This window comes from Periplaneta americana, chromosome 16 (assembly GCF_040183065.1).
Source record: "Periplaneta americana isolate PAMFEO1 chromosome 16, P.americana_PAMFEO1_priV1, whole genome shotgun sequence".
NCBI lineage: Eukaryota > Metazoa > Arthropoda > Insecta > Blattodea > Blattidae > Periplaneta > Periplaneta americana.
Genome location: NC_091132.1, coordinates 69571652 through 69696361, shown reverse-complemented (window position 1 = coordinate 69696361; position 124710 = coordinate 69571652). Strand labels below are relative to the sequence as shown.

Genomic DNA, 124710 nt, shown 5'->3' with positions numbered 1-124710 from the left:
AAAAAAAATTGTCCACTTCGCAATCATTGTCAGACTATAGCAAAGGCAGAAGAAATAGGCGGGTTTTTAGTCTTGTGTGGGAACTACTCACTCCACACTTTCTCTAGCGGTTTATGACCTGAACAAAGAGACCTTCCTGTTGCTGCGTTCGAATGCTAGTTGTTGACAAGTGCTCCTGTGTGATACTACTGTGTTACAGCTTGTTCGCAAATATGATGTAATAATAAACAGTATTTTAAAATACTAATCATCCAAGTAATCGCTATCATGTCTCAGTGAAGTCCTGATATCAGAAGTCATACTAAAGGCGTTATTTATCAAGTTTACTATTTGTTGAAAGAACTTAAAAGATTGCGAGGACATTAAAAGTATCCCATCATCAACGCAGAGAGCCACTGCCAAGGCGTGTCTGGACTATGATAGGTTCTCAAGATAGGTTCAGAGAATTTGTAATGAACGTTTTTTTAGTCATACTTATTGCGTTATTTGTTTTGTTAAGCTAATCCATTCTTAAGTATGCTTCTATACATAAGTATTATTTTATTACGAAACTTGTTCATGTTATAATACCGTGTACATATTCTACACACAGCAAAAATATATCTCATGATACACAAAGTTGATAACTGTATAAACATTATTTAGCAGTTACTATTTCCATACAATATTCTGAAAACACATAAAAACAAAATACTTGTGTGCAATGCTAAGTAATAATTTATTTCTCGTATTAGATTTATATTACATAATAATAATTATTACATTTGTGAAGTGGCTAACTTGCGAAATATTATAAATGATAATATCATCTAAAGTCTGATTAGTGTATGCGATATATGCAATGGAGGGGGGAAAGAGAACTGGGCACCATAACCCGTTATCTCCTGGCTTAGTTACCTCATGAGTGATGCCTTATTGTTGTAACTTATGAGTTTCAGACCTGTGTCCGGACAATTGACTAAACGAAACAACAGTATTCAGTAAGTCAGGTATTTGTAATTACTAGAAATCACGTTGTTTTATGTTTTTTTATGCAAAATGTGTGAGTGGAAGAGTAAGTTATTTGGGACAGGACCATACACCAAGCAGGTTCTGAGGGGTATAGGAGTCGGGGTAGTGAAGGGGGGGGGTTCGCCATACCCGCCTATTTCTTCTGCCCCAGTATAGCTGTCCTGGTGTTCATCAGTTTCTTTCTGCATTTTAAATTTTCTTTGTTATTATTTCGTTATAGTTATCAATAGAGATGAGAATTATATGCAAATGCATTTCATGTTTTATAATTAATTAATTAATTATAATGTATGCATTTTTTTTACTAATGGCGGGTACTTGACTTACATCATTCACCCATATGAAGCCAGTTATGTAGATCAGTTTACTGGCAGAGTCATCGCCCAGGGTGCACTATAGGAGGTTGGTCTATGCTACAATCACAATGTGATGAGAGTTGTTGGGATGCCACAGAGGAACTGGAGCTCCCTGAGAAAGCCTCTGTATTACCTGAACCACGAGCTTGCTCCACAAGATTATAAGTCCAGCACTCTATCCACTAGATCACGGTAGAATGAAACTTAAAATAGATACTAAATTGAGGACCTTTATAAAGATTAACATGGCATACCAAACTGCTGCTAGTTATATTCCTTAGGTATGCAATCTTCTAAGCTCCCAATAGTAACAGTAGACTATATCTATGATGAACGGTAAAAATGGCGTAAGTTAAAAATTAGTGGTTTTGAGGTATGACTTCCATGTGATTACAAAAAATGTACTACTTCAGATGCTATAAAAGCATATCAGTGGTGATATTCGGCCAGTTCAGACGAACTGGTTGTTAAACTTTTTGAATATCACCACTGCATAATATCTCTATACTCTTCCATAATGTTGTAGAGAGTCACAGTTCTAGCCCATCATAATGATATTGGTCCTCATTTCAAACTCTGCTAAAAACTTGCAATTTATGACTTATGTCCTTTTACTGCGCACCATAGATGTTATACACATGCATGTGTGTATAAAATAATCACAGTTTCACATAAAATTGCTATATAATATAATTCGGAAAATTAGAATAAAAGATAACAACATTTAAATGAAATAGGAGGGCCAATGTTCGAATTGATAAAAATGTATATGTGGGGAAAAATTTCTTGTAGACATATTAATTTTTTAAAAGAGTTTATAACTTATTTTGGTTCAGAGTTTATTGTTATTGTTGTTGTTAACATCTATTTTAATTACCGTGGCAGCTGATATAATATTCTAAATTCTGGTTCCATGATAACTCTATCTTACATAAAAACTTAATACGTAATAGGTAATTCACAAATCAATTACAAAATCGCATTATGAAAACAAAAATACTAACAAACGCTTATGAAAACAATGAAAGTGTAGTATTTCTGGCATAGTTCTGAAAAACCGCAGCCTAAAATATTTTAGTATAGGTACTATTTTTATATTAAAAGACAATTTTTTTTTTATGTTAGAATTCACTCTAGAGGAGAAAATATTTTGACTGCTGCAAAGAAAATAAAAGTAAGTTTTCGAAAATGCGCTTTTAGGAAAAATATATTAAAACATATTTTCAAACAGGGGAATTTTCTTTCTCCAGTTGAGAATGAATATGGAATGCAGAAGTTGGGGGAAATTTTTAGAAAGGGGGGAATTCCCCAGCTTCCCCAATTCAATTAGAACATGGGAGTGGGAGGGAATTAGGTGTTTATCTGAATTATACTGTCCTGCACCTTGACATCGTGGTCTAAGACATCCTGCCTAGGACTCGCATTACGGAATGCGAGCTGGTTCGAGTCCTCATGGGGGAAGAAATTTTCTCATGAAATTTTGGCCAGTATATGAGACCAGTGACCACCCACCATCGTGATGCACTTGGGGACCTACGATAGGTAACGAAATCCAGTTGCAAAAGCCAGCTGTAACAGCTGGGGGGATCATCGTGCTAAACACAATACCTCCATTCTGGTTGGATGATCGTCCACCTCTGCTTCGGGATGTGAACGTGAGGCCAACAGCCAGCTGGTGGGGTCTGGGCCCTTCAAGGATTGGTGGCGCCACGGATTATTATTATTATCTGAATTATACTGCACTTTGAGTATTGCAAAACTTAGTTTTTGAATTGTTGATTGACAAATGCAAGTATTTTATGTGCAATATTTACTGCACAAAGTACATACATCATGTTATGGAGTAAATTTTAATATGAACTTGAAATTTATAACGTATCTGATCTAGTTCATTACAGATTAGATCTAGTTCATTACAGATATGCTAATAAAGCTTCTGAACAAGATTATATTTTTCTAAACCAAATTTAAAGTGATGTGAAGTCATCTGATACTGACTGATGCTCGGGAAATTGCTTTATTATAGTCATTAATTTACAATGGTTTTTCAGTTCTGATAGCCATGACAAAAAATCCTATAAAATTGTTTGTGGCATAGTTAAATAAGTGAAAGCATAATTATTGATAATTTAATAAATAATTATTTCACTGGATGACTGTAGAAGTTGTAGCACAGAAAAGTACTGATGTGAATGAGTACCAATGAAACAAGTCTTTATTCAAATACTAAATAAATTAAAAGTCACAGTTAGTACGCAACATACATCTTCAGGCAAAGAAAATAAAAATCACACACTCTTTCACGATTTGAACGATGAGACTAAGGAAGTGTCACTACGAAAAATCTCCTTAATAAAATAATTGATATCCATTCTCATGTTGAGGCATCACACACAAAGTTGCAGTGTTCTTGTCATGTTGAAACAAATCAAGCCAAATTTGTAGTTCACTTCTCCATAACATATCACTTGGCCTTACACTTTTCCACTTTTCATTTCGTTTATTCCTTGTTCACAAAATTCACAAATTTCCTACTTTCATAAAATGTCATCATTCAGATCATACCATCTTCTAATTAAATTCTATTATAAAAACATTTCAAACAAAAAGAATATTGTGCTTGTACTGTAAGAGTCTAGTATAGTACTGTATTACAGATGCATAATGGAATGTTAGGCTTCAAGTTCATGTTTCGAATTTTCATCTTCGTTTGATTTATTCTTTCATTTTACGATACCTATTACATCAGTGACTGTAAATTAGTGGTAAGTGTGTTTAGAAGTTGACGATAAAATTATGTCAATAGTAATTGTAGGTTTGCCAGGTTTTCAGACTTAAAATAAGGAAGATTTTGGAAATTATTATCTAAACCATTCCAACACGACTTTATCTTGTAGAAAGTAATTTTATGTTTCAATACAGTTATAAAATATTTATTTAGAGTAACACTGAAAAGAACTATGTATATTGCAACTTGATTTTCATTTATTCAGTAATTTAACATCTTCTTTCATATAGTCTAAATATGAAGGATTGAAATTCGGAAAAATTTATAATTCAGATTTAATAAGTTCAGCCAAACGTTTGTTTCTAACTACACTGTCCATTTATTATTCATAGTACTCGTAAAAACAATCGGTATGAGAATTGGATCCTGAAATACTTGTCATTTTCGCTACCTATGCTGAAATAAATTAAAATTCTAAAAATGATAAAGATTACTTACATAATTATTCCCTACATCATGGGAATGACACTGCAGCAGACAAAAAAAGTATATGGCAGTACGCCTGTAGCAACTTATTTAAAAAAAGACGAAATTTATGTTACGAAAGCTTACCAACACGGATGGTAAAATACGAATAAACCAGAAATGTTGAATGTGATGTAGTGAGAGGTTACTTGTAACATGGCAATTTTAGCAGACAAATTTAATAAATAATAACAAAGGTAAATTTTAATAAAATATTAACTTAAGCAACGGGTATTACAAATTACATTTTCAAACTGTCATTAATACAGAAACATAAAAGATTAAATATCTGTAATGTCTGAAATGTCTGACAAAGCCAATATTAGTATATGGGTTTAAAGCCTGGAGCATCAAGAAAGCAGATGAAAGAAGGTTAGAGAGTTCAGAAATGTGATTCGTGAGGTGACTAGCTCGATCACAAACGAAATGAAGACATAGTAAAATAAGCAGAACCAATATCAGATTATATACAAAATTGTCTCAATGATTGAAAAACCACATTAAAATAATGAATCAGATTAGAATCCCAAAACAAAATTTAAGTTATAGACCTAATTCTGGTGGAAAAAGAAGTCTAGTTAGACCACAGAAAGAGATGACATGAAACCATAACAGGCAACGCGACCTACTTGCTGGAAGTGTGTGATGATAAGAAATTTTCTTAAATAAGTGAGCCTGGAGACTGAAGATAATATATGTGAAATAGGGAAAATCAGGAAAATACAAGAGATCGAACAATCCTCGACACTGATAAGAAGAAACATTAACTTTAACATTATATTTTGTAGAAACTGAGAGTATTTTCTCTTAATATAATGTTAAATATTTAGTAATGAAAATCAATGATTAGAAGATGTGTTTACTATTAGGCTTATTATGAACTTGAGATCTTCCCTTAAATTACATTCAGTTAAAATTCTGACTCTTGTTACTTTTTAAATTAACAAGTGATTAATTGTATGTATAAATACTGTAAGTAATGTTTTGACACATATTGTGCCACTTGATGTTATATAAAATCAGTGATGTAAACAGAGTTGAACTGATTGAGAGTTTGAGTACAGTTTAACATTTAAACGTAAGAAATATGAACTTTATTTTTCACAATAACGATGTGAACCAGATACTTGACACACAACATTTCACATTGATTTATTTTTCCTGTTCATTTTCCTCTCTTTCAACAAAATGTCCATTTAATTCGGTATTTCTTTTGGCACTGATATTGCACTGTACTAGGAATTACTTGATGGAGTGATACTTATAGGGGGAGGAGACAGAGCTGTTCGTAGTTTATCCCAAAACTGCCTCTGCTTCCTTGGTTCAGAGTCCCATTCAAGGTAAACCCTTGTTCTGAGCAAATACCTCAGCGTGGGAGTCATATGAGCTTCTGTCACCCCACCCAACTTGATCATAATAAGCGGGTCGCCCCCATCCTCATTTTCATCTCTCAAAAACAGGCGATGGTGCTCTGCCAATTGTAGTTCCCACCGGCACCACTGAGACCTAGCAAAGGCATCACTGATCACCAACAACGTTCTGCGACTCAATGCAACACTCTGAAGCACTGACTCAGAAATCACAGATCCTATCTCGAAGTCGCGTTCGTACACGCAGAGTTTGAGGAAAGGCTCATAATTCTCCAGCATTGCCACTAGCCGCACCACGAAATTTCTGTCCTCGTTGCTGTAGGATACAAAAGCATCATATTGGTAATTGTTGTACCCCTCGCACGCTTTTCTCCGTAGTCCTCGGCGTCGGATATCCATACGGGCCAGGAATACCCAATAGCGAATATACGATCGGTAATGGTAACCTACAGCTGCCACAGCGAAGGCAACAACGACAAAGAACACCAAAACCATTAGAGACCAGAGCATGAAGCGGTCATCAGTCGTAGGAAATTCGCAATCGTCCCCCAAGGATTCGATGTAGTCCACAACGAACCTATTCATCCACTCGTCAGGCGAGAAGCACCGCAATGTAGAAAGTCCTGCAATGTGCATGTCCTCGAGAGTGACGTTGTGCGTCTTGAGCCATTTCTTGGTGGATAAGAAAGGCGCACACTGACAAAGAAGATTGTTGTCGTAGAGTTCCAAACGCGTCAGGGAAGTTGCATCTTCCAATATGTCTGGGTTCAGGTACGTGAGTTTGTTCCGCGAGAGAAATACAACTTCAAGCTCGGAGTTATTTGCAAATATTCTGTTGCTCATATTCTTGGCAAAGGCCAGTTGGTTGTCTGAGAGATCGATGCCTATGAGACGTGGTAAAGGCGCGAAAAGATAAGGGCTTAGAGTGGTCAGTTGGTTCTCGCGCAGACTGAGGTACTCGAGGCTTGGCAGGTAACTAAATACATCGGAATCAAGGAAGGTGATGCTACAACCACTGAGAAGTAGCACTCTGAGGTTTTGGAGACCACGGAACATATCCGCGGTCAAGTTGTACAATTTTGGAAATGGATTGTATTCTAGGTTTAGGAATTGCAGTTTCCCAAGATCCTCGAAAGCTCCTTCTTCTAAGTGATGTATTGAAGAGTTCTTCAGTCCAAGATGCTTATCTAAATTCTCCAGACCTTTGAAAGTCGCTCTAGAAACTTTTCTTAGATTATTATACGACAAGTTCAAGAAAGAAAGATTGGTCATGTTGATAAAGCTCCCTTCCCCTATGTCGAAATAAGATCTGGAGCGAGGGTCTCCATTATTGGCCGAGAGATCCAGGGATTCCAGTTGTGGAAGCAGTACTCCAGGCACGACTCCCGGCAACATATTGCCACCGAACAGCAGAGTCCTGAGCTGTGGCATAAGCCTCGGTGATAAGGTACCGGGCTTGAGGTCCGTGGCCACTATCTCGCGCAAGTCCAAATACTGTAGGCGTGGCATGGGTGGAAAGAAGCCGGGTTTGAGCTTGTGGAACTGGTTACGCGCCAACACTAGGTGTGTGATGTTAGACTCTGCCACTGCTTCCATAACGTTCATGGGTGGACGCTTAAGGAAACCCATGCCGTAGAGACTCAGCAGATAGAGAGGCACGCCCTCCACCGCCAAGTGGGACACCAGCTCCGTGAGAGTGCTGCTGTTCAGCGCGTTCTGCCCCAGCAGAAGTGCTCTTAGGTGGCGTAATGGAATCAGGGCTGATGGGTGGATGAAGTCCAACTGACAGGCGATAAGGTGCAAGTGCTGCAGAGACGACCCGTTCATAGGTACCAGGTCCTCAGCAGCGATCTTCTGGAATGGGTTCTCATCGAGCACCAACTTGCGGAGGCTGGGCAGAGCAGAGGGAGTCAGTGCTGGCGCGATTAACCCCATGTCAAAAAATCCACCTTTCTTCATGCGCAGCTCCTTGAGGTTTTCCAGTCCGTCGAACACACCTGCCTCGAGATGCGTGAGGTTCTCGTTGTAAGAAATGGATAGGTTTCGAAGATAAACCATCCCTTTGAATGTGCCTGGTTCAATTACAGAGAGATGATTGTTGTGGTCGATCTCCAGTTCCTCGAGATGTGTCAGGTTGGCGAGGTCTCCTTGCTGCAGCGTCGTGATGGCAGTATTCTGCACCTGCACAACTGGTGCAGTCGTGTTGAGAGCGGACGGGAACTGCCTGCAACCAGTGCCGCCATCGCACACCACCAATCTGTAAAATAATAATAATAATAATAATAATAATAATAATAATAATAATAATAACTCCCCTTCAGAACAAGAAAACTAAGTCTACAAAACAGCAGTATTACCTGTGCTTTTATACATAAACGTGGATTCTAATACAAAAAATAGCAGGTCTCGTATTACACTCGAAAATATTTTAGAAAGATTTTTGGCTCTATTCTACACAAGGTTGCATGAAGAATCCAAGAAAATAAACAAAATAAAATAGTGAATTAAGCAGCCTGTATGAAGATCTAGACAGTGGCACTGGTGAAAAGCCGTCGAAATGGAACTGATAACTGCGCGCATTGTACTCTTCACCTAATATAATTAGGAACATTACATCCAGACGTTTGAGAATGGCAGGGCACATAGTCTGTATGGGTGAATAAAGAAACACATAATTATAGAGTGAGAGTTGGAATATCTGAGAGAGAAAGACTTTTGGGAAGACCAAGACGTAGACTGGAGGATAATATTACGAGTAAAATGGATTTGAGGGAGTTGGGATATGATGCTGGGGACTGGATTAATATTTCTCAGGATAGGGACCGATGGCGGACTTATGTGACTGCGGCAATGAACCTGGGCTCCTTAAGTCATTTGTAAGTAAGGTGGAAAGCTGAATACTATGGTGGGTAGGCCATATTCTACATCGAGATCGGATAAATCTCCTCAGAAGAACAATGAAGAAGAATCCTGGATGGAAAATGTCACTTGGGGGACAGTCAATGTCAAATGAACCATTTCACAAAACCTTAATGTCACGGATTTGGTTTATTTTCTGTACAAAAGGTATTAGGAGAAAGTCAAATGACTTATTGATGATATATATTGATCGTTTAAATGGTATCAATAATTTGCAACACTTAAAAGTAATTGTTAAAAAATCTCACCACCCGACTTTAATGCATTTTTTAAACTCTCTTGGCGTTCTTCTATAAAGGCAACACTGTTCATAATGTGAGCGACCAATTCCTCTCTTGTTTTTAATTTTGTCCTCTGCAGACTTCGCTTTTCACTTATCCCCATTGACAATAATATGAACAACTAAGGTCTGGGGACAGTGGTGGCCAATGAAATGTTAGATTTAGGTGACGTGTCACCTGACGACTATAATTTCTATGTCATACCATTTTTAAGGCTTTCAATCAAGAAGTCATTTGTCTTTCCTTCATATGTTTTATAAGGATTTTTATGAGTATAACGTCGAAACGATTGTATCACCCCCCAAATTGAAAATTGTACACATATGTATATGAACTTTTTTACTCAATATAGTCTATACTATCACTCCTAAATATTTTATATTCCTCCTGAAGCACCCTATATATCTAGAATAAAATTTTTCTCGAACAAAATGCTAATATATGTGTAACTGTTTTTATAACGGACAATAAACCGATAAAAGTATAATTTACTGATTATGTTCTACTTTCAAGAAAGGAATGACGCTACTCATAATATGTGATATATGTATAGTGTATATGTACAGTACATAATTATTAATTAATTAATTCATTCATTCATTCATTCATTCATAGAATTCTGCCCAAGGGCAGGTCTTTCACTGCAAACCTAGCATTCTCCAGTCTTTCCTGTTTTCTGCCTTCCTCTTTGTCTCCTCATATGATCCATATATCTTAATGTCGTCTACCATCTGATATCTTCTTCTGCCCCGAACACTTCTCCCATTCACCATTCCTTCCAGTGCATCCTTCAGTAGGCAGTTTCTTATCAACCAGTGACCCAGCCAATTCCTTTTCCTCTTTCTGTTCAGTTTCAGCATCATTCTTTCTTCATCCATGCTTTCCAACACAGCTTCGTTTCTTATTCTGTCTGTCCATTTCACACGCTCCATCCTTCTCAATATCCATGTTTCTGCCCCCATACAATGCTACACTCCACACAAAGCACTTCACTAGTCTCTTCCTTAGTTCTTTCTCCAGAAGTTCACAGAAGATGCTCCTTTTTATATTAAAAGCTTTCTTTGCCATTGCTATCCTCCTTTTGATTTCCTGGCAGCAGCTTATATTGCTTATAGTAGGCGCCAAGTATTTGAAGCTGTCCACTTGCTCTACTGCCTCGCAAGTTTATCTTATTTACTTTTCTTCCTACGACCATGGTCTTCGTCTTGTTGGCATTTATCTTCATTCCATAGTGCTCAAAGCTGGCACTTAGCTCCAGTAGAATATCCCTTAGTATCATCTCCTCTTCTGCTAACAACGGCATATCATCAGCAAATCTTATACACTTTATTCTTCTTTCTCCTACTATCACTCCTCCCATGTTCTGAAAACAGTTCTTCACTAAATCCTCCAAGTGGATGTTGAATAGGGTAGGTGATAAAGGGCATCCTTGTCGTACTCCTCAACCTATTTCACTTCCTTCTAACATTTTACATAGTTATATAAAACTTGAAAGTTATGGGCATCGTTAATGAGAGATTACATCTGACAATTTTTTAACTTTTGCCTACAATCCACAATGACCTGAAATAGCTACTGCTATCGTCCTGACATTGATACTTGCGTTTTCGCGTTGAAACTCAAAAACTGAAGTTGGATAGGTTCAAGAAAAAGTATTTGGTCTAAAAAAATCCATTCAGAGGGACTATGTTTCATTATTACAGAAGCAAATAACTTTCAAAATGTCTGGTATTTTTCATTGAAAATAAATCTGAAAAATTTTTATTTGAACGTCTGACGAACTTAGTTTGCAGCAGCATTTGCTGCACAAGCCATTAGTATCTTATAAATGAGATTATTGTATTCAGATTCGCAGATAACACACATCGGATGCTCTCCTTTCTCATTGTTGTCAGCTTGCATCATTTACCGCTGACAGCGCCACATACAAACATTGTTGCCACTAATTATTGAATGACCCATGTGGAATGAAGACATGAAATCTGCTGCAGACGAAGCTGTGGCTGTCGCCTTTCCATTTCCAGTCTTAATAATAATAATAATAATAATAATAATAATAATAATAATAATAATAATAATAATAATAATAATAAAATATATAGGTATCAGTATTGAACGTACTTGTTCGGCACCTCGTTGCAGGAGCAATCCTCGTGGCGAGGCACCGGCGAGGTTCCGTCGGTTGGCACCAGCACGCTGCCCATCCACTGGGGCACCCGCTCAGCCCGCACCACTAGCAGAGTCAGCAGCCACCACGCCACCACCATACCGCCTAGCAGGCATCCTCTCCGCCACCCTTCGCCTACAACAAGCATCAGGTAAGCGCAAATTAAATTACGTATGACTAATTACACTTTTACTACGTCACACTACTTTTGACCTATAAAACGGTACGAAAGGACATCTTTCAACTAATCATGGCTGCTTATCGCACAATTTTATCGCGTCCCTAGCATGTGTTTAATTTTATCGCGTTCCTAGCATTTGTTTATTTTTATCACTACCCTAGCATTTGTTTCTTTGTTTGCCAACATTTCAAACTGCACTGGTCTGGACGTCAAAAAACAGAAAATTACAAACCACTCCAGTCGATGCACAGCACTTTCAAATATGACTCGCATTGGCATTCAAGAACAAGAATTAATAAAGAACACTGGTCACATATGAAGAGGACCATTCGGAAATCCTGAATAAGTTCACTTCTTTTACGCACACGTCCAATATAACATCAACTGAACCACCAACCACTAAAACATTCAAATTTGAAAATTGTACTTTCAATAATTGTTTCTTTTAAAATTATTCATGTTTATTTTTTATTTCATCATCGTTAATTAAAACGTTTCTTGTTTATTTCATCATCCCTAATTAAAACTTTTCTAACACTTGTTTATATTATTTAGGTTATGTTTGTTATAGCTTCTGCTATATGATATTATGGATAGTCACGTATCAGAGATTGTTTAATACCAAGATTTATTGAAAATCATCTGTCAAGTGACTTTGATTACTGGGATCCGGATGATTGAAGTGGAATGCAAATGTTTTAATAAAAATGAAACTGAATCAACAAAGCCTTCGTGACTAGAAACCGTCCACAGAGTTCAATGAAGATTCCATAGTTGGCACAACTGATAACAAGAAAACATAATCATAAAACACTACTGACATCTAGCGTAATGTTGAGATGGTACAATAATACATTTGAAGACAGTTGTATTTTCGTAACCCAATTAATATTTTATTGTATTGGAGTACTTTGCTACGGTACTTCTAATCTTTATATACTTTTTTCTAATCGTGTAACAGTCAATTAAATCCCACTCGAGTTTTGATTTTCTCTAGATAAATCAAAACCTCTAGTGAGATTACAGTTGATAAATACACATTATCTGCTGTTGAGTTTCTTATTTCTTAAAGATGAAGGAATAAGCAGCATCTTAAATTTGAGTACCATAAAAAAAAAGTGTCGCGAAGATAGCACAACCCTTCAGCCCTCTTATGATGCTGCAAATCACATTAGATGCATTGCGACGTAAAATAATGACGTCCTTCCCCACATCAAGTATGGACACCCGTTCTGCGATCCGTGGTGAAACAAAAATTGACAATTTCAAATGCTTACTCAAGTGGTTCCCAAACTTTTTGAAGATGCGATCTACTTTTGGGCGAGACTCCAGTTTGCCATCGCTCACTACTGTACCGGTTCTTGACTCCATTCCAAAAATTCAAATCCCTATAAAATCGTAAACAACTATAATTTTATTCAAAACCAGTAGATACCATCCGAAGTACGATTTTAAACAACAGCTTTTTAGTATTTTCCGAAAGAAACTCGAAACAATTACGACAGTCATAGATGGATATTGAATCCGTTGCGTTCAACTGGCTGAAATTCCAAAACATATTAAGGAAAAATTCATTGATATATGCGCCTACTGATGGAATGTTGAAACTAGACCTTTTTTCGCAGAGGATTGACCAGTTTTGCATCAAAAGAATACCTCGGGTTTGCGAAAGAAGCTCTTAAATTGTTGATAACATTAGCAACCTCGTATTCATGCAAATTAAGTTTCTCTTCTATGATTTCCATCAAAACAAGAGCGAGAAATCTCGAATTTGAAAATGATATCATTGTATGTGTATCGAATACTTAGTCCAGATTTGAGAGGCTACGTTCAGAAAAACGGGCACACTTATCACTAGAGGGCGGATCTGCACAAATGTAGTTTCATTTTCGAAACCGAGTGATGTATTTTACTTGCTGGTGTAACTCTGGTACAGCGCAAAATGTATTTTTTTTTTTTGTTTAAAAAACTAATATGATATAAATGTTGAAATATATATTATTTATAATGAAGAATATTACTCTCATTTATTTATACTTTTATAAATCTTGTTTTGCGTCAGTGAATTTCCAAAGAAGTAATAGAGGTTTACAACTAGCGACCAGTAATCTTTAATAAACAAGGAGGTTTTGCAATTTGTGATGAATAAAGAAATTCAGCGAATTTCCATAGAAGTAATGGAGGTTCACGACTAGCGACCAGTAATCTTTAATAAACAAGGAGGTTTTGCAATAAAATTTGTGATGGATAATATTTTAAAGAATTCAGTGAATTTCCATAGAAGTAATAGAGATTTACAATAAAATTAGCAACCAGTAATTTTTAGTAAACAAGGAGGTTTTGCAATTTGTGATGGATAATACTTTAAGAAATTCAGTGAATTTCTATAGAAGTAATAGAGGTTTACAACTAACGGCCAGTAATCTTTAATAAACAAGGAGGTTTTCAATTAGTGATGGATAATACTTTAATGGTCTCGCTCTCTCTCTCTCTCTCTCTCTCTCTCTCTCTCTGTCCCTCTACAATTTCAAATGTTGGGTTACTTGTACAGTTATCTGGCTGGAAGTGGCAAACGTTTAGACTTAATTCGTAATGAAAATTAAACATTCTTTTACATAGCCTACAAGATGGTCCAAAGGACATCACCAAATTTGTTTCATTGTCTTTCTTCTGCATTGATACATCGCTGAAGACGATCTAGGTCACTGAAACATAAGTACTTTTCCGCACAGTATCTAATCTGAACTCCTATGCCAGCCATATCTGGATTAACTAATAAAATAATAGGAATCCAACTAGTCTTTTTTCATTTAAAGCAAAGTATGTGTAAAATTACGCAACTGCACTGCCGCTTTAAATTCCGTATCGATATTATGTACCAATTAATGCAGTCATTTTTGTCAGTAGAACCTACGTTGTGTACCTGCTCGTAACACGAATCAGTGAGCATTATGCACACCGACATTTCAAACCGTATAACTTGGCAGCGAAATTAAATTTGTGCCATGACGGCCAAGTAAAGAATGAAGCCATGCCGGTGTTCCCAAACCCGTCAAGCGGAATGATGGGCCGACAAATTGAAACTCTAATGACTGCAAATTACACCTCACGGCACATGCGTCTACATTAACTGGCCACAGTTGTCATGAACAGGGAATGCTATGACTTAGTACTAACACCTTTACAATCTCCTTCAAAAGAGATTTGCGATTAAGGCAAATAGAACTGTATCAGGTGATAAACCTGGGAGCGAAGTTGCGGAGGGGGCTATTGAAAAATTAGGAAGGAACTGTAAAAGCTATAGAAAAGTTTGTTCTTTTGTAATCTTTGCAGATTATCTGTTAGTGTTTATGATGAGGCATTACACTTCAGAAGCAAGAACTGTTAGAATAATATAGAAAATTATATAATTATATGTAAAATTGATTTATGACAGGATTATTAATTTTTGGTCCTACAGAATTCTTTGTTATGGTTATTTGTTAATGGCGGAGAGAAAGGCCATAAGGGGGGGGGGAAACAAAGGAAAAAGATCCGATTGAGCCTCGGCATAGCTCAGTGGTAAAGCACCCAGTAAATAGAACTGGGACCCCTGGGTTCGATTCCCGACGCCAGAGCAAATTTTTTCCCATCATTAACAAATTCAATATTTATATTTTGTAACGAATTTTGTAACTTTTTGTTTCAAATAAAGAGAAAAGAAGAATGTTATATTCGCACATAGGATATGAACATATTAAAATTGAGAGATCACAATCATCACCATCATCATAGATTGTAAGACTTAGGCCTACTGGCCTGTACTAGTGTGTGTATATGTATGTATGTATTTAACCTGGTAGAGATAAGAAACGATTAGGAAAAACACGGAAATTTTACTTGAAGCAAGTAAAGTGATAAGTTTGGAAGTAAATCCCGAAAAGACAAAGTATATGGTTATGTCTCGTGATCAGAATATTGTACGAAATCGAAATATAAAAATCGGAGATTTATCCTTCGAAGAGGTGGAGAAATTCAGATATCTTGGAAAAACAGTAACAGATATAAATGACACTCGGGAGGAAATTAAACGCAGAATAAATATGGGAAATGTCTGTTACTATTCGGTTGAGAAGCTTTTGTCATCTAGTCTGCTGTCAAAAAATCTGAAAGTTAGAATTTATAAAACAGTTATATTACCGGTTGTTCTATATGGTTGTGAAACTTGGACTCTCACTTTGAGAGAGGAACAGAGATTAAGGGTGTTTGAGAATAAGGTGATTAGGAAAATATTTGGGACTAAGAGGGATGAAGTTACAGGAGAATGGAGAAAGTTACACAACGCAGAGCTGCACGCATTGTATTCTTCACCGGACATAATTAGAAACATTAAATCCAGACGTTTGAGATGGGCAGGGCATGTAGCACGTATGGGCGAATCCAGAAATGCATATAGAGTGTTAGTTGGGAGGCCGGAGGGAAAAAGATCTTTAGGGAGGCCGAGACGTAGATGGGAGGATAATATTATAATAGATTTGAGGGAGGTGGGATATGATAGAGACTGGATTAATCTTGCACAGGATAGGGACCAATGGCAGGCTTATGTGAGAGCAGAAATGAACCTCCGGGTTCCTTAAAAATAATTTGTTGCTGTTGTTGTTGTTGTTGGTAGAGATAAGGCCGTTAGGCCTTCTCTTCCCCTCTATCAGCTTCACATAATAAACTATACTCCAATTGGAACCTCTAGCGCTCCCTTAATCTTGCCCATTCTTAGTGAAATTCGATATGGATCCAGTCTTAAATAAATACGGTAAGGTCAGTGTTTTCTTAACCTAACATGGAAAAAGTTACTGTATCTCAAAATAAATTTTTATTAATTAATTAATTATAATCACCTTTAACTTTTAACACTCAGCACAATGGTTATAAATCAATCCTAAGCCTTTAAAAATTATTTGCCTTAGTCTGCGAACAACTTTTTCACAGTACCTGTTACGGCTTCATTCGATGAGTACTTCTTTCCTTTCGAAGTTTTTTCTTATTTTCGGAAATAGATAATAGTCTGACGGGGCTAAATCTGGTCTATTTTCTGCAACGCACTCAGAGGCTTGTGAGCAGATGAATTGTCTATTAGGAACAACACACGTTTGGAAATTTATCACAACTAGAGATGAACAAAACTAATTGCCGCTCTCGGTCGCTGTGTTCACTGCATTTGTCTTTCGAGTCTCGGCTCGTCATTCTCGCTGCGCTTCGAGTCTCGCTCGTCATTCTCGAAATAGCATTTGGTCGGCACTGAAAGATTTCGTAACTTTGAATAACATACATCATTGAAATAAATAACATAAATGTTTAAATGAGACAAAAAGACAAAACAGAACAGTATCTTAGTTATCAAAATGTTCTGGTTCTATTATATGATATTACCTATGGTTATAGGGGAGAGTCGGGTAGTATCGGACATCGGGTAATATCGGACAGTGAGTTTCTTTCATCTACCACACGATGATAGTACCTGATTGACATGGTTACGTTTGATGTCGCATAGAGAAACGTAACCATGTCATTCAGGTACTACCATATGGTGGTAGATGAAAGAAACGCACTGTCCGATATTACCCGATGTCCGATACTACCCGACTCTCCCCTATAAATAAAAAAACAATTCTCAAATAAATTTGCATTTCTAAGAAACATAAAACATGACATTAATATCTTTTTACTTGAGATTGCACACTTGATCTTAAACATATGAAGAAAATTTCTAGCCTTTTAATAAGGGTCTAGTAATTAAATAAAGACTGGGGAACGGATTATTATACACTGAAAGGTAGAAATGTTTTAAATAGGCTACTTGATTGTTTATACATATATAACAGTTGCCAAAGCAGATAAAAGTTCAGTCAGGTATAAACAACTGCTAACTTCGGGGCTTCGGGAGATGATCAATATCAAGTCTCGGAATACTCACAACCAGTCTTTACGTCAAGGACGCGACGTAATACAACATTGTCGTGCTGGTTTTCGGCTTTGCGGGCGCTATTAGTCTCGTTTTCTCGATCGTTGTTCATCTCTAATCACAACGTTTCTCCACAATTTTTTTTTCCCCGAAGAAAATAATGAAGAATATTACAGTTTTACTCTGTTGTACGTAGTTCTTCAACTAAGTAACTTAGAGCATAGAAAAATAAGCCGGTAGGCTAAGAGTTAGAATGTTGAAAAAAGTAGAGAGAAGGTATCAAGCAATAGGCCTACTTCCTGAACGTTGCAGGAAGTTTGTTTACATTTTAAGTCTCCTGGAAAGTAAATTGGCAAAACATGCGACAGTTATGTAATGAAGGAGGATTTAACTTGTGTAAAATATAGGGATTTGAAGAACAGAACAAGAAGCTGAAGATAATGTTAACATTTCTTGAGAATAAAAAAAGCTATGAGAAAATGAACTGGATTAATCTGGTCTAGGGTTCAATTTATAGATACAATTGAGAACCTTGGTGTTCCACAAAGCAGGAGGTTCTGCTGAGGATGCACCTCATTTGCGAGTCGCTAAACGGACAAGTTACGTGTATTGTGTGATTCAACTTGCTGACCTCACCTCGGGAGCCTCAAGAATTCGTTTCCGGTACGGCGGAGTGCAGTTTAGGCTTTATGCTCTCTTCGTGCCAGCACGTTCCCAGATAGCGTTGCTCCTAATATAGGACATCCCGAGATAAACAGGCATCCACCTGTAACTATGCGCTTCCCACTGTACCCTTCTGTATTTATTTGTCGATACCGTTTCTGCTCAGCTGTTATTATATGTATGCAAGGAAAAGTAGTGATTGAAGCATTATTTTTTTGGATATCTAAATAATTTATTTTTATAAATCCCAGAAAATGATGGCAGTATCGATGGAATTAAAATTTAATTATAAATGTTTAATTAGCCACACAATAGTAATAAGCGTTACAAGAGCGGTATGTTGAAGTTTTCATGTTCGAGGAAAAGTTTGAAAAAGCGAAACGTAGTTGAGCTTATTTTAATTTCCGAGAATTGAAAGAAAACATACCGCTCGTGTATCGTACATTATTTTGTGCGAAGATCGTTTATTACATACCTGAAAGAGGAATTTCTAATTAGTTGCAATGAAATCTCCATCTTGGTTTCTGTTCAATGACGGCAAATTTGCAAAACAAAAATATCTATCTAAAACATTGTTGCTTTAAAATGTTTTCTGTGTTTACTATACTCCAGCAGGCCATGATATACGTCTGTCTTTCCCCCCCCCCCTCCCCACAGTCTATAAATTCAAACTTAAAACAAACGGTAAGGTTATGTAATGATTTATTTTTCATTTTAATATTTTAACAATATTATTTATATAACATATTGCAGTAATAACATCGGCATCTGGAATGTTGTTGATTTTTTCATGGCTTCCTTAATGTTACTTGCATCACGAATGCAGTAACTTTAGTGGAGTTGTAGAGTTTACTTAATTTTTGCAAATATTTAAAAACAATAATTAACAGTGCAATTTAGGTGAAATTGCAGTGGTAAGTTTCCAATTTATAATTATTACTATATTGAACGTCTCTAAAAATATGTTAAAAGCCTAAAGCAGTAAAATCAGTATATCACTTAAGCGGTAAGAAGAGGGAAATTGTTATGTGTGTTAGGTTGGGAATACTGAATGTGGAATTTTAGACTTTCCTTGGATTGGTTTTGTGCGGAAACCAAGCAAATGCGCACGATCTCGCACAAAAGTTATTCTTAGAATTTGAATAAAACAAAAATGTTAAAAAATCTGCTCTGTAAAACTATAAGAGAAAGTATTAAAACAAATGGTGAAGAGGTTTTGAAAATAATAATAAAGTCACAATGGATTACTGGGTAAGTTACGGAATATACGTGTATTTGTCGCTCTATCATTCACTATGTAACTTCAGAGGGGAAGACAATTGCCACTCTATTACTCAGAGTAAAAACATCCAACGTGCAGGAAATTTTAATGTATCGTAAACACAAATTAATTTATAAAGGCCTGTTACTTAGACAGGGTAGACAGCCAGGTATCTCAGTACAACTAGCTATGAACTGGATAGTCCTGGGTTCAATCCCGGATGGTGGCGGGATTTTTCTCGTTATCAAAACTTCCATAACGGCTCGGGTTCACTGAGTCTTCTGTCAAACGAAGTACTGGAAATTTCCCGGGTTAAAGGGCCTTATTATGCACTATGTTACGTCAGAGGGGAAGGCAACTGCCACCCTGTTAGTCACAGTAAAAACATATAACATACAAGAAACTTTAATGTATTGTAAACACAAACTGATTTTTAAAGGTCTCTCGGAGCTTCATTCTAATGCTGAGGTCATGAAAGCACGAACTACTACTACTACTACTGCTACTACCACCAGTAGTAGTAGTACTAGTAGTAATACTGATGTTATTGACCAATCGTAGAGTTCCGTACATTTTTGCACACATTACCGCCATTAAAGTATATACAGTATGAACATCGTCATTAAAAACCATAAGTGACAAGTTGGGTTGTCGCCGAGTCCCGAAGTAGTTATTTATAGAGTTTCCTTGAAGTTAAAGTAAACCTTCTGATTATTTTAAGCAAACTCCACGTATTTAAAACTGTATTTCAGTAAACTGTTTCGGATGATGCAATAATGTCAAGGCACTAGAGGAGAATGTGTAGAAGAAGGTGCACTGGAGTAGCGCGAAAGGGAATGGGCTACTGTAGTCTCTTCCGCCAGTATTGCTATCAGAAAAGTATTTACATTTCAGTATAATTTCATCCGTTTCGCCACAATGATAAGCGATTATGACCGTCACCAACATCATGAATCTTATGGCTCTGATGTGAATTGAGGACCTAGATGCAATAAGAGCGCGAGTAGATATAAGTTATTTTGAGAAATTGAGAGAAAAAGTTTTGAATTTGAGTAACTGAACAATAAACATTAGTGTTAACAATCAGATAAGGCATTTCTAAAGTTTGTACTTGCATAATTTCATGGATATAAATAATTAAATTTTCCTAACATACGCTGTAATTGCATGGAATCCACACATATTATTTAAATTTGTTTTGACTATTTAATCAGATGAACATGAATGCACTGTGATTGGAAAACAGGTTTGGATGATTCTTTGAATTAATTAACATGATTATGAATCACTACAATTAGATACACTATATTCATAATTATTATCACTTTTATGCACTGTTCTCGCACATGTCTCACCAGTAGGCGCCATTTTGTCCCATTCACGCTGTAGCCGAGGTATCGATTTTGTTCCGTACAATAAGAGCGTAGCACATGGCAACCATTTCTGTTAAGCTCCTGAGCTCTAGGAGCTGGCGACGGAATTAAGAAGAAGTTCATCAGACAGCATAAGATTTAAGGATCTTGAAAACGATGCTTATGCAATAACAGCATGAGTAGACTTACGCTGTTATTGTATCCGGGTCCTCAATTGTTGGAAAAAATCGTACTCGGAAAAATAATCAGGAGAATGAAGTAGAGGATACTTCTGACAAAATTAATAGGTCTATAGGCTAATTATTGATTTAAAAATTTGTTTAATGTATAGACGAAATAATTATTATTTAATTGTTCATGTTATAGTTATGAATGTCCAAAATAGGAAATTGAATAGAAACATTAATAAAATGTATTCCGGCTATACTTTACAACTTTACTAAAGACATCGTTGGGTACGGTTCAGTGTAGTCTAACATTGATTTCTATACTTCGTTCTATAATGTCTGACGGGAGATGTAAACACTGCCGGCAGAGGAGGAGAGAAGTGTAATTATTGCTATTCAACCAATGGCAGAGGTCTCATTTCACGCTTGTCTTGAAGTTTGGCGGGGAGTAGAACGCTTCAGACTTCAAGTCAAGCGTGAAATGAGATCACTGCCATTCGCTGAATAGCAATTATACTTCTCTCCTCCTCTATCGGCAATGTTTACTTCTCCTGTCAGACATTATGGAACGAAGTATAGATCAATGGTTCTCTGCGTCCTGTTGACTTGTATCAGAGTGATGCATCGTGGAGTTTGCTTCGAGAGGGGTTCCGTTTTGAAAATTCAAAATGTGAAGTAAAAGCGTTGAAATTTTAGAAACATAAATCAAGAACAGCAAGAACATGAGTTCACTTAGTTATTAATTGATCTTCCATTAATTTCCGTCCACTGAACCCAGATACATACATTCACATCCCAATAAACAAATTAATTGACTGATGTATTAGAGATTCCCACCAATCATGCGTCTACTTTTCAGCTATGGGATTTAGGTCCGACATTGGACTGAAGTTTTCCCGTAAACATTAATTTAAATTTCTACATTTGACCACAGTCTAGTATATACAGTCACGAAGCTTGAGTTGTGAGGGTGCTAGGAACAATAGACTGTGCCGGTACTATTTTGCATTGTCTGTAATGAAGCGATATTAGCGATCCTAGTGGTTAGCAACTATCTATGGATGCATATTTAGTACGTATTGAGCTTCGTGACTGTATATACTAGACTGTGATTTGACTATGAATATTGTAACGTGAGAAGTGACCATGCAGATTGGAACTCATGTGGTCAATTCATATCTTTCCGTTAACTTTAAACAGAATAATGTTCTTAAATAAAGATGATTTGAATTGAAGTCTTTTAAACCTTGTAGCTCAGTAGGCCTATATTCTTACCAAAACAAATATTTAATATTGTATATGCGAACATAAACGTTAATCTTCTTTTATTCTCCTTCACTTCACGCATTACGCAAGAAAAATGCCCGTTCTGCCTTGAAAGATATCCTTAGACGATCTGTCACCTATCTTCTTCTGGGTCCCACTTCCAAATCTTTTTCTTCGTTTGCATTTATATATTTGTTTAGGCAGTCTTGTGTGTGACTTTCATTCCAGATGCTCTTTCCATTACTGTTTCTACTCTTATTCTGCCGTTCATTTGATACATATTAAATTCTTATTGGATATATTTATTCCTTGCTTAATCTTGTTTTGTGCATCCTTTGACTTTCCATAGAAATTTAATTTTCGGACCTGTAAGCTTATTTTACTTTTTTTTTTTTTTTTCGTAGATGAAATAATGAAGACATGTAAAGCCAGAACGGATAAATCTGTAGTTGGGATGTGGAAAATGAGACCAGTATATGTACAGGCTTTAGTATATGCAGATGATATTGTGCTCATAACAGATACAGAGAGCAAACTACAAAAGGCAGTGACGGAATGGACGGAAACATTGGCAGCAAGGGGTATGAGAGTTAATATGAAGAATAGTAAAGTTATAATGGTTACAAGGACGGAGGAACAGGTAGAAAATATAGAGATCATGTGCTCAGGACAAAAATTAGAACAAGTTGAGTCCTACAACTACCTTGGAACCCGAATGCACCGAACAGGAAAACTCCAACTGGAAGTCCGTAACAGGGTCCAAAAGGCAACCTCGGCATACTTCGCAATTAATAACATTAATTATATTTGGAAAGTCAGAGTTGGAAAAGAAAACAAAGACCAGGGTTCAGAAAGCAATTACAGAACCAATACTAATATATGGATGCGAGAGTTGGGTCTTAACAAAACATGATTTAAGTAGGGTGAATGCTGTACAGATGAAGGTGCTAAGGAGAATAGCAGGTAAAACCAGGAGAGACCGGATACGAAATGAACGCATCAGAGAGGAATTGCAACAAGAACCAGTGGTCAAAAGAATAGAAGAACAGCAGTTGCGGTGGTATGGACACGTCCAAAGGATGGAGGAAGGAAGGAAGACAAGGCAGTTTGCAGAAGCTAAACCCCAGGGAAGTCGCCCGAAAGGGAGGCCAAGAATAATGTGGGAAGAAGTTATCAAGGAGATAGTCGAAAAAAGGGGAAAGTCGATTGCACAAATAAAACTTCTTGCAGCTGACCGGGATCAATATAAGAAATGGATCAGAGGCGACCCCTCCACGCTGCTTAGACGGCAATAAGGAGGTAGTGAAAGAAGAAGAAGAAGAAGAAGTTTTTTTCGTGAACAATTCTGTTCTCTAAGACAGTGCAGGAGCGGCGACCATGTTATTTTTAATTCGTTTATTTTACGACACTTTATCAATTTATTATATAACATCTGAGTGAAATTAAAGTGATAATGCCAGCGAAATGAATCCAGGATCGAGTGCCGAAAGTTACCCAGCACTTGCTCTTAATGAGTTGAGGGGAAACCCCGGAAAAAACCTTAACTAGTAACTTGTCCTAACCAGAATTTGAACTCGCTCGTGATTATATTGTGAGACTTTATTTTTGATTCTCTGCGTATTTTTTTTCAGGGTTCAATTAATCGTTCCACAAAAGTAATTGAAAGTTATGTAATACATTGTATTATGCCGTAATCTTTATCGTAACTAACATTATTCCCTAAGTCATCGGTATCCATTCGGTGATTCGCGACTTACTCTTTAGTCACTATGCAACCTGCAATGTAACTTCCCCTGAACTCCTCTGCGTCTCCGTAAAACTCGGATATCCATCATCCCTTGTTTACTATCACTGGAACACAAATACAGTGACGTCAGTGAAGCACATCAAAAGTCTGTCTATGTCAAAACCTTTAACCTCTAAAAAAGGAAGATTTAATTTAGAGTCGGAAGAAGAGTTTTTCTGCAATGCTGGCAACAATATAAAATTCTTTATATTATAAGAAATACAAAAAGATTCGATCTTTCTCCAGTTTTGTGGAATCCATGTTTGGAACTACACATACCTGTGAGCATTTCTTCTCACGAATGAAAATTGTGAAATCAAAATGTAGGACCCGCATAACGGACAGACATCTTTGTGACCAGTTACGGTTGGCAGGCAATGTGCAATATAACTCCTGATTTCAATTCAATGTTACTTGAAAACGTACGTGAACTGACTTCAGCAGCTTTTGTTCTGTTACAATTCAACTTACAGACTTTAAAAAAGTTTTTATTTTTATATCGAAGTAATGATGATTAGGTATTTAATTTAAATTCATTAGGAACTCTTAACTATTCGAGTAATAAAATTATTTACTTCTAACTTATTTTGAGTTCACACCTGTGGAGTAACGGTTAGCGCGTCTGGCCGCGAAACCAGGTGGCCCGGGTTCGATTCCCGGCCGGGGCAAGTTACCTGGTTGAGGTTTCTTCCGGGGTTTTCCCTCAACCCAATATGAGCAAATGCTATGTAACTATCGGTGTTGGACCCCGGACTCATTTCACCGGTATTATCACCTTCATCTCATTCAGACGCTAAATAACCTAAGATGTTGATAAAGCGTCGTAAAATAACCTACTAAGAAAACTTATTTTGTTTAAGGTACGTTTAATTTTTTTTATTCTTTTTATTGGGTTATTTTACGACGCTTTATCAACATCTAGGTTATTTAGTGTCTGAATGAAATGAAGGTCATAATGCCGGTGAAATGAGTCTGAGGTCCAGCACCGAAAGTTACCCAGCATTTGCTCGTATTGGGTTGAGGGAAATCCCCGGAAAAAACCTCAACCAGGTAACTTGCCCCGACCGGGATTCGAACCCGGGCCACCTGGTTTCGCGGCCAGACGCGCTGGCCGTTACTCCACAGGTGGTACGTTTAATGATTAAAATAATTATCATACCACTCAAGCATCTATAAGTCAATAATTTAATTTTGATTTTGTACATAATGAATATACTTCCCAATGATGTTTAGTGTATTAATAATCCACCACTGTTTTACTCACCGTCCCTTTCAACCCTTCCTCCCGAGGTCATGTACCTAAACAGAGCTACAAATGAGTCGGCACTATCATTACTTTTGGCCGTCCATGCCCCAATTAATGAAAGCAACTATTGTTTTAAAAGTATACACTCGTTAATAATCATTATCTTAGTTCGCACTGGCTCTTTGCCTCGAAACAACTATTGTTTCACAAGTATAAACTCGTTATTAATCATTATCTTAGTTCGCACTGGCTCTTTGCCTCGAAGCAACTATTGTTTTACAAGAATAAACTCGTTATTAATCATTATCTTAGTTCGCACTGGCTCTATGCCTCGAAGCAACAATTGTTTTACAAGTATACACTCGTTATTAATCATTATCTTAGTTCGCACTGGCTCTTTGCCTCGAAGCAACTATTGTTTTACAAGAATAAACTCGTTATTAATCATTATCTTAGTTCGCACTGGCTCTGTGCCTCGAAGCAACAATTGTTTTACAAGTATACACTCGTTATTAATCATTATCTTAGTTCGCACTGGCTCTTTGCCTCGAAGCAACTATTGTTTTACAAGTATAAACTCGTTATTAATCATTATCTTAGTTCGCACTGGCTCTTTGCCTCGAAACAACTATTGTTTCACAAGTATAAACTCGTTATTAATCATTATCTTAGTTCGCACTGGCTCTTTGCCTCGAAGCAACTATTGTTTTACAAGTATAAACTCGTTATTAATCATTATCTTAGTTCGCACTGGCTCTTTGCCTCGAAGCAACTATTGTTTTACAAGTATACACTCGTTATTAATCATTATCTTAGTTCGCACTGGCTCTTTGCCTCGAAGCAACTATAGTTTTACAAGTATAAACTCGTTATTAATCATTATCTTAGTTCGCACTGGCTCTTTGCCTCGAAGCAACTATTGTTTTACAAGTACAAACTCGTTATTAATCATTATCTTAGTTCGCACTGGCTCTTTGCCTCGAAGCAACTATTGTTTTACAAGAATAAACTCGTTATTAATCATTATCTTAGTTCGCACTGGCTCTTTGCCTCGAAGCAACTATTGTTTTACAAGAATAAACTCGTTATTAATCATTATCTTAGTTCGCACTGGCTCTGTGCCTCGAAGCAACAATTGTTTTACAAGTATACACTCGTTATTAATCATTATCTTAGTTCGCACTGGCTCTGTGCCTCGAAGCAACAATTGTTTTATAAGTATACACTCGTTAATAATCATTATCTTAGTTCGTACTGGCTCTTTGCCTCGAAGCAACTATTGTTTTACAAGTATACACTCGTTAGTAATCATTATCTTAGTTCGCACTGGCTCTTTGCCTCAAAGCAACTATTGTTTTAGAAGTATGCACTCGTTATTAATCATTATCTTAGTTCGCACTGGCTCTTTGCCTCGAAAGGCTATCAGTTTTGTTTTTAATGTTGAAATGATCATGTTTTATTCTCCATATATTTGATTTAGTTTAAAACTTATTTTGGAGGATAAATAAGTCACCAGCAGACGAGACTATATTTAGATAATAAACATTAGGCTAATATAAACAAAAATATACATAGAATATTGCAGCATGCTTACATCTCTAGACATCAACAAACTTACGCACCCATTCTAGGAAGTGAGAATGTACGAACGGTTCAATGCACAAAATGACGACATTTCCGCATGTTTAGATGGAATTAATGTAAGAGAGCAAAACATAAGTGCTTCCCCTTTCGGGGTTAACAAACTCATGGGGTGTTCTAGCAAGTGACTACCGTTTTCGTAGAACTACATCTTACTCATCAACATGAAGCATGTGACGTCACATCCTCCAGTTCGAAACACCTGTGATGCACCAAGCAGGCATGCAGATAAAACAGGTCTGGAAGTGTGTCACCCGCACTGTGTAATTAAATAATTGTGCTCCCTACTTTATTGAGATAAGCTCTCGAGGTCACTGGTTCAAATCCTACCGAGGATGACATTGCTAGGAACGATAGCTTCAATGTAGGAGCTCCGGAACAAGTCCGTTGAGTCCAGTCCAACCGTAACTGAGTTTGGAACTTTGGAGTTGATTCATTCTCTCGAAAGGATCCACCTTAGGGCTACAAATTCAATTCGAAGGGAAATGCAATAAGTGATTTTGAAGCGAATGGAATTTTTAGCATGATAAGGACCCTTCTGAGAGTTTCAAACTCAATTACGAACGGAGGTGAACTTACCGAGTTTTGTTTCGGATTTCCTCAATTATTCTTCGTGTTGTTCCTTTTACGATGTCGTCGTCATCATCATCATCATCATCATCATCATCATCGTCGTCGTCGTCGTCGTCGTCATCATCATCATCATCATCAACAGGACTTACGCCACTCATTTGACCCGTTCCGTCTCCAAGATTTAGGGAATAAATTGATCTTTCCAGCGTCTCAAAGGTCATCCAATTGATCTTTTACCCTTATTAAATAAATAAAGAGTAATTGTCGATCGATATTTTGTCGAGTGTAAAGTACTAGATCGTATATATACAAATTCATGATTGTTGAAATCTGTGATTGAAAAGTGGCCGACTATGTTCCAGATAGTTTGATTTACATAAAATTCTAATGGTTTTCTTTTGCAAAATCAAGACACTTCCAATTTTGGTTTCATTTCCCCAGAAAATTAGGGCATATCGGATTATCGACTGAAAGAAAGAAAAGTAGGCACATCTTAAATAATTTTGAGAAACGCAAGTCGTTAATTTCTTTAACAAGTAATATAAAACTCTTGATAGCTTTGTGCATATGTATTCGATGTGGCATGTTAAACTGGAGTCTATAAAAAAAAAAGGCCTAGAAATTTTGCATAGTTGAGTCTGCTGTCCTTATTTATTAGATAATTTAGGCTAAAAGTTATGTTGATAGTTTTTTTCTTGATTAAGCAAGAAACCATTAGATTCAAACCATAAAGCCATCTGTGATAGAATATTGTTTTTAAGAGCGTGTAATTGATTTAGAGCAGAGCAAGAACATTTGCCTTCATTTTGTCTTGTACAACCCCATGCTTACGGGAGCCGATTGATTGCATGCAAGTAATCTTTGTGTATGCATCTTAAGCTTCGGAATTCAGAAGACATCAATCTTCCGGGTTTGATTCTACTGTATCAACAGCAGCATTTATTGAGAATAGATAATAAATAGTATGATGTAAACAGTGTTGGGAAAGAGGACGGTATCGGTCGAGACCTTTGTTTCATTTCCTTGCGGAAACTAAGCTAAAACACGGAAAAGCAAGTTCAGAACAAACCTTCGGTGCTCTGAAGTATTTTTCTTCCTTTCCTTCCCTATTCTTAGAGAACACGAATCAAGACGATGCCCACTATATCACAACGCTTCCATTAGCATATTTTTCCGTACTCGACACAAAGCACTCCCATCAGGTACACTAACTTGAAAACTCAAATTAACACAATGACAGTCGAGTATGAACGCTGCGTGACCCGTGCATTATCATCATGTCCTATGCAAATTAAGCTAAAACAACATGCTCCTTTCTCTCACATTCTTGCTGGTCGCAGTACTACAACGAAATGTGATGGCCTTGCATTTGGACAATATTTCTGTGGGTCCATTTACGACAAACAAACATCGTAGCTCATTCATTTAAACAGGAGAAATTACATAAAAGTGGCTTTGCAAATTGCATTACTTCCTCTCACTAATATCATATCAGTGAATGTTTATGGTTTCAGTAAATGACTTATCATATAATATTCAAGGGATAGATCCTTTTATATTATACTAGTGGCTTGTGCAGCAAATGATGCAAACTAAGTTATAAGAAGTTCAAATAAAAATTGTTCAGATTTATTTTCGATGAAGGATACCAGACATTTTGAAAGTCATTTGCTTTCAAAATAGTGAACATACTCCCGCTGAATGGTTTTTTATGCCAAATACTTTTCCTTGAACCTAACCAACTTCAGTTCTTGACTCTCAATGCGAAAACGCAAGTTACAATGTCAGGACGATCGGCGCGTTTTTCATGTGGGAGTAATGCAGTAGCTATTTCAGGTCATTGCGGATTGTAGGTGAGAGTTAAGAAAATGTCAGGTTTGTCATGCTTTGAACAAAAGACTTAGCATCTTGGTATAGCTGCTGCATGTTTCGTGAACTACCCTGAAATGTAGAGGGCAGACTCACTTTCTCCCCACTAAGAGATCTTGCTGAGGTGATCAAGAGACTACAAAATCTTATAGACCTCTTATTTTATCAGTAATGTATTATCCCGTATATTTGCAGTAGTATAGGCTGTTGTGAGGAATCTATTGCTGAGATGCGGAAAATGAGGCGAATGATATATCAGAGTTATAGAATCTTATATGCGCCCTAAATAAAATTGTTCGTCGTAAATCGTTAGCAATTTCAGTGTTTCATTTGTTGCTGGTTGCGGGAAATAAACTTACTCATCACGGTAGCAAGAAGTGACATGGCCTGCTATTTTCCCAACCACAAAATATGCTTAGCAGTGATCACAAATCTAATCGATTGAAGCAAATAAATATGAAATTAATCTTGATGTAGCCTAGTTTAAAGACGCAGCTAAAATAGGATGTATGTTTTGTAGTTCTTAATATCCAATACACAGTTATCAAAATATTACACAAATGAAGATCGACATATTGGCATTATGATGCGAATCTGAGCCATCTGAACGCTAAATATGTCAGCAATCCTGCAGGTCACAGCCTTCATGTAATAGCATATTGTTTATTGTAGTGTGTGTTTTGTTTTATTCTGAAATGCAATTAGTTCTCAAAACTAACGAAAGATGGATTTTGGAAAATAGGAAAATTATGTAGGAAAACTAACGTTTCACTGAAAATTATTATTTTTCTGAAAATCCTTGGATGCCAAGCTTCAAAATGACGGGTCATTCATTAAAATCCGTTCAGCGTTTTCCCGTAATTTCCACTACCAGTTCAAATTATATATATATATATATATATATATATATATATATATATATATATATTTTATTATTAAATTTGTATAAACGTTTTCGTCGCACTTGCAACATCATCAGACACATACAGTTTCTAATATATTAACCTCAGTTATAAGTAGAGCAGATATTAATCAATATTAGAGGTGAATGCTAAAATTGAGTTAAAAGTAAAAAATTAATACATTACAAACATTTTTAAATATTACGAGCCTTCACTTACTTATACAATAAGCATTTTTTGTTGTGTATTTATGATTAATCATGCAAAGTTGTTATGTAAATTGTTAATTTGTGTGTGAGTGAAAACTCGTTTACACTTTTATTTACATGATAAAAAATGTTGATATTATATATAGGCTATCTTGCATGTCATGACTAGTATTGTTGACTGATATTTATATTGCTTTATATGTTTGTATGGTATAAAATTTGGTAACGAAGTATATAGTTGCTCTCGTGTATTAATCTTGTGTGATTTGATGTTACGAACTGTAGACCAGTGTCGAAGTATTTTCTAAAATAGAAATGCTGTTGTGGGTTTATTGAATTAATTTACTTTTAACTGAGGTTAATATATTAGAAACTGTATGTATCTGATGATGTTGCAAAAGCGACGAAAACGTTTATACTAATCATAAAATATGTAATATAAAAGGATTTATTCCTTGAATATTGTATGATAAGTCATTGGCTGAAGCCATAAACATTCATTGATATAACCCAGAGACTTATCTCAAACACTTCCAAAATGAATTGTAAAATTCTATAATACATAGTTACCACGTGAAGGGGAAGAATGTCACAGCACAGCTGACCAGCAGCAGGGCACGGTCGCGTGGTGGGAGGGGATGTCACTATCTTCCCTGGACAGTGAATCCGAGACCTTGCGATAGGCGAGTGTCGATCGAATTCGCCTAGAGTCGATGGCAATTCGGAAGGCGGTAGTCTGCTAGCGTTTGCGTCGAGAGAGACAGATGGTGAGAGCAAAGCAGCGCACTAGACGGCATTTCGGAAGGCGGTTAGCTGCTATATGCGCCGTAGCTTTTCTGGTATGTGACGTCACAAACTTGTACAGTAGAACCAATCAGAATCAGTCTATAACAAATACTTCCCGAGTTCGTTTGTTCACGTGTCAGTGTTTTAATACATTGAACAAGTAAAACTAACATTTACTGTGTGTGTGTAAGATAAGTAAATGGAAGAAGAGACTGTAAAAAAGACAAGTATTGCACAAGCAGGCGCGGAAAATAGTGTTTAAGGTGTATAATTATTATAAAAACGTTAACGAGCAGAACGCTGTCGGCCATCATGATGCTGGCTGCAACGTTGCCAACGTGCAAGAAACGACTGCAGAAGCATGTGGTGTGGGATTGAGAAACGTGCAAAGAATATTGTTAGGGAAGGAAAGAGGGTTTGTTTGGTGTCATCCTTACTGTAATCAACGACTAAGGTCATTATTGTCTTTTGAGAATTTAAATTCTCTCCTGCGCTATTTGTATTGCACGTGCGTGAAGTACGATGTGGCAATGTTGTACGCTGCCTTGCTCTCTCTATCTGTCTCTCTCGACGCAAACGCTAGCAGACAACCCGCCTTCCCAATTGCCGTGGACTCTAGTAGTACTCAAGGCAACACGCGGAAATTATGGCTCCGATTTGTAGAAGCTTTAATTTGGATAATGCGGAATTTATGACGGGTATATGTAAGGCCATTTCTTTTATATCTCATCCCGACATTTGTCTTAGTGCTTTATGGAAACTAGGAAAACCATAGTTAAACTCATTAATATTATTACACATATTTCTTAAAGAGAAAAAGAATTGCAATAGAAATATTTTTTTAATACTTTCAGTGCTACAGTGTTCTGTACTGTACAATTATGTTACAACAAAGTATCCAACCTGGAACACATTTCTCATTTCGAAAAAAAATTCCTCGTAGGCTAATATCCTTCTCTAAATTCATACGTATATTGTACATCTGTACGAAATATTTATCTCCTAATGTAAAACTTTTCCGTGAATCATCTATTGGTGAACTGTCAGATGTAATTCATGACTCATCGTTAAAAAGAAGTGGATTCTAACCTCAACCTTCACACAGACGAGTCTATCATTTGATATGAGTCAGGCCGTTGCCTCGTTCGGAGTCTGACCGAGGTTAGGCACCTGCAGAAGGCTGTGGAATAGAATGGGCACTGAATTCAAAACACAACCTGCTCCTGCCGCGCGTCTCCAGGAAAGGCGGAACTATTATTAATTCCAGCAACGATTCTCTCTTCGAGTACAGTCCAGCTTCAGCTTACTAACATCACTGAGAAGTCTACCTCAAAAGGATAGGCCTTTTACTTCTGGCATATGATGTGATGTGTTGAAAGTGACAGCTGAGGAAAAGAGCACTGGGTAACCTCGTCTTTCCTGCAATTCTCATTTCACTACTGTTCCGTTACTGAATCATTTAGAACTTAAAATTTAAAATTGGTTTATAGATAGGGTGACCAGATTCACATCGATAAAAAAGAGGACACATAGCTTCAAAAAGGAAGACATTGTTCGAGAAAAGAGAACATAAAATAAGTACTTACATTTAGGCCTAGACGTATATCATACTATAAATTACACCAGTATCTGTTTTATTTTAAAATATTCACAGTAGGCTACAGATTTAGGCTTATATCATATTTAAAGTATATTAATAATTACAAAATAATTATGACTATTACACTTTTACTACGTCACACTACTTTCGACCAATAAAACTGTACGAAAGGACGTCTTTCAACCAATCATGGCTGCTTATCGCACAATTTTATCGCGTCGTCCCTAGCATTTGTTTAATTTTATCGCTTCCCTAGCATTTGTTTATTTTTATCACTGCCCTAGCATTTGTTTCTTTGTTTGCCAACATTTAAAATTACACTGGTCTGGACGTCAAAAAACAGAAAATTACAAACCACTCCAGTCGATGCACAGCACTTTCAAATATGACTCGCATTGGCATTCAAGAACAAGAATTAATAAAGATCACTGGTCATATATATGAGGAGCACCATTCGGAAATCCTGAATAAGTTGAGGGATACACCATGTACATCAACGAATTCTCTTTTTTTACGCACACGTCCAATATAACATCAACTGAACCACCAACCAAATTTGAAAATTGTACTTTCAATAATTGTTCCTTTTAAAATTATTCATGTTTATTTTTTATTTCATCATCGTTAATTAAAACGTTTCTTGTTTATTTCATCATCCCTAATTAAAACTTTTCTAACACTTGTTTATATTATTTAGGTTATGTTTGTTATAGCTTCTGCTATATGGTATTATGGATAGTCACGTATCAGGGATTGTTTAATACTAAGATTTATTGAAAATCATCTGTCAAGTGACGTTGATTACTGGGATCCGGATGATTGAAGTCGAATGCAAATGTTTTAATAAAAATGAAACTGAATCAACAAAGCATTCTTGACTAGTAACCTCCACAGAGTTCAATGAAGATTCCATAATTGGCACAACTGATAACAAGAAAACGTAATCATAAAACACTACTGTCATCTAGCGTAATGTTGAGATGGTACAATAATACATTTGAAGACAGTTGTATTTTCGTAAGCCAATTAATATTTTATTGTATTGGAGTACTTTGTTACTTCTAATCTTTATATACTTTCTTCTAATCGTGTAATAGTCAATTAAATCCCACTCGAGTTTTGATTTTCTCTAGATAAATCAAAACCTCTATTGAGATTACTGTTGATAAAACTTTTACAAATGATTTTACGTATGAAACTCAAAGTATTAAAGAGGACAGAAAATATCTATTTAGATTTAGGCTTAGGTCTATATTATATTTAAAATTATGTCAATACCTATTTTATTACAAATTTACATATGATAAAAGTAAATAATATAACATGATTTTTCGGTTAACTACATATGAAAGCCAAGGGTACTATAATTATCAAAATACATAAAAAGGCCGCACAAAATGTGAATTTAATATTACTTTGTAAGCAAAGAGATTTATGATCGTTGGCAAAGAGTATATTCTGTCGATGCTGCTGCAACCTATAGACAAATTACTTGAAAAAGGCGTCAAATCAGATAATTTCAAAATATCAGGCATACATGTTACGAAAAGGAGGACATTTCTTTATTTTTAAAAATCCGTCCGGATTCCGGACAAAAGCCTAAAATGGAGGACATGTCCGGACAAAAAAGGACATCTGGTCACCCTATTTATAGATATACAGTAGAGGAAACAAGAGCTGTCCTGTGACCTTATCATGTGCCTTGGCTATATCACCAATGGGTACGGAGGGGAAAGATTAGATTCGTATAATATTAACCATCATGAAACAAACTCTCTTTCTGATAGCTCATTCTTTCCCTTTTTGCACATCGCAAAAGAATTATTGAATTTACAATTTGAAATCAATAAATGTACGTACTTAACCTTTATTTTAGAGTACGTTAGTTCTCGAAGAACTAACATATCACAACAAAGATGATATCGGTAATATAGATGATGAAAATGACTATAATAATAATAATAATAATAATAATAATAATAATAATAATAATAATAATAATAATGTGATCATGATGACTATGATCGTGCATTATTTGAACTGAAGGGCAGGGGAAAGCAGAGGAATTTCTCCCCTTCTGGATTTTTTCCCCAAGTTCTGCATTCCTGTGTTCATTTACCGGGAAAAGAAAATCCCCCTAAGTATGTTGCTCTTGTTGTTTCAGTTACACAATCCAATAATAATAATAATAATAATAATAATAATAATAATAATAGTCTAAGTAAAGATAACCGACTAGAATCACTTGAAATGTAGATATGGAGAAGAATAGAGCGTGTGAAATGGACAGACAGAATAACAAAGGAAGCTGTGCTGAAAAGAGTAGATGAAGAAAAAATAAGTAATGCTGAAACTGATCAGGAAGAGAAAACGTAATTGGCTGAGTCACTGTCTAAGAAGAAACTGCCTACTGAAGGATGCACTGGAAGAAATGGTGAACGGAAGAAAAGTTCGGGCCAGAAGAAGATATCAAATGATAGACAATATTAAGATATATGGATCGTATGCGAAGACTGAGAGTAAGATGGAAAATATGAAAGATTGGAGAATGCTGGGTTTACAGTGTAAGACCTGCCCTTGGGCTGAAAACTGTGAGTGAATAATAATAATAATAATAATAATAATAATAATACTTATTATTATTATTATTATTAATTAATTAATTTATTTATTTATTAATATTTGTGTGCTGAACAACACCCAGAGGCAATTAATAATAATAATAATAATAATAATAATAATAATAATCCTGATGAAAAACGGAAAGTGCATCTGTGAAATAAGATGTCTGACGATATCTGCAGGTCAGCGCTTCATCAGCAAGCCACGTGAGGGAAAGTGAAATTTTACTGTGAGCGTAATAAAGTTGTACTGTACGAGTATGCGGGCGCTGTCAACGTGTTACAATATGGATACACGAGTGAGTAGTTACACAACGCCAATTCTTCCTTCTTCCTCGCTCTTTAATGAAACTTCAGGTTCAGCGACTCTTGACGAGGAAACGACCAATCACGGCCAGTCGAAAACCGGTCGCCAGTTTCAGATTTCGGTATTCTCTATTCTGTTAGCTGCACCTGCATCCTTGATTGAATCTCGCTAATAGGGTGCTTTCGTTAATGAAGCAAAATTTAGGTCTATAAAATCTTCACACGTAGGTTATGTATTGTAATGACGATTAATAAATAGGTACAATATGACGGTGCGCCTTCCTGAAATTAGGTAATGTGACCAGATGTTCCGTTTTGAATGTGACAGTCCATTTTTAGACCTTCCGTGCCGGTGTTAACGACAGTTCTTGTTGGGACTCCTAATGGTAAATGCAAAAAAATACTCTTGATAAACAAAGTCCCAAAATGGAATTACGTTGAAATGTGTATAGATATCATTACAAACGTTCGTAGCGATTTCAACATTGATGACAAAGCTACGTTCAATGAATTTGTTTAAGTGAAGTAATTTGTTATGCAAATAAAGTCAGTCACTCAATGGAATAAAGAGGGGAAAGAAGTTCTTATGAGATGGGTATAAGTTTTCCAGTATTTCTTCTTTCAACAATTGTCATTCGAAAACATTGATTAAATACATTGTAGATTTGGTTTATCCCTGTCTGGAACCAACGCGCCTGTCGAAAGAGTTTTTGTCAGAATGAACAAAATATGAACTTCGGAGAAAACACAATTGAAGTCAATGTTAATTTCCCAAGTCCATTTCAAATACAGTTTCTTTATTTCCTACAATTCCTTGAATGATAATTTGAAAACTCCTTATGGAAATTAATTCACCTGGAAAATATGATCAAGAAGAGTGTTATGAGTACGCTGTAATTTTGTTCTGTTCTTGTAACTTTGTTAAACATAGGCCTATTATGACCAATCTTTAAAAGTTAATGTCTACGATATGTTTACATTATTTTAAAATTACTATTTTTTTTTTGCGCTACTGAATATTGTGCAACTAGAAGACAAACTGCAGTAGGCCTACTAGTAAGTGTTTCGTTTCGAGTTTCAGAAAATCTAATCACATTAAATTAGGTTATGCTCCTGGAATTTGCGCTCTAAGGGAGCTGAGCAAAATTCATATTTTCTGCTTTATACCGTCAACGGGGGTAACATTGGCCCATTAAGGGTAACTTTGGCCCAACAAATAATATATATTTTAATTGTTAGACTATATCTCCACAAAATGTGATATATCTTAGTAGCTTCAACTATACTGTGTAGATGGCAGCTCCTGTCAGTATTTTGTGAGAGATATAACAATTCAAATATGTAATTTCTATTGGGCCAAAGTTATCCTTAATGGGTCAATGTTACCCCCGTTGATGGTACTTAAAAATTAAGCGTTCTTTGTTGATTAATGGAAGGGGATACTGGAAATTTGAATTTCCTTGTTCTTTTTTTTTTTTTTTGGGTTGAAACTTAAAATTTTATGTGTGCTGAACAACTGTACGTATAAAAACTAAATTTGAGTATTAGGTTTTTAAAAAAGCAAAAGGGACCCTAAACTTTACAATTAGCCCTCCATTTGTAACTATTTACAAAAATTGATAGGCCTATAACTTTGTCAGTTTTTATTTTAGATATTTGAGAAGATCTTTTAGCATTATATTCACACAAAGATTTACTACAAAATGGTTTCATGTGATTTTTAATATGCTTTACAGGAACATTATAACTGATTTTAGAATGAATTTCAGTTTTCAAGTCCACGCCCTTATATATTATTAATTATTTTCATATTCAATTTAAATATCACAATTCTAATGAAGCCAAATATTTTTAAATAGTCTGTTTAAGGTCTGTACAAAATTTGAGCTTTTTATCATTAATAGTTTCTGAGTTATATCAATTTATAGTGAGTACGGTGACCAAAAATGCAATTTACGGAAAAACATATCTAGACAGTCACTTGATATAAAGTTTCACTTGAAGGGCCAGGCAATGATTGTTGTGGACTTACTATATTTACTACTATTTTTTTACATTTTCTGCCTCATTTTTGAGCAGTTCATCACAGTTTCCATATGATTTACAAGTCTAGCCTTCTATTTGCCATAATGTGGGTAGTCAAAGGTATGTTATTTGGAGCGAGAGGTTCTCTTCCACAGTCTACCTACCAACTATTAGTGAAATTAAAATTTAAAGTCTTTCAAATACAAAACTAGCGACTTCACATTTCGTTAACTCTTAAATTGGCAAGACGTCATTTCTCACACTAGTTTATTAAACCTTGCGGACTGTAAAGAAAACAACTATCGCAATGTCCATATTTTATAGACTATGTTGTACAATATTATAGTATTTTTTTTTAATTGAAGTAAACTTTATTGTACACTAGCCGTACCCGTGCGCTCCGCTGCACTCGTTAGAAATAAATATAAAGTAATTACATAATTAAAATAGGACATTTGATCCAGGGAACATTCGTGTTTGATATAAGGATAAATCGTTTATTATGTTACTTAATTTAAATTGTATTTGCATAATTAAAATGCGATCATTTTGATCCAGAGACCACTCATTTGGTCATAAAAATTATTTTAGGAAATACAGGAAACGAATGTACAGAATAGCCTTCAAGTTTTCTGTGCATAAGAAGCTATTTTAATCTTACCTGTCCTCGATTCACTCAGAAGTTACTGTAATAACATTATAGCATTTTGTCCATCTAGAGAAACTACACTTTCCAATGGTGAATTAATAATTAATTATACAAATCGGTTAATTTAGCTTCCGATATTACTTCATACAAACACAGAAACATTCTCTGTAGGCTATCTTTCATATCTTTCGATTGTTGCTGTCCAAGGCCCCTTATAGACGAAGTCATTTGTTTTTTAATTCATTATACGGCCTTAGATGGCAGTTATTTGAATTTTAAAACTCATTTATCTCATTAAATATCAGTCCTATCAAAATTTTTCAAGGAATAAAACTTATCGGAAATTATTTTTGAAGAAGCTTTTGTTATGTAACATTTTTCACAAAAATCAATAAGCGAGATATTTCGATTTATTTAATTCAGGCCCCCTTAAAACAATGTATTTTGAATGCCATATAGCCTAAAAACTAAGTTACAATGAACTTAATTTATATTCCAATTTTCATCGAAATCTGTTCAGCCATTATCGCGTGAAAAGGTAACAAACATACAGACAGACAGACAGGCAGACATACAAACAAAAATTTCAAAAAAGCGATTTTCGGTTTCAGGGTGATTAATTATATATGTTAGGACCATTTATTTTTGGAAAATCGAAAATTACCAGAAAAATTTCGGCTACAGATTTATTATTAGTATAGATAAATAAATACATTATAGTTGGGAATAACAAACAGAGAAAAGAAAACAAAAGAAAAAAAAAGAAAATAAAATAACTTGACACTTGTTTATGGGTATTGCCCACTGGCAATCCCAAATATTATAGTAGTGAAATTTTAATTTTCCTACCAATTTTTTTTTCTGTTGTTCTATTAAAATTATAACATATAGCCTATTAACCTGTTGTATCCTATATGATGCTTTGTCAATTTAAGGGTTAATATGACATTTTGGCATCGAGCGAATCCCAGATTCAAAATTTAGTAGTTTTTTTAAGTAACTAACGAATTAAAAAAAAAAATATAACTGCTCTGTGTTCAGGATCCTTGTAGTCACCCTCACTGGAGGACTTTAATCAAATCCTTCTCTCTACAATTGCACTATAAAACACAAAACTATACTAACTACAACCCATATAATACACACTATTTACATACTATGTGCTTTTTTAGATACTACAATAACTATTTCCGTCGAGATGTAACAATCACATTTCTACACTTAAGATCGAAACAATTTTCAAGCATGTCTGACAACTGAAGGAATAATACCATCTCCTGCTATCTGATGAATTAAACGAAAAACTATTGGAGATGGGCTGCCATACTATTGAAGAATGGAATTATGTAAAATAAACAACCGAAATCAGACTGAGAATGTGGTAAATTTGAAACAAATGAGATTGGAAAATGAAGTGGGCGTAGCCTTTCAAATATCCGGCCAACAGAGTTTTAAAAATGACGTCATTAAATGTCATAGCTTTGAGTTAGGGCTTAAATTTTATTTGTAATATATTCTCTACAATCAAAAGATTATTTTAAGCTATTTTTTTTAAAGAATTTTAGTAAAATTTCAGTATCCTTCTCTCTTAAAGTATGTACCTAATGCGTTTACATCGTTACGAGTATTTTTAGGCCCTAAAATGCTCATTATATACGTTTATATCCCACGTAAGAAATTTTAAGTTAAGGCTGGTTCACAATAAACCGGAAACGAGAATCGGAACGAAAACGAAAACGGTAAAATTGTTAAAATGTGTACATTTAAATGTGAGCATTCACAATTAACGAAAAGCTTGCCGGAGCCCAGGATCGGGAACGGAGAGTTGGCCAAGTTTCAACTTTGGCGTTCACGTTTCCGATCACAGCCTACTAGATTCATTCTATTGCCATCTAAAAGCTATTTTGTCGTCATATATTTTGTAGCAAGAAGACCGTGACATAACCTATGCATTATTTTGTTCTCTGCTGTGCATCGTGGAGCTAGTTTTATTTGATGAGATTCTAATATTGAATGTTGAGGAAAATCCTCACGTTTACTATAAGCGGCGCGCCTCGTATAAAGATGAGAAAATGAAGGAGAATACGTGGCTTTCAATAGCTGCATCTTCGAACACCGATCGTAAGTGAATCATATTTTATTACTATATTGGTTGTATTACACACTGCATATTCATGTTTCAATTCAATAACTACTGTTGTGTTCATTTTTGTTCTATTACAAATGTTTCTTCTCTAATTATTTTACGTTATGGTAGACTTAAAATAGGTTGTGATAATAAAGGTGCATGGGCATATTTATAGCACCGTACCTAATGAAATGTTTCAGTTGAAATTTCGAAGTTGGTTAACCTGTGTTTATTTTGGCTGCCTTGTACTCATGAGAGAACGCCATTGGTCAATTATACACAAATAACATCATAATGCGTAATATCCACTTTACATACCGTTATTGACATGCATATCGATATGCATAGTAGTCTACGTTCTCGGTTTATTGTGAATCAAAAATTTTCATATTCACGTCCTCTGCTTCTCGTTTTCATTCTGGTTCTCGTTCCCGGTTTATTGTGAACCAGCCTTTACCTGTACATTTTTTACTTATTTTCAGGAACATTATGTTCTGTTTTTTTTTTCAGGAATTTTTAAGTATCTATATTACTGTTATCAAGACTTCTTTAAGTCGATTAAGTTCTACAATTTATTTTACTACACAGTCCTCACTTCGACTATGTAAGTGTTGGTGTAAGAGTAGCAATATGAGCAATAAAATGTTGCGCCTACGCAACCTTGTCGAACGTAGTCGTATCAGACTTGTGCATGCTCTAGCACTCGCATCTTTGAAGGCTGCGAACGTTTGACGACCGTGCCACCAGGTACACTGAAGCCGGAAGGAAAGATGATAAAAAAAAGAAAGTATCTTTTACACACATTCATTTGCAGGAAGAGTAAACTCTATCAGATATGAACACACCAATCGTAAAGCAGTAATTACCCTTCTATGCTCTGTTAAATAAAATAATAACGGAAACTATTTTCTTTCAGACAAAAATACGCTGAAATATGATCTTCAAGAAAAAGATTCCAACATACGTGCATTTATGATCTAATAAAATATACCGGTGCTTGTTCTCGTATTTTTTTTTTTTTCGTACCAGTAGTAAATCAAATTATGAACAGTTTTCAAGAAAGAACTGGGTAATGCACATTTGAGTTGTTTTTTATTTATGTACCTTGGTCAAAATGAAAGTGGCCGGTCTCTTGAGCAGTGAAAATTTTCAAAGTCCTTTCGGGTGAGCGCACAGTTCACTACCGTAAACCTCCGTGCGTCGCTTTAGTTAACTCCATAATACAAGGAGCTGATTTGAGCTACCTCCACAGCATGCTTCGAATCTCCGTAGAGAATTTTTTGTTTTGTTCTTTCTTTTATTTTTACAATTCTTTTCAGTGTGATGTAATCACATAATTTTGCTTATGTTAATTTATGTTACTTACAGATAATTACAAAATTGGTGAAAATTTGTGGTTTTAATTCCAGGAAATCAGGATATACTGTATTTTGTCATCAGAATTATGGTTTTTCTTCTTGTTTACAATTACTATGTTAGGCCCTAATGATCATGAATTTAGATTAGTATAATAATCATATTCCCTGCAGTACAACTTGCAAATTAATTATTGCCAATTGTTTAAACGTCATCATATTTACTGAATGTTCCTTAGGCAATAGAGTGCAAAACAGCAGGAATTAGTAAAATAATTAACACAGCATTTTAATATAAAAGCCCCTAATTGTCGTCTTTAGTGTTACTTCCATCTAGCGTCAAAAGTTTCTATTAACACGAAAAAAATAATAAAGCAAAAGGTGTTCTAAGCATAAAAAAATGACGAAAACCTGTTATATTTTCACTGATGAATTTGCAACAAAAAAAAGCTTAGTAATTTCATGGAGATTTGAACTTGCAATCTCACGAACTCTTAGCTAACGCTCTATCAACTACGCTAAAAGTTTTACTGCAGTCAGAATGGCATTGTAACGAGCAATGATCGTACTCCACTTGAGAACGTGTTATACAGTATATAGTGTTTGTGTTACAATATTCACTGTTTAAACATACTGAACAATCTGTCTGTTTTAAATCTCGTACCGGTATATGAATTATTTTCTCGGAAGATTTTATTGATTAATAGTTGTTTCCCCTTATAACTACTAGAAGAATATACGGAATCTTTTGAAAAAGGCCTGGCTGTTTTCGAGCACTCACGGAAATACCCGATTCAAACTTAGTCTGTCAGATACCAGCCACTTTCATTTTGACCAAGTGTACGTGTGTATATAATGTAGGCCTACTATTAATATATAATATTACTGTGTTAAATATGTTTGAAATTTCATTCATCTGAAATTTGTCAAAATCACGTCATGCATTGTACAATGCCTATCCGGACATTTTTCCTAGAACTTTTGTTCTAAAACATTTTTCTTAATATTTAAAATCTCTAAAACTTAATTTTCCGAAAAAAAAAATCCTAACAGTCTTGTTTTCTAAAACCATAAATTCTAAAAAACATATTTCTAATTCCAAATTGCCAAAATATTTTAGTAAAAGTTTTACATTCCAAACAAGTTTACAACATGGGTGACATTGTACTGTAACACATAATAATATGAAAATTACGTAGACTAATGGAACAAGTGGACAGTTTCAAACATAGTCAGTTCAGTGTAAGCTATAGTGAGGTACTAAATTGCAACTTAACGTTTACTACATTGTCTGATTAGATTTAGCGGTTTTCTAACTGTTAGATTTCCTTCACTAATGACAACACTTCAACTTGTTATAGATATCACGGTAGTTAGTTGTTTTGTAATTGTTGTGTTGACACAATTTGAGATTATTTACAGGGAAAGTCTGCAAGAAACTGAATTTACTAATTTTGACTGTATATCGTGTGTTATATTTTATATCGCTGTTATAATATTATAACATAATACATTTCAGAACTATAATATTAATTATACCTTTACCTATATAGCGACTTGTATCTTAAGTTACTCTTTTTAATCACATTATACAAGTCTATAAAATAATTATTTTCATGTATTTAGATTCAGTGCTTTAGGTACAAGGTTGGTAGCATTTAAGTGTCAGCCATCTTTGATACTTAGTACTGACCATATTTTGAGTAGGCCTTATATCTGGGTTAATAGCAACATGAGTTGTTGTCAGGAAGTCAAAAAGAAGGATAGCAATGCCAAAGAAAGTTTTTACTAGGTAAAGAAGCATTTTCTTCGATCCTTTGGAAAAAGAATTAAGAAGGAGACTAGTGAAACGCTTTGTGTACATATCCAGTATATGACGCCATTTTGAAAATTATTGCTGACGGTAGATACTCCAAACTCGTGCTCCGAGACTAGTTAGTTGGAAACCAGATTGAGATCATATCAATTTCTCCGACGTTTTCAATTGTAAGGCCAATAATATAAGGTAATTCCACGGTGAATAATCGAATTATTCATATTGTCGAAATATCAGGTGGTTATAATTAAACTGACAGTGTTCAGCGTGGCACAGCACGGACTATAATGATCGTAGGAGTGTGAAACCTCGTAGCTATGCTAATTAAATTATGAAAAAAAAAAAAATTAGTTCCAAGTTTTGCCATCAGGTGAAAATATGGTGCTATAAGCAGTCAGAACGTGCAATTGTAACTCTGACGTCAGTATGTTCTTCCGGTGGCATTAAGTTCCGTGTTGCATGTCAATTAATGGACTGAAGAACATGATGAAGAAATTCGAGGAAAGAGGTGAATTATGTGTCACATCAGAGAGAGCACGGCGTCCCATCCCCATGGAAGTTGTTGACAAAGCTTCTGTAGCTGTAGCTGACCGTGCAGCACATGCCTCAAATCCTGCAACCAGTGCTCGAACTGTGTCATATGAATTGTCGCTCCTCTAATCAATAGTTCTCAAGATTTTGCGGTGCATTTTACACTGGTATCCCTACAAAATTTATACTGTGCAATAATTGAAACCCCAAGATATTCCACAACGCCGTGACTTTGCCCTTCGGTATTTAGCACGCATGGAAGTGAATAGCATGTGGCCGGGGAATATTATGTGGACTGACGAGGCGCAATTTACTCTGGACGGTGCAGTGAATACACAGAACTGTCGCGTATTGGGTTCGACTCCTCCACATCACAGTTTAGTATATATAGTTGCGAAGCTTGGGATGATTTTTTGCATTTCTCGCGACAGTTGCTAGCCGCTTGGAGCACTGTGAGTACTAGGAACAATAGACTGTGTCACTGCCATTGTGATCTAATACAGGCCGTAAGGCAGACCATGTAATTCGCTTAATCTGATCACGAAGAGCGGCGTTTCAACCATATAAATTAGTTGGAATGCATAAAGAGTAACATAAATTCTGTAAAATGTAGTGTATTTGCATTAATAAAATTTAAAACTATGATTATGAGACACTTCAGACATAAATTACTTGCGAGTTAAGATGAAATATTATTTTTGGTGTGAAAATTACGTTGTTCGTATGTGTAATACTTGCCTTTATTTCGATTAAATATTGCGAAATTCTTGTACATTCTTTTATGCACGATTCAATAATTTTCAGTTGCACCGCACGGATATTTAGATATGTTGAAATTATAGGTTATGTTTACTGTCCCAGTTGCCCCTTTCTGTCTAACTTTAGTGGTCTCCAATGCCCTGCCATTCATATGGAAATACTATAGGTTATGTTTACTATATCTTACATTCCTAAATTCGCAATTACGCATTATAATTAAGCATAATGTCATGTATGATACTCCGCAATTCAATTTGTCGGTATTTTAATACTACAATTGAGTATTGAATTATTGTATTTATCTGCTACCTAAGAGACGAAGTAACAATCGTACGTACATTAATTTCATAGGAATGGTATGATAAATTTTCTGTCTTTATTAAAGAAGGTAGATGTGCTATATTAAATTACAATATAAATTCTTTGTTATTAAACCTCAAAATAGCTTCCATTCTAAACTTGAAATGTTGATGCGAAAAGATTATGTTAACATGTAAAATTCTCTTTACATTAAAATAACACAGTTTTGTAATTATTTCTGCAACATATTATGCAACAAGAAGAAGTAAAGGGAACTTATGGACACATTACACTAAATAAAACTTAGCTATGACACGCAATAAAGTTATAATATAATAATTCACTCAGCTCCATACACTGAAATAGAAAACCCGAACATAGATTACGGCCTGGTCTAGATCAAAAAGGCATTGACTGTGCCGTATATCGCATTGTTGTGAAAAGTTGTGTAAACTGTGAAATGTTCGTTATTGGTTGTAATAACTGTAAATGGCTAAAATACAATAATTTGAATAATATGGGAGAAGGAGACGTTTGTAGCACTATAAATTCTAAGAAAAAGAGGTCAGAGTTATCCTTCTTCCGAAAGATCCAGGAAGGTGAGTTTATAAAATATAATATATACTTTATGAAAATAATATATAAACCTTATGTATTTCGTATTTCAATAGTGGAAGGAAGATGTTAATTTTTCAATAGAACACGATATTAAAAGTACAATACATTTTATCGTCTGCTAGGGAAAGAGTCTGTGATGAGGCGATAGTAGCGATCCTGGTGGCTAGCAACTATCTATGGATGCATATTTTAACTGTCTATGTTTGCATATTTAGTAGGTATTGAGCTTCGCAACTGTATATACTAAACTGTGTCCACATGTTGTGCAGGAACAACCATTGCACTCAGCGGGCCTGTTATGTGTACAGTGATATCTGCACGTTATAGGGACCTGCTTGTGTAACACGTGATTCCTGCTTTGCAAGAACGCAGTTGTGACCACATCATTATTTTCATGCAAGATGGAGCAACATCACATGTCGCTTGCCAGGTGAAAGATTTGCTGCGAGAAACTTTCAGTAACGACCGCATCATCTCTAGGCAATTTCCAGATGCGTGGCCTTTAAGAACCCCCGACCTAAATCCATGTGACTTCTGGTTGTGGGGATATTTGAAAGATCGTGCCTATCAGGGACACATCCGGTTTCTGCCTGATCTAAAGGATAGCATACAACGACACCTCAGTCTCATTTCACCAGATATGCTGCGAGCAACTGTCGATCATGTTATGGATCCAACATTTTGCTGAGGTGGGAGGCCATATTGAACAGTGTTTGTAACCATAGTTCCTAATAAAACGTGCCAGAACCACCGTTATCATGTGTTTGATCTTTCCTGCCTTTTTCCTGCGCCCATACCACGTTCTCACTGCTTACAGTTGTCAGACTGATTTTACTTAAAGTCGCGAAATCTTGGTGCTCTTGTAGCGAAATGTCGCCAATTTTCTACTTTAAAAATAAGTAATCTCAATGTTTTTATGATAACGTAATATTGTTATTACTTACTTACTTACTTACTTATGGCTTTTAAGAAACCCTGAGGTTCATTGCCGCCCTCACATAAGCCCGCCATTGGTCCCTATCCTGAGCAAGATTAATCCAGTCCCTACCATCATATCCCACCTCCCTCAAATCCATTTTAACATAATAATCCCATCTACGTCTCGGCCTCCCCAAAGGTCTTATTCCCTCCGGCCTTCCAACTAACACTCTATATGCATTTCTAGATTCGCCCATACGTGCCACATGCCCTGCCCATCTCAAACGTCAGGATTTCATGTTCCTAATTATGTCAAGTCAAGAAAACAATGCGTGCAGTTCTGCGTTGTGTAACTTTCTCAATTCTCCTGTAACTTCATCCCTCTTAGCCTCAAATATTTTCCTAAGAACCTTATTCTCAAACACCCTTAATCTCTATTCCTCTCTCAAAGTGAGAGTCCAAGTTTCACAACCATATAGAACAACTGGTAATATAACTGTTTTGTAAATTCTAACTTTCAGATTTTTTGACAGCAAACTAGAAGACAAAAGCTTCTCTGTCGGATAATAACACGCATTTCCAATGTTTATTCTGTGATTAATTTCCTCCCGAGTATCATTTATATTTGTTACTGTTGCTCCAAGATATTTGAATTTTTCAATCTCTTCGAAGGATAAATCTCCAATTTTTATAGTTCCATTTCGTACAATATTCTGGTCACGAGACATAATCATATACTTAGTTTTTTCGGAATTTACTTCCAAACCTATTGCTTTACTTGCTTCAAGTAGAATTTCCGTGTTTTCCCTATTCGTTTGTGGATTTTCTCCTAACATATTCACGTCATCCGCATAGACAAGAAGCTGATGTAACCCGTTCAATTCTAAACCCTCTGTTTTATCCTGAACCTTCCTAATGGCATAGTCTAGAGCGAAGTTAAAAAGTAAAGGTAATAGTGCATCTCCTTGCTTTAGCCTACAGTGAATTGGAAAAGCATGAGATAGAAACTGGCCTATACGGACTCTGCTGTAAGTTTCACTAAGACACATTTTAATTAATTGAACTAGTTTCTTCGGAATACCAAATTCAATAAGAATATTATATAAACGTCTCTAATATTGTTATTATATATCATATTTATGTAATAAATTCTATAAATTTAGTATTTATGGTATTTGCATTGGTTTTTGTACCGATCTTCTCAAATTTTCGCCACTTCTCCAATTTTGCACAACACAAGTCATTGTTACCCCCCTCCCCTACAAATTAAACCAATCCCAATATCATCACATTTGAACGAATGAAATATTTAGGGAATTGGAGTAGGAACTACAGTCAGATTGCTATTTTTACGTTGTTTAAAAAATGCTATACAATGCATCGTCTGGAAGTTCAGTATTGATCAGTTTATTGGTCCTCAGATTAAGAAAAAACAGCGCAGTAGGCCTACTTCCTGAAGCGAGAACGGTGACAAGTTTCTGCGCTCAGCTATAATGTATATTTTATACAATAAAGTTTTCTTGGAAAAAAAAAAACAAACAAACAAATTCAGACGTGTTAACAATGATAAGTCTAATATTTTCATGTCAGTCATTGGATTGGATTAGCGATGTATCAATAATAGACTACTCAATAAAATAAAACTAATAAACGATTAAGTGATTTTCCTACGTCACCCAAATTTCGCAAAATTCCCGGCAAAAATCGCCCTAGTCGCAGTTCTTTAAAAATGGGTCGCAAAATCTGTTTATGTAGCCCAAACGGCGAAATATCGGCCAATCTGGTAACCCTGGCTTACAGCGCCATATTTTCACCTGGTGGCAAGACTTGGAACTATTTTTTATATAATTCACATGCGCATTGCTTAATTAGCATATCTACGAGGTTTCACACTCCTACAATCATTACAGTTCGCATTATGCCACGCTGTTCAGCGTCAGTTTAATTGTATTCACCTGGTACTATTTAATTATCACCAAAACCATCGATACTAGATAACCTCACAGTTGATACAGCATCGCTGAATAACCGAAAAAATATTGTTTAATGTAGTAATGTCAAATCTGCAAACATTGGTACATCAATATGTTGTTCAGTCAACTATCTGAAAACAGGTCTGAACCTCACAAGTGATACCAAGAAGGCACCACTTATAAGGCAACTAGACCAGAAGATAATGAGGTAGGGTGGCCAGTTCCTTTCCCCTGCATTGCACACATCGCCGACTAGCTACATATTACACTAGCTAGACTGCAGATGCATACAAACAATTGTTCTTCCTCTGACATATATGAGTAGCTTAATATCAAAGACGGACATCTGACCTCAATTGAAATTTAGATAGCTGTGGTTTTTTATACAATTTTTCATGTTCTCTCCAGTTGTAGTGAAACCATATGCAAACTCTAACACTATATTTATCAAATAAATTGTGTTAAATATTACAAAGAACACTGCGAATTAAAAAATTGCTGCTATATCAAAACTATGGAGACGACAGATGTCCGTCTTTGATATTAAGCTACTCATATTGTCAAGTGAGATGTACTGCCTGATAATAGATGTACATATCTATATAACGCAAAAGTGTACTTGTCTGTTCTTTCGTGAAAATCTTGCACTGTACTTAATTGTACAGATTCAAATTGTTATATCACCGTAATTATAAACAATCGGATTCATGTTTACATTTTTTTTTCCATGTTCCGTAAATGGCATAACCTAGTGCAATGGTTCCCAACCTTTTTTGATTGACGACACACTTTACTAAATGCCCACGATATCGCGACACACTTATTTCATATTATTGTCGTTATTATTATTATTATTATTATTATTATTATTATTATTATTATTATTATTATTATTATTATTGTTATTATTATTATTATTATTATTATTATTATTATTATTATTATTATTATTATTATTATTATTAACTAGTACATTTCTTCTGGAGAAAAAGGTGGTGGAACTCTGTGTAGAATATTTTATTGCGAACGGAGAGATGATTACTGTTCACTGCACGGGAATTTTCGTCCAACTAAGACTTTCAAGGTCTAAGCGGAATTCAATGAAGAATTGTATTAAAAAACATAGTTATTCACACATATTTCGTTTCCATGATGAAAAATGCAACAAAAAGGTGCCGGAATGCCGTTCCAGCCAGAAAAATAAGCACTGATAACAACTTCTATGTAATGTTGTAGATAGGTCGATGTTAACACGCAATAGAAAATTCTAAAAGAACAAGCAGTAACTTCAGTGGCATTAGAAATAAAAGGTATGTGTCAAAAACCCCAACCTATCTATTCTGGATGCCCGATAAAAGATTATCGTTTTTGAAAACTCGCCTACTTAAATTAATGTGAAATCTGTGGTCGGTTGGTTGCACAGAGTTTCTTTATACGTGGCCTTATGGTTGAAAAACTGAACTGAGCATTGTGCAGGTGTTCACGTTTCATTGATAAAGTCTGGCTCAAAATAAAATGTAGGCCTAACATATCAAAGACTTCATTGCAAATAAAAAAATGCGTTGTAAAGAGAGTTTCTGGATGGCACAAAATTTATTTTTCAAATACAAAATTTCACCACACACTCCACGGAGTTGCGCGACACACCGGTTGGGAACCCCTGACCTAGTGAAGCACTGTGGTATATAGACATTATGCATTTATAAGCGTTTTTAAGATACGATAAGTCTTTGCAGTAGATGATTTCACTTAATTTGACAAGTTTTGCGTGCTGTTCTGTTTAGTTTTCGCAGGAAAGAAGTTCTTCTATGCTTGTCAGAGTAAATGCTGTAATAAAGAGCCCCAATTTGGTGCGAAACCTTAACAAGTTGCCACGTGCCTGTTGGTGGCTTTTATGAGCGGCTTGCTATCGCGCACATGACTTGTGGCTGCAACAGACAATCGGTCTGCCACCGCCATGCCACGGGTATAATCCCACAAACTTCGGTTCCTACATCCGATTGAAAGGCAATCATTGAACTGAACGAGTCGACCTGGTTGGCAAGTTGGTATAGCGCTGGCCTTCCATGCCCAAGGTTGCGGGTTCGATACCGGGCCAGGTCGATGGCATTTAAGTGTGCCTAAATGCGACAGGCTCATGTCAGTAGATTTACTGGCATGTAAAAGAACTCCTGCGGGACAAAATTCCGGCACATCCGGCGACGCTGATATAACCTCTGCAGTTGCGAGCGTCGTTAAATAAAACAACATTTTTTTTTTTTTGAACTGAACGATGCGATATTAAGTTGAAGTAATACCTTCGTCACAAAAACGCCCTGGATTCGATTCCATAATGAATATGGTATATTGTGGCATTATTAAATATTTATGCTCTACATTTTAATTTAAATATTTTTATGCTCGACCATGCCGAAATGTAGTAATTATACACCTGGTAGTAGCCATTTAATGCACCTCATTAAAGTACACCTATTCATTATAGTTCCATTGTTCAGCCAATGAGAAATCACCATTTTAGCATTATAAAAGCGCAAGTATCTATTATTCTCGGATATGCAATTGAAAGACAACTAGCGAAAAGTCACGGAGGCTGGAAATCCAATACTGTCGCAGAAGGTTATGTTCTGTTACTATAATAATTAGCGTTAATTGTAAATAATATTCAAATAAATTCAATTTGTCATCTCGTTTTTCAATTCTAAATCAATTTCTAGGTTATATCAAGACTAATGTTCATGTTATTCTCTAGATTATATCAGGGTCAATGACATTCGTTCCTCGGAAAAAATCAATACTTTCACGTCTGTGCACATCTCACAATTTAGAAAGTCAGTTCCCCTCCTCACATAACTATAACATGAATACTTATGAATAATTTCATAAACAAACATACTCGCGTCTTAATTACTACCATTATAGGCTCATTGCATAATGTACTAATTCGCCACAGTTTAATGTTCTTTGATCTTTTTACAGCTCTGACAATAGTTCTGTTTATTTACTATGACTTTTTAAGCAGTTTTCTTGTGGAACTAAAAAAAAACAACAAATTCCAAATTTTCGGGAATCTAACTCTATATCTCTCAACACAAACCGAATTAAATAAAATATCTACTTCATCTACGCCGTACAGTTCCAATGCAATGGAAAGAAACAAAAGATGAGTTACCACCACTGTCATCAGTAGAGACGAGAATTTCATGCGCTATAAAATCTCAAAATATGCATGCATTCATACACTATCAAACTATGAAACATGTACGATCAAGAAAAAAAATACATTAAAACATGCATTTTTGTTCAAAATTTCTTATTTCACTTCTTTTTTTTTCTTTTTTTGCACAAATAACAACTAACAGCATTTCTACATTGGTTTATGTGAGTTCCTGCGCTTGTCAGTCAATAAGTTTTTATAGGCAGAGAATGACTTTTACATCGCAAGAAGTTATGGGTGCAAACTAGAGTGAACCTTTTTCTGTTACCGGTACTTAGTTTTTTTTTTTTCCTTTTTCTTTTTCAATCCTGATTCCTGAAGCTAAAATGAGGGTCATAAAAATCGAGAAACTGAGTTGTCCACTCAAAGCCATTAAAACATGCATTTAAACTGAATATAATGTATATTATATGCATGATTAAGCTAAAAATTGCTTGCAAATATGCACGGAAAAAGTACACATATTTGGAACCGGAAATTAATGAAATGGATAAGTACTAAGTTTGAGCTATATCCTGTGTTCCTATAAAAACATGCATTTGCATGGAATTCTCGTCTCTAATCATTACCAATACTACTACCACTGCCTTTTTTATCATTAACATCATCAACATATTACTATTATTATTATTATTATTATTATTATTATTATTATTATTATTATTTATTATTAAATTTCCTGTGAATTTTCCCCGATTTGATCCCATACCTATCTCTCGTCTTCTGGCAGAGGACATTGTCTTCAAGCAAGGTAGTGTACTTCTTTCCGGACTAATGATTAAAGTCCAATTAATTTATGTTAGCACAGAATTTTTTAGAAAGTGTAGGAAATACTCACCCTCCCACTTCCACACATTGTTGCCTTCACAACACGGAACATATCTTAGGGTCTTGGGGGAGAGAGGAAATCTCTGTATGTGGCCATTGGATAAAACAGTATCTCATTGTCAAGTTTTGCCTTTTTCCCCAGCACCGCCTTGAAATATTACAAACACGAGTGAAAGCACCGATATTAAATAAAAAGTATCTACTATATAATGTAAGTCTACTGCCGGAATTATCATCATCATCATCATCGTCATCATCATCATCATCATCATAATCGTCTTCTTCTCCTATGTCTTAATAAGCCTATGGCCTATTGAATCCAAGTCACAAGTCCTGTCATTTCTTCTGTGGCCTTCCTAGTGATCTTTGTCCTTGAGATCATCGCGAACAAACCTATAGGTCAACAACATTCTTGTTACATGTTGATCCCTTTCGTTTTCTCATTAATCTTTCCAATATTTTGTGTGTCACAGTCTGTATAATATTCTTTCTTCTTATTCTGTCTAGCTTTGATTTTCCAGCTATTTTTCTTATTGCAGGCTGCTCATCTCTACGTTTCTAGGACTTGTTTTGTTTTTGTTGTATCTGATCTTGTTTCAGCGCCTATAAGTAAAGAAAGGCCTGAATACAGTTTTATAAATCCAGGTTTTCACTTCAGTCCTTAGATACTTACAGAATGTTTCCATACTGCAACGTTTAAATATCCATAAATTATAGCTGCCTTTATAGCTTGAATTCTGACTTCTTTTTCTATTTTTCCATTAATTTCCAACTCCATTCCCAAATATTTAATTGACATTATTTCTTCTATATTTTTACCTTTTGCAACCACACTAACCACGCGTAGCTCAGTCGGCTGAGGCGCTTGCCTGCTGATTCGGAGTTGCGATCGGGCGTGGGTTCCATTCTCGCTTGCGTTTGCGTTTTTTTCCCAGGTTTTTCCCAATCCCAATGTCAGGTAATCTATGATGAATCCTCGGTCTCATCTCGCCAAAACACCTCCCCGCTATACCAATCCCATCGACTCTAAATAACCCACTAGTTGATACAGCGTCGTTAAGTAATCAAATGAAAACACATCTCCAACATAATATAATCCAAAATGAACTCAAGACTGATGTCAGGTCGTCGACTTTTAAGGCGTGTTGGGTAATAATTTGAAAACTTCAAATATGCCGAGCTAAAAAAGTCTTTTTAATTATTTGATAGAAATATCTGCAATCGCTCATTTACATTATGATCAAACATTTTCCGGGCTTCTGATTGTTTTCCTTAATTTTGTTACTAATTTTCGGAGGCATAATTTCATTCTTCCACAGAAATGTTTCGAAGTGCCCTTCTGCACGCATTAAATAGATCATTTTGTCAATATTTTCAAACAAGGAACATACACTGTTCGATGTATTGGGCAAAAATCAAGTTAATATTATATTGAGCATGAATGAGTTACAGTCATAGAACGAGACCAAATTGATGGGAGTGAGAGAGATTCTTTTACAAATTTCCAGCTTTCTCTATATTAATTTCCACTGCGAACTAATAATATGAAGTGAAAAAAAAAACAATATTTCTGAGATAATAAATAAAATTATATCTCATCGTAAACTTTGTAACTATTTTTCTATTTAAACCTTGATATGTACAGTAGTAGCAAAAAAACCGGACCGATCCTCGTAGCTGATTTCAGAGCCTTGTTCACTCAGAGCACGATAGACTGGTAACTAAGACTTTCGTGGTTCGAATCCTGCCTTGGAAGGAAATTTTTTTTTGTTTCTTAATCAAATTTATTCCCAATACTTTTCTATTGCAGCGATATTTTATTACTTAATTAACTTGTTATTCCCAGAACATGAATTTTACCAGCAATGGAAAAGTATTGGGAATAAATCTGAATAAGGAACAAAAAAAGAAGTTTCCTTTCCAGGCAGGATTCGAACCACGAAAGTCTTAGTTACCAGTCTATCGTGCTCTGGAGTGAACAAGGCTCTGAAATCAGCTATAAGGATCGGTCCGGTTTTTTTTTGCCACTACTGTACCTTCTCGTACAACATCTCGTCATCACTGAATTATAATTAATAATAAAATAGATCTAGTTACTCCAGTTATTAACAGTTGTCTTCATTGCAAAAAGTTTAGGGCCTTTAACGAGCGGGTCATTGTGTTACGCCGATATAGTAAATCGAACTCAGGACATCCTAGTTGGGTAACCGACAATTATTCATCTTGCTGTTAGTCTGCGACTGGCAATTGTGGCATGAAATTCGAAACAATGAGAAGGTGATAACCTGTAAACAACCGCAGTTCCACTTGATCTAGTTACGAGACAGTGAAACTCTTGACGTCACTGTTCACTTTTATTTCATCACCGCGCGAGCTGATGGCTACAAGAGTATTGGGAAATAAGTAAAGCAAACTATAGTTTGAGTTCCCTATTTAACAAGAATGTTACTGACGGTTTCATCAATGTACGAGTACGTACGACAAATTTCACATAGAAAAGTCAGTTTATATTATTATTATTATTATTATTATTATTATTATTATTATTATTATTATTATTATTATTATTATTATTATTATAAAGATTCATTCTGTTACCTACATTAGTCAATATTTATCTACATAAAAGAATCTTCAAATAATTGGAAAGAAAGTTGTTAAGGTATGGAAATACCAATTGGTATCAATATCTATATACCGGTACCCTTAATTTCGCCGATATAATTGCAAAAAAAAAAGTTTTTATTTAGAATTCATGATAAAGTAAGTGAAACATGTAGGCCTATGTGAATCAAGAGACCTCACAGTTCATTTTTAAAAAAATTGAAATATTTGGGAATTAATAACATTTAAAAATTAAATTTATTACCGAATGCAAGAGCAGAAATAAAGCTGGATGAGTATATTCTAAATAAGGTACTTAGAAGAAATGGAAAAACAAAACTGAAGGATTGGGAAAATAAGAGGTAATACACAGGTTGGAACAAAGCAAGGAATTATATCCTATTTAAATTCAATTTTCTGGGATAAACATAGCCTACAAAGAAATGGAAAGGTACCTATTAGGATACCGGTATGAAAAGAAATTTGGGTATTAAATGCAGATTTAAATAGGAAAATAATGGTAATAGGAATGGTTTACTTGCGAAGAATTTCAAGAATTTCTAGATTGGAACAGAAATGAAGATATTAGGGAAAAACGAATGCTAACGAAAGCATAATAAGTACAATTGAAAGAAAACAAACAGTCAAACTGGTTTATATACCCTTTGGGAAGATGAGTAAATATATATATATATATATATATATATATATATATATATATATATAAATTGAAACAAACAGGGAAAATGGGGAAAGGAAGAGAACAAAATACATAGAGGGAAGCCATACTAAAGAATATGAATGTTAGGGGTTTGAAAATTCAAGATGCACAAGACAGAAGGCTTCGAAAGTAGAGGACGAAAAGACGGCAGCCTGCTGTATAGGCTAATATATATTATTATGACCATTACACTTTTACTACGTCATACTACTTTTGACCAATAAAACGGTACGAAAGGACGTCTTTCAACCAAATCATGGCTGCTTATCGCAAAATTTAACGCTTCCCTAGCATTTGTTTAATTTTATCGCTTCCCTAGCATTTGTTTGTTTTTATCACTACCCTAGCATTTGTCTCTTTGTTTGCCAACATTTCAAACTGTAAATACTTTACGGTACTATAAAACATGCTTTGCAATCGTCATTTGTTTCCCGCATAGACAGTCGACTGAAAATGGCGGCTCCGTTCAACATTTTGGTGAAGGTAACATTGGTGAAATAGAATTTTACTAATTCAATTAATATCAGTTTTATTGTATTAGAGTACTTTATTTCTTCTAATCTTTATATACTTTCTCCTGTTTTTATCACCTTCCTACCATTTGTTTCTTTATTTGCCAACATTTCAAACTGCAAACTCTTTACGGTAGGCCTACTATAAAACATGCTTTACGATCGTCATTTGTTTACCACATAGACAGTCAACTGAAAATGGCGGCTCCGTTCAAACTTTTTGGTGAAGCTAACATTAGTGAAATAGAATTTCAGTAAGATATTTTATTGTATTAGAGTATGCCTACTTTATTACTTCTAATCTTTATATGCTTTCTTCTAATCGTGTAATAGTCAATTAAATTCCACTTGAGTTTGATTTTCTCTAAATAAATTAAAATCTCTAAAATAAAAAAATTACTGTTGATAATTATGTTTATCATTATTATTATTATTATTATTATTATTATTATTATTATTATTATTATTATTATTATTAAAAGATATCCCCTGTCAAACTCTCAAATCCTGCATATGTTTTTTAAAAATTACGTAAGCTATTTAGTTCAATATTTCACCCGTACGGCTAGACATCATTATATTTCGTCTAATAAAATCCCGTATTCATTTTTATTACTTGTAGTACAAGGGACTCCGTCAGTTCAGGACAAGAAAGTGATAGTGAAAACACTTAAGAGCAATCATACCTTTCCAGCAGTTAAGTCCATACCCCCAGGGTCACAGGATAGAAATATGAAACTCTCTGAAGGATCACCGGAACGGTCACTCGCGAATTGTGACCCTGATCAATCTTGCGTGGGCGAAGAGGCTAATAACCTAAAAAGTTGGCCTTCCGTAAATACTGTACACACTTCTTTTGTGTAGTAATAAAATGTAAAATTTTCTGTGGTAAGCAATTGGGCACGCTGAGATGGGATAGAGTTCCACGCTTTCTTAACGCTTTCCTTCCAACCATGGTAGTACTACCTGGAATATGATAGTAAATTCTAAAATTTAGCTGCATAAAAACTGAGTTATCAATACGAATTCTTTACTGACTGTTGCCTATTAGCCTATAACGAGTGTAGGTACCAGAGGCGGCTTTTCAGGTGAACCAAGTGAAGCATAACTTCACCATAGGATTTTTAAAAATTGAAAAATTCACTTTACTTTTACTATACATCACATTGTGACTGATTTTATGGTATTTATATTTATGTATGTTCAAAAATCGCGCCGCGGTGAAGAATTAACAAACATAGCGTCGGTGAATCCACTTCTTACATTGCGACTTCCTATTTCGCTTGCTATGGTTACCGTAGCAACAAGACTCCGATACGTTTAAGTTTTGCGCCGGTGAAGTAAGCTCAATTTTCCTTCTGTTAATGTTTCACTCAGCTATGGTTACCATGGCAACAAGACTACACCCCTCATCCCGCAACAACAGTACTGTTGTCACGCCAGGAGAAGGCGGCTGAAGTACTTAGACGGGGCGGAGGGGAAACAGTCGCGCATGCGCACCGAGCTGTTCACTGCAATATTCCTGTTTCACAAACATCTACTGCATGTGTCTATGAATCTTTGCGACTTTGTGAAAATAATAGTGGGGTTTTTACTGTAGTGTTTTATTAGTTTCAACAAGACAATTGTTTTCAGTATACCATAAATCTTGAGAATTTTTATTCGAAAAAGAAAGAGGGCCACCGGCGTAGCTCAGGAGGTAGCGCGTTTGCCTGCTGATCTGCAGTTGTGCTCGGGAGTGAGTTCGATTTTCGTTTGCGCTGACTACCTGGTTGGGTTTTTTCCGAGGTTTTCCCAAGCGGAAGGCGAATGTCAGGTAATCTATGGCGTATGCTTGGTTTCATTTCGCCAAATACCATCTCGCCATCATCAATTCAATCGACACTGAAGAAGCTAGTAGTTATTACAGTGTCGTTAAATAACAAGTAAAAAAATAGTACCAAGCTGCAACAAACAGAGAAAGTTGATTTGAAATGAAAAACAACATTAAGACGAATACTGAAGAAAAAGGATTTCAGGTGGAAGAAGTGTGCAGCAAAAAAAATTGAAGAAAACACTGTAAATTAGAATACGTGAAGATATCTACAGCAAATAAGAAAGCTTAGGAAAGTGGAAAAACCGATTTTGTATCTGGACGAAATGCGGATAGATAGGCCTACCAATTTAACGTTTTCCAAGTTCTGGCACGATAAAAAATGTTACGGGGGTTTTGACTACCGTAAATGTGTCCAGAACACTCATTGTTGTTCATCAGGATGGGGGCGGTGGGGCTAATGGCTTTGTTGAGAGATTCGAATTAATATACACGGCTGGAACAACAGATCATACTCCAGAAATTTTGAAAAATGTGATAATGATAGTCATAGCGACAGCACCGAAGATGCGGAATCTTTTATGTCTGACTCCGTTCCCGTGTAGCCAAGTAAGTGGACTGAAGTTTTCAGGTCAGAGTGAAGCGTAAAGTTCCCCCGTCCCGCCTATCTACACCCCGCGCCAACTCGTAGCGCGAAGACAGTGGTTAGTATCGTGGCTTTGGTCGGATGTGAAATAGTAGAAGAGACGAATTCACAACGTTCCGCCAATCAACGACAAAGGGACTATTCAGGGTAGCCAACTCTAACAATGAAAATTACAGAAATTTAAAAGCGTAAAATTAATTTCGCTCATAGAAAAGTTATAGGCCTACTAAATGAATATGTATTTGTAATTTTTTTTAACTGTTTTGCTAAGGAAGCAAGCACGAGTCTTGAGAAAAGTGGCAATATAATGTAAGAGGAATTGAAAAAACATGGCTATGGTGTTAGCGTTGTAGATACTTCTGTAGCCTATGTACAAAGTTAAATTTTTCCGCGGTTTCGTGAGCTAGTGTGCATAAAGATCGCGTTGTGTGCATTGTAATATTATTTTCTCTACTGTTCTTATTACATTAATTATTAGGACTATTTTAAATAATTACGAGTAATATTTGTTCATAAAAATCAACGTGCTTTAGGGATTTGGGCTGTTTATTAACAAATTTGTCCGTGGATAGAGGTTTTTCTTATAAGAATCGCATTAAAAACTATTTGCGTAGTTGCATGTCACAACAAAGACGCTCGTCAATTGCAAAATATTTCTATGCAGAAGCAAATTATGAAAAAATCAGCCTTTCCACAACGATGTTACTGATAAATTCGTTGCCATGAACAGAAGGAATAAACTTGTCTTAAAATTGGTATGATTATTTATTACCATTAATTTGTGATTTTATTATTATTATTATTATTATTATTATTATTATTATTATTATTATTATTATTATTATTATTATTAGGCTTACTATTACTATTATTCTCGCCATCATCATCATCATCATCATCATCATCAATGTCACGTATTTTAAATATCCCGGTATTTAATATACATAAGCCTATACATGATTTTTTGTTATAAAACTAGAAGTCGACCTAACACTGCTTCACACACCTTTTACGTCACGAGCTGCCACTGGTATATACGCCTAAAAAAGTTCGTTTAGTACGGCGCCGATTGGAAAGTGACATGGGAAAGTAACAGCCCTCTCAGCCATGATTCAGCTCATCAGCTTTGGGTAATAAAATCATACGATATAAATATTACATTACAGATGTAGTTGATTGGCTTATTTTATAAAAAGTGTTGGAACCGTCGACCATCCTCTCCAATGCACATTTCACAGATTTTTAAATTATTTCTAGATATACACTGAATTTTGTCTCTATCGATAGAACAGAATCCCAGTCACATGGTCAATTCTATTCAATTCCTTAATGACTATTATTTATAAGGGTTTCCAAGCTTATGTCTTGTATGCACTTGCCTATGTAGTCATCGAGTTTTTCTTCAGTCAGAACTTGATTTATACCGGTCCTCTCATTTTCTTGCACCAAATTCTGGATTATCCAATCAAAAGGTTGTTCGACGCCAGAAATATTGCACAACACTTTTTGTAAGAGTTCTTCGTAATATACATTTCATAAATGAAGATTCGCTATTCTAAAGTGTGCTGCATTGTCACGAAGTAAACTTAACTCCACTGAATGGAAGTTAGCTGTATATTAATATTCTAACCCTGACGTCGTATCAACCCGTATTATCTGTTAATACTAGGCAATACAAAATCTTTCCACGCTCGATCCAGGGAAAATGTAAGAGTACACCCTGTTTCTTCGGCACTAGCGTTTGATGTATTAACAATAAAAGGCTGACGGCATTTACCTGAGCCATACCAACTTTGGGATTTAATACCCTTGTTAGCGATACCTGATAAAATTTTCAGGATGCCTTGAATCTTCGAGGTGAAATGCAATAAGAATGGAAAATATTTCTTTAAGCTGTTTTTTTTTTTTTTTTTTTGGCAGTTTCGGAGGACTAGCATGATATTAGACATTAGACGTAAGAGTATAATGTTTTTATTTGTTTTCTTTGCAAAATTCTTTTTGTGACTCACAGGAACTCTTTGAAGTTGCGATCACCGATCTCGGCGCAAGCATCACAGCGGCGTAATAAATAATTCTGCGCATTCTCTCAAAGATCCCTAGCATTCCGAGTTACAGGTACTTTAGCTATATGATACTAAAGTGGAATTAAACAACAACCGACTTATGACATTTGGAGGCGTCCGAGGGTTTCCATGGGAATATTCCTTTCCCTCTTTTTGTGGCTAATAAAACGCTACTGCTCCCTCTTCCCTTCACCAACAGTCTAATGTCTTATAGGCCACAACGAGAGAGGAAGGATGTTGAGATGGAAACTCACGGAAGCCTTCAAATTTAGAAGTCGGTTGTTGTTTTAATTCCGCTACAGTAATCAATTTCTTCTCTGCTCACAACACCTGCTACGCCTGTTCAAACCACCCAAAATCTTCAATGGGTCTCTTTATTTGTTTGGAAAATATTAGGCCCAGTAGATCTTACTGCCTAAGTTCTAGTGGTATACTGGAGTGAAAAAATTTGACCGAAACTATCGTTACAAAGTGAGGAAACAGGTTTCTTTATTTGTTGGGAGAACAGTACTTTTGTTTGGACGTCACTATCTTGGAATTTTGGGATTTAATAGTGCCTTAAGATAGCATAGCTTATCATGGGTGTACTACTGTATTTCCAGTGACTCAATTTATGGTTCTCCTTATTATTTAAATACTGTTTATCTCAGACAGTCTGTAAATATTAAACAAGAACTTGATACGAAATTGATTTGGGATGTTTTCTGGGCTAAAATATCTTGCAATTTTGGTCATTGCATTATGCCTTTTCGACTCCAGCGTAATGTTGCAACAAATACATAATAATGGCAATCAAGATTACGTAGAAAATGGAACACGCTTTTTCATTCTTATATTGTATCTTCTTTAATTCATACTCTTCATCGGGTTTCTGTATTTCTTGGGAGAACAGTACTTTTGTTTGGACATCACTATATTGGAATTTTGGGATTTAATAGTGCCTTAAGATAGCATAACTTATCATGGGTGTTCTACTGCATTTCGAAAGACTCAATTTATGGTTCTCTATATTATTTTGATACTGTTTATCTCAGATAGCCTGTAAATATTAAACAAGAACTAGATACGAAATTGATTTGGGATGTTCTCTGGGCTAAAATATCTTACATTTTTGGTCATTGCCTTATACCTTTTCGACTCCAGCGTAATGTTGCAACAAATACACAACAATGGCAAATCAAGATTAATCAGAAAATGGAACACGATTTTTCACTCTTATATTGTATCTTCTTTTGATCTTTTCTGCCTCACAAATATGAATCCTCTAGATTCAAAACCCCATAAAGACCATTTTATTCAGAAGTGAGTTATGTCCACATAATGCTTGCTAAGAATGAATTCTAAAAGCCTCCAAATTTAAAGCAAAAGATTTGTTAAAAGTCACTGTTAGGTTGAAAATTCCCTCTATTTGCTACCAGTTACTGTCAAATTCCTTTAATTTGTAAAAGTGGATATAGGGGATTTTGAATCTATAGGATTCATATCTAAGTTACTTCAGTGAGACGGACCAATCCGAATTAAGACTAATGGCTAAGAGGCTTGAAGTTTTTATATATATATTTATTCCATTAACACCGAAGTCAGTAAAAATAAGATGGCGTATACCCTCTAGGTTTTGTCTCTGAACAACTTTTACTCTTAGCACCTGCTATTACGTTCTTTATAATATCTTTTAGGACATTAAGACTGGGTAAGGGGAAGCATGAAACACAGACTCGTAAAAATGCACAGAGTAAAATAACTTAAACTTAGCAAAGTTGCTACAGGTATTACGGAAATATATTTCCTTCTCCACTATCACAATAAATACGAACTATGCATGTTGAACGCATTTAATCTCATTATACAGTAGAGTCTCGATTATCCGAGTTTCGATTAACCGAGATTCCGTGTTATCCGATCCCAATTAAAAAAAAAACACTGTAACTACTGCATGTTAGTTGCTTTTTTTAATGTATACGTACAGTATTTTGAAAAGTCAAGAGATCATATTAACCTGCTTTGTTCACTCTATTTAGTATTAAGTAAAGAGTTTATCAGTTTATCTAATCTTTAATCAGAACACAGTTTTCAGTAACCATCCGTCTTATCAGAGTTTTTGCTTATCCGAGATAGTCTTGATCCACATTAACTCGAATAATCGAGACTCTACTGTATTATCATTTTTAATTCGGAATTATGCGACGTTACTTTCCACACCTGCTACAAAAAAAGAAAAAGGAATTTACAGCATTCATTACACAAAGCAGTAAGTAACGGAAATGTGATAGCAACAAAAGAAAGTGAAGGTTACACGCACTTGTTACGTTAGCGTTGACATTTCCTATCGTGCGTGTATGACGTAGACCTATACTTCTTAGAATGAATATTGAACGTGCGTACATGAGAAGATACAACTTAGTCTGATAGCCTAAAAATTTTGCTATGTTAATTTCGCATCATTTCTTCATCCTTGGATATTCTCTGCTTGATCTGTTTCCATTCACTGTAGGATTTCCAGTACCTTTGGGAATGAAAGTCCTAATTATATTTATATGTGATTATTGATCAGATAATTGATAAATAGGCCTAAAGTTTACAGTCTGCATATCTACCACTAGCAAGTGTCCTTTCTGGCCTGTTGAACAGACGTAAAGTTAATGCGGGCACAGAGAACTAACTCAGCGATGTGTTACACACATCACCTAATCTGCTCTTTACCATCGAAATTATTAAACTCGCTTCCGGAGTGAAGCTGACCGGAACGCAATGCGCTTGTTTTCTGCCCGCCGGAACGCCATTACCCAGTTCCGGTCCATTTCCAGAGGTGAAGGCAAAGGTATAGGATTGACAGAGCATGTTCCAAGACTTATGACATTTCACTTAATTGCCATCAAAGAAATTTTCTCGAATCTTCTACAAACACATCTTAAGCCAAGACATGGATATAAACTTCATAAGAAGATATTTAAATATCCTCTTATGTCAGACACTTTTTTCATTTTCAAGATATTCAAATGTTTCTACGCTCTCCTGTAAATTGAATATTTTACATACTAGGTTGTTGTTGAACACCGCCGATGTGATACGCATATTAAGGTTAAACATTTTATTTAAACTGACTATTTCGTTTATATGACGTCATTCCATTTTCGTCCAATGAAGTGTAATGAAATTTTGAATTCCAACCAATCACAGTCCTACATCGCGATAATTTTTGCAGCTCGATTTATCGCTATCAATTTATCGCATGGTGGTTCTTTTGTTTAGTCAGTGTCGCCAACTGTTACCACGTAAATCGATGAGCATGAATCCATTGTACTTAATAAAGTGGGAAATCCTACTTCCACATGTACATCTTCAACTTCTAGTTCCATGTCCATTGTATCTAAAGAAAATGACATTCTTTCATAGCCTAACAATTGTTGATTTAATTAATGTATTAATCAGGATATTTGTAATTATACTATAAAATGTTTAAATTACATTATGATTTCAAAGATATTATCGCCGCGGCCTCATGCTTAACATGCCGGCATCATACAATAACGTGCGGTGTGCTTTTAAAATATAATTTTGCGGACCGATTGTTGCTCTGTAGGTTTCACTCTAAGGTCACGTTGTCACGTCTACTTTCTCGATAAGAATAAGCACTAGTTTGTTATATTGTTAAATTGCTATTATTATTATTATTATTATTATTATTATTATTATTATTATTGTTATTATTATTGTTGTTGTTTCATATACGAGTACGTTGACATTCTTAACTCTTAATAATAACTCTTTAATAATAATTTTAATCACATACCTTAATGTTTGTCCTTAGCACAAGACAGTGCAACCTCGGTTTTAGTCCACGCTGATTAGACAAGTAGATGTCATTTTATAATGGAAGCAGCTTATTGGTTGGAACATTGAAATTGAGGCGAGTGATTGGAGAGGCGACACAAGAAATTGAAAACAATAATACAAGAAAATTTCAAAGATCTGCCGAATGTTAAGCATGAGACCGCGGCGATAATAATGTAAACGTATTTCTGTTATAATAACAAGAGGAAAGGGCAATACATGTTGTTGTTGTTGTTGTTTTCGTTTTCTAATGCCTGGCGTTTGACAAAAGTCATTTGACTTCTTGCACTCCAATATTTTTCAAAGATATTATCATGGCCAGCCACTGAAGCACAGATTTTGAGGTGTTCCGAATCCATTTCTTGGTTTGAGTTGCACAATGGGCAGTTAGGGGACTGATATATTCCAATTCTATGCAAGTGTTTGGCCAAACAATCATGGCCTGTTGCCAATCTAAATGCAGCTACAGACGATTTTCGTGGTAAATCGGGAATTAACTATGGATTATGACGCAGAGAGTTCCATTTTTTCCCTTGTGATTGTGTTATCAAATTTTGTTTGTTGAAGTATAAGTATGTAGATTTAATAAAGCTTTTCACAGAGTAATATGTAGATTTAGTAACAGGTCTGTAAGTAGCATTGCTGCCCTTCTTTGCTAATGCATCCGCATTCTCGTTTCCCAGGATTCCACAATGGGGTGATATGCATTGGAATAACATGTAATTAACATTTTTAAACCTGTATTTCGCTTTTCGCAATTGGCATTACTGAATAACATTAAATTTCTTTATTGCAGTAATCGTTATGTATCTATTTCGACTTCACAATGTCTGAGTAGGTTAATTATTCATAAATATACAATTATTAATATTTTGTGAGCGAATTTTAGGGTTACATTATTTACATTTTTATTTTATTCACGAAATAGTTCCTTCCAATAAATGTCACTCGCTTCGCTCGTGGTTTTATCGGCAAATCTCAGACCTCTTGTAACATTGCTATAGATAAACCATTAGGCCTACGCTTCTTTGTAGAGTACAGTAGAGTCTGGGTTTCGATTAAACAAGGTTCCGTGTTATCTGTAACGTTCATAACCTCTGCGAGATTGGTTCATAATGTTGCAAATCCTTTAAAGGAGGTAATGTAGTCCTCTCCGCGTCGCCTTGTAATTAACCAGAATCCTACATTTCTTGTCTTTTCCGGTACTCTCACGCACGTTTTCAAATACATAATTTATGACGTGGCTCTGAACCTGCAATCTTCCTGCCTACTTGACTGACACTCACGGTGGCTGCAGCCCACTCGCCGGTGGTTTCTTAATTCAAATCGCATCCGACGCGCGTGATTTCCTTCACGAATACAGTGTCCGTTAAGGTCGCGTCGGGGCGCTAGCGGGGCCCGGGTTAGGTTATGAGTGCCTGTGCCAGGTCGAGATAGCCAATTACATTCTCGCTTCTTCGTGTTTTAAGTGACGTCAAATGAATTCTCTTCACCGCTAAACTGAAAGATGTTCTTACCCAATCGTAACTGAGTAGTTTGATTGTGACATTTCGGCAAAGGGAACAGAGGTTCCAGATTTAATGAGATTTTGATGAATAAAATTAGATGACAAATACATTTTATAATAGCTTAGTAGTTACCTTCCTTCCTCCAAGTAGCACGCTTCAATTGCGACTTCATTTTCATTTAGTGTTCTGCCCAAGGGCAGGTCTTTCACTCCAAACCCAGCTTTCTCCAATCTTTTATATTTTCTGCTTTCCTTTTCGTTTCCTCATATAATCCATATATCTTAAAGTCGTCTATGCTCTGATACCTTCTTCTACCCCGAACTCTTCTCCCGTTCACCATTCCTTCCAGTGCATCCTTTAGTGGGCAGTTTCTTCTCAGCCAATGACCCAACCAATTCGTTTTCCTCTTCTTGATCAGTTTCGGTATCACTCTTTCTTCATCCACTGTTTCCTACATAGCTTCATTTCTAAAGGCTCATTCACAATGAAAATTAAACATAACAGCAAGCATATTTGGTAACCATGGAAACATAACAACGACGCCATTTCCTCATATTCTGTCGTATACTTCAGCGCTCCACGATTGTATTCTGTTTGCAAATTACATAAACATAAGCATGAAAGTTTGGAGTTTGCAAACTTCCATATTAACGTCTTACGGTAATGTTAATATCAGTGTTTATGTGAATCATTGTGAATGATCCCATCTGGTAGCTTGGCCGCAAACTTCTATGTTTATGTTACGGTTATGTTTAATTTTCATTGTGAATGGGCCTTTACTCTCTCTGTCCATTTTACACGTTCCATTCTTATCCATATCCATATTTCAAATCCTTCTATTAGTTTCTCTTCACTTCGTCGTAATATCCATGTTTCTGCCCCATACAATGCCACACTCCACACAAAGCATTTCACTAGTCTCTTCCTTAGTTCTTTTTCCAGAGGTCCGCAGAAAATGCTCTTTTTTCAATTAAACGCTTCCTTGGCCTTGCTATCCTCCTTTTGACTTCCTGGCAGCAGCTCATGTTACTGCTTATAGTACACCCCAAGTATTTGAAGCTGTCCACTTGCTCTACTGTCTCATTTAGAATTCGTAAATTTATATTCTGTATTCTTCTTCCTATGACCATGTTCTTCGTCTTATTTTCATTTATCTTCATCCCATACTGCTCACAGCTGTCATTTAGCTCCAGTAGCATATCCTTTAGTATCATTTCCTCTTCTGGTAACAACGCCGTATCAACAGCAAATCTTATGCAATTTATTCTTCTTCCTCCTACTGTCACTTCTCCCATGTTTTGAAAACAGTTCTTTACTAAATCCTCTAAGTAATTGTTGAAGAGGGTAGGTAATAAAGGACATCCTTGACGTACTCCTCTTCCAATGTATATTCCTTTTGACATTTCTTCTCCTCTCCTGACTTCAACTTGTTGTTTCATATCAATTTCGATAAAGAACAGAAAAAAAAATAACAAGCAGGCCTATTGCTTCTCTTGATTTAGGACAGTGGTCGTCAGCACTCGCTGAAATGTGCAAAGGGTACGCGGTGCCGTCCCGTGTGCACGGTCGTGCAACAGGGAGAGATAGAGAGCATACCCGCTAGCAGCTACGAAAGCACTATAGTGCACTGCGTTTTCAGCGGGTAAGAGAGGCTAGCCCCAGCGTGCTCTGTGCTGACGACCCCTGATTTAGGAAGTAAAGCTGTGTACTCCAAGTGACATTAAATGAGTGGCGCGACAATCAGTGAAGGCCCAAGGCCGACTAGCCGGCTGCTGGTCTCACGTCCATATGCCTTAGCAGAGATAAATATTCATCCAACCAGTACGGGGATAACGTATGCTCAGCAGCCTGATCCTCCCAGTCGCTTAGCTGGTTTTCGCTACCTAGCATAGTTTCCCAAATTCATCACGACTTTGGGTGGGCACCGGTCCCATATAGTGGCAGCAATTTCATGAGAAAATTCCTTCCCATGAGGGCTCGTACTAGCGAGCATTCATGCCTTGGACCACGATGCTACGGCGAAATTTAAATTATTATTGACATTGTTATTATTTTCTTTTTCAGCTAAATTTCTCCCAAGCGTTCCATTTTTAACAGTCTCGTTCAGCTTCAACTTTGATCTTGTTTCAGTTATTGACAGTGTAACCCTAAAATGGAGGACAGAAGGTCGAAGGTTGTGACGTAAATCTCGATTTTTATTTAGACTAAGGCTACTATTACACTATCAAAGTTCTTTGAGAGAGATCTTTTGTAAAATATATGACAGTGTAATGGGTTTTCTTTCATAAAAGTTCTTTGATAAAATATCTTTTACAAAATGTAAGCGCATATTGTTACCTTTGATAAAAGATTTCTATACCTTTAAAAAAAATATGGCGGAACGCAAATATGACTGGACTGTTGCTACCACAAAAATTCTGATATCGGAGTGTGAAGGAAATTAAATGTTGTAAATAAATAATTTGTATAATATAATATTAATATTATATAATAATAATATTTTGTAATATTGGACATTTGTCTTTCGAAGAGGTGGAAAAATTCAAATATCTTGGGGCAACAGTGACATATATAAATGACACTCGGGAGGAAATTAAAATCAGAATAAATATGGGAAATGCGTGTTATTATTCGGTTGAGAAGCTTTTGTCATCTAGTTTGCTGTCAAAAAATCTGAAAGTTAGAATTTATGAAACAGTTATATTACCGGTTGTTCTTTATGGTTGTGAAACTTGGAGTCTCACTTTGAGAGAGGGACAGAGATTAAGGATGTTTGAGAATAAGGTTCTTAGGAAAATATTTGGGGCTAAGAGGGATGAACTTACAGGAGAATAGAGAAAGTTACACAATGCAGAACTGCATGCATTGTATTCTTCACTTGGCATAATTAGGAACATTAAATCCAGACGTTTGAGATGGGTAGGGCATGTAGCACGTATGGGCGAATCCAGAAATGCATATAGAGTGTTAATTGGGAGACCGGAGGGAAAAAGACCTTTGGGGAGGCCGAGACGTAGATGGGAGAATAATATGAAAATGGATTTGAGGGAGGTCGGTTATAATGACAGACTGGATTAATCTTGCACAGGATAGGGACCGATGGCGGGCTTATGTGAGGGCGGCAATGAACCTGCGGGTTCCTTAAAAGCCATTTGTAAGTAAGTACTGTAAGTAAGTAATATTTTATAATAATTTGTTTAACTTTTCAAGTCCTCGCATTGCAGCTCTTTCAATAAGTTCTGATGGATATCCCTCTTATCACGTTTTGCAATCTACGCTTTAACCCACAGGCATTTCTTTTTCTGGTTCTTTTTCAGTAAAATGCGTATGTAATAATTGAACTAATTGTAGCTAAACAAGTATAATACTGTTCTTCATTCACGGTGTTATAAACTTAACGCGTAAATATTAGTATCAACAAATTCTCGGAACATGTGTTAACTGATATGGAAAAAGTGCTAGGTGAGCTTTTGTTTTTAATTTTAGGTTATCTTTGATCAAATATTTTATAAAAGATTTTATGTAATGTAATATACCCCAAATCCTATCTTTTATCAAAGATTTTGATAAAATATATTTTATCATATTCTCTGTCAAAGAACTTTGCTAGTGTAATAGCAGCCTAATTTATGCTGTTGTTCCCGTTTTAAGAGCCGCATTTAAGTTAAACTTCTTCCTTGCTTTCATTGCTGAAAATCAATTCTAATCAGATGAATTTCCTCAAGTTATATTTTGAATCCCAGGCCTCGTCCTGGGCATAATTTGAAAAACCAGGTCAATAGTTACGTTCCAGAAGTAAAACTTTCGCCTGAATAAACAATAAGACACAACACAACCATACCCAGCGTTTCGAAGAGAGGAAGTGTTAAGGTAACTTGACGGCAGTTCAGTTTGTAATAGTGCCAAACGTGAACAATTTATTATTACTCCGTGGTATGCATGTGCGTGGCGGTAGGGAGGAGTACTCCAGTACCCACCTTTAATCTTAATTCTATTCATATTCCCTTCACTAATTTGTTTGCAAGTCCCTTCAATGCTTGGTGCCCAGAGGAATAATTAGAAGCCGTGAGTCATACTTATCTTACTGTACAATAAGCTGTGGAGATACAGACAAAATTCAGAATGGCTACACTTAAGATGTGTAAGCGTATGCAGTATATAGAATAATAATAATAATAATAATAATAATAATAATAATAATAATAATAATAATAATAATAATAATAATAATCGGTGCCGCTACAGCTCTTTAAAGGTCCAGACCGACCAACTGGTCCACATGCCGAATCAGAGGTGAACGATAATCCAACCAGAATGGAGGTATCGTGTGGTTAGCACGATGATCCCCCCAGCCGTTAAAACTGTCTTTAATAATTGGATTTCGCAACCTACCGTAGCTCCCCAAGTGAATTACGATGCTGGATTGACACCGATCCCATACAATGGTCGAAACTTAATCAGAAAATTTCTTCCCCCATGAGGACTATGGTCCGTCCCAGGAATCTGTGAAGTAGGAAGACGAAACAAGACCCCTGCGCAAGTGGTATGTGGGAGGGCTAGGGCCAATGACTGCTCTGGGGAGAAGCATTGCTTGAACGAAGCGAGCAATCGCTTGCATGAGGGGATAGTTTCTATCTGAACTTTACCTTTTATCACGAGCATCTTACTCCGTTGCGGATTCGTCTTATGCTGCCCGCAATACACACCGGCATAGGTAGACTCCGCCCCCATATGCGCGAAATTACTGTTCAGATTCCTGGGCGGACCATAGAATCAGCGCGCATTTCGTAACGTTAGTTCTAGGCAGGATGCATTAGACCACGACGCCAAGGCGCGGGACTTGATTGCATTATAGTGTTTTGAAAAATTCTCATATTTTAATAGTGATATTTCCGTAGATTTAAAATGTGTCTTACTTGCGAAGGAAATCATTCTATGGAATTACATCTCCATTAAAAATAAATAGCCTTGACAGGATTTCGACCCTCGAATTTCAGCTTTAATGGCCAACATTGCAAGCAAAGTGTCTACTTTATAGGCAAGAAAATATTTCTATATTATGCAGAATGTACACTGAGCTGCAAAAGAAATTTCGATACGAATTTATATCGTCTTCCGAGGACTTTAGCCAACATGGCGAGATGAAAAGCTATTTTCCTGAGATTAGTTTAGAAAAAAAACATAAATACGACTTTTATAACATCTTCAAGTTATTATTTAGTATGAAATGATTTTAAATTATTCGTATACTTTTATTTTACAACATTAGTAAGAATAATACACGAAAATAGTGAAACTGTAATTTATATGGTATTCCACAGCCTTCCTTATTAACCGTGGATAATGTCTTTGTTACAATCGATATGTACCGCCAGTTACGTTTCATATTCCATTAACAAAAAAGTACTAATTTTATTATAAATATAAATATAAAATTTAATTTTATAAATACAGATACAGAACTTAAAATTGAATCTAATTGAAACATTTAACTACACATTTTTCCTTTGCATGGAATAAAAACTCTTTACAAAATTCAGGCCAGTTCAGATATTTCACACGTATACTGCGAAGTCCTCGTAAACGATAATATTTCAAATCGATAGCGACTTCGACTCTGCATTTCTTTTGCAGTCCAGTGTACACATAATTGCTGTTATGGGAATGTTAAAGTGAGCTAGACCTACAATAACTTTTCCAAATCATATATTTCTTATCTGTAGTGTTAAGACCTGAGGGGAAAAAGACTTTTGAAGAGGTCAAGACGTAGATGGGAGTGTAATATTAAAATGGATTTGAGGAAGGTGGGATATTATGCTGGAACTGGATTAATCTTGCTCAGGATAGGGACCGATGACGGACTTATGTGAGGACTGCAATGAATCTCCTGATTCTCTAAAATCCATTTGTAAATAAGTGCTATGGCAGTAAAACCGTTAACTACAAACTGCCGATTCAAAACTATTACTATCTTAAGCATTGGTGCTACTCTAATATTAATGTTATTAATTCTACTGCTACTCCATTACTCTTATTTCTAGTAAGTTTTCAAATAATCAGTTAGTCAGCAGTATTACATTCGAAATTTTAATGAAGGCAAAAGGTTCACTTGCTCACCCAGCATTGAAATCTCCAAGTGGAACGTCTAGTTCTAGTCGTTAAATCCTTCATGTGAGAAGCGCTCTGCCTGCTCCAGAGCCCAGGAAGTGGTCCAAATTCAATCAGAAACCAGTAGTAATACTTTAAAGTCGTCACAAATACGTAACAGCAAATAACACGCGAATTGTAACTGCAATTCAGTAAAATACAAAATTCGGAAATATCTTCAATAAAGCTTCCCCATATTTCTATGCTGAGTCAGTACTGGTTTGTTTTCCAGAAGGGATAAAGATGTGTTTTACAATGCAATTCAGTTAAAGTGCTGAGAGGACAGGTTTGGGGTTAGACGAGGGTGTTTAAACTCCTTGTATACCGTTAAATTTTAAGCCATTGTTTTTCGACTCGATAAGTTTTAATATGCTCTTTTGTCACAGTAACTAATTCCGTACTTCCTCATTAAGAGATATTACGAAAACAGGACAATGCCCACTGTTATACTGTACAGTTCAAGTTAAGAAAAAGCACCCAGTACAATCCTTATATGTCAATTATTTTTCTTAGCTCAGCATGCGGAATCGATTTATATTCCTACGTTAGAATAAAGAAGTGTATATAGTATTTGTGGACTTAGAAAAGGCATTTGACAAAGTGGATTGGAACACTGATGGATATTCTGAAGAAAATGCGTGTGGATTGGAAAGATAGGAGGCTGTTCAGTAACCTATATATGAAACAACGAGTCAAAATCAGGATAGGAGAAGAAATGTCTGAAGCAAGTGAAATAGGGAGAGGAGTACGACAAGGATACCCATTATCATCTACCCTGTTCAACATCTACATACCCGGAGGATATGGTGAAAAACTGTTTTAAGAACATGGAGGGGGGTAGAAGTAGGAGGAAAAGAATAAAGTGCATAAGATTTGCTGCTGATATGGCGTTATTAACAGAAGAGGAGATGATACTAAGGGATATGCTACAGAAGCTAAGTGACAGCTGTGAGCAGTATGTGATGAAGATAAATGCAAAGAAGACGAAGACCATGGTCATAGGAAGAAAAATAAAGAAGATAAACTTGCGAATTCTACAGTACATGAGGCAGTACAGCAAGTGAACTGCTTAAAATTCTTGGGATGCACTATAAGCAGTAACATGAGTTGCAGCTAGGAAGTCAAAAGGAGGATAGCAATGGCAAAGGAAGATTTAAATAAAAAGGAGCATCTTCTGCGGACCTCTGGAAAAATAAATAAGGAAGAAACTAGTGAAGTGCTTTGTGTGGCGTTTGGCATTGTATGGGGCAGAAACATGGACATTACGACGAAATGAAGAGAAGCGAATAAGTATTTGAAATGTGGATATGGAGAAGAATGGTGGGTGTGAAGCGGACAGACAAAATAAGAAATGAAGCTGTGTTGGAAAGAGTGGGTGAAGAAAGAATGATGCTGAAACTGACCAGAAAGAGAAAAAGGAGTTGGTTGAGTCACTGGCTGAGAAGAAACTGCCTACTGAAGGATGCACTAGAAGGAATGGTGAATGGGAGAAGAGTTCGAGGCAGAAAAAAGATATCAGATGATAGACGACATTAAGATATATGGATCATATGCGGAGACTAAAAGGAAGGCAGAAAATAGGAAGGATTGGTGAATGCTGGGTTTGCAGTGGAAGACCTGCCCATGGGCAGAACACTTATGTATTTATGTATGTACTGTATGTATGTATGTATGTATGTATGTATGTATGTATGTACGTTATATTTAATTGAAATAAACGCACCACTAAATACATACGAGTATAATGTTTACACGATAGTTAATGATTTAATAGATACCAACAAAATTTAGTGCGAATTCAAATGAAATATCTTCTTCTGTCCCGAACTTTTCTCCCGCTCACCATTCCTTCCAGTGCATTCTTCAGTGGGGAGTTTCTTCTTAACCAATGACTTAGCCCATTTCCTTTTCTCTTCCTGGTCAGTTTCTGAAATATTTATTATTTACCTACTCTTACTAGCACTGCTTCGTTTCTTATTTTGTCTGTACATTCCACACGCTCTATTCTTCTTCATATCCACATTTCAAATACTTCTAGTCGTTTCTCTTCACTTCGTAGTGTCCAGGTTTCTGCCCTTACAATACCACACTCCACACAAAATTTCACTAGTCCCTTTTTCCAAAGATCCGCAGAAAATTCTTCTATTTCTATGCCATTGTTTTTAACTTCTTAGCAGCAGTTTGTTAATACTTATAACAGTACTACATTTCAAGTATTTGAAGCTGTCTACTTGTTCCAATGCCTCATTTCGAATTCGCACGTTTACCTTTCGATAACCATGGTATGGTGTTTGTCTTGTTTAAGAGGTAACAATTTGTAGAAATATCTCAAATTCACTTGAAAAATGACCAAGAGCCTCTCACAATACAAAAAATGCACGTATTTCTTAATTCAGCCGATAAAAATATTTTATTTTTATCGTCCATAAGAAAACAACATGCTCTGTGTTTACTACTAGACAATATAAAATTAGCGAAAGTCGCGAGTGACGCCGGCTGTTGACAACACTGTGCAGGAATGTCAGCTGTTCTCTAGGCGATTCCAAAATAAGGAACTAAATTTAATATTTTTAGTCACATGTAAATTGAGATGGCTGTTGTTGTTCAACCAGCTGTGTCCGAAGACAAGTCTGGACCCCACAAGTGATAGTAACAAGGCATTACTCATGCGGCAACTAGGCCAGGAGATAATGGGGTAGGGTGGCCAGTTCCTTTCCCCTCCATTGTATACATTGCTGACTAGTAACATATTACACTAATCAGACTATAGATGCATACAAACAATTATTGTTCTTTGTCTGACATATCGTCAAGTGAGATGTACCTACTGCCTGATAATAGATGATCTGTTCTTGTTCTTATTAATGAAAATTGCCATTGGTTACATCTCTACATTTTTCAAAACTAAATAATTCATTATTTATTTATTTCATCGTTTTTCCTAAAAGAGAACTCCAGTACAATTGAGGACCGTTTTTGCAAAACTTGCTAACTGAAAAAACTTAATTTTACAGGAGAGACAAAACAATGTAGTAAGCAAAATTTTGCTGTAACTCTCACATAACAGAAACCAAGTTTTGGAAAAACGATCACACTTTGACACACTAGAATGAAGAGAAATATCAGATTTTACTAAGACGCCTTTAACATCATTTAGAGGGCTGTCTTATCCTCTTCAGTCCCGAATTTATATTTTTAAAAAATTGAAAAAAAAAATCGGTCAAAATCATTCTGGGGTTCCAAAAATCCCAAATTAAGTCTTCACGGAAAATCAAATTTTGGGGCAATTTTGACTCTTGGTGCCCCCAAATTTTAAATTCTAATTTGTAATTATGGTATAAAAATGTTGCAAAAGTGACATTCCTCATTTCTATCAAATTTAATTTTTCAAAATTTGCAAAAGTTCCAAAACACTACAAGAAATTTAAAAGGAAATTATGTATAGTATACTCTACAACGGGACTGGAGAGCTTATGTTAAAGAATCCATCAAAATCTCAATTTTGCAAATTTTGCAGTTAGCAAGTTTTGCAAAAGCGTTCCTCAATTTGTGGATAGCACATAAATGCTGTAAAATAAAAACTGTTCGGTCTAAACTATGTAGTAGGCTCATGTACTCGTACATGTCTGCATGAAGAAAATTCTTAATGTAGATGCTAGAGTTGGACCAAACGCAATTCTCTCGTGTCAGTCACGCCTGGCTAGTCTGGTATGAGAACATTTAAATCTACTTCTCTATTCTCCATTTGTAATTATGACAAACGACTGCGATGAGGTCGAGGTCAGAGTCAAGATGCTAAACCGGTTTCTGTAATTTGCACTATAACAAGTTAAGGAATTGCACGTATTCACATAAAAATAAATTGAGGTGGATTTGAGTTTCCTCCGTCGCTTATCTTAATACAGCTTCAAATTGTTGCTTCATAACTGCCACCAGTCATTTACATTCCAACGTGAAAAATGTACCCTTAATGTACGTAAATGTCACGATTTTTCCTATAATGGATCACTGAATAGACCTATAGTTTCAGGAATATACATTTCATATCATCTGTTACGGAGTCCTCCTTATGACATGAAGAGACGTACAGAAACGTTACCTACCATAGTGCAACTGTCGTATGCGCTGGCGTCAAGGCCGTTAGTCGGGCGTTGTATGTGTGCAGTTCACTTCATTCTGTTATGAGATACTGAAGGGATTACTCATACGTGCGTTATGTAGTGCAAGCTATTGTGGGTTTTTTTCTAATTGTTTGAAAACTTTGAAAAGATTACTCATTAGTGTGTAATGTAGTTCAAACTATTGTTTTTTTATAATTGCTTGAGAATAGTGTATGGCATATTACGGCGAGTTTTTTTGTACTTTTGTGTTATGAAAAAGGTGGAATAAAAATATCGGACAAGTCATTTTGAACTTTTCGTAAGAAGAGATTAATTAAATATTTTAAAACAATCTTCGGAGTTGTCAAACATATAATGAAACTGGAGGAGGACATTTTAAACATCTTTTGTGATATAGGTAGATGCACTTGTATTCATTTTTAAGTTGTTTATAAACATTTTTCCCGTTAAACAGGTTTTAGAAATTAGAATTACCGTAGACACTGCGACTGATTTCGCTGTAACTGTACAAGGCATAGGCCTGTAGAGTGTCATAATATGGGGGATCCTGTATGTATGCATTTCTTATATAACACGTTGAAATTGTGCATGGAATTATATAGGTAGACCTATATTCTAATAACAATTTCGTCCACGCCTATGGAGTAGCGGTTAGCGAATCTGGCCGCGAAAGTAGGTGGCCCAGGTTCGATTCCCGGTCGGGGCAATTACCTGGTTCTTACACTTTTTTTTTTCATAGTTTGGTCATACATTCATGTTAGGTTTTCCAGTATGAATAGTAACAGGGGTGTGACCTTTCTGATATCCTCTTTGTAGTTATCTGTATCGTTATCTCGAATTTTCAACTAATCTGTCTAGTACTGGTGGTAGAATATTGGCTGCCTATGCGATTTATTTAGGTCCAACGTCACAAACAAGATGCATGCGGTGGCGTGTGATTGTGATTGAGTTACAAGATGGGTTGGAATATCTTTTGGTATATTTTCTATGTTCACAATTTCACTGTAATTTTATACGTTCCTTTTCTTATTTATTATTTTCACGAATTTTAACTGCAAGAACCTAGAAAATGCACCAGTAAACACATTGATGACATTGAATTTCTACCATAAAATAGTCCATAAAAATGTTTCATTCCAAAACACTACAAAATGCTAAATTACTCTAAGTTCTAGCACTAAAAGTGCTAAAATGCGAAATTTGACTTTTGAATTGAATTTTTTTTTTATTTTAAGTTTCTCAAATTTACCATTTCTATTAATACCGCAATAGCCTATGTATAAAAGCGCTCGCACTTCAAACATCATTCTTAACGACTGAAAAAGAAAAATGATTATAGTAGTGGATCTCAGAATTTGAACCAGAAACTTCCGAATGAGAATCTAGTGTTTTTATCCCTGAACACCTCATCCCTGATCTTATAATTTCTGTTTTCTTTTGAGAAATCGACCGACAACTGTTGAAAGAGTAAAAATCTCAACATTCACAAACATTTTACATGAAGATTTGAACCCGAGATCTTCCAAATTAGAGTCTACTGTTTTTATTGCTGAACACCTCACTCGGTTAGTATGATCTTAATTTCTGTTTTCCTTCGAGAAACCGGCCGACAAGTAATGAAAGCGTAAAAAATCTCAACATGCACAACAATTTTACATGAAGAGTATCATAGTTAAAGTATAATTATGCCAAGTTGTCTGTCTAGCCTACCCATTTCCTGTAATTTTATTGGTCATAATTTAAGACGCTAAATATCCGTCTTTTAAAAGTAACAGGTTACGTGAAAGCTATCATGTTTCATGCTAATTTATATAAATATAATTCATACCCGTATACATCGTAGTAGACGTACTCACTTTTCATGTTATAGCAGAATGAAGATCAGACAGAAACAGATTTCCTCAGCACCACGACTGAATCGTATGTTGGAAAAGAACTGAATGTTCACCGATGTTATACTACGGTTTATAAGAGGTTTAAGGTTTCACTAATGGGTACGAAGTGCAATTTATAAGTAAAACCCAACTCTGGACCTAGGACACAGCTGTAATGACCATACCCTTTCTGTCAACCTTTGGTGCTTTGGTTCCGTGATAGACTTTATTTCTCCTTTTCTTATCAACCAAGAAACCGCTAAGATCTGGGAAGACAAAGAGCAGGATGTGATCAATGGAAACATACTTTATGGTTTTCAGCCAAAATGCATTCATGATGTCGATGATTGTGATGAATTGTTTAAATTATAGGTTACTTCTGTGAACTTTTACGCCAGGTCTAGAAAAGTCAGCTTTAGTTGGGAGCGAGGTCCTATCTTTGTTACTACTGTACCTTGTCTTGCCGTCTTTCCACTCAGCCCACAATACATTCTGTATAAAAAAGTAATAGTAATAGTATGTTTAGGGGTTATAGTGGCGGCATAATATGTTTAATTGCTTTTTTACATGGTAATTTCCTAAGACTATTTCGCTCATGCAAACAATGACCAATCCTATATAAGAATTCGTTCAGTTTCAACCAATCACGGTCTTCTATCACTGTAATATTGTCGAAATAATCTTCTCGCACCTGATTCTCAATTATTAGTACAGGCAATATTTAGAAGGCAGTGATAGCTCGTACTCACTGAAATCCTGTGTACAGTAGTGGCAAAAAAAGAAAACCGGACCGACCCTTGTAGCTGATTTCAGAGCCTTGTTCACTCCACAGCACGATAGACTGGTAACTAAGACTTTCGTGGTTCGAATCCTGCCTCAGAAGAAAACTTTTTTTTTTGTTCCTTATTAAAATTTATTCCCAATACTTTTCGATTGCTGGTAAAATTCATGTTCTGGGAATAATAAGTTAATTAAGTAGTAAAATATCGCTGCAATCGAAAAGTATTGGAAATAAATTTGATTAAGGAACAAAAAATAAGTTTCCTTTCCAGACAGGATTCGAACCACGAAAGTCTTAGTTACCAGTCTATCCTGCTCTCAGTGAACAAGGCTCTGAAATCAGCTACAAGGGCTGGTCCGGTTTTTTTGCCACTACTGTACAAATCATTAAGTACTTCTTTTTTAAAGATGTCAATTCTATAATTATCTTTTCGACTAGAAGACATACAGTAAGTGTATATTAAGATCCGTATTACAAAGTTTCAAACGTTTATTTATAATTAACGTAAGTTAAATGAAAACTTTCATTGTGTTTAAATTAGGGTGACCAGACGTCCCGTTTTTAACGGGATTGCCTCTTTTTTTTTAGCCTCTTGCTCGGGACGCCAAATGTCCTGTTTTTCAATGACGTCCCGTTTTCCTAAATTATTGTTAAAATATTTATTTTTTTTATTTTATAACGATAGATAAATACATTAGTTTTACTACAGACATACAGTACTTCAGATTGTAAGTTTTCTGTTAGGAATACCTGGCACCAATGTATCATTAGAAAGAATGTTTTCATTGTTGAAATCAATTTGGTCTGACGAAAGGAATCAGTTTTTAGTTAAAGGCCATATCTATAAAAATAATAAATCTGTAGCCAAAATTTTTCTGGTAATTTTCGATTTTCCAAAAATAATTGGTGTTAACATGTATAATTAACCATCCTGAAACCGAAAATAGCTTTTTTGAAATTTTTGTTTGTATGTCTGTCTATCTGTCTGTCTGTCTGTCTGTATGTTTGTTACCTTTTCACGCGATAATGGCTGAACCGATTTCGATGAAAATTGGAATATAAATTAAGTTCGTTGTAACTTAGATTATAGGCTATATGGCATTCAAAATATGTTATTTAAAAGGGGGGTTATAAGGGGGCCTGAATTAAATAAATCGAAATATCTCGCTTATTATTGATTTTTTGAAAAATGTTACATAACAAAAGTTTCTTTAAAAATGATTTCTGATAAGTTTTATCCTTTGAAAAATTTTGATAGGACTGATATTTAATGAGATAAATGAGTTTTAGAATTAAAATAACTGCCATCTAAGGTGGTGTATTGAAATAAAAAACAAATGACTTCGTCTATAAGGGGCCTTGGACAGCAACAATCGAAAGCTATGAAAGCCTACAGAGAATATTTCTGTGTTGTATGAAGTAATATCGGAAGCTAAATTAACCGATTTGTATAATTAATTATTATTTCATCATTGGAAAGTGTAGTTTCTCTGGATGGACATAATGCTATAATGTTATTACAGTAACTTGTGAGTGAATTGAGGACAGGTAAGATTAAAATAGCTTCTTATGCACAGAAAACTTGATAGGTTATTCTGTATATTCATTTCCTGTATTTCTTAAAATAATGTTTATGAACATATCCATTTTTATCTCAGAGAATTAACGAACAACGAGAGTGTATTGATTTAGTATGCAGTAATAGTACTTAGCTTAGCAATCCATTATTGTATAATTCAAATTTTAACTATGCTCAATTGAATCGAGTTAAAATACATAAAATATATATGCAATAAATGCAATGCAAAAAAAATGGGTAATGAGCCAAGCAGATTATGTTGCACTGTTGTAAAAGCTGTTCCTCCTGAGATTCAAGAGCTCCCACAACAAATTAAAAACTTTCTAATTCGAGTACATTCGTTATCAACACACTTTTTACATAATATAATATAATATAATATAATATAATATAATATAATATAATATAATATAAACATAATAATAAATCTGTACCCAACATTTTTCTGTTAATTTTTGCTTTTCCAAAAATAATTGGTAATAACAATTAAGAAACATGTTAAAGGAATTGTCATTGCACCAAATGAGTGGTCTCTGGATCAAAATGATCGCATTTTAATATTTTAAATACAATTTAAATTAAGTAACATATTAAACGATTTATCCTTCTATCAAACACGAAAGTTCCCTGGATCAAATGTCCTATTTTAATTATGTAATTACTTTATATTTATTTCTAACGGGTGCAGCGGAGCGCACGGGTACGGCTAGTTAATCATAAAATGCCATTTCAAAAATGTGTCTTGCGTGGATTTCCATAGTTTCCTGAAGGAAAGTCCAACACTTCTAGAGAAAATTCACTCATCAAAGAAATATGATGCAGATTGTACAGTTTATCTGCATGGAGCATGTTAAAATAGTTAAAAGGTAATATGAGGCAAAAAATTTTGTTATGAAACAAGTTCAGAATACAGTGACATGAATATGATGTAAGATCATATTAACCTGAAGTATTTTTAAACGTATAAGTTAACCTATTTAATCCAGACTAGTTTAAATATTAAAAGTGTCAACAATGGCTTAAGCCAAGTATCCATCCTGCTCTATTATGTACTTGCATACCGTAATTATTATAGCATAGTTATTTTAAACAGTGTAGTATTTATTACTTTAAAATAAATAAAACTGGACTTTATTGCTCACTGACATTATATAAAAACAAGTAACAATGAAGTTTAGATAAAATGTTGATTCATATCAACTTTAATAAGTGTCCCTTTTTTATTTTGGAAATCTGGTCACCCTAGTTTAGATCACATTCAGTTTAATAAAGTTAAATACTTCACATCATTCCACTATTCACTTACTCATCTATTGTTGAGATTCTTAACACTAAATGGCAATTAGTACTGAATTGTGAATAAAGATCAATACTTCATCTGTAACTCAGATTCTTAACATTAGATGGCAGGCAGTACTAAAGTGTATGCGCTGTCTAGTATATACAGTCACGAAGCTTGAGTTTATGAGAGTACTAGGAACAATATACTATGCAGGTACTATTTCGCATTGTTTGTAATGAGGCGATAGTAGCGATCCTAGTGGTTAGCAACTATCTATGGATGCATATTTACTACGTATTGAGCTTCGTGACTGTACATACTAGACTGTGGTATATAGAAAGCCGTTCCAGCGTACGAAGTTCGATGTGCAAGTAAATTAAATTAAATAAAAATATTACACTATTATTTGTATTTTATTATTATTCTATTCATTAATAGGCTTAAAAATATCACTCGTGGATTCATCTTTTCAGATAATTTCCCTCGCGCTTCGCTTCGCTCCGGACTCGTGAAATCATCGACAAGATGAAATTCATTCGTGGTATTACTTATGATAATGCATGAATAGCGGAATCAAAATGGCATAAATAAGAAGAGCTCTGAGGAAACTTATTGTAGCCATGTAGCCTATTATTAATCACAAATAGGTTAGTTATGTGCAATATTATTTGTCGGAAGCGAACTCCGATGCTGCTGAGCTGCGGTTGGTTCGCAGCATTGTTGAACTTGAGCGTCCCGTGTTTGTCGTTTCGGGGTTAGCGACTTGTAGACATCACAGAGCGCACGCCGGGTACAATGGGTTGAGCAGAAAGCTTCAAGGACAGGCAGAGGAAGCAGCAGTTCCCATTACAAACTGCAGCATAGCACGAAGACGAAAACAGTCGGATCTTACAAACTGCATCTGTCAAGCACGCACGCCACGCAAAAGACGAGACGGCTTTGTTCCTAGCAAGCTCTCAACTACGGTGTCATGATCTCCAATTTGTTTTCGTAAAAAGATAGGGCATTAAGGATGGACAAAATTTCACTTGCACTTCGGCGATTCATATCTCTCTGAACAACTACTATTGGCTTGCGCACCCTTCGAAATAACCTATAATGTAATAGTATTATAGCGTTTAATCGTGTATAGACATGATGATGATGATGATGATGATGATGATGATGATGAAGATGAAGAAGAAGAATTAAATGTAATTTTAAGTTGAGAGAGATTCCTTTAAAGTTTACTTATTTTAAGCATCGTTAAAGGAGTGTTATTTAAATTGAATTTGGTATAGGTATTCCATTGACACATAACACTATTAATAATAATAATAATAATAATAATAATAATGGTTTATTTAACCTGGCAGTGTTAAGGCCATACGGCCTTCTCTAACACTGAACCAGGAGTAAAACTGCGTTACAAAAAACACTACAAATTTACAAAGTACATACAAAACTGAAGATAATAATAATAATAATAATAATAATAATAATATAATGTAAACAACAAGTAAGTAGAAATCAGACATAATATATGTATAAGATATAGAAAGAAAGGAAAAAGCATAATAAATGTAAACAGCAGGTCAAAATAAATTAGACACACAAAGTATAAAAATAAGACAATTATTGATAATAATAATAATAATAATAATAATAATAATAATAATAATAATAATAAAGGTAAAGGTAAAGGTATCCCCGTAACAAGCCATGAAGGCATTTGGGGGGCATGGAGGTAGAGCCCCATGCTTTCCATGACCTCGGCACTAGAATGAGGTGGTGTGGTCGGTACCACGCTCTGACCGCCTTTTACCCCCGGGAAAGACCCGGTACTCAATTTTATAGGAGGCTGAGTGAACCTCGGGGCGTTCTGAAAGTTTGGCAACGAGAAAAAATCCTGTCACCACCTGGGATCGAACCCCGGACCTTCCAGTCTGTAGCCAGCTGCTCTACCAGCTGATAATAATAATAATAATAATAATAATAATAATAATAATAATAATAATAGTAGTAGTAGTAGTAGTAGTAGTAGTAGTAGTAGTAGTAGTAGTAATAAAATAGTGAAGTAAAAGCATACAATGAATACAATATTTTTAGGTACATACAGTAAGGAAAATTATGATTTTATATATAGCTCAAGTTGTCACATTATAGATATATCATTATCGGAAAATATGAAAACATAAAGATAAAATAAGTTAAATATCACTAGAACATAAAAAAATGTGCATATTCTGAACTTTTATTAACGATGTTTCAAAATAAGTTATGTTAAAACTGTTGTACATTGTTTACTGTCCCTCGACACCTGCCTAGGGTTTTTTTTCTAATCCCACACAATATTTTATTGCTAATATCTACATCCTTGTACTCCGAAACGTTCCCGATATGCTATCCTTGGTTATTAGTTCCTTTACAATATTGATTATTTTTTTCTGTTTTCTGATAACTGAAAAATATAAAAACACATATAGAATAAATAGTCTGCCATTAAACTAATTAATTCATTCATTGTTTAAATATAGTCAATAATTCTAGATCAGGCACAGGCGCTATTAAATCGATTGGGTCATTGTTTACTACCCCATAACTCGTAACTCCATCTTTCCCTACTGAGACAGTTATGTTTTGATGCGGTACGAGCGGACATGGAGGTCAGTGATGGATTGTATGAGGCTTTTACGAACTTTCAGCTCTCGCTGGTCGCCTAAAATTCACCACTGATGCACAGAGCTTTACTCTGCGTTTGTTTATAAGGCGATATAGCGAAAAGGACATAGGTGGGGGTTGCTGCGGCCCTTCCACTGACTCTCTTTTGCTAAGGACTGTTCTAGATGCAATAAAAACTTTCAATTTGCTATGCATTAAGCTATAAAATATCCTAATTATTGACAGCAAATATTCTTGGGGTCAAAAATACCCCAGATAAGAAGTATGAAATTCTATAGCAGCTAAGTTGCGAGGCTTAAAATGTTTTGTTAAAAAATTTGGTATGTTAATTCTTGCAGTTCTCATCTAAGAACACTCTGATTTAAAATGAAAAACACAAAATGGCGATAAACTTGTAATTCGTTAAAATCATCTTTTTTAATTTGATTCTTAAAAACGATGAAGAAATGCAGAAAATGAGCAGTTTTCTATGTGATAAACTGAATTGTTGCGAAACGCATAAATGGTAGATTAGAAAAGTATATATCACTTCCGTGACATTCCATTTTTATTAATATAATTGTAATATGCTTCATTTCCGGGTAAAGTGAGTGGTAGGTACTGAATATGAATATAATCCGTTCAACGATTCAAGAAAAACAACTGTAAGTTACACGGTGTGTCGAAAACCACTTCAATTTCTGAGATACTGGAAACGTATATGTTTGTGAAAATATTCAAATTTAATTTTTGCAGCACTAATAACACTTCTTCCTTATAATTTTAATTATGAATAAATAAAAGACAAAAATGATGTCTACTACTAGGGCACGTTGAAATTGTTAAATAATTGTTTCCCCGATAATTGAACAATGCTATTCGAAAGTTGATATATAGGCTATGTTGGACACTTATGAAACAGTTTATACTTCTGTTCTGAGAGAAAAGGAGAGAAAGGTCATTGAGTAGGCATGAAGAATGTTGAAGGAGGATGTTGCAATACACTTGCCAGCATGGTCGTAGATAGGCTGGAAGCTTTCTGTAACTTCATACAAGAGCGAACTTTATGATTTTACTCGTACTAACGAATTTACATTTGATTAAAATTACAACGGTCTGTTCAAGGCAGCATTTTTCAAACCGTAACATGTATTTGCTTGGATTCGAAGTAGACGTCACTCCTAACAAGTGCAGATGTTACTATCAGTATTTTCATACTACAGTCGATAAAATATATGACTCTCATTCGAGCTTAAAATGCAAAGTAAACATATCAAAACTATTTAAAGTTATAGCTCTGTCACTTATATTATATAATATAACAAATTAGATATTAATAAAAGCCCAATTAAAATATTGTATAGAATCAAATTAAATTAAATTTCTCCGCTGTGTACATTGTTGGACCATAAACCAAGCAATGAAATTAGGATAGAATTGAACGTCCAGAGCACATCACACAAAATCATATATTGCAGGAATAGCAAATAACTTAATAATAATAATAATAATAATAATAATAATAATAATAATAATAATAATAATAATAATAATAATAATAATAATAATAATAATAACGGACAGCTGTATACTAGCAGCATTGACGTGAGTGAGAAATGTCGCGAGGCTGACCTCTAGCGGAGAGGTGTGGTATTACGATTATTGATGATTGTTTAAAACGTGAGGTACTAATATGGAATAATATATGAGACACTCAAGAAATATTGAATAGTATTTAATGTACCATTATTATTTTATATCAAAGCTGCATATTATGAGAAATATTGCATACTTCGTACTACTTTCCATTATTAATTGTTACATAGTTTTTCTTTGCTTTAGTGAGACAAAATTAATTGGCATTAAGAATGAATTTACTATAACGCTTTATATACCCATTGCTGACAGCTGCAGAGATAAAATTGATAATAATCTGATGCTTGTAATAATTAGTAAAGGCATGTGGACAACAATAAAACTTAATTTGATAAAATCTTAACATTTCCAATACAATTTAACTTCTATTAATTTATTAGGCCTAAGTAAAAAAAAGGCTAATTTTTATTGATCTATCAACACAGAGACGAAAGCATTAGGCCTACTAAAGAATGTTATTGACTCAAGTTTTATGATCCCTCGGAAATCGAAAGTACGATTTAGAGCAGTTTGTAATGCTGTAATTGTAGCAGTTATGAAGAACACATATGCACCCTGACATTTTAACACAGCACTATTTAATAAAACTATTTACTAGCCAGTAACAATCTACATTATCTATAATAGATTACAACTTGCTTCGCGAGTTTCAGCACACCCTGCCGCCTAGGTAGCAGCACCTGCGCCGTTCGCGAGCAGAACTGCTAGCTGTCCGATTATAGTAAGGTATTTGGGAATAGTTCGATGTGAACACCTAATATAAACCATAATAGCCAAAACCACTGCAGTATAATGCTAGAAGGGCGAAGAATAAGGACACCTTTGGAAAAGATATAGGCTAAAGTGAACAATTTTGAGGACTGGGAGCAGAATAAGTATCCTATTAAACCACTTTATCGGGTAGAATTAGCATTGGCAATTAGCCTACTTGTCGGGGCAAGGATACCTCTAGGCACTGCAGTCCAAGTAGGCTTTTTGTGTATCCGTTATGGAATGAGTTGTTTGCCAATTGACCTATGCTGCTCGGCTACTCCAGCTCCACCATCCGCCGCGCCAGACATTCCTTTCCATCCAAAAAGTTTGAATATTATATTTCTGGTGATGGACTACCGTACCTCAGAGATCCACTGAGTCGTCTGGTTTCCCGCCCTGGAGATTCGGAGCTTACATTTATCTGTAGATCTCCGAATCGTCTAGAACCCACTCACACTGCCATCTGGCAACCTTTAGACAAACCACTAACATGTGTCACAGTGAAAGGGCGTTACAAAGCCGAATAAACACAATAGGTATTTTGTCTTCTGAAACAAAGATTACGAGTATAATAAAAGGAAAATTGTAAAAAAAAAAAAAGTATTGATGAATTTCAGGGGGAAAAGCTGTAGATCCCCCCAAAAAAACCCTTACAATCATGGATGGCTTTGTGTATCACAAGTATAACTTCGTCATCGTCGGGATTTGAGCTCGGGTCCGTGGCTGTTGTAAGCCAATGCTCTTCCATCTCAGCTACAAAGGTGTCTGATAAATAGATATTAGAGATGGACAACGATCGAGAAAGCGAGACTAACAGCTCCAGCAAAGCCGAAAACCAGCACGACAATGTTGTATTACGTCGCGTCCTTGACGTGAAGACTGATTGTGATTGTTCCGAGATTCGAGATTGATCACTCCCGAAGTCCCGAAGTCAAGCAGCCTTAAATCGCCACAGTTGTTTATACCTGACTGAACTTTTATCTACTTTGGCAACTGTTATATATGTATAAACAATCAAGTAGCCTATTTGAAACATCATCTCTACCTTTCAATGTATAATAATCTGTTCTTCAGTCTTTAATTACTAGGTCCTTATTAAAAGGCTAGAAATTTTCTTTTCATATGTTTAAGATCAAGTGTGCAATCTCAAGTAAAAAGATATTAACGTTATGTTTTATGTTTCTTAGAAATGCAAATTTATTTGAGAATTGTTTTTTTTTTCTATTTATATAATCATTGGTAATGTTATATAATAGAACCAGAACATTTTGATAACTAAGATACTGATCTGTTTTGTCTTTTTGTCTTTTTGTTTCATTTAAACATTTATAATGTTATTTATTTCAATGATGTATGTTATTCAAAGTTACGAAATCTTTCCACGCCGACCAAATGCTATTTCGAGAATGATGAGCGGGACTCGAAGCGCGCGAGAATGACTAGACGAGACTCGAAAGACAAATGCAACGAACACAGCGAGCGAGAGCGGCAGTTTTGTTCATCTGTAGTAGATACTCTCTCCCATTTTTCAACTGGAAGACGAAATTGGAACCAATCTTAGGAAACTGTCTTCTTAGTACTGAACTAGCAATAAAAATGTCTAATTATATTTTTTTAATTCGTACAAATAATTTATCAGCATATCAATAACAACCTCATAAAATTACTTACAAAAAACACTCCCAAAAATAATATACACGTATGAAAAAAATAAATAAATAAAAAATTATTTGATTAACAATATTTTCACCGTTACAATTACACATATATAAAAACTAAATATAAACATTTACATAGAGATAAAAAATTTTACAGGAGAAAAAGTTCGTCCAAAGGACTGGATTCTGGAAGAGTACCCAAAACGCTCATTGGATTTCCGCGTTGAATAGCAATACTTAAGCGTTGACGCAAATAAGTAGTGCAACGGCGATCACCAATAATGGAGATCAAAATTTGGCCGATTTGAGATACCAAAACTTTAGTTCATGACTCTAAGGACCGAAGGTCTCCACAGCAAATGGGACAAAGATATAATTGTCTAAAAGATGAGCATATTTTAATGTCTAATTTAGATCCATCTTGAATAATCCAACATTGCTTTGGTCTATTCATGACCAATTCATGAACATCCTGATCTCACGACCAACTGGTTGAGGAACATTAAGTGAAATTAAAATAAAGTCGTTTCGTGACCACAACTCTGCAATTTCTCTTTTTGCTTACCACTATAGTAGTTCAACACCTTTCTGCGTACTTTACCCGATAGCTAAACGAATACTGTTGAGTGATTCAGGTTGTCAATAAGCGCATATGATGGGGGGAAAACCCACCCGTATAACCTGCTCTATGCACCGCCCTGAATACCTTAGCAGTTTGACCTCAGCATGCCTTAACATCAGTGCTTCGACCTTTGCCACCATCATTCGTTTTTCTGGTCACACGATCGGCTAGGCAGAGAACTCGCTGAATAACAACGCAACGCAACTAGGTACGATGTGCAAGAAATGGGGTCTGATCTAGAACATGTTGTAAGCAAGTTGCTACTCATTTCACCACCCACACAACAAACATTCCGCCCATCTATAACGGTTCGCGAGTTCATCTTTATTTCTAAGGAGAGGTAGCTAACTGGACATTTTATAGCTTACTGATTAACTGTATCAAATTTTATGGGGTTTAAACTAAAGAAAGGTAAATATTTATTTCACTCAAGCTTTATTATTATTATTATTATTATTATTATTATTATTATTATTACTATTATTATTATTATTATTATTATTATTTTGAAGGCCTTTAAGGGAATGACGAGTCAAATTTTGGTCATTTTCAGTCAAAAATCGCAATTCTTTTTTTTTAACGAATCAGCAATCTTATACAGTATATATGCCTATATGTAGAAAAACTTTCAGTATTCTAGTGTCTGCAGCGCTTGGAAACAAAAATTACGCCATATTTAAATGGTTGCATCACTGAATTTGAATTTCATGCCAAACTTAACGAACTGTTTTGTCACTTTTCTTTCTCAGTACATTTCGTCATGTTCAAAGTGTTACAATTTTGAAGATAGGAACATTAAATTTTTACTGCATGTTCTATACACTGTGGTTAGCGAAACACAATAGCATTTTTTTTTTTTTTTTTTTGGATAAACTAAGCTCTTTCGAAATTAAAACCTAAAACATACTTCTTTAGTGAACACTAAAGATTTAAATTTTTTTAAGTTGCATCTAGGCCTATATCAACGGACATTTGGTCAGGCGGAAAAGTTTTCGGAAACATATAGGAGAAATTTTTCTAATTAATTCAGAACAATAGATAGTTGGAAGCTGTAAACAGACAAGCAAGGTCTTTACACCTCTGTGTGGTCGATTCGTAAGGGGAAGGAACAGGCTACAGCATGTTTACATTTTCCAACTATGCATTACTTACTTACTTACAAATGGCTTTTAAGGAACCCGAAGGTTCATTGCCGCCCTCACATAAGCCCGCCAGCGGTCCCTATCCTGTGCAAGATTAATCCAGTCTCTATCATCATACCCCACCTCCCTCAAATCCATTTTAATATTATCCTCCCATCTACGTCTCGGCCTCCCTAAAGGTCTTTTTCCCTCCGGTCTCCCAACTAACACTCTATATGCATTTCTGGATTCGCCCATACATGCTACATGCCCTGCCCATCTCAAACGTCTGGATTTAATGTTCCTAATTATGTCAGGTGAAGAATACAATGCGTGCAGTTCTGTGTTGCGTAACTTTCTCCATTCTCCTGTAACTTCATCCCGCTTAGCCCCAAATATTTTCCTTAGCACCTTATTCTCAAACACCCTTAACCTATGTTCCTCTCTCAGAGTGAGAGTCCAAGTTTCACAACCGTACAGAAGAACCGGTAATATAACTGTTTTATAAATTCTAACTTTCAGATTTTTGGACAGCAGACTGGATGATAAGAGCTTCTCAACCGAATAATAACACGCATTTCCCATATTTATTCTGCGTTTAATTTCCTCCCGAGTGTCATTTATATTTGTTACTGTTGCTCCAAGATATTTGAATTTTTCCACCTCTTCGAAGGATAAATCTCCAATTTTTATATTTCCATTTCGTACAATATTCTGGTCACGAGACATAATCATATACTTTGTCTTTTCGGGATTTACTTCCAAACCGACCGCTCTATTTCCTTCAACTAGAATTTCCGCGTTTTCCCTAATCGTTTGTGTATTTTCTCCTAACATATTCACGTCATCCGCATAGACAAGAAGCTGATGTAACCCGTTCAATTCCAAACCCTGCCTGTTATCCTAAACTTTCCTAATGGCATATTCTAGAGCGAAGTTAAAAAGTAAAGGTGATAGTGCATCTCCCTGCTTTAGCCCGCAGTGAATTGGAAAAGGATCAGATAGAAACTGACCTATACGGACTCTGCTGTATGTTTCACTGAGACACATTTTAATTAATCGAACTAGTTTCTTGGGAATACCAAATTCAATAAGAATATCATATAATACTTCCCTCTTAACCGAGTCATAAGCCTTTTTGAAATCTATGAATAACTGGTGTACTGTACCCTTATACTCCCATTTTTTCTCCATTATCTGTCGAATACAAAAAATCTGATCAATAGTCGATCTATTACGCCGAAAACCGCACTGATGATCCCCAATAATTTCATCTACTTACGGAGTTAATCTTCTCAAAAGAATACTGGACAAAATTTTGTACGACGTCAACAAAAGTGATACTATGCATTACGCTGGCTTATAAACCAATAAGTGAAATAAATGTGGGACGTGAAAAAAAAAAAAAAAAGAGAAACATTAAACTGTAATAGGCCTGAAGCCTAAACCGTGAATAATGATGATGATTTGTTTGTTCATCTATGATTTATTCTAACATTAGACACTCATCAACATACCCATTGCAAGTGTATGTTCGTCCTTGACTGCTGCCACTCATTCGGGGCAGTGGTGTGTACATGACGATGTATAAATTCCATGACAATGCGGTCGTCGCATCATCTAGCTTTTACTCTCGCTTGTACACGTCAGTGAATATGTCACAAGTAATTATGACATAATACTGACGGTAAATACATCCCAATTAAATGTGGCAGTTACGTTTGCAAATGTAACTTTTTACGTAACTATCCTCTTAATTACGGACATGGAGGATGATAATACGGGGTTAATGGAGCAGTGGTGGAATAACCAAAATTATTTTGTACGTACATATCACAATACTGTCGATATCAAATTTAGATTTTCTTTGGCGAGAAACAGTGAGATAGCTGAACTAATTATATTTATTCTAAAAAAAATTGGATCATTAAATCCAGTCATTTGAGATGGGCAGGGCATGTAGCATATACGGGCGAATCCAGAAATGTATATAGTGTGTTAGTTGGAAGACCTGAGAGAAAAAGACCGTTGGGGAGGCCGAGACGTAGATGGAAGGATAATATTAAAAGGGATATGATGGTAGAGACTGGATTAATCTTGCAAATGCCTATTTGATAAGAGACACAAAATAGTTTAATTTTTTTTTTTTTTTCCGCTTTACATACTCGTAGAAGAAAATGAATTTTGAATATAGACATTGTAACAATGAATTTCAAGAAGAATGCCACTTTTGATGTAAAAATAACAATAGAAATAATATCATGTTTTGAGTCATTTTAAAAATTTGTGGACACCATAAAAGTTGTTGTTAAAGTGATGAAACAAAAAGATGAGTGCAATTTTGAATATAAACATAACTTTTTCTACATTTATAATATTTAAACACTATATAAGTGGTTTGTAACTATTGAAACAGGAAATATTACAACTGACGTCACGATTTCATCCTGTAATTCTTTAGGAGGTTTACATTTTTCAAGTCATTTAACAAAAGTTTTTATTACAGTTCCTCTTGCGCCTATAATTAAACCCATGGCAATAATGTTATGAATATTATATCTACTTTTAAAGTGTTGGAGTGTAGACTATAGACATATATCCTTTTTTACCCACTTTAAATGGCTGAGAAGTATCGTAGGGTCACCTATTTTCCTCTTTATTGTAATCATATCTATTGTAGATTCAACTGTATTACATGTTCATGTCTTGCCATTCAATTACATAAGAGAACAGAAGTATAGTAAAATAATTAAGTTATCTTACTAAATTATAGAGGCTATTCAGTGTCAGTTCAACACCACAATCTAATGTAACACTGACCCACCCAAGAAATAAATTATTTTGTAATTAAGTAAATTCCCAAGGCCTAGTTACATAAACATCGGTAACCGGACTTCACGCTTGATCGAAGATTAGGAATTGAACTCAGTATGATATAAGATAGATATTGGTAATTTATGTGGCTTTGGTTCAGCGCTGACCTGCGATTACAGAATACAAGTCATATGACAACAGCAAGGAATATGAGGGAAAATCGTGTCTATAGCGTGTTAGTTTGCAATGATATTCTTACGCCACTTACGGTAATAGCTAGTAACCAAAAAGATAATCAGGGAGGAATACAAAGAGAAGAGAATACATACAGGAAATTTAAAAATGGATATATATATATATATATATATATATATATATATATATTGTTATCAAATACTGTTGTGAAGAATTAAAAAAATTAAACAAATTATTTAATATTCATGTTACTTTTTCCTTCTTCTTAATTTCAATATACTACATATATATATAATATATATCTTGATTACACAACTTTTAACACTATATCACTTCGGAATATGTATTATATGTCTTTCTCGTGTTAGATTTTTACCGTACCTGGTTAACAGGTTTCGGCCTGTTATTGACCTTCTTCAGAACTGGTTGTTGCTGGTCTTGGCGCCTTTTGTTTTTTTCCTGTGGGGGTGTGTTTGTGTAGTGTAATGTGGAGTTAAGGAGTGTGTGTGTTCTGAAATTGAGTTGTGTGTTGAGAATTTCATTGGATATGTTTTTGTGTGTCTATTTCGTATTGTTCTAGTGTGCTTAATTTCTGGCTTTTTGGTTGGATGTGTAGAATTTCCATGTCTGTGTTGATGTCTCTGTAGGTGTGGTTAGCATTTGTGATGTGTTCTGCATATATGGAAGTGTTTTGTAATTTTGTTATGTCTGTGATGTGTTCTTTGTAACGTGTTTGAAATGATCTGCCTGTTTGTTCTATGTAGAAGTTGTTGCAGGTGTTACATTTGAGTTGCAGACGCCTGTGTGGTTGTATTTGTTTGTTTGTGTTGTTTGTGTGTTGAGATGTTTTGTTCTGTATGCGATGTTGTAATTTAATTTCTTGAATGAGGTTGCAATCTGAGACGGTTCCTCGTATAGGATAAGGAGATTTTCATTAGATTAGTATTTCGTGTTAATATTCTTATATGGATAGGATGCGCGGACGTGTAAGTTAGTTTCAAAATCTGAGACGGAAGTAACAGGTGGACAGGAAGACCGAACCCAAGCTAGGGGGACAGGAAACATGTGTCCAGGCGTGGAGTTGACTGATGAGGGAATGTATGGACTTTGCCTGCGGGTGGTCAGTAAGATGACGCCAAGCCAGGTTCCAATAGAGATGATCTGGTATATGTCAGAGGATTGTCAGGACGCCGGAAGTAGATGTTCTAGTTAACGAACAATTTTTGAAGAACGCGTCTTAAGTGACGTAAGTGTAATCATGGCCAATCAGGATTCTTAATAGAGACACGTGATATATAGATAGGAGGGTGAAATTCTATGTTTGGTGGTTGAAAGTAGGGGATAGATTTGGCAGATAGACAGAAGGCAGATAGACAGTGTTCGGAGAGGTCACACTCCACATATTCTCGGCAAACCTAACTCGGAAGTATAACAATTTACGGACTTAGAATTTTTTAGTGGGTGTAATAAGAAGTCGTGTGTTGCATTATTATTATAAGTCTGAATTCTTTTCTCTCATCACGTTATCAACTGTCCGTTATATTACTGGTGTTTTATAGTACAAAATATATAATTACGTGAAGTCAGAAATTAGTATATCAACTTGCGGGAAGTGAGAGCGAGATATTATACACTTGGACGCGCATTTCTGCTGATCTGAAACGAACACTTAATAGTAATAATAAACGCTTTCATAGTTCTTACCAACAACTTCTGGTGTGCGCCTACATCATTTCAACCTACGAGCACGTCTCCCAAACCCCATGTCCCGACCGTTTTGCAGCTGACCTGGGAATCTCATACCTCTACCGGAGTAATCTCGAGGAGGCTGGCGCCCAACTTAATCAGTGTATATAATTAATTATCGACATCGACGTGCATCCTCGAGATACTTTCCATATTTCGGAGCTGGCAGCCGAGGGCGACGACGACGGTTACATAATTTGGCGTCCCAACGTCGGGCTCGAGATGGCAACAATGACCACGGCGGGGATCGACGCGAGAGCCGACAGCCGACGCAGGGTTAATGCGGCTCGAGATGGCAACAATGACCACGGCGGGGATCGACGCGAGAGCCGACAGCCGACGCAGGGTTAATGCGGCTGATGGCAACAGTGATCGCAGTGGGGATCGACGCGAGAGCCGACAGCCAACGCAGTGTTCGTAGAGCAGCTTGCAGTATCATGCAGTGTCAACGACCGACAGCCACAACACCATGCAGACCCCAAACAGCTGAGAACAATGATGGACGGTGGGGGAGACGATCAACCAGGCGTAACCTAGAAGACGTCGATACGTAAGCATAAAGGGTCTCATTTCAATTGTTGTATCCATATATATGTACATGTGTGTAATTCATTTTGGTAGGGTTTATTTTGTTTTTGAGTTTAAGGGGAATTGTTGAAGATATATTATATATTACATGTTGCTAAGGAGCCAGACTAGAAGTAAAAAAAAAAAAAAATGGAGACTACAGCAGGGACGAGTACTAGCCAAGATAAAGAAAGTTCGCGAGGTTCGGACAATGTCATGTCGAATAATGTGTTAGAGCGGATATTGGAGCAGATGAATCAGATGAGGAACGAAATGATAGAAACTAGTAATAATTTGAAGAGTGAGTTCGTTAATTTGAGAAATGAAGTAGCCGGGTATTATAGGAAATTGGAATCTATGCTGGTCTGGAATTGTAGTGAATTGGATAATAAGATAGCCGAGAATAGTAATGAAGTGGAAAGTAAATTGATTGAGGATATTAGTGAATTGAATAATAAGGTAGCCGAGAATAGTAATGAAGTGGAAAGTAAATTAATTGAGGATATTAGTGAATTGAATAATAAGGTAGCCGAGAATAGTAATGAAGTGGAAAGTAAATTGATTGAGGATATTAGTGAATTGAATAATAAGGTAGCCGAGAATAGTAATGAGGTGGAAAGTAAATTAATTGAGGATACTAGTGAATTGGATAATAAGATAGCCGAGAATAGTAATGAAGTGGAAAGTAAATTAATTGAGGATATTAGTGAATTGAATAATAAGGTAGCCGAGAATAGTAATAAAGTGGAAATTAAATTAATTGAGGATATTAATGAATTGAATAATAAGGTAGCCGAGAATAGTAATGAAGTGAGAAGTAAATTAGCTGTGGATATTGATGAATTGGGAGATAATCTAGATGAAAATTGTAATGTATTGGATAATAAATTAGAAGAGAATATTGATGAATTGAATAATATGGTAGCCGAGAATAGTAATGAAGTGGAAATTGAATTAGCTGTGAATATTAATGAGTTGAAAGAGAAACTAGATGAAAATAGTACTGAACTGAAAGATAAGTTAGCCGAGAATATTAATGAATTGAGTAATGAACTAGCTGAGAATAGTAACGAAGTGGAATTTAAATTAGCTGTGAATATCAATGAGTTGAAAGAGAAACTAGATGAAAATAGTACTGAACTGAAAGAGAAGTTAGCCGAGAATATTAATGGATTGAATAATAAGAAAGCAGGGAATAGTAATGAAGTGGGGAGTAAATTAGCTGAGGATATTAATGAGAATACTGAGGAATTGAATATTAAAGTAGCCGAAAATAATAATGAGCTGGAAAGTAAAATAACTATGGATATTAATGGATTGGACGATAATCTCGATGAGAATAGTAATGAATTGGAGTATAGGTTAACCGAGGATAGTATCAGGCTAGAGAGCCAGGTGTTAGAAAGTTATAGAGCATTCAAGGAGCAAGTAAATAGAGTAATCGAAAAGTTTTATGAGTTTGGGAGCGAGAAAGAGAATGCGAAAACTATCACAAACATGGGGCGGAGGGCAGAAGAAGCCTTCCCACCCCACAGAGGGTACAATAGCAATGACCATAATGACGGTTGGAGCAGGGATCGGCCACACAGTGCTGACGGTCATGGTTTACAACCCTACAATAATGACCGATTTTCTAACAATGGTACAAAGCGGTACTGCAACGATCAAAGGAGTGAATATAGGAAGGGCTATTGGAGGCCTCATTTTTCTGCAGGAGGAGAAAAAGTTAAGTGGAAGCATGCTGGTAGATTTAAAGTGAGGAGAAGTGTGTCTCCACGTGTAAATTGTCAATTTAAGAATGGCACAATGACATATGAGGAAGGCCGCAGACGATCCCATTCGGAGAATGACGATCCGATTCATGATAGACATCCAGGCGACGTACCAGGTTAATGAACGAGAATTTGTGTAAAGTTAAAAATAATATGATTTTAATTATAAGAAAAATAAGAATGTGTTTGTTTTGTGCATGTAGTCTTTGAGCGGTATAAGCAACTAGAACCAAGAACTGATTTCAGTGCTGAAAATGTTTCCTCGTGAAAAGTGTTGTTACTTTTGTTTTCTTTTTGCCACCTTCAGAATTAGTTGTTTTTGTGTGTTTTCTTATAAGATCACGCGATAAGTAGTATTCCCTGTGGCAATAATTTAAAGATGATATTAATAAGAATTAATAATGATTAATAATAATGATAGAATATTTTTTTTAATTAACTTCATTTATGTTCATTCATTTGTAGAGGTTGAATGATTCGATTTGAATATGTATCCATTTTTTTAGAATCAATATTAAGTGCCAGACCCTCATTTTTAGTTCGAGACATAAAGTTGTCCTCTATATTGAGGGGACGTTATTCGAGATGTGTATTCAAGGTTGCAGCTTATGTATGAGATATGATAAATAGAGTCAGTTAGTATTTCAGAAGTATTGTGCATCGTTTAGTATAATTTTGATTCTGGTTAATGGTTATTATTTCGGTTTCATGAATGTAGATGTGTTTTGAAGGTTGCAGATAATATATGAAGTATGATATAAAGGGTTAATTGGTATTTTAAAATGTATTGTGTATTGTTTAGTGTATTTTTTTGTGGTTCATAATTCTTATTTCTATGTTATAAGTATAAGTATGTATCAAGGAACCGATCATGAATGTGAGTGAGAGAGCGCCATTGTATTCGGATGTGCCCTGAATGTTACGATTGGATGCTGTATATATGTCAGGTAGAAGTCAGTTAAACTGGCGTGTGAGATGTAAGCAGGCGTGAGGTGTGTATATAGATTCATACATGTAAATAGTTGTAAATATGTAATAATTGTAAGTGTAAAGTTGTAAATTGTTTATAAGCATAGCAAAAGGTGTATCCAAGTGTGACTAATTAGGGGACACCGGAGACTAGTAGCGAAGGTATTTTTTTTTGGGACGTCTCATAACAACAAATATTCCCTTGGGAATATTCTTTGTTATGAGAGGGCATTTGAGACGGTTCCTCGTATAGGATAAGGAGATTTTCATTAGATTAGTATTTCGTGTTAATATTCTTATATGGATAGGATGCGCGGACGTGTAAGTTAGTTTCAAAATCTGAGACGGAAGTAACAGGTGGACAGGAAGACCGAACCCAAGCTAGGGGGACAGGAAACATGTGTCCAGGCGTGGAGTTGACTGATGAGGGAATGTATGGACTTTGCCTGCGGGTGGTCAGTAAGATGACGCCAAGCCAGGTTCCAATAGAGATGATCTGGTATATGTCAGAGGATTGTCAGGACGCCGGAAGTAGATGTTCTAGTTAACGAACAATTTTTGAAGAACGCGTCTTAAGTGACGTAAGTGTAATCATGGCCAATCAGGATTCTTAATAGAGACACGTGATATATAGATAGGAGGGTGAAATTCTATGTTTGGTGGTTGAAAGTAGGGGATAGATTTGGCAGATAGACAGAAGGCAGATAGACAGTGTTCGGAGAGGTCACACTCCACATATTCTCGGCAAACCTAACTCGGAAGTATAACAATTTACGGACTTAGAATTTTTTAGTGGGTGTAATAAGAAGTCGTGTGTTGCATTATTATTATAAGTCTGAATTCTTTTCTCTCATCACGTTATCAACTGTCCGTTATATTACTGGTGTTTTATAGTACAAAATATATAATTACGTGAAGTCAGAAATTAGTATATCAACTTGCGGGAAGTGAGAGCGAGATATTATACACTTGGACGCGCATTTCTGCTGATCTGAAACGAACACTTAATAGTAATAATAAACGCTTTCATAGTTCTTACCAACAACTTCTGGTGTGCGCCTACATCATTTCAACCTACGAGCACGTCTCCCAAACCCCATGTCCCGACCGTTTTGCAGCTGACCTGGGAATCTCATACCTCTACCGGAGTAATCTCGAGGAGGCTGGCGCCCAACTTAATCAGTGTATATAATTAATTATCGACATCGACGTGCATCCTCGAGATACTTCAATATACGACTGAGCTGGCAGCCGAGGGCGACGACGACCAACAACGACGACGACGGTTACAAATCTTGTGTGTGTTTTTGTTATCGTATGTTAGTGTGAAGTATTTTTTGTGTTCTTGTGTTTGTGTTGTATTCTTATGTTTTTTGTGATTATGTTTTGTCTTATATACTATTTATTCATCCCAACTTATGTTCTGTTCTTGACTTGATTCTCTACTTTTATCTTCGTAATTATCCTTGTCTTGTAATAATTGCATCGGTTTTGTAATTTTATTAAATCTTTTTTATGTTCTTTAGTACAAAATAGTTATTTATAGGAACCACTCCCGAACACGAGCTTGCTGAAACTGGGAAGGTATTTGATTCTGGTTGGAGAGAATATTTTGGTGGTCAAGGTATATGTATGTATGTATTTATTCACACTGCAATGGGTATATACCCGGTGGCAGTGGTAACTAATTACACTCAATAATGACAATAATAAACTTATTAATTAAAAATACAATAATGATAATACTAATAATTAATACTAACAATAATTAATAATAATAATAATAATAATAATAATAATAACAACAACAGGGAATATACTAAATTAAATGAAACGATCACTTAAAATAACATTTGAAATATTCTAGTTTGTATCTTAAAACTAAGATCGAACTAAAATCCACGAGTATGATATGTTCATATCTGCACAAGTACCTTTCAACATTACACTCATTTCGCTGTCAACTCACTCACTGCACTGGGACTACGACACATTTCACTGATTCTATCCTGATTTCACTAACACTTCAAAAACATTTCACTGTTCAAATACTTTGCACTGCCACTATAAACTATAAAGCTTCACTGACAGGAACACGTTTCACTTACACAGCACACTTCACTGACACGACATAATTCTTCACTGATACAACACACTTCACTGACACGACATAATTCTTCACTGATACAACACTTCAATAACAACATATCATTTACACCCTTTAAGTACTGTGTATAATTACCGTCTATTAGTAAGGTCCTTAAGCCTATTTTTAAATACATTTTTGGTTGTTGGTAAAGCCTTTAGTAAGTCTGCAGGTAAAGCATTCCAGTCCCTGATAGTACGATTGAGAAAAGAAAACTTTCCAGTGTCCGTCCTCTGCCTTCTTTCCCTCACAACAAATTAACAACCTTCTTAATAACATGCTTATTACGGCACTTAACGTGTGCGCTACGACAATAATATACATTTATTTTGAATTTTAATAGCAATAAATACTAAGTATACTAAGTTTTGAAGTTGCTGTGTTAAGTATTACAAACTGAATTTATTGATGTATGTTTTGACGTGATTTTAGTTACTTTTTCTTGATGATAAAAGTAATGCAATTTTCTTCGCCGTAAAGTTTTTTTTTTTATTTATTAACGGGACTTTGATGAGGTAATTTTTATTTATTAATTTCACGGGTAATTTTTAAAAAAGCTTTCAATACACGACTCTGACCTAATTCACCATGTGTCCACTGATTCAGTAGGCAGGTGTTACTTCAAAGATACAAACACACGGTAACTCACGTAACTGTAATTCATTGCTTTTATAAACGGTGACATAGCTTTATTTTGATGCATTAATCATGTTTGTTTATTTTATGTGCAGGTGAATTTTGGAAATTCTGATAAAAGTTTAAACAATAGTGTAAGTAACATTACAATTCGGATTCTTTTCTCTGTTTCAAATTCACTCCTGTGACGATCATGGAACCAGTATTAGGCATTTCAAAGCAACGGGGACATTTGGTTATGTGGTTGGCATGACGTGAGCTTTCACGTCCAGTAATATAATGTCCATATCCTACAATATTCGTTTACATAGTTGGCATAATAGATTTCAGCGTAAAATCGCCTCACACCACGCGTCAATTTGAAAGTTTATGCAATTCATTCAGAAAGACAGTAGGGATAATGAAATCACCGTTACGTAGTTGGTTAACGGCAACCAAAATATTAGACACCCCTTTAAGAAACCTATCGTCCTGAATTTACGACAAGTAGAGCAAACAGTTCAGACTTATTATGTATACAAGAATGAAGATAAGATAGCTAATTATCTCAAGGCATTAGCTGTCGTCTCAGACTTTATGAAGATGCGGAGCTGTAACGAAATTAGTAAAATTATGTAGGAAATATATATTTTTTTTCTTCAAGTAAGTTAATATTGTATTTTTATGTAGTCTACATTAATATTATAATAAATTTTCTTATCAATGGCCTTACTAAAAATAGGCATCAGTATATCTACAAGTTACTGTCAACATCTGCTAACCTCAATGCTATATTTATTACATGAAATAGTTAAGTATTATGTAAACGAGAAACTGAAATTTAAATATAAATATGACTGTTGTAAAAGATAATTAGATGAATATAGCAGCAGGGACGATTTATATACACTTGTTTATTATAGAGTTAAAAAAAAAGAGAATTTCAAACTTAGCATGTAAAGAAGTTTAAATGTTTAAAATAAATGCGATAGGGTGAAAACTTGCACTAAAACCAGAAGTGAGTGTAAGTTAAACCAACATAAATTGAATAGTTATATGATAGAAAATTTGTTATTAAATTGTGTAAATATTGTGTATTATCATTATTTGTGCATGTATCAGTTTTAATATTAAGTTTATGTACTTTTGAACTATTAATAAATAATACTAATAATACTAATATCTACAAGTTCATTTTGTGGACTTCAGGAATTACGGATATTCTATCATTTGAACTTATTTTTCGTCAACATTCAAATATATAGCAGCCATACAATTTTCCATTGCTTCACTGGCTTCTGTTAGATGTATACAGTGATAAACAAATTCTTTCAACATAAAAATCGTTTGATGCTTAGCCTACGTGTAAGATATGTTCTAATGCAATATTGTAGTCCCCTCAACTTGTTACAAATATTACACTCGAGAGGTTCAGGATGGAAGACTGGGAAATAGGAATTTCCCTCATATGTCCTGGACCTCTCACAAGTGATGATGGTAATTATTAACAAGTATTGGGGAAGTCTTAACCTACAACAGTGCATTAGAATAAACAGGTTGATTTTTATGTTGAAAGCATTTGTGGCTGCAAACTAAAATCATACGTTTATCATTATATAAATCACACAGAAACCAATGAAAAAAAAAAAAAAAAAAAAGAAAACTGCCTCCTTCGGTGTAGCTTTTCTGGAAAAATACCATCTTTTATATATGGTCCTATATTCCAGCAGAGGTGGACAGTTTATGTTTATGACATCAAAGAAGATGAACTGCAAAAGATGATCTAAGCTCAGTACAGACCTCCATGTAAAAATATAATCTCCATGTACAAAACTTAATGCACCCATGCATTATATGGCTGCATATAGGCAAAAATTTCTCTTCCCCATAGTCATTAAAAGATTCTAGGTTCCCATACAATGTATGGCCCAGTATGGCCTCCATGACAGCATTGGGACTGGTATAGTTAGTAGGCCCTATTGGTTAGATTAGATTAAATTGAAAGATAAGATGTATGTCAGAATTAGCTTTTAGCACTTCGTTCATTTCTGAACTATTATGTTGTCCTCTAACCACTCCTCAATCACCATGTGTTACACTTGATCAAGAAAACCCGTTGTCTCATTGATATTTCATGGAAGTGACTCGGTTTGGCAAATGCCAGATCCAAATATCGATGTTTAGCAGCAGCTACGACTTCACAATCGCATGGCAGGTGTCGTGCCGTTTCGTTATATAACTGACATCTGCAGGATTTATCTTCTATGAGAACTTTTAGTGCGTAGTTCTCCTCTATTGGAATTTTAACAACCCATCTCAATTGGTTTCTTCCTAAATGTAGTAAATGTTTGCTTACAAGTTTCAATGTTCTTGCTATGATGGACTTGGCATGCATACATGTCTGCGTGTTCGCATTTCGTCATGAAGCACATTATGAACTGCACACCGTTACTCCTGATAGAAACGCACGCATTGTACAAGTGCATGTCCTACATACAAACGAAAATATATACAATCTAGGAACACTTTCGAAGATGTGGCACTTCATTGAAATTTCACTTTAAGTATTACAAGGTTTGGTGAAAAAGTACTGTAAATAGCGAAATCTGTGATATCCTGCAGAAGTTTTCAACTGTTTCTGAGACAGTTTACGCTTTCTCGCCGAAAGAACACGAGTTCACGAAATTTACAGTAGGCTACATGTTTCGTGGATGACAAGAACAGTATGAAACTTGTTCTCTTTAGTATTATGATTTCCATATCGCACTCTCATCCGACTTCTAAATAGCGTGTCATAAGGGATATTAAGTAGGGAATTAACTTGCATCAGTGATAGTTTGTATCCCGGAAATTTAAAGCGTGAATTGACATGGAAAGGGAGAATGGATTATTTGTGAATAATCGATTTCTGAGGTACACCGCCTTAAAATTCAAGTAACGTAATTTCATGGATAACTGGTTTACAGTGAAATAACAGTCAGCATTTTGTTTTTATTCCCTGGTGAAATTTTGTGTGATGGACCAGAAATATGTTTGTTTTTCAACATTTGTAGTGATATCGCGATAATTTTTTTTATACTCAAATAGTCCATCTCGACTTTCCTTGTAGTTCAGTAACTGATAGATCCTCATATGTTTAATATACGAGTAATACACTACGTTTTAATTATTTCGAAAATAATGGGATTTTTACTGTATCGGAATAGGAATGACCTAAACGAAGGCCATATAAAATGAATGTTACAAGGTTAAACATACTTTCTCATTATACTTTTTACGTATTTCGCAAAAATTCAGTTTCTTTATCTAATTGTATATGATTTTACTATTATAGTCCATTCTTTTTATCATCATCATCGTTGATTTAGACTTTCAGCGGTCCGTTTCGGTTTACAGTTGAAAGTCTTACGTATATCTTTTCAGTGTTCTATACTGTAAAAATTTAAATCAAATGACGTCATTTACTGCACAGCGTTAGAAGAATATACATTTCCGTTTTCCGGATTGAACCTAAAAACGCATTCTTGATTAAACCAGACAGTGAGATATTTGACTATATTAATTAACTGTACGGCTTATGTAGAGTATGGAATTAATTTGCACAAATGTTCATGATAAATCTCTTCATACATTATATTACTTTCTAATATTACTTTGTTTTTTTTTTTACGAAAATTAGATTTGAAATGAATAGCAGTATACAAGGTTATTAAGCCTTCAAAATGGCTTACTTATAAACAAATAACTCATTTGAAATAATTTACTGATATTCCCTTACCAATAAAATGTCGTTTTTTAGAACTGACTATGAATACCAGAAGGGCACCCAAGATCTGTTTGTCAGGGTTTGTGGAGGAGATTGAATTCTATCTGTAAATTGTGACATTTAAATGTGTCTCTCCTGTTTCTTAAAACCATTATTTACCTATTTTAGTCTCCCTTTCATTCATCTGTTTCATGTAACTGCGAGAGATAAAGCTAGATTTAAAAATCCAATCGTGTAGACATCTTAAAGCCCTAGTAACTTCATTTTAAACTTTTAATTGAACATATGTTGGAATTTTTGCGATCAGTGGCAGGTAGGCTAAGTGTAACATCAAACCGTGTTGGTAACAGGAATTGTTTCGTAACTCGTCTTGCTAATACACAACAAACAATTTACACAATTACGCCTATATAGTGGAATGCCTTGTAAAACTAAACAGTACACCAGACAAAAGATGACACTATATTCATTAGGTCTACATATGAACACTTTTAAAAATGTTTCTGTTCGTAACAATGAGCAATCTTTTTATGATTAATAGTTTTCCCCTATGAATCACCAGCAGTACAAGGAAATGTTATCCACATAATAATATATAGTAATTTATTTGTATGGATGATATGCATAACAATGGCTTCGTACTGACACACACACACACAGAGAGAGAGAGAGAGAGAGAGAGAGAGAGAGAGAGATGTCTATAGCATTGATTGCATTAGCATTAAATATTTGAAAGATTCTTATTAGTGTAAATCTTAAGATATAAAAAACGTTACTTCTAAACGTCGTTCAATATTAATGTATTCTCTTTGTATGCTATAGCCTATCATTAATGGGGTTAATAATTCATTGGTTTTTCAAGCTGAAGCCTGGAATTAAAGTCACGGAGGATATGTCTGGCGAACAATTTACAGAGTTCAGATTTCATTTCCTGAGTAGGTCTACTTGTGTCTTAGCATCATTTCATCAAGTAAATAATGATGATAATACACATAAAATAATTTTATTATTGAATTTAGACATAAATAGCATTTCATCAAATAAATAATGGTGATTATGATAATAGGCTATACATAAAATAATTTTATTATACATCGTGATTACACAACTTTGAACACTATATCACTTCGGAAAACGTATTAAGTGTCTTTCTCGTGTTAAATTTTACATTACCTCGTTAATATTATGTTAACACACAAAAACACATCCAAAAGAAATTCTCAACACACAACTCAATTTCAGAACACACACACTCCTTAACTCCACATTACACTACACCTCTTCGTGCTGCAGACGGGGCACACGGGACGGCTCCGCTTACCCTTTACCCATTTTAACGAGTGCTGACGACCACTGCCCTATAAGGTCTTTCATAAAAAAATATCTTGCCCACTCACAAGCAAAAACTGAAATGATCTCCTGTCATCAATACAGCCGCCACCACCACCATCATTAGTATCTGATACCAAATGTAATACAGATCAAGTCATACATACATACATACATACATACATACATACATACATACATACATACATACATACATACATACATACATACTGTCGATGACACAGCTCATCTGCCCTGAACCTTGGGGAAGTTAGGGGTGTTGTTTGGAGGGGTGTGAGGCTAACTTTGGAGCAAGCGGCTGGCTGACGGTAGTTTTGGTGTGAATACCCTCTGCTTAATTCCCCTTCTATTTTCTCCAAAAAAAAAAACATTTCTCTCTCTTCATTTGTACTTGGAAGACGAAGGTGAACGTTTGCTTAATAGAATTGCTGGTGTAAATATATATTCAAAGTTAAGACGTAACAATAGGCCTATAACTTTCATGTGTAGTGTGTTCCATAGTAACGTGGCGCGGAATTGTTAAATCAATGTTTTTATAATGCATGCTACATTGTATTTCTAACTTTCCCTCCATCCACTACTAGTGCGAAACTATTACCCCAACCCCGCATTCCTTCCAGGGCAGATGAACTGTGTCACTGACTATACATACATACATACATACATACATACATACATACATACATACATACATACATACATACATACATACATACATACATACATGCATGCATACATACATACATACATACATACATACATACATACATACATACATACATACATACATACATACATACACGAATATAAAATGAAAGGTGAAAGAAATCTAGAAGTGGAAAGATAACGAAAACATTTACACGTTTAATACTACCCGGACAAGTTAAGCAGACTTGGCACGTGTAATTCACGCTGAGGGAGAGAGCTTTCGTTAGGGCGCCATGCAGTGTTGTGGTGTCGGTTAACTATATTGTATTTAACCCGGCTGTGTGTCGCCTTACCAGGCAAAGACGGTGTTTCAGCTGAGCTCAAGGCCACAAATAAACCCTTAGGAAGAGTGTTGACATACCTGCCACCTGTCAACCTGAGGCGATAGAGTTTGAACTGTACAGGAATACCATTAGTTCGAACTCACATTATATTGTACCTTGTGCCAAATCATTTATAACAATGGTTAAGTTCTTCTGTTTCGTCGACTACATTATCCCAGAATCTACTTTTGGCTCTGGATCAAGTGATGCATAAACACCTAATTTATCGTTGGTCTAAATACCTTCTTACGTTTTATTTTTAAACATTCTCCTATTATTCTGTCCATGGGACTAACACCTACATCACTGAATTCTTAGAGTAACATTTGTGTAGTTTTTCTGAGATTGTGCGGATATGTACCAGTAAATTATTTTAAATAAACCACGACAGCATCCTTCTAAATTCCTGTTTGTTTCTGTGCGATATTTCCGGCTTGAATAACATGTCAATTTGAAGCTGTCGTCTAATTAAATATTTTTTTTAACTTCGATTTTAAGGAACCGGAAGTTTCATGAGGCATGAATGTAAGCTTGGAGTGAATTCTTAACTTCCTATGCGTCATTTCACGATTTCATGGGTCACCTCACTCTGTCATTGTTTATACTAAGTCCTTCATCCCCTTCTTCAGTCACAAATTAGACATAAAGTGGGATTTTTTAACGTACGACACATGACACACATCTAAGCATTCACACACGCTTCGATTCACGATCGAGAATCCTAAATTGTATTGCAACTATGCCTCAACCCTTGCATGTTAAATAATATTACAAAATGCCTTTTGTTTTCCCTCGAAGATTGGAGGTATGTGGCCTATTCATGAGAAAAATTTTTAAATACTGAGTCATTCATAAGTAGCGAAACTATTATGTCATTAACATTACATGAGACTACCATTATTTACAATACTGTTGAACAAAGGACATAATACGTCTTTTTCCTTCTTCTCCTCGCCATCATCATCAAAATTACAAAGATTTATCTACACAGCAGACTATTCCGATCGCCCCCACCCCAAAAATCTTTCGATCTCTATTTTGGACATCCTCTCTCTCTGTCTCTCTCTATCTCTCTCTCATATATATATATATATATATATATATGTGTGTGTGTGTGTGTGTGTGTATTATATAGACACACACATAGAGTCTCCTTGACTGTAAATGATGTAAATCATAAAGCATTTAATAATATCTGCTATTTCTCTCCCACTAATCGAACCTAAATGTGATATCGAATCTGATCTGAGGCATATCTCTAATTTTATAGGTCAAGACTATACAATTCTTTTATTAATAATTATCCACGTCTAACATTAAAGAATAAATTTTGGTTTTAAAAAGGAAGTGTATACAGAAATTAAATTATTTTTGCTTTTTTTTTCTAGCAGAAAAATAGACTTTTGAAAATATTGTCTTCATATTTATATTATAATTAATTTTGTTTCATTTTGTAATGCACCTTGTTTATATTTTTATATTAGACTATCTTAATGTACATTTTTACTTTTGCCTTTCCACGAACACACCAGAGAAAAAGCTTTGGCTTTTTGGTGAGCTATTTATAAAATGATTTAAAATTTTTGTAAAAGTACTTCGATAAAATTATTATTATTATTATTATTATTATTATTATTATTAGTATTATTATTATTATTAATGATACTCGGGAGGAAATTAAACACAGAATAAATATGGGAAATGCCTGTTATTATTCGGTTGAGAAACTTTTATCATCCAGTCTGTAGTAAAAAAATCTTAAAATTAGAATTTATGAAACAGTTATATTACCGGTTGTTCTCTCACTTTGAGAGAGGAACACAGGTTAAGGGTGTTTGAGAATAAGGTGCTTAGGAAAATATTTGAGGCTAAGAGGGATGAAGTTACAGGAGAATGGAGAAAGTTACACAACACAGAACTGCGCGCATTGTATTCTTCACCTGACATAATTAGGGACATTAAATCCAGACGTTTGAGATGGGCAGGGCATGTAGCACGTATGGGCGAATCCAGAAATGCATATAGAGTGTTAGTTGGGAGGCCAGAGGGAAAAAGACCTTTGGGGAGGCCGAGACGTAGATGGGAAGATAATATTAAAATGGTTTTGAGGGAGGTGGGATATGATGATAGAGACTGGATTAATCTAGCTCAGGATAGCGACCAATGGCGGGCTTATGTGAGGGCGGCAATGAAACTCCGGGATCCTTAAGAGCCAGTAAGTAAGTAGTATTATTATCATTATTGTTATTATGGAAAGATTTATTGTAATTTCGACTCTGAACGTTAGATTCAGATTGATCTTTGTATTTGTAACTGGTGATAATGAATATGATAATTAAATTTTTATATGATTTTTGAGCATTCCAATCTCACAAATGGCCTTTTCAGTAGCTACTTGTTTAGTAATATCTTGATCTCCCTCTTCATTTTCTGTTCATCTCGGGAAGAGGTACGAGCACCACGCTTTCCAAGTGGTAAGTGATGGTAGAGGACGAAGGCGGTCCTTTTCAATCGTATTTATTATCCTCCTAAAATGCATTTTCTTTTCAAATGTTCACTTCTGGGTGTTTTCGCAGGTAGCTAGCGGTCACAATAAATAACACAACCAAACCTTGTAACTCTCGAGCATAGTGACGTCCCCTTCTCACCACTCGCTCTGTCCAGGCTTCTAACATTTTCGGCGACACTGCACGTTGCTGTTCAGTTGTGTTGCTGATCAATGATCATATCTGCTACTTTCTTCCCCTTCTTTCATTTTCTGCTTTTCCTCTTCGAAATTGAAAAACGGAGTTAGATAAGTAGCTAACAGGCTTGGAACTAACATAGATTCTTCGTCACAGCCTGAATTTCCTTGCAAGAACGTGTAATCGCACATATTTTAATAGTTTCTCCTCTCATTTCCCCTTTTATCATTTATCTCTGTAAATAGCAGACTGACAGGGACAATGAAAGGAACGGTCACTTCGGATTAACATGGTTATTCTCTTAAAAAGAAGCTACATGATTGGCAATGCAATGTCCTATAACAACTCAACTCAGTGAGGGTGAATTGGAGAATAATGGTTTTATTATTATAGCAATCCCACTATGCACTACACACGAGAGTAAAAGCCTATTTTTTTAAATTTACTATTACCAGTGGCGGCTCATACATATTTAATGCATAGTGCCAAAATCAGTGGTATATCCAGGATACCCTAAGGGGGAGGGTAATTCTTTTTCCTACTATAAGCAATAATAATAATAATAATAATAATAATAATAATAATTATTATTATTATTATTATTATTATTATTATTATTAGAGACGAGAATTCCATGCAAATGCATGTTTTTATAGGAATATAGGACATAGCTCATACTTAGTACTTATCCATTTCATTACTTGCCAGTTCCAAATATGTGTACTTTTCCCGTGCATATTTGCATGTTTTCGACTTTTTAGGGATAAAACATGCATAATGCATATTTAGGTAACTTTAGCTTAATAATGCATATAATATACATTAAATTCAGTTTAAATGCATGTTTTAATGGTTTTGTGTGGACACCTCAGTTTCTCGATTTTATGTCCCCTATTTTAGCTTCAGAAATCAGGATTGAAGAAAAAAAAAAAAGAAAGAAAAAACTAAATAACAGAAAAATTAAATAAAATGTTAAGATTATCTCAATAAGGTGTTAGAGGACCTTTCCCTGGACGGAAGTCCACTTTTACAACACTCTACCGACGACCCTCTATACACTGCATGTCATAAATTTATTACGTTGGATATTTTGAGAATAGTAAGTAGAGAGGAAATATAGAGGGTTCAAGGAAATTGTCGACAAATAATTTAGGTCAAAAGCATCCTCTTTCAGGGAGGTTGTAAATGCTCTTCCTTTTCTAGTACTAGTAGCAATTTAGATTCTTCTAAAATTGGAATCACCGTTAAACTGTGTTTGCAGTGTGTGAATGTCGTAAGTTGTTAATGTGCTTGTTTATTCTGTTTGCGTGTGTTAATGTGGTTCTAATATGTTTCCAATTTAAAGATTCCAAAAGTATATTCTTTGCACAGTGGATTACTGTAAAGGAAAATATTTTATTAGGTCAGATGAGGATGTCGTATTTTGCGACTGTTGGAGGAAAGGGTAAAGCAATGCAGTTCTGTTTCCGAATATTTTATATGACAATTGTTCTTTGTAAAAAAAAATTACAAAACTTGTTCAAAATAATTATTAAATTACGATGTCCGTTTTTAAATCGTATCTAGGTAACCGTAAGGTCCATTATAATTTCAGATGAAATGTACTAAAAAATTTCAAGTCGACCAGCATGTCGCATCTGTTTCACATATTGCAAGAATGCAACAAAAGAAATAATCTTCAAAGAATTTCATAGATCCCTCAGTTATGCCCGTGGGAAAGTGGATGTAGTGGCGAAAAAAAAATTGGACAGGGTCCTAAATGCTAACCCGGACTGCGGATTCTTTTGTTCAGTGGAGAAGGTTATTTGTGGCGAAAACTTGAATGAAGAATTTGACCTGACACTGTCACAAATATGTTCATTCAAGTTTAAACCTGTAACTTCTTGCAATATAGAGACAAGTGCAGGAACCTCACAGAAACCAATTTAAAAATGTTATTAGGTTTTTAACTGTGCAAAAAAAGTGAAGTGAAATAAGACATTTTGAAACAAAAATAAAAGTGCATATTTTAATGTATTTTTCGCTTGATCATGCATATTTCATAGTTTGATAGTGCATGAATGCATGCATGCATATTTTGGAATTTTATAGTGCATACAATTCTCGTCTCTAATAATAATAATAATAATAATAATAATAATAATAATAATAATAATAATAATAATAATAATAATAATAATAATAATCACTCACCAAATTTATACAACTGGAGCACTTGAGCACTTTTGTTGACCAGGTTAATATGCGCGATAGATAAAACCCATTCGCCTATTCTTCTGACTTGAAAATAAATCCATCATTTTTTTGTTGAAGTTGTCTATTTTGCAAACAAAACTCCTCAGATTCATCGTGCCCTCTTAGTGCTAAATCTAGTGCCCCACAAAATCGTATACAATTTATTATTAAATTTAACACATATCTGTTTTTATCAACTTGCTCATTGTGTTTTGTAATCGCGAGTCTGTAGTGTGAATTTAACTGATTTTCAGTGTTCGCTTTACCCAGCATAGACAAACTGAAGACGTTATTCATATTAACCTTTGACTTATGATGTGTTTTTATTTTACCCCATAAGTGTACTAAATCTGTCACACCCTCTTTTGACCAGCTAAGTTCACCTCCGAACAGAACACACCGGAAAAAGAAGAACGCATTTTTCACATCACATCCACACAACCAGTTGTTTTTTAAATAAATATCTGGGTTGAATTTGCGAGATCTGTTAAATTTAGCATTTTGCTGCTTTTGATGAATATTTAAGTGCGGTGTTGGTCTGCCTAATTCTTTAACACGAAGTTTATTTTCATATGTTAATGTTGAAAACGGAGATTTCAATAAAGCGCCAACCGTATTAATTTTTAACAGTACACAACACGATAACACGACCACTATTACGATGACAACCTCACGACTTAACACGTTCACACTACACTTGGTACTGTTGGTAGAAATAATAAAGTGAAAACTTTCTCAAGCCAAGTTTTCAAGAAACCGGGAGAGATTTTATTATCTTATTGTTGCAGTCTTCGCTAAGAAACTTGTTCAGACAAAGCGGAAGGACAGACAGAGCGCGAGGTAGTAAGGGATCGGCGTAGTAAATGGGGATGTATACAGTTTTACAAGCATTGCAAAAGCCAGCGGCAATTTGTGCCTGGCACATTTCAGATCATGCTTTTAGATGCTGAAAAGGACGAGCGAACATGAAGATTGCGCGCGCATCCCATTATATTTCTTATGGGATGTAGTGCCTGGCACAGATCCATCCTCCAAACACTGGTTACAACGTGTTTCGCTGCAAAGATCATATTGACGGTAGAGTTTGTGTAAGCGTAACTTGTTTCTCTCAGGTTTTGGGCGGAAAATATGAATTCTCCCTTTCCTTCTGTATTCTGGTAGTGCCATGGCACAACGGCACTACCTCTAAAGCCGCCCCTGACTATTACACTTTCACTACGTCATACTAATTTTGACCAATAAAAAGGTACGAAAGGACGTCTTTCAACCCATCATGGCTGCTTATCGCACAATTTTATCACTTCCCTAGCATTTGTTTAATTTTATCGCTTCCCTAGCAATTGTTTGTTTTTATCACTGCCCTAGCATTTGTTTCTTTGTTTGCCAACATTTCAAACTGCAAATTCTTTAAGGTACTATAAAAGATGCTTTGCGATCGCCATTTGTTTACCGCATAGACAGTCAACGGAAAATGGCGGCTCCGTTCAAACGTTATGGTGAAGCTAACATTAGTGAAATAGAATTTCAGTAAGTCAATTAATATTTTATTATATTAGAGTACTTTATTTCTACTAATCTTTATATACTTTCTTCTAATCGTATAACTTAAATAGTCAATTAAATCCCACTCGAGTTTTGATTTTCATTAGATAAATCAAAACCTCTAGTGAGATTACTGTTGAAAATAACCTCAAAGTTGTAGCACACCATTCTAAAGACACGATGTGATCACTGCGAAAGCAATAAACCCATTAAACCGGCCTCCAAATACTTTCGCTTCTTATGTACCAAACCGATGATTTCCTCAGACATTTTCACAAGAAATCACCACGTAACCCATTGATATTTACTTACTTACTTATGGCTTTTAGAGAACCCGGAGGTTCATTGCCGCCCTCACATAAGCTCGCCATCGGTCCCTATCCTGAGCAAGATTAATCCAGTCTCTACCATCATATCCCACCTTCCTCAAACCCATTTTAATATTATCCTCCCATCTACGTCTCGGTCTCCCCAAAGCTCGTTTTCCCTCCGGCCTCCCAATTAACACTTCATATGCATTTCTGGATTCTCCCATACATGGTCGTGTCGAGAATCAGTCCCATTCCGAGGCTTATGTTGAAGTTTCGTAACAAGATGTTTTTTTACGGTGATGGGTTGTAGCCCTTCGCGCTACTCCCAAGCTGGAGGACCATCCCTTATCGGCTGTCCGCGACTGCTTATTTAATATTTGCAGCTGGAGGCTGTCTCATCCAACCGCAACCTGTGGGCGCGCCATGCCCGCAGTGATAGGGACCCACAATACATGGTACAGTCATTATATTACACTATGCGGGAAAGCACTCTTTTTTCGGTCCAGAGTAGACCTATTTGTGTACCTGTCTGCCAAAAAGCGTATATACAAGGTTTACCAAAAGCCTGAACAAACCAAACCTAACCTGTCACTGATCCTCGACCTTATGAGAAGTCGCTTAGTTTATTTTTCCAGATATAGAGAGTGATTCATGAGGATTTACCGTCATTTACGGAGCTTATTTCCGAAGACATTTTGAGCAAAAAATGCCATATCAATATTCTCAGAGTTACACTAATTTGAAGTTGTTAGTAAAATACCTTTTTCTTTAGTTTTAAGGGTAAAAGAATATTACAAATAGATAATTATCATTCAGAAGTGTCATTTCTTTAATTGGCTAGTGTTCTGAAGCTAAAAATGTGTTGGTAATTGCTTTGTGCAGATTTCATTTTTCAATTTTTAATTAAAAATTACATTATTCTTACGCACTTATCACAAAAATTGTTATACATCGTACGACTTTAGGAACTTCATTCCTTACAGTTTAATTGTGTATCCTAAGTCTTGAAGAATTTACAAGAGTGGTTGATTTGTAACAATTGTGTGATAAATGCGTGAGAAAGAAAATATAATTTCGTAGTTTAAAAAATTCTGTACGAAGCAACTACGAATTCACAACACATTTTTATCTTCACAATACTAGATAATTACAGAAATGATACTCCTGAATAGTTCATTCTCTATTTGTAATATTCTTTTACCCTTAAAAATAAAGAATAATGCTTTGGTCGGCGGGAAAAGGCACATAAGTAAAAAAAGTCGATTTTTCTGTTGTACCTAATCACATAAATGTAGTATTTTTTTAAATAATAAAATTTCTAGTATTTTAAATTGAAAAGGGTCTTACTTTAACCAACATACATGAATTTCATTATTATACTTATATTAGTTAAGAGTAAATTAAAAAGAAAGTCTCTCCTGAAAAAATAATTTTTATGACATATGCCTTTTCCCGCCGATCAAAGAATGATATTTTACAAACAACTCCGAAAATAATTCTGAAAATATTTAGGTTAAGACACATGTCCATATGACATTTCTTGCTCAGAATATGTTCGGAAATAAGCTCTGTAAATGACGGTAAATCCTCGTAAATCACCCTGTATGTATACTTGTAAAGTTATATCAACTCTCAGTTTCATTTAAATTCATAAAATAACGCAACACAAATCAGACGTCAGTCCCGTGTGTGGTGCGTTAGCGAGGTCGAAGATTCAGCAAGAGAAATATCTCCACTTTCCTGTCGGGAATGGTACGATTATGTTGATTCGACAAATCTTTCGTGATAATAATAATAATAATAATAATAATAATAATAATAATAATAATAATAATGATTTATTTTAGCTGGCAGAGTTAAGGCCGTAAGGCCTTCTCTTCCACACAACCAGCAAAAAGTGTATATACATATGCATGAACTTACAAAGAATTCAACAATTTGATTTAGATGAGAGTTACATGTATACAAGAGTTATTTACGAATTAAACAACAAAATACTATGAACTATTAATTAAACACTGAAATAAACTGGGTAGCAGAATTAAACTAAAATACATAGAATGTTAATATATTTCAAATTATATTAGATAATAGAAAGAGATTATTATGAGACAATTTTGAAAATGCAGCACAATCAGGATGATGTCTAAAGAAAAAAAGCAACAGTGTAGTCAGTAATATTTTAAATCAGTATGATTGGAGTGAAATGCTAATAAGGTTATCTTTTAAGCTGTTCTTAAAGGTGTTTGTTGTCTTGCAGCCCCTAATACTTTGTGACAAGGAATTCCATTGACGCGAGGTGGATATTGTAAAAGATGAGGAATAACAAGATGTTCTATGAAGAGGTATATTTAGCGTGCCACAGATAAGTGATCTGGTATTTACGTCGTGGTTAGAGTATAGATAAGAGAAACGAGACGAAAGGTAATTTGGTGTTGAGGTGTGTAGAATTCGAAAGAGTAAAGACAAAGAGTGTAAAGTTCTGCGTTCTTTAAGTCGGAGCCACGAGAGACTTGCGAAGGACGGTGATATGTGATCATATCGTCGGATGTTGCACACGTATCTGATGCACATATTCTGAGCTCGCTGTAACTTGACTGACAGTTCAGAACTTAGATCACTTAACAAAACGTCACAATAATCGAAGTGCGGCATTACTAGGGTTTGTACTAGGGTAAGTTTTAGTTGCTGGGGCAACAAGTTTCTCAAGCGACTCAAAGAGTGAAAGGAGGAACAGATTTTCTTTATCGTTTCTTTAACTTGAAAATTCCAACTTAGATTATTATCAAAAAAGAAGCCAAGATTTTTTACGACAGATGAATAAGGGATTAGCGTGTTGTTAAGGGTAACAACTGAAAGATTACTGTTATTAAGGGAGTTAACTACACGCTTATGTCCAATAATTATGGCTTGAGTCTTACTTGGGTTAAGTGCGAGTCCGAAATTGGCCGCCCAAGTGGAGACAGTGGCTAGGTCACAATTTAACTTGTCAATCGATTCATTGATCGTATTGGGTGTAATGTGAATAATATGACAACTATATGGCACCTATTGTCATGTCGTTGCTAGATTTCGAAGTTACTTAAAATTATACTACAAACTTGGCATCATTGGAAAGGAAAATATGTGAAGATTCTGAATAATTTGTGTTTGTGCGTAATTTGCATGCAAAGCAAAAATACTCACAGAGAACATGTCGTGTTGATCTGTGGAATCTGGAAACAGCAGCAGCAGCAACTTTCGTAGCGACACCTAGCACACACCGCGGTAGACTGGCTCAGGTCGACGTGCAGGCTGGCGGTCTGCAGGTGGGGACCCGGTCCCCTCCGCCTCCCTGCAGCCTTCCACGAAGCCGCCTTCTAGGAAGATCTGCACAGCGAATACCAAGGTCCTCTCACTCGGACTCGCGTTTCCCTGCTTCGATTCTGGGATCCGCTCCGGTGTGGTCACATTTTGATGGCCACTGGGTCAAGGACCACGTCTCAGCGACATCGTTAACTCGAACACAGGCGTGCAGGATGACCACCACCGTGGAGACAATGCTGTGCGAACTTCCTGAGATTCTGAGATTTCCCCTCCTACGACTAGTATCCGTGTTATGGAGACAGTATTTAAGCAGCACAACAAAATAGCATTAGGCCTATATTTGTTTATTTGTTTATTTCATTTCATCAATCATTGTTCACGTCATGGCGGATTAGATGTTTCCAGTTCTTAATCCGCCATCACTCTCTATACAAATATAACAAAAAATTAATACATTTGAACTTATAAGTATCCTCTGTTTACAATAATAATAATAATAATAATAATAATAATAATAATAATAATAATAATAATAATAATAATAGTAATAATAATAATAATAATAATAATAATAATAAACTAATGAGTATACCTCTTTTATTTAAAACTCCTACTCTCTTAAGAATTATTCTATTACTTCATTGACTACTCTTCGTAGTTTCTTATCGTGTAACTACTCAACATTTATAATTCCATCTCAATTAGAGCTTTGACTTTCTCTTCCCATCTAATTTTAACTCTAAACAGAAATTTTCCTAATTTATGCAGATTGCTTGCGTTTAGGTGACCATTTATTTTTTTTTATAAGCTACTATAGCGTTTATTTGTAGAAATTTTTTATCCACCCAACTGTTTCTCAAATCATTCGTTGCCTGACATTTTAACGCAATATGCAATGCGTCTTCAACTAGTCCACACAAAGGACATTTATCCTTCTCTACGTTCCCTCTCTTATTCTTGAGTCTCCAGATACCTAATCTCCACCATGCCATTCCCGTTCTCTCTTCCCTTGAATTTAGTCTAATATATTCTTCCTATTCCCAAAACTTCTTCACCTCCCTATAGTATTTTAGTGATCCTAGGTCTTTCATATTACTAAAAATATCTTGTCTTAAAATTTAGTTTGCCCTCTCTTTTACTATTATTCCAATAGTTTTCGTGTTTATAGACCCTAGTTCTCTCCATAACCAATTTAGACATAATCTGTTTATTTCACTTTCCAGCTCTTTCAGCCAGTTCGATTTCCAATTAGCGGCTTTCATACAAAAGATACATGTTTTCATAACTGCCGAATATTACCTAAATATTTGATTTTTCTTTCTAGAATAATTCCCAGACTCGAATCGGTTCCCATCTCTAGTAACGCTGCCAGATTAGAAGCATTCTCCGGTATTCCTAGAATTCTTTTTTTACACATTTTGGCTCTTACTTTATCAATGTTTCTGCTGGATAACCTACTACCCCAAATCTCAATATTATATAATATTTTTGATTCTACTAGAGCATTATAGATGTTGATAAAATTCTCCACCCCAATATTCGGCCATTTATTAAGGCATCTGTCTACTGCTTGGAGTGCATTTTTTCCATTATTCCGTGCCAATTCATTTTGCAACTTCCAATTTCCCCTACTGTATTAGGCCTATATGACAAGCCATTGTAGAACAAATTTCAATAATCAATTAATTCTTTCATAGTTCAGGTCTTTCACTGCAAACCCAGCATTCTCTAATCTTTCCCATTTTTCACTATCCTCTTAATCTCCGCATACGATCCATGTATCTCAATATAATCCTAGCTTCTTCTGTCCCGAACTTTTCTTCCGTTGATAATTTCTTCCAGTGTATCCTTCAGTAGGCAATTTCTTTTTAGCGGTCAGTGACCTAGCCAATTCCTTTTTCTCCTCCTGATTAATTTCAGAATTATTATTTTTTCACCTACTCTTTCTAGCACAGCTTCATTTCTTATTCTGTCTATTTCACACTCACCATTTTTCTCCTTATCCACTTTTCAAATGCTTCCAGTCGTTTCTCTTTACTTCATCGTAATGTCCATGTTTCTGACCCATCCAATGTCACAATCCACACAGAGCACTTTAGTAGTCTCTTCCTTAGTCCTTTTTCCAGCGGTCCATTAGCAGGTGCTCCTTTTTCTATTGTTGCCATTGCTATCCTTCTTTTGACTTCCTGGCAGCAGCACATGTTATTGCTTACAGCACATCCCAAGTACAGTATTTGAAACTGTTCGTTTATTCCAGTGCCTCATTTCGAATTCGCGCCGGCTCGGATGGCTCAAGCGGTAGGGGCACGGCATGTCTCTATCGCTTGGTCCGAAGGGTTGTGGGTTCGAGTCCCGCCTTGGGCATGGGTGTTGTGTTTGTATTAGTGTAAGTAAAACAAAAGGAAACAAGTGAAAACGAAAACAGGAAACAAAGAGAACTTTGGAAAACGGCCTCTGGCGGGTCTAAATTTAAAAAAAAAAAAAAATTCGCAAATTTACTTTCTTTAGTTTTCTTCTGATAACCATAGTAGGCGTATTATAATATTATAGCCCCGATGTTTGGCAAAATGCCTTTTTTACTGGGTAAAAGTAAATCATTATTTGCATAGATATAAATGTGATTTGGAGTAAATCAAAGTGATAGGGCCAATTTTTATTTTACCTATTTTGCCTTTTTAAGGTTTTTTTTTTCTACTAATAAATGCCTCTTTTGTCATTTTAAAGCAATATTTCTTGTTTATTTGCAATTTTCTATTTCATTGTAATGTAATGTGTATGAAATTTAAATATTTGAAACAATGACTAACTTTACTAACAATAGTAAATAATGTAATTTATTGGATCTTAATCTGCTAATACTCGTGCTTTAATGATCGACAATTCAGTCTACACCTGTGGAGTAACGGTCAGCGCGTCTGGCCACGAAACCAAGTGGCCCGGGTTCGAATCCCGGTCGGGGCAAGTTACCTGGTTGAGGTTTTTTCCGTGATTTTCCCTCAACCCAATACGAGCAAATGCTGGGTAACTTTCGGTGCTGGACCCCGGACTCATTTCACCGGCATTATCACCTTCATTTCATTCAGACGCTAAATAACCTACATGTTGATACAGTGTCGTAAAATAACCCGATAAAAATGATGGACAATTCACAGAAATATAATATTGTCATGTCTTCACAGTACCAACAATCAGCTTTATAATAATTTTAAATATTAAGCTCGTTCTCATAGAAGTTGTCACGTAGCATTTTCAATTGTTTGTTTTCGTATTTTCAAATATTACTGTTACAATTTTGTGCTATATGTGTTTATTATTGTAGGAGAAAGAAATTTGAGTGAGGAACAGTCAGTTATTTCGGGTGACAAAGTATAAGATCGCTTAGGTAGAACGCCTAAATTCAGTAGCCTAAACCATTGCAAAGTAAACTTCATGCTTATGTTAGTGAATTTGGTGCCCATGTGTTTTCAACCGATGGAACAGTTTTGTTATGTAAGGTTTGTGAAAAGACAGTTAATCACGAAAAAAAAAAGTTAGTATTTTATAAGTCAACATGTCACCTACGAAGTAAATACAGTATGCGAGTTATGTTGATAATAATTTAAATTTATTAATAAAATATATTATACCTTTTCAAAATTTATAATATCTTTTTCAAAGATTATTGTGCCTTTTTCTACGTTTTTATTGGCTTTTTGCTTGCCTATTTTAACTGTTATAAATGCACAAACATCCGGGCTCTAATTATATGTGATTGTATATATTCCGGCATTTTTACTAGAACTAGAGCATAAGTCATGGCAACTATTTTTGTGAAAATACTGGCGCAGTTCTAAATTTTGCAGTTAAAAAGTCAGGGTACGTGTACTAGTAGAGTTAGGTTAGGGTAGCGATCAAACATCCATAAACGACATAGTATCATGCTACTCGTTTTTATTACGGTAGCTGGAATAGTATTACACCGTACGTACCCACCCTAAAAACCATCACGTGACATTCATTCTGCAATGACGTCGACTCATAACTGCATTATGCGTAACATCGCTATCTGTGTGATAACTACATCGCACTGCCATTTCCGTAATGATGCAACCACATATACGTATTATAGATGCACGGAACGGCGGTCGACTCATAACTCAATTCACATTGCTCTTGTGCGATAACTATACATCATACTGTAATCTAGTGTGGCGACCACATATTATGCATGCCATAAGATATCATCGCCTAATGTGGAAAAAAAAAAAAAAAGTTGCCATGACTTATGTCCCAACTTTGGTATTTGTTCTGGAGGCATGGTGCGGAATCTCGCAGAGTAAAGGTGATTGTGGATTTGTAATGTCCAATAGGACGGTTTTCTACTTGCCACTTATTCGTATATTTGAGTACATGAATCCTTCCGCAAGTTGTCGAAGCAAAACGACAAGTGCATATTTTGCATGAGTAATAGCAGACTTCACTTTCTGAGAACTGGTGTAGTGAAAGTAAGAGTGAAGTCCCGTCTCGTCTTAATGTACTGCCATTAACCTTTACAATGAAAAACTCGTCTGTCGACTTACATTCACACAAGATCCAGTAGCTTAAGTCCTCAGGCTCCTGTTTCACCTAGTGGCTAGTTCACTAGTGAAAAGAACCGAATCTTTCAGTATTAATATCTTCTTTTAGGAAATACTTTAGCCGTTTATTGTTTCCATTAGTCAACTATTAGTTAGCCAAGTTGATTAGAATGTGGAAAATCTATATCTGCGACCGGATGCCATTCTATTATGGATGTAACGTACAAAAATGAAAGTGACGTAGAATACCTTAGGCGTTGAACATGAATCTGACTTTTACTTTCTTGTAGTGACACTCAGAACCTACTTTGCATTTTGCCTTAATGTTTTCTTTTAAGGTAGCCTTAACCTCTGCATTACACTTATATATATTTATTCACACTGCAAATGAATAAATACCCGGTGGCAGTGGTAATTAATTACACTCAATAATGATAATTAATAATAAACACAATTAATAATAAATACAATTAATAAATTAATAATAATTAATACTAGTGATAAATAGGGTGTACTATAAGCACTAACATGAGCTGCTGCCAGGAAGTCAGAAGGAGGATAACAATAGCAAAGGAATCTTTTAATAGAAAAAAGAGCATCTTCTGCGGACCTCTGGAAAAAGAACTGAGGAAGAGACTAGTGAAATGCTTTGTATGGAGTGAGGCATTGTATGGGGCAGAAATATGGACATTACCGTACGACGAAGTGAAGAGAAGTGAATAGAAGCATTTGAAATGTGGATATGGAGAAGAATGGAACGTGTGAAGTAGACAGACAGAATAAGAAATGAAGCTGTGTTCGAAAGAGTGAGTGAAGAAAGAATGATGCTGATACTGATCAGGAAGAGGAAAAGGAATTGGCTGGATCACTGGCTGAGAAAAAACTGCCTTCTGAAGGATACACTGGAAGGAATGGTGAACGGGAGAAGAGTTCGAGGTAGAAGAAGATATCAGATCATAGACGACATTAAGATATATGGATCATGTGAGGAAACAAAAAGGAAGGCAGAAAATAGGAAAGATTGGAGAAAGCTGGGTTTGCAGTGAAAGACCTGCCCTTGGGCAGAACACTAAATTAATGAATAATAAATACTACTACTACTACTACTACTACTACTACTACTACTACTACTACTACTACTACTACTACTACTACTAATAATAATAATAATAAAATAATAACAATAATAATTATAATAATATTAACAAGGAGCATCCTAAATTAAATGCAGCATGATCACTTAAAATAACATTTAAAGTAAATCTAATTTGTATCTTAACCCAAGTTCGAACTAAACCCACGAGTATGATATATTCATACATGCACAGTGCCTTTCAGCCAGGGGCGGCCCGTCCATAAGAGATGCGGAGCTGCAGTACTCCCTGCTTTGACAGGAAAATAAAAATAATACTTATTTTAATTTGTAGAAGAATTGTTACAGCTTTTATTGGTAAATTGCTTTATATTTCATCTTGCCGGGAATATATACTATTATCTTATTCATAATCTTTTTACGCGTCGACTGTATTGGAACTGACACTACATTCAAAGTCGTCCTGGGATCTGCAAGGTGGGACAGATCATAGAGAGAGTGTTTTGCTAGGTCAGGGGGTAGAGAGGTGAAGGGAAGCAGAGGGAAACTGCCACTGTTTAAAACCCATATTTCCCTGCAGTGGCTTGCAGAGCCAGGCGACAAGGGAAGATCTTTCCTCCCCTCCCACACCGCTATTGTAATGCTACGTCAAATGGGTTCTCTATTCCCTTCACATACTTACTGTTGTAGAATCTTATCGAGTTAATATAACGAAATTGATATTCTCTTTTGCCTTATTATTACGTATATATCCAGCCTCCAGCAGAACCTAATATTTGCCTTAACTCAAAATGATTGCACGAGTAGTATCCTTTTAATATAGCACGTAAAATATGAAAGAGACTTCTTTTCCAGTTTCAGAAAATTGTTGACCATCAGTATATCTCAGTGTTGCTTTGGTGTGACATTTTAGTAGCGTAACTTAACCAGTGCAAATGTGCAAGCATAAGTGTGTGTGAATTACAGAATATTAATTTTATTTTTCTCAACTTTCTATTGCGGAGAAGATTGATGTAATGAAATGAAATTAAATGGTCGTTCGTTACCCGACTTAAATCTTACTCAACCTTCATCCAGCCGAAATAGTGCACATACAGTATGTAAGGAAGTATAACAATGAAATTTACGCTAAGCATTTGTGGTTACGTGGATGTGAACAAAAAAATTCTGTATTTTGTTTTCCTTGCCTCCTCTTCGGTGGTGATACTGCATAGACTAGGA

At 35.4% G+C, this 124710-nt stretch overlaps 1 protein-coding gene across 1 annotated transcript; it reads right to left on the bottom strand.

Moving 5' to 3' along the window:
- Nucleotides 1-3564: 3564 nt before the first annotated feature.
- LOC138716405 (toll-like receptor 13) lies at nt 3565-117855 on the bottom strand. Its single transcript, XM_069849469.1, has 3 exons — nt 117721-117855; nt 11312-11492; nt 3565-8247 (listed from the first exon to the last, which is right to left on the bottom strand). Exons 2-3 carry the CDS (start codon nt 11455-11457, stop codon nt 5856-5858), a joined length of 2538 nt encoding a protein of 845 aa, XP_069705570.1. The 5' UTR covers nt 11458-11492; nt 117721-117855; the 3' UTR covers nt 3565-5855.
- Nucleotides 117856-124710: the final 6855 nt, after the last annotated feature.

Excerpts from the sequence above, each read along its gene's own strand:
- LOC138716405 (XM_069849469.1), bottom strand. The coding sequence starts at position 11,457 with ATGGTGGTGGCGTGGTGGCTGCTGACTCTGCTAGTGGTGCGGGCTGAG. Across the intron at positions 8,248-11,311 it reads TGCAACGAGGTGCCGAACAA|ATTGGTGGTGTGCGATGGCG; the intron begins GTACGTTCAATA and ends ATTATTTTACAG.